Source organism: Strigops habroptila, chromosome 1 (assembly GCF_004027225.2).
Source record: "Strigops habroptila isolate Jane chromosome 1, bStrHab1.2.pri, whole genome shotgun sequence".
Taxonomy (NCBI): Eukaryota; Metazoa; Chordata; class Aves; order Psittaciformes; family Psittacidae; genus Strigops; species Strigops habroptila.
Genome location: NC_044277.2, coordinates 61,602,707 through 61,746,885, shown reverse-complemented (window position 1 = coordinate 61,746,885; position 144,179 = coordinate 61,602,707). Strand labels below are relative to the sequence as shown.

Below are 144,179 nucleotides of genomic sequence, written 5' to 3'. Positions count from 1 at the left end.
TTTAGTTGTGTGTGAGCATTATGTTTTGGGAGGACTACACCTTCTTGATAATATGTCACTATAAACACCAAAGCCAAATATACTGGTCCTAAATGGGGCATTGGTATAGCAATTACAATCTGAAAAAAGACATCAGCCTGAGTGAGTTTGTGAGGTTTTGTGTGTGAGTTTAAGAGAAAGAAAAGTGCTGAGGTCCAGGAATGATTAAAGGAAGTTAATCCAGAAATGCTGCCACACAGCATTCCAAGTAAGAAGAGAGGACTGATTCAGCCTGTGCAGTTTGTGTGCAAATTGATCATGCACAGGGAGAGAGATCATTTTTGACAACTTGACTCCAGCAATGCTGCAAGGCACCTAGAATGGTCCTACTTTCTATTTTCTCCAGTTCCTCGTATTCCTTGAGGTCTTGATAATGAAAGACTCCTGTCCAAACTAAATGTAGTTCATGTTGACAGAGACAGCAAATACACATGGTAGCTTTCATATTTATCTGTGAAATCTTTTGACTTTTTTCATGCCTCTTCTATAGGGCAAGCCGTGAAACAACGTATAATTTCTGTTACCTGTGTTGAGATTTCAGCAGTAGGATTACAAAAGATGTGCAGGTCTCTAGAAAAAAACGTTCACAAAATGTTGTTTGAATGATCTTTGGACTCCCTTTAAGCTTCGAAGGAACTGCAACACTTTCTCCTTAACCTCAGTAATTGCTGCTTAACAAAAAAAAAAAAAAAGCAGATTTTAAAAAGAAATCGTGCAATCTAGAAACATACTTTCCATCTGTGTATTGCGGCTGAAATCCAAAATAGGCCAGCTGGTCATAGCACAGCTCACATATTCACGGTATCTGTCCTCTGAATAAGTCATTTCATCATAAACAGTGGAAAGCAAAAAGTGAAGCCTTAGCTTCTCTGATTTTCTCCCCGTATTTGACACTCAAAGGACTGGCAGGTATTAAAAGATTCCTCTTTGATGTTAAATTTGATATCGTCATTGCATTTTATTTGCTGCTCAAATATGTCTTTTTAAAACTGTGTGATCCAGGATGTGGAGTGGAATGTTTGTTGTGGCAAATGCCTCTCTTCATTGGAGCAGTTTGGTCTGGCAGTGTTCCCAGTTTGCTGTAGATTTAGCAAGTTGTGCACAATCCCTTGATTTTTGTTCTTGCTTTTTGTGGCATTCTCTCTATATCTTGAGAGCTCCTGGAGTTTTACAGTAGCATCTTTCAGTATATACATTTTATATCTAATCAACAGGGAATGATCCCAGCAGACTAGAAATTCCTCTTTAAGCAATGGGAAATCTCTCTTCCCCTCTATATTATCAATTTTGCTTTGTGCATAGAGGCTGCAGCCCTCCCAATTCCTTCCCAGGGCTGGAATATTTTAAACCAGTGATTGTCATTCTGTGCTGAATCCTTTTAGATAAAAGACAGAGATGATGTGTTAGGTAGAGGAGGAGGAACAAATGGCAAAAACCATGGTAATAGCACCCAAGGACCGTGAAGGGGAAAGTTAGTCATTGTAGACTTTTGAGGTGATCTAAACCAGTTCTGATCAGATGCAATGGATATAGAGCAAATGACCAAGCTCCATCTGAAACATAACCAGTGAAGGAAATATGAGCATGGCTGATGAAACTCCTGCAGTTATGAAAGGTTCTCAGGCTTTGACTAGCAGTCTGTAGGTGTGGAGGCACCAGACTATGTGAAAATGTATGAGGGTTTTGGCGCTGCTTAAGTTCTTCCTGTCTTCCCCATTTGCAGTTTGGGGAGCCCTCCCCATCTGTCTTGGTGGCCCTCCACTGAACTTGCTGCAGTTTGTCAAAATCTTTCTTGCACAGAGGAGAATTATGTTGAATGTTCATAAAAAATAGACCAAATGACAGTTGAACTTATGGTTTGGTGCTTTATTATTTTATCTGTTTTTACATTCTTAAAGTATGAATCTAGGCAGAGTGTGTTTAAAGTACTTTGTCTACATAATGGTCAGACTTTTGGATAATTCAATGATGGAAAGCATGAAGCTAAAGTCTATGTCTTCAGCAAGTGGATATTAGGTTTGGAGTGGGAACATATGCAAAAGAATGGCTACATCCATAAATGTAACCAAAACCCTTGCTGCACATACAGTGCAGTTTCCCTGCATAGTCAGTCATGTATGCCCATATTATATCTCCATGGCTAGATAAGTGTAAGCACAGCCTTATGCCAGGGTCTCAGAAAAATACTACTATGTTTTGTAATTGCAGCTGTGTGTTAATATGATGCCTCCTCCTCATTAGCAATGGTTTTGCACTACTAATTGTATGTCTTTTTCTGTACTCCTTAAAGAACATCAACTTGTTCAATTTTTGTTTTTTCTTTCGTAACAAAATATCTCATTTGGCTATTAGTTACAAACGTGCATTTACTAAGCACAGGTTTACTAGCATTACAGAATCATTTAGGGAAAAGGGAACCTCTGGAGGTCTCCGGTCTAACACCTAACTCAGAGCAGGATCATTTCCGAAGTTACAGCAGGTTGTTTAGGGCATTGTCCAGTGGGTATTTGAGTATCTCCAGGGATTGAGGTTCTACATCTTCTCTGGGCTACCTGATCCAATGTTTGACTGCTCTCATCATGCAGCTATAGCTGGAATTTCCATTGTTGCAACTGGTGTCCATTGCCTTTTTCCCTATTACTGTGCATCTCCAAAAAGACTGTGTTTGTCTTCTCTATACCATCCATATCTTGAGTGGTTCTATAGATGACATGGATGGTAGCTTGGAAAAACTTGGTCCTTAATGAACCCTGTAGGTCCTACTGTGAATCTGAAAGGATTCCCTCTCCTTCCATGTGGCTTTGAGGTGGGTTTTTCTCAGTGAAAGTTACCACAGTTGTTCAATACTTTCGTCTATGCCTGTCCACTGCATTTGTTCTCAACCCATGGTGCATACACTGGAGTGTGTCCTGCTCGCTCCACCTGCATGGATATGCCCTGTGCTAGTTCCAACATGAAAGCTAGAGAAGACTATGAGTCCCTCCTTACTGGGATTTTGTGATATAAAGTTTCACACAAGGTTGGTAGTGATACAGGACAATTGATCCCTGAGATAGGATTCAAGATTTCAATCTCTCTGGAATGCAGGTGGAACACAGGTCTCTCTGTGTTCTCCCAGATCTCTGGTCTCTCTCTGTGGCCTGGCTCACATTGCATGTGTTCAGTCCTCTCTCACCTTCATGGCAAGATATGGGCCACATACATCTCCTACCAGGATGAATAGCTTTGTGCAAATGGATTTCACTGCTTTTGAACTCCTGATGAGATCAGGTGAACTATTCAAAAAAACCTGGCAGTCTTTACATATATACTTGGGCAGTATTATATACAATAGATTTTGCTTCCTATCCCAGAAATTGTTTGTTCAAATCTGGTTTTGTGTGAGTGGCTCAGGCACAAACAATTGTTGCCACTCAAGCAGGACTAGGTGTGGTTTATATCCTTTCAGATTTGTTTATTTATGGTGTGGTTCCATCCTTAGAGATGCCTGATTGTTGAGGTCTGTGCTAATTCTTTGCCTACTCATATACTTAGCTTTACTCAGTTAACTAATACTGCCAAAGTTTAGCATGAACCTGTTAGACTGAGGTCTGCCTCTGTATTAACTTATTGTAATGAAAATGTAAAATAACCACAGCAGACCCCTATTCTAACTATATATACAATCAAATATGCCCTTAAGTAATTGGATCTGTAGGATAGAAAGCAAAACATTGCAAATAGTACTGGTTTGCAATAATTCATAATCCTTTAAGCATATAAATCCACCAGACAGCTTAGAAGTGCAATTTCTGCCACCAGCTATGTTGAAAATGCACTTACATACGTCGTACTAAACTATGGCATCAAGCAACAAGCTATGCTCTAGGGATAGTGTAGAGCCCCTATCACTCCTGTGCCAGTCCTGGGAGCTGTCATGTCTTAAGGAGGCAGAGTGCCCCCAGAGCTGCTCTTGCATCACTATTAATTAGGGAGCAGTTTGCACTCCTTTCTGCATCTTGTCAGCTTTAGTGGCTGGTGTGCAGGATGAGATAGTCTCGTCCCCTTAGTGTATGCCATAAGAACTGCTACAGTGGGTTAGATTGAAAGTCCAGCCAGCCCAACACGCATTTTCTGACAGTGGCCTGCAGCAGATGTTTAGAGAAAGAGAAGCAGAACAAGGCAATTACAGAGAGATACTTTTCAGTGGTTTGCTGCGAAGCCAGGAATGTGGAGGCTTCTTGAGCCAGATATTGTCTCTACACTTTAGCATATGATAGCTGTATAGGCTGCCAGTGAACTCGTTTTAATCTCCCTTTGCATTATTTTTACTCTTCCTGCCTCCCCAATATCCAATGGCAATACATTCTATAATGATTCTCTGATGTGTGAAAAAGTGATTTCTTCTGCTGTCTTTAAACCTACCACCTGCTAACTTCGTTGGATATTTTCCCTCCCTGATCACACTCCCATTCTTGCACTATGAGAAAAAAACACTCTACCCCAGTGTTCAGCAGCACCCTTGGTCGGAAACAGTCCCTTCCTGCCACTGCTGACACAAGGGGTGCAAGTAGGGAAAAGAATATATTTTGCCCAGATTTTGCACAAATGCATCAAAACCAGAAGGATACAATCTGGCAGTCACTCTCAACAATTCCCCTGTATTGAGAAGTGAAGAAGGCTCAGCTAAACAGCTTTTTGCCACAGACAATTGCAAGGATAGGGGCAGAGATCCCTTTCTGTACCAAGAATAGCAAATACCTTTTAGTGAAAGCAAAGCGTGTTTCTAACAGACTTGTTCTAAAGAAGGATGTGGAGGGGATGTTTTTCCTTTAAGAAATACCCATTCAAGTTAATTGAAACATCTGTGTAAAATTCATTACATTGTTTTCTTTCAAAAAATAAAAAGAAGGCAGTTCAGTTCAAAGCTTTGGAATTATACTTGGATTTTTCTTTAGAAGAATTTTTTTTTCATTTCAAAATTAAGTTTACTGGAGTTTAATTTTAACGAAAACAAAGAAAATGAAGAAAAATGCAGTGAAAGCAAGAAAGCCTGCCTTCCCTCCCATTGTGAGCTGCTTCTGATAAAAAATGCTCCTCATCAAAATAACAAGCCCCTTCCACCTTCTCTAATATGAAGAATTAGACCTGTTTAGAAAAGTGCTAGAGACTTTGTCTTTAAAATGGTCTTTGGCAGGCTGTGTGTGCTACACAGCCCAGACCTGCTGGCTGGTAATTATGATCAAAGTTACATTTTACTATATTTACATATTTTAAATTAGGTTCCAGGTAGTTAATGCAAGAGAACAAGAGGATATTTACAAAACTGCATTTCATGGTTTCCTCCTTTTTATGTTGTATTTGGTCAGTTTTCTACAAAGGAATCAGGATTTTTAACCCATCAAGTCTAACAGTTGTTAACTGAATGACAAGCAGAATTTAATACATTAACTTTTGCATTTTTTTACTATCTATCTCAGGTATAGAAAATCTCCCATTAGCCCAGCTGACACTGTAATCAAAATAGCTTTTTCTATTATTCTTAGAGGAGACCAAAATGTGAGCTCATACTAAAAGAGCAACTGAACATCAATCCCTATTCACAGTATGAAAAGAGATACTACAAAAATTATAAAAAAGAGATACTACAAAAAAAGGTCTTCAAAGGCCTTATTTGACATTTCTCCCTATTATTTAATTAATTAATTCCAGGACAGACACAGTGAAGTAAAATAGGTGTTAGTACTGCTAATGGACTATTGGAGACTTTGAGGGTGCAGGAAATAGATTTTGGGAAGCAATGGCTGAATATTCTTGGTAATGATCTTTCTAGCAATTGATCAGTATTTATTTTAGGAAATGTCTGAAATATATGTGTTATCAATAAACTGCAAAGAAGTGTTCTCCTGTAAGTCAATGTGATTGCCAAAAGACTACTACTACGTAAATTAAAATCTGCTAATTGTTTAGTGTTGCCAAATGTTTAACTGGCCTCTGAAACTTGGCATACACAATGAAAATTAGTTACCAAATGGATAAAACAATAGCAGTTATGAAGGAAATGTGATCTTTTCTCTGAAGTTCTATGCTGCCTTTATATCATGCTGGATGAGTCGGGTAAGTGGTAAGATGCCCAGTACACAAAGGTGGCTGTGGGAGTTGCAGAGGTGTGGAGCAGATGCAGCTTGGCTCAGTGGCTCTGGGCTTGGTGAAGAAGCACACAGTAGAAGATGTAGCAGCAGTAACAGCACAATATTTTTCATGATGTGAGGCTTCTGTATGCTGGTCTACAAGTATCAACTGAAGGGCAGGGAGTGAACAGGAGATTTTTCTAGGGATACTTGTGTCCATTATGATGTCTTGGTCTTTGAAGTTATCAGTCTTTGATGGCTTCTGAATGATAGTAGATTCTGAACTCAGGTGCTTTGGTTAACTGCTTGGAGTTAGACAGGATAATTCTTGGTCCGAGATGAGACTGGGGCTGTATGTTGGCTTTCTGGCTCCAGCCAATCCTACCTAGCCTTAGATGGCTACAGTAAGATTCCCTTTGGGGTTTCTCAGCGTTTTAGCTCATAATTCATTTAATTCCAAAGAAATGGTGCAATAGCACCCCATTTCTTTCCACAGGCTAAAGAAAAAACCTAGATAACTGGTTCAGGTGTATGTAAAAATATCTGCAAGTTAGGTGGGATCAGGAGCTCATTTACAATCTGTATGGGTAGGGACCATTATGAACTTCTGAACACACACTCACACCATTCTAGCTGCGTGTCAAAGATTTGGCATGATGTTGCTCTAAGGGGAAAAATATTCATGCTTGGTTTCTTTGATCTGGCTGTGGAAATCTCAGCACAGGAACCAAGCCTGGCAGAAGCAAAAGGATGGTTAGGCTTACAGCAATACTTCCACTTGACTACATTTGACTTTCCAGAGGTCACTCTTCCCCTATACCTACATATAATACAGGCATTACATGTAATACCCATATTATGTTGTTAATAAAACTATTGCAACTCCAAGGTCTCTTCCACAGAAATGGAACAGAAACAGAAATGATGGCAAGCATCTCCAGCCTCCATTGTTTGCACAGGTTTTGTTTTCAAAGCCCAGAAAAGAAGTGTGAGGCTTGAGGGCCTTCCTGGGACCAACTCCCTACATCATCCTCTGCGACCTTTCTATGCAGGATTACATCAGAATGTGCTGAATAGCCACAGAGTTACGGCAGTTCTCTGGTAAGTGACCATCGGAGTGACCACTGAATATGCAGCTTACTACCTAAATGTGTAGTTAAAATCTATTTATAAAAGCCTCCTTATTTTCAGCACAGCCTTTTGTACAACCCTCTGCAAGACAAAGTAATCTTCTCAAGTTGTTGATGTACTTTAAATAAGAAAAATATACTACTGCTTCCCATGCCAAAAAATATTCGTTACCATCTCTGAAGTATGAATGAAATCACCTCATCTTCAAATCATTAATCTCCTCCCTAACTTTTCTAATACGTGATTTTAATGTGATTAAAAACAGGTACCATGCATCTGCTAACACATGTTTGCACACGACACACAGAACTGTTTCAATTGGACCTTGCTGCTGAGGATACAATGCTGTTTGTTGGTACGTAACAGTGTTCAGCTCAGAGACGTTTCATGCTCATCTCAAGAAGTGACTTAAAAAACACTGGAATTCCACGTGGATGATTTTAAATGCAATTTATCTGCTCACAGTCTATGTACAAAACTATCCCCAAGGTCTTTACAAACTGCCCTGTGGTTATGCCTCAGAATATATTTCATGCACCATGTGTAATTCAAATATGTCCAAAAGGACTCTGAGACCAAGCAGTGAGTTCTGATTGAAATAATTCCTTAGGGGAATATTTGTGTCTAAGAAGCGGCTGAATACAACAGAGATTAATAATCCCAGTATAAAATACTTTTCCATGCTTTTTCATTCCGCTCATTTATTTAGAACATACGCCAGGGAGCATTAATGTTTAAAAGAGCCTCTGCCCTTATCCGTGTACAATGTTCTAGTACGAAGGGCCCAAAGTTGTGTGATCTTCTATTTGTGCAGATAGATATATTTACATGACTGACTTTATTCCCTTCTTCCTTTTCCCATGTGTCCTCTCTTCCAAGAGCACAAGCTTTTTCCCAAACACCCTTAACAGAAGTAAGATGGACCTTACAACACATAAGCTTTTATTCTTGACTTTATAGTCTGGAAACGGAGAAGGGGATTTCTGTGGTATAATTTACCCAGATTATTTTACATAGCTGCATTAAGATGAGGTGAATTCACCCTGGAAATGCCTCTTTTGCTTTAAAGTTTAGGTGACTGGAACAGGTATGGATGTGTGAAGCTAAAAAGGGTGAATCCCAATGTGCTGTTGAGATGGTTTGATTGTTTTGGGAAGTGGGGGGTTGCATGCCTGCTGTGTTACTGTGTTGTTTCTCTACTAACACGAAGTGATAGTACAGGATACAGGGACAGTATCCTGTGTTCCTGGTGTCTCAGCTGACACTGGCAGTGAAAGATGCTGAGTTTTAAGAGCTGGTCTTAGAGGGCAGCATGGGGCCCCCCTTCCACTACTGTTTCTACACAGCTCCCCCTACCCCTTCCTTGGCTCAGTGAAAGGCAAACAGGACTGCAGTTCTGCTTGCACATTAAGAAAGAGAAAATACATCGCAGACTATACCAATCCTTTAACAAAATAAAGCAAACTTTTCCAGCTCATTGCTATTCTTATTACTACTTTGAGTATACATAACTACAGAAAGAGCAACTGTATAATTTGACCCTTTTTGAAAATGAAAGGAAGGAAAAAGCAAAACGTGGTTTCACTGAAACATGAAGATTGCAATTAAAATGAGACACTTCGTATAACTGTGAGGAGAAAGCAGGTTTTAAAATTACAATGACAATCTCTGAGCCAGATCCAGTACTTGGGTGATTGTTTTAATTAAGACTGACATATATTTGTTCCTAGATGTTTCAGCACATAGGGAAGAAGGGAGATCTTGGCAGAAAGTGTATGTATCAGGAGGCACCTGATGCTATTGAGCCTGAAGCAAACCTCCCCCAAACTCTTCAGGATGTCATTGAAATACACAGATGTAATTATTTGCAGTTCCTTAAGGAATTGATGTCGCAGTAATTAGACAACTCATTACATCAAGAAATAAGGAAATAAGACTGACAGAAGTAAAAATGAACACACTATAATTTAGCAATATATGAAAGAACAGAATTGTAAGAACTGGTTTTCTGAGAGGAGAAGCGCCTAGGAGAGAATCAGCAGACCCATCGCCCCATGGACCGATCTCTCCATCCAAGTAATAGTAAAGAAAAAGAGGTCAAACCAGGAAACACTGTCACTGTCTAACCTAGCCTTTTGCTCAACACCTTGCTCCCAGGCCTCCATCCTCTCCAGCCTCTTGTCAAAATTTGTTCAATGGTGTCCCATTGCAAAAGGAGGCTATCATGTGTGAGACCTCTAGAACCAGACTTTGTCATGTCCTCCCAGACAAGTCGATAGAGTATTTCCTGATTTCAGATAACTGAACCAGGGCTTCAAGTTGTTTACACTGACACTTTGCCTCAAAAGAAGATGCCCATGGAGTGTGCTTATTCCATAGTGGAGCTGAGTCTCCCTTCTGCTACTTTTTTGAGCTCTGCGTGTAATACTTGCTAGACCTTCTAGCGCACAGTTTCAGACTTTCCATCCAAAATTTGCCCTGGTTAATATTCTATTATTCATTCTAACGTCTGTTACATCAATTATTAAACAAACATTTTCCTCAGGGAAACCTTGGTGGTAGTAACATAAAAGGCAGAGAGGTATTGTTTACATGTCAGTAAATATTTTGAGAGCTATGGTGAAACTAAACTTTAAGATGCGGCATTTTGCATTATAGCAGAAAACTTCACCATGTACAAAGTACTTAACTATTGTTTTTACAGATGATGTGGTGCTGAACAAAAGCTTTGAACAATAAAAATAAATTACTAGCACATGCTACTTTGCAATTTCTCTGCCCATTAAGAGAAGAAACTGAGTAATTTTAATGTTCCTCCCAGTATCTTTGCTGACTTTCTTGAGCCTCCTATTAACTGTGCAATTTATTTGAATTATCTTCAGATTCACTCTGACAATACAGTCCTCAGCTGCCCTTTCAAGTTTCCCACTGCATGGTAATACTTTTCATCTCTGCCCTTTATGATCACACGCCTTCACTTTTTCTATCCTTTGCCTGTGAAGAGTTGCCACTGATCTTGCTGAAGACTCGGGTCACTCTACAGGAAGAGATGTTATGAGGTCACCGGATAGCTCAGGGGCTTATGGTGCAGAAAGGTCTTATGACCAGACACTAAGCTGAAGCCAAACTTACTTGGTCAAAAGTCACTAGAAGTAATTTGTGAAATCTTCTTGGCACCCACACATAAATGGAAAGTAAAGGTAGTGAAATTGGGTTTGGTTATGGTTTTGGGGGTTTTGTTTGATGGAGTTTTAGTATTGTGGGTTTTTGTTGGTTTTTTGGTGGGGTTTTTTTTTTTTTTTTCTTGTTAATAGGGCATGTCCTGTGAAAAAATTCTTGGAAATTTTTTCAACAAATGATTACCTCTCCCCACAAAGTGTCTTAATTCAAAGGAAAGGGTGAGAATTTGTCATTATGATGTTCTTCTTCTTTCTGCCTTTTGCTTTTCTCCACACTAGTCAGGTTCTAGTCTTTGGCAGTAAGAATGCAAAAAAAAAAAGACCCTGAGTACAGAGACCTAAAACTGTTAGGGAAACAAGAATAATCCCAAATGGCAGTAGTGACCAGCTGTCCTGAGCAGCAGCTGAACACAGCTCATCTCAAGGTGATATGAAGTGCTGCCTATTCTTCCATTCGCCTTGCTGACATTCTACCACTGCTTCTGTTCCTGACACAGGCCACAGGCAAGGAACACACACCTGAGATGTCAAAGGCAGAAAAAGCTCCGCTATCCCCAGAGCCTGAACACTGCCTTCTTGATAAAAGAAGTGCTCATCACCAGCTAGGCGAAGACCTGCTGCTGTTCAGCAGTTCCAGTTTCTGCGTGTGATTTCGGGCTGAAGCAGCCCTGCAGTACTGGGACCCCAGCTCTCCCTCAGAGATGCACTGGGGAGGGAGTGTGAGGGAGTTTGCACAGCTGCTGCCGGTCCTGTGAAGGCCTGACCCAGGAGCCAGAAAACTGGTCAATTAGAGGCTTGTCGTTGACTCCAATGGGCTGCAAATGAGCTCCAGAGTGAATAAAGAGTTTCAGTTCCTGGAGCTGCTCATCTGGCACCTTTCATCAGAAAGGGGCCAATTTTACAGTTTTAAGTAAATAAAGTTAAAAGTAAACAAAGCTGTTTTTTCACCAAAACTCTGGATTCTTTGTATGTGAAGATGTGGAAGCGGCTACGGGCTCCGAGGAAAACTGACTGATAAAAGGAGCAAAAAAAGAGGCTTGTGAATGAAGAAAGCTGTATGACACATTGCATCTCCCCTAAATCATGCAAGGCAGCCTCCTGCAGTAATACCTGAGCTAACTCCAAATCTGAGAAGCATTATAGCCCCGTCAGCATGGCACTCTGCCTGAGCCACATATCTCGTATCTAATGTACTTATGCTGCTTGTAGGACACAAGCTAGTATCTATACACTACTGTACTGTGCTAGCGTGACCAGCCGTTGCTCCTTAATGCTCTGCAGGTACCTAACATCACGTCTTAGTGCATGCTAGCACACATATCTGTCCCAGTTGGGTGCCATACTTTGAAATTTAAATCTATTTAAAACCCATATACAGCTATTCGATTGTCTGGAGAATTCAGCAAATAGCCATTTGAGCAGCTAAACTGATGTGGGTTTTTTTTCTGGTTTTGTTTGTTTGGTTTGTTTGTTTTAACCGAAGTGAAATGGTGCACTAAGGTCACTGAATCAGCCTAAATTCACCTTTTAGGTTACAATCACACCAAATATACAGCCTAGTTTAAAGAGGTACATTCCCATACTTCCACTGTGCAGAGTACAAAGACTGATATCTGGATTTCTTTGGGACAATCCTTGTGTACCCGTTGTAATTCCATCATAAAAAAGGTGCAAAAGGGAGTTATAATTAACCATTTGGAATTTCCCCTTCATTGTTTTGCAGCATGTTCAATATTTAGTAAATATACTGGAAGGAGACTCCTTCGAAGATTTTCATTACTTAACACCTACTCTTTTAAGAACTATTCCTAAACTGTTGTAATAGTACAAGCTGAAGGGATATCAGATATTTCCACTTTCTTTTTTTCCACTCCCTTCCCCTCACCCCATTAATTTTCCCTTTTCTAGCCAGAAAACCTCAAAGCCCAGAATTCCTCCAAAAACACAACTCTGGTAATAATCAGAATGTTGATTTTCTGACAAATGCCATCTGCTGATTTCTTTTTTTTCTCCCCCAAAAGACAAGATTTTGGATACGTCTAGTAAGTACTTTAGCTTCTTCTACTTTGTGGTACCAAAATAATCACCATGGCAACTCTTTAAGGGCAGTCTTCCAAACAGATTTATTGTGAATGCAAGAACTCAACAGCACTCTCTAGCAAGAAACAAGACGGCATCTATTGTGGGTTATTTTGGTACAATGCATGAATGATGACTAATAGACATAGGCATGTCTGTCTGAACTTTTTCAGTTATCCCTAATAGTTTAACTTGCCATATTTATAGGTGGTGGACGACGCAAAGGGCGGGGGGAATGGGGGAGAGGAGGGAGAAGCAATCAGTATTAAGCTTACACAGCTTATCTTGTAATTGCCTTTCCTGAATACATTTTGTGCGGCCCCTGATGGCTGCAAGACAAGAATACCAGAGAAACAGTACAAATACTAGAACAATGATGCACTAGACTAGAAAGAGGTTGGATTTCATTTGAGATAACTAATGCAGCTTTTGGCATATCATTTTTCTCCTTTCCTTCCCTTCTTATTTCTTGTTTCTTAGCAAAACAATGAAAGTAAAGGAGCATGCCAAAACTATTCTTTGTCATTCTGGAAATGAGGGAAAAAAAAAGAAGAAAGATAAAAAAAAAAAAAGAAAGATCTCTTCTGCAGGCTGTGAGGAAGACAAACCAGGACAAATGCTAAATTATTAGTCCTGAATAGTCATGCTAGTATTTTCCAGGTACCTTCTTTTTGGCTCAGGTGTTGGTTGGAGTTAGGAGATATAATCTGTACATAAACCAGAATTTTGGAAACCAGCCAGCATTGCTGTGTTATGTAGTTGTGTAAGAGGTTATATATGGTTCTTGCTTTGCATTTGGCAAATGGTTCTCACTTAAACATTCATTTAGCATGATTACTTAAGTGAACCATATAAGGCTATTGCTTGGAGCTGCAAAATTAACTTGTTACAGTGATGCACTATGCCAAAAGCTAATTTAGGCTTTACTTAGGAATTTATAGCATTTATTTACCATGCCATTTGAATAAGGCAACTTTGCTGACAACTCTTAGCTGGCCACAACTTTCATATCATGCTGCATCTCATCTAACACTCCCAGATATTTATTTTTCTGTTATGGCTCTCACCTCATTCTTCTTACTGCAAAGGAAGAAGACAAGAAATACTGTGCAGAAGCAGAAGCACACTGAACCCTGTGAAAATTGTCCTTTTCTGTGTGTATGAGGGGAAGACTTGATGTTTTGGGGAGTTTTGCTTTAATTCAATTGAGCATTGAAAGAAATAGGAAGGATCTTTCTCACCTTCACGTCTGATTTGAGAAGATCAGAGACACAGAACAGGGATTGTTTTTCTCTTTTTGTCAATTCAGCTAGAAGAGAATGTTAAAAATGTTGAAGTACCATGTGCCTGCAGCATCACGCTTGGAGATAACATCCTGAGGATGCTACTTAATGTATATCTGCATTCTGCATCAGGTACTCTTCCTCAGGGGTAAGGTATCCCATGGGTTTTGGTTTTGGGCTTTCCCAGCCTCAGCTACATTGCAAATTGTTTATGAACTGAAACATGAGGTAAAGCAGATATACTGATGCAGTGAAGCAAATTCTGCAATCACTGGAAACTTGTGAGATTTCCTTGAAAGTAGGGAGTGAATAGAGGCAGGGGAAAACATTGATGTCGATTTCTTTTCAGTCAGCTCGAAAGTTTGCTCACTGGCTTATGTTCAGTCCAACGAGTGCATGCAGATCCAGGAGAGCTCCCTCCAACCAGGTTACTGTAGTCCTTATTTGTCTCAGAGAGACTGAGATCAAAATCTGTCCTGTCGTCTCTTTTTACATCTCACTTTCTGTGCAACCAGTCTTTGTGCAGAAAGCTCCCTGTGTTGCTCTTCAGTGCTAGATTCAGCTTCCTCCTCAATCCCAGCTCTTTCTCTTTAGCACCGTAACAATTCACAAACACTCCTTCCTTTGTCCATTTTTCAAACAACAAGAAAAATAACGAAGGGAAAAGTTAATTTATGTCTCATTGTAGATACTAATTGCAGAATGCGTCGTTTTTCTTTTCTCCCTTTTCTCCCCTTTGCTGACGCACATGCTCTATAATAAGCTCTGTTACTTGGAGCCTGTAAGCCTCTATAGTAAGCTGAAACTGCTACTATATTTACTCACTTTCCACATTTAGACAAAGGCTATTTTTAACCGGAGTTCTATTTGCGGGGGCTGCCAACGTCACTTAATGTTCACATGCATCTTGGGCATCATATGCTTGTTATTTTTATTTACTGTGCCTGTGCCAGGTCTCCTTTTTTTTGGGGAAGAATGAGAATGCTTCTCTAGGCCAGGTCTTGAAAGCTCTTTTGTACAACAGCAGATACACAGATAAGCACAGAAAAAGCAACTCAGTGGTAGATTTGGCAAACCTGCTTTTTAATGGCTGGCATCTTTTATCTCCTGGTCTAGTTGCAAAGCTGTGTTCTTAGTCCCACTGCATTTGCTAAAGGTGAAGATGTTTCAAAGGTATGTTAATTATCTGGTGTTCCCTGGAGGAGACATGAGTTCTTGTTGTGTGATGAGGGATGCAGGGATCAAGAAATTATTACAATTCCAGTACTGCTACCACATAGTTGAAACAGACAATTCAGTGCTTTTCTGATCCTTCTTGGTAATGCATGCTTTAGAACTTGAATGCAACAGATGTTATTTTCAGATCATTAGTTTGTATTTTCAGTGTAAGAGTCCCCTGAAAAGGCTGGAAAATACTGTGCTGCAGCCATAAATCAGGACTGTAAGTCGGGGCCTCTACGTAGTGTTTTCTGTATGGGTTTCCCTGCATTGCTCTAGTGACCTCAACTTGACCTAAGGGAATTGCCCTCTACAGAGGTTAGAAACACTTCACTCAGCATGCTGACTCAGGACGCCTGACTCATTTGATATTGCCATCATCATATGCCCAGGATTTTGAGATACCCACATGCTTTTGTAGGGAATAGGTTATCTGCCGTACACATAACAACATCTTTATTTACACTGAAGAATGAATTCCTGGAAAGGACTGAAGTTAGGGAGCAATCCTTTAATGCTTTGCTGTCACCATGCTTTAGAGGAAAGTTTTAGGAGGAAGCTAAGTTAAGGAAGAAAGCTGAAATGGAACCTCCTAGAAGCGGATCTTGTTTAAGTTTGAAATGTTTTGGAAAGCTTACAGGGTTTTTTTTTAATTTTTCTCTGTACTTCCTACTCTTAACACTAATTCCATTTTCAGACTGATTTCAGCATGACAGAGACTGAATAAGCTTCACACAAGTCAAGATTTATGTATGCTGATCACAACAGTATAAAATGTTTTACATTTTCATGTTACTAATTTTTCCAGTGTTGTTTCTTTCTCCACTACAGTGAATGTTTTAATTAAAAAAAAACAACCCCAAAACAACCACCTTTTGGCTGTCTGTAAAGCCAGGTCTGGGTTTTAAAATCAAAACTGCTGTTTTCACATATGTACTTCCAAAGCTGGGCAACGAAATCTCCACTAAGTCATAGACAGGTGTTGAGAGTCAGTGAGAACTGCACGTGTTTAATGCTCTATAGGTTAATGCATTTATTTGGGTGACTAAACATGAATGAAGCTACATACCTGTCTTTAGATGCTTTTACTTAAAAATATGTCGTCCTGATATTACCCTATTTGGGATTCTTTCCATGTGAAATCATGTTTCTACCACTAGCCAATGCTATTTTTTGATGGTTTACAAACTACAAACTGAAACTAAAAGCTAGAAGGGAAGCATGTCTGAAAAAATGCCCAAACCAAACCAAAACCCCTACCATAACCGTGTACCTTTGACTACAAACTATCTTGTATTAAAATTGTTTTTTCCATTGCCCCCAGTTCCTGTTAGGCCTTAGATTTACCATTAGAGAATAAACTTGCTTTTAGGTCCTAAGGATCACCCCAGGCCAGCACAGTGTGTAGTATCTGTGTGAGCCTCTTGATTTGGGCATGGTTCACACTGGTGGGGTACCGTAGCAAGGCTATCTACTGGTGTTAGTTATCGAGCTGAGGAATCACAGTTTAATTTTTGTGTTATAACTTCTGGTCCTTTGATAGGAGCGTAACTGCAGGCATTCTGTCCTGTGTGTAACGTCTCTGATACCCACTGCCACATGACAGCTAAAACTGTACAAGAAAGAACATATATTAACATCCTTTTGGAGGCAGAACTCATCTTCCCTTTGTCATGCCACAAGCATGTGACATGCACATGGCTCACAAATGGCATGCTGCTAATAGCTGTACATATCAGGAGCAGAGGTGAGCTCATCTATGTTTTCAAGGTAAATCTGTCAGTTACCTTATACCAACAAGGAATGAGTATATCAAAATCATGGCTTATTAACGGAGCCATTTCTTTGCTGTCACAAGTTACAAGTAGCAATAATTGCTTCAGCTGCACTGGCATAGTTTTCAGCCACCTCCTAAAAGGTATTTTCTCCAACATTTTTACTGCAGTGTCCAGGCAAGTTTTTTATAGTGTATGCAAAGATATGATATTTTTATGCATATATGGATGGTTCTTTTCCTGTCAGCTCTCCACAAGGGGAAGGGTGGGTGTGAAGGATTCTGTAGGGTTCGGAAAGCTTTGGTAACATCCTCTCACTGCTGATGCAATTTTCTCTGTCTCCCCAACAAACAGCAGCAAGCTTTGTAATTCATAGTAGCACTAGACTTACTCTGTAGCCACAAATGGCAGGCAGGTTACTAAAAGATGAAACAGTCTCAAGAAATCCTATGCAGCCTGCTTCCAATATATCTGATTTTCTACAGTATCAAATATTTGCACTAGATTGTGGCAGAAGGAGACTTCTCAAAAAAGAAGAGAACTTTTTTCATCTGGAGAGCTGCTATGGAGAAGAGGAAATGGGTAAAGTATTACAAAAGTTTACGCTGACAGCCAGCCCTTGCGCTCTGCTGCTTCGCAGAGGTTTCCCTTTGATGGAAAGAATTTCAGTGGCACAGGACTCCAGCAGCTGAGGTAATATGCTTCTGCTGCAGAAACCTTGTGCTTGCCAGTGAAAGGCAGTGCGTGAGACAGTTCTGAGAACAGTAGTGGTCAGCTTCTGCTCGTCCTCATGCACTGCTTGTGCGTGAGAGCATGCTGCAGGAGTGGTGGAGGAGATTGCACTGGGAAATGCACCAGATCAGGACAAACTGGAATTATTTACTCATTGCTATGATGAAGAGCCTTTCTGAAGGATGACGAGCAGTCCCAGATATTGTTGTTATTCATTATGGGGAGAAGCACCAGGACAATGCTTACAGACCACTGCAATCAAACTTGAGCCTTCAGAGTAATGTTGTACTGCCTTTCCCATTGATTCTTGAATGCACTAAATCTATACATGAGTACATTGTGGCTTAATGCATGAGTTGTCAGGAGACGATACTCAGAACCTGCAGCACCAATTCCATTTCACGTGACTGATCAAACTTGTCACCTTGTCAACAACATCCTTTGTTGTAAAACGTGTTTCATGTTAAGTCTTACTATGAAATTATTTATACAATAGTTTGTACTTTTCAGAATGTTCGTTATGGCTGACCAGAGCACTCTGAGCCCAGAGCCGCAAAACTGAGCCACAGACCTGAAAGCAGAGAGATGTTAACTACCTTTTGTAAATTGTAAGCCTATGCTGTTTGAACAGGGCAAGGAACGCTGCTGGCATGCCAGGAATATGCACACACGCAATTCACCCTCGGTGCTCTGGTATGTCTGGATACATAGAGGATTTGGGGTGGTATGTGGAAGATAAGGCTTTTTCCCCCCAAATAATCTCTTTTTAACTAAAAAGAAATCAACAAATTAACCTGTTTTGATCCAAAAAGAGGGGATTAAGTTATTGGTAGATATAACAACAAACTGTAAATTGTTGATAGTTACATCTATATTCACTAAAATTCCTAGAATTTTTGAAAATAGCAGAACTAGCTTTTCTTTTTCTATTGAAATTCAGTGTTTGGTGGCTTGAGGAAGCACCACCATTCAGGCGTGTGAATTCAGAAGCCATTTTACTCAGAGAGAATAAGCGGTGCTTTTTCAGTTGTTGCTACACCATATTACTTGTGACAACACTTGGAGAAGACAAAACAGGAGAAAAACATTCTTTTTAAAAATACATCCTCAGATTATTCTTCGTACTCTGTTTCGGAGGTTTTAAAGATGGGTTTTAAGCAGAGATGGCCTTATTTAAAATAGATCCAGACTTCACATATGACAGAAATGAAAGCAGTTTGGACCTGAGGTTAGTACGTTCTAAAGAAAGAGACTATTTGTACTATTTGGATTTGGACCTGCTTTGGAATATGCATGAATATTTGGATCTAGGCTTACAGGCAGGGTAAGGCAGCATGAGCTGCCTGGATGGAAGTTGTGAATCAAGCCCTTCGTTTCCAGGCATTTCCAGGCATTGCTTTTCTTCAGAGAGAGAGAGAACAAGTTGGCATTCATCCCTCAGGCTTCATTCAAACCAAATTCCAGTTGCAATATTGCCAACTCTAAGTGTTAAAAATCAGGAAATTAAAATAAATAAATAAATATATGTTGTGTATTTCTGTTTGCCGTCTGGTGTTTGAGACTTAATATGGGTTATGTTTTCAGGCTTTTCTCTGCAACCAGAAGAGATAGAAACTCTGGGGGTAAGAGGTTGAGGGCAGAATGAGATTCTCACAAAGCACTTGTCTCCAAACGCAGCGTTTGAATTGAAATCCCAAATATTAGGAGATTTGCACTGTAAAATCCCATGACTCGAAACACATTACATTTAAGCTTGTGGGAATTTTGTTGAATAAGTATTATCTAAGGATTCCAAGCATAGTTTTGTTATATTCCATATTACTGAACATGCTTTCAATAAGAGTTAAAAAAGTCCTTTTCAGAATTAGAAGCTTCACACAGAGCTTTTACTCCCTGGGTTCTCTGTATTCTGTGTGTCTGCCCCCTGGACTAGGTGATAGCATAGGAACAAGCAAGAATAAATGAGGACATTTGTAATAATCTGTGAATCCATCCAGCCCAAATCTCCCAATACATAAACAACACCAGATCCAAACATGTTGTCACATCTGCTTCGTACACCGAACAGCTGGGTGCACAGATGCTTTGGTCTGCTGGAGCATCTTAGGCTGAGTGCATTCTTCTCTGAGCTTAGTTATTTGTTTTAATTGCTTTTGATGATTTTACTTAAATTGCTTCTAATATTGCTGAAGTATAGGTACTTTTGTGGCTGATTGTGGCAGCTGCCACAAGCACATGAGAGTAACCCAAAACCATTAGTTACCATCCGTAACCTAAAACTTCTGGGTGAGAGATCACCATGAGCAGGTCCTGAATTTAAGGGCACTGATTTCAGATGCAGGAACGTTGTTCTCTGGGCTAGAAAAGACACTTCTTCGTGTGTCATGATGCCCTGCCACCAGAAAACAGTGGAAAACCACACTTACAAACACACAAACAGCTTCTGGGAAAGGAAGTGAAAGTTGAACAGCTAAATAACGTCTCTCTCTGTATAAATTATGTGTAGATCTTACATATAAATGTATACACACAACTATATAAATATATATTTAACAGGCACAGCAGAGCATCTTGTTGATTTCTCCCTGCCCTTCCTTTCTAAACCTATTCTGTCTTGCTATCATATCATCATACTATACCATAATTTATTTTCAAAGCTTTTTGAAGGCAAGATCAGGGTGCTCTCATTCACATGGTTAAACAGCCAGCAAGCCTATGAGGACTGGAAATAATAGATAGCATTTCTTCTGAAAGGGGAAACACCTCGTGGCTCCGTGACTCCCCACGCTACTCAATCTTTTCACAATCCATTTTGGACTCAATGGGGAAGAGCCCTTTTGCAAACAGCACCTCCCCTAAGAACCTGGCATGTGTGTCAGTGCTCCCAGTGAAAGTATTGAACTCGTTCAATGTTCCTCAGCTGACAAAGGAAGAAACCACCGCAGACCAAGAGGTCTGGATTCTGGCCAGCTTCAATTAGTTAAGTTCTACCAAGCATCACACATCTACCTCTAAAAAAGATTCTGTTTGTATTAAATATTCTCGGGGGGAATGAATCACCAAATTCCCACCAGAACCTGACATCAGTTTCTCACAGTGTAGGACAATAACCCCTAACTGCCATTTCAACCTGCAGCTGCTTCCACACGGTGCCGAGCTGTGCAGCCTGCACCATCTGCACAAATGTCCCTCACACTGTGAGGCTTCTTGGTGGCCTTCCCTTTGGGCCATCTGTATACAGCCTGCCTGTTGCATGCAGCTCAGGTGTCCAGGGTCTTCCCTGCCCACTCCATTCCATCTTTGTTCTCTGCATCCCTTTGAGAAGCTTCATCCTTGAGGATGCACCACACAAATCCTCTGTGCCTTGAGCATCTGTACAGAAATGATCCAGCTGCCACAGACCCTTGCAAGATTTCTTGCAAGCTCTGGAAACATGTGAATGCTTCTTTCCTCATTTGACATGTTTATTTTAAAATCTATAAAACAAAGAGTAAGGCCATAATGCTGGTAGGGGAGGAATTTTCCCTAACTGGTGGATCAGGGAAAGTGCTTTGTGCCTAGCACTAGTAAACAGGCAGGAGGGAATCCTGTCCTTGGTGGCAGGACATTGGCTCACCTCTAGTCATTCTATACGCACCGTGACATTTGCTAAGTCAAGACTTCTCTCTTATGTCTCTGAGCACTTTCCACGAGGCACCAAATTACTCACTTCTTTCTCCTGGGAACACCTCCCTGTCATCTATCCTGTGCTACAGTGATACTGCATCACGAGTCACTTCAGATTAATTACAATTGCTCCACGTTTACTGAACCTTGGAGAATCAGGTATTGCTTCTCCTCCCCATGCCTCGCTGTGATAGGGAATTCACCTTCTGAGTGCAGCACGGCTATTCAATAATCTTTGAAGTTTCCTGCAGTTCTTTATAGACTTTGAGATCTTGTAACATACAACTGAATTTTACTTTGACAAATTTTTCATTAAACTTCTTTTTCCTGATCTCTAACCGAAGCCATGGTTAAAAAATCAGTCTTGCTTCACTCAGTGCCAGAACTTGCACAAGTAAAATGAGTTGATGTTGTCCCTTGATGTAAACAGCTGACAACTATTTTTGCATTCAGCACTGCTTGTATAATGTGTTTTTTTTAAACATCACACAGGGCAACCACTTAATTGTTGAATTCACCGTGCTGCAGGAGATTGTGCTATGCCACCAAATTAGAGAGCCTGATAAACATTTTTGCCTCGGGTAAATAATTTGCAACAAGAAATGTATTCCATGAATGTAGTTTCTTTTCTGCTCAAGGAATATCTCTGGGAATGTTGCTGTTTCCTGGAGATGGTTGTAATAAAAGCTAAAATTAACAAAATAGGCGTTACTATAGGCATTGCCAATAATCTTCCAGGAAACAAATTAAAGAACCTCAATCTAAGCATATTTGTGCATGTAAGATCATAGCTTGATTTCCTCCTATTGCTCAGGGTAGTTAACCTCCATCACCTGAATAATCATGTAATTCAAACAGGAGCCTTGCAAGAATGCTAGTAAAGTGTCTTGAATATGTTCAGAAACTGCAAGCTTTTCTTTATCCTTCAAAAAGCTGTATTTTGTGAGGCTGGGATTGTGTTAAATGGCAAAATTTCTACTTCACAGGAGCTTGAGTGCCAAATAAAGGTAATGCACAAGTATGAATGTTTGCTATTTCCCGCTGTGGAAAGAAGATGACTACATTTGCAGTGCTGGAGGTTCAGATGGGAATGGCAGAGAACGTATGGTTGATATTATATATTATCATTTTGTGTCAAGGATTTGGAATGCCATTTCATGGGTGATGGGGTGGGCAGAAGGGTGAAGATAGAAGAGTGTTAATAAACAACCTTATTGCTTCCTACTCCTTGTAATTTGTTTGCTTTTTTTACAGAAGAAATCCTCTTCGTACCTTATGTCAATCATAGCTGAGAATATGAACTATTTTTCATGTGAATAAATGAATGTGAATGTATGTGAATAAAGTAACATGCCATTTCCTATCTGGAAATTATGCATACAGTTCATATGGTGAAAATCCATTTTCTCCTTAAGCCTACACTGGTGTTTCAGATGCTGATGTTCTTGTAGAAACGAGGAAAAAACCTGCTAGTTGGAGTTGGCTTAAAGGAAAACAGTCAAGATTTGCAAGACCATCATTTGGATTGAGTGAAGTCCTTTTCCTTTTTCCTCCTTAGTTGTATTCAAACAGCCTGTCAGTTTTTAGCCTTGTTCTGAAAGTAACAGTCAACAGTCGTAGCTCTGCCATGCCCAGGGACCAGCAGCTCCGAGCCGTCTGTTGGCCGGGACAGAAACAAACCTGGGGCTGGTATAAGTGTGAAAATTCTCAGTAGGGAAGCAGCTGTGTTTTGATCCTCCCAGAGCATCTTGGAAACTAGCAAGGGGAATGATAATTATGAAGATGATATTATAATATTCACATTTAAATATATAGGTTTTATAGCTGCTCCCTTTTCAATACGCATTTCCTTAGGCACAAAAGGTCGCGTGTATACCAGCTGCATATGCTCTGCCCCATGCCACAGTAAATATGTGAATTGCATGGATTGTACATCAACATAGCTGTGACAAAATAAATGTCCAGGGTAGGGTTTGGGGAAATGTTGTTTTTTTTCCCCACTCCTTGGAAAGGAATCAAAATTCAGAATTCAGTCAGTACCTACTGTTTCTGATGCGGCGGAGCACCTTGGAGCCTGCTTACCACGTGGAGGATTGTTCTGAGCATAGCTGCAAAACCCAACATATTTACAAATGGTAGAAACTTATCCTTGCAGACAATGTTGCATTCGGACAATTGGGTAACACCTAGTAAGAAAAAGGGAAATTGCACTGATTGCTGGCAGGGGAGAGAGGATATGTTGTAGGTGCTGTAGGCTGTTGAATCAGATTTTAGATATCCGCTTGATTTTATGAAGCTTCAGGGCCTAGCCCATCTACTTAGAAAGTCAGTGAGGTTCACAGTTGCCTGTTGAATTACATGAACTAAAAGCATGCATACGAGTATGCATGCTTTTTTGTTTGTATGTCTATAAACAACACAGATCGTTGGACAAAATATTCAGAGGCCACAAGTAAATGTGTTGTAGGGTCTAACTTGGAGGGACTAGGGAAGAAGGGTGAACAAGAAGGGCTGATATATTCAGTTTCAGTAACACTTAAGAAAACATTTCATACTGTATCACTTGATGGATGTATGGCTACTTGCAGAAGTAGATCTGCTCCAGTATTGCTCTCAGTTTGATTTTCCTTGGGTTTTTTGCCCTCCTGATTTTACAGTATGTTAGCTTTTGGTGCTTTAATTTTTACACCTGTTGTTTGTACACCGAGTAGTAACACGATACTCCTAGATGTGTCTGACTTTAAAAGTTTGTGTTGCCATTAAGCTATTTTCCTTTCTTTTTGTGAGAGACGGACAATTAAAAACATTCCCACTATTTGTAAATTCTCCTTGTGAGGAACACAGCAGATTGCCTGGATCTTCTGCTTGTTGTTCTGGCTTCAGTTTCAGAACTGAATGCACTCCTTCTGCTCCGTCTGTTTGAGTTTTGACAATGCAAAGGATGAAGCTGGAGGAAGTCCCATATATAAGCGAGGTCTATGCTTCTGCTTTATCTCATTTTTAATTGAATTTCAATTGGATTCTGCTCACTTTTATGTAATTCAGTGCTGTAAGATACAGAGTTTTTGCAGTACACTTTCTGCAACTAAAGTTCTCTTTAGTCACAAAATGGTAAAATATAATGGGCATTATATTTAAGCACAGCTGATGCTTTCATCTAGTACCCTTTTCCTGCAAAATAAGCTATTTTGCATGCACTTAATTGCTGAAATGTATTAGAAGTAGCTAAAAACTTCACTACTGAATGCCTCTTAATTAACTGCATGTTAATTATTCATCAAGCAGAAAACAAACTACTGCATTTCCTTCAGCTGATTATGCAGTGTGCTTTTGTGATATGCCCTGTTTTTATTGGGCAAAGGAACAAATCCTCACTTGGTTAATGTATGTTGGCTTTCACCGCAATGTTTCACTAAAAGCCTTTTCTTTCAATGGGATTTTCTTTACAAACTTCTGACTTGACACTGTCTTCTCAATCTGGTTTTGTATTGTAGGTTAAAATCCAGCGTTCTTGAAGTCCATTGTATTTTGCAAGAGTACAATGCTGACAAAGCCAGCACTGCAGTAAATGCCTTTATTGCCAAAAATCTTTACTGTAAGCAAGCCTATCAAAATAGACGTGCTAACTTGCCTATGAATCATCTTTATGACACTTTATATCAATGTCTTTACAAATTATGGGACTGTGTAATGAATCTTCTAGTTATTAATTAAATATTAATAGCATTCTTTTGTTACTTCATATATTTAAAGTATTTTTCATAACATATTCTGCAGTGTATCACTAATGAAGTGAGGAACACAAATGATCAACCTGAAGTGTGTGTTTAAAGTTTGCTTGTATAGCCCAGTTACACATTTCTGTCTGTATTATGAAACCAACTAACCTTTATTAACAAACAAACAACTTTAATTGCTAAGAGCTGGTTCAAAGAACATATGTCATTATGCACTCTTTTTGTAAACAAAAAAGGCAAATGTAGAAAACTTTATAAGCTCATATTTCAGCTTCTTTAAGAATGTAGAATAACAGTTTGCAGGATTGAATGCTATAAAGGAAATTCAAAATTCAGTTAGAGCACAGCATTACTAGATCATTAGAAATGAAGTTTTTGTACTGTGTTAACGGAAAGCTTCTGCTGCTTTGGGGTGTTGTAACAGAGGGCATGCTATGCCTGCTGCCAGGGCTGGGTGGGCTACATGGGTGGACCTGTGAGTGAGAAGACAGCTGTCTGCCTGGGAAATTCAGAATGTTTGCTCTGCTGGAAACACATAAGCCTAATATTTGTGACATGCGGTGTAAATTCATTACATGTAATTAATTCGTACCATTTAAATGAACTACTAATAAAAAAACTGTGCAAAAATTCTACTACAAAGCCATGACAGCTTATCAAATTGAGACCCAAAATGCTGATCTGGTCAAAAACTAGCAGTGAAAGAAAAGAAATTTTGCTGTAGAAGTTTGGATTCAAGCAGAAGAACGGAAGGATTTATCTCCCCTAGTCCGAGACATGGAAAATCCAACATCTGATCTGAATCAGGATCTGAATCAGAATCTGAACCAGTCATTGGCAAGTGAGAGAAGGTCGCCTCTAAAAGGGTGACTTACCCAGCCCTTGGGGAAGTGGTCACCCCACAGTGCTGCTGCTTGGTCCTCAGCAGCTGCAGAAGCAGCCTAGGCTGCTGGCTTTGGTAAAATGGTGAGCTTTCCCATAGCTAACCTGCAGGGAGATTCACCTGTCCTTGGACCCGAGACTGCCATGCTGACTCTCTCTTCTCGAGGAGCAGTAGTTTTATTAGGTTGCAAATCTTTAATTTCAGGTCTTGGACATCCTCAGGAAGGATATAAATTGTCAGTAAGTTTTTTTCTTTGTTTGTGTAGTGGTGTTTTAGTCTGTTGTCATATGCATTTCAGATGGAAGAGTTTGTACACAGTACACATGCTGTCATAGCTCTGGGCAGTTTTCTGCCTTCAGGCCCAGCTTATGTCCCTGCACCAGTTTCTGAACAGTTGCATTATGCAACCAAAAGGGAGAACATGCCAAGCCCTTTGGCATAGTCCTGCTGACAAAGTCCTCCTTTCCCAGGACAGAGAAGGGCAGGGCTGAGCTACAATGGTCCATTCAGGCTCTTTGCTGCACAAGTCTTCGCAGCAATGCTGCCTGCATGAGGAGGAACAGTGAGAATGGCTTATCTCCCTGCAGATCCCAGCCTGCCGTACTTTTCAGGGTGGACAGATGGAAGCCCCATTGGATCTAGCTGTGGAGGGAGAGCAGATTAATTGCTATCTGACTGTCACAGAACGGTACCAATTCCACTTGCCTGGGAAGCAGTGTCTGTTCCAAGGCAAAGGAAGAATAACATTTGTCTGGTGCTGTTACTTCTCTTGTTCTCCTGCCTGCAAGAGGAAGAAAGAGGCACAGTACTGCATGGAAGTCTGTTTACCCGCTGAGGAGAAATAAAAGCACCTCATCCTGCAGGCACATAATTTTGTTAGTCTGCTTTGCCAATTACCTGTTTTTAAAGCACTTTAAATTAGATTCGACTTCATTCTGTTTCACTTTCTGGTCATAATATTATTTAGAAACGTTATGGAAACACAGACACAATAACAGTTCTCTGTGGTTAAAAAGAAAAAAAAAAAAGAGGATAGATGCTTCCATCTTTGCTGCTCACCACTGGCCCCTTTGCTTAGCTTGAAAGGAAACTTCCAGTACCTCTTAGCACCTCTGCCCCTCGTGCCCGCTCTGGGAGTCCAGGGAGTGTATGCAGTTGTCAGCACACTATGGGACCCACTTAGCTAGTAGCGAAGGAGGTCTTCAAGTCACAGTTCGAAATGGTGATGAGACTTTAGTAAACATGAAGAGAAAGAGCACGTGAGGCAAGAAGGGAGGTCTGTGCCTCTCACTGCTGCGGTGCTCACTGAGCAGTGATAACAGCAGGTCTCAGCTGGGATGTGACAGGGGAAGGTACATGTTGTCCCTACTGTCTCCAAGGGATAGCTGTGGATATGACAATGACTGGTTGGTTATGTCTGGCAGATGGGGTCCTGGAGTGAGAGCGAAGCTGGTCTGCTATGCAGAATAGATATGAGGCATAGTGGTAGCAGCAGACAGAGAAAAGACCCAGTTGTGTGAATTTCCCCGTCTCTGAGACCTCTCGGGTCAGCATCTATTGAAAACTGTGTTGCTTATTATTCTGGCTCCCAGGCTCCTTTAATGACCATTTTGAAGACACTGCTTTGCAACAGTAAAATAATATTTGCACGGTGCAGGATAAAATTTGGAACTCTCAGTTCTTCAGACAAACGCTTGTATATTTTCAGAGCTTTGACAAAAGCCTGGGAGGCTCTCTGTTTAAATTGATGGATGTGTGCAATTACTCCATTGAAACTTATCTCAATATAAATGCAGTTATACCAACATAGAATGGGTATAAAACGAGACGCAGGTCCCAAATAATCGTCTGAGTCTTGAAATTGTTACACATGGGTACATAAGCCACACCAGTTTATTTTTACTGTTATCTAATGCAATAAAGTATTTCTTTGAATTTTTCTCCTTGTAGAAGCATGTAATATGCTTTAGTGAAGTTAATCACGTGCAGCCTCAGGTGACTACTGCTTGTATTTCTAGTTTATTTCCTAGCCTTCTTTTAATTCTCCCTTATTAATAGATGTGCTGAGGTTTCAGAGGAAGCTTAACTTTCTAGAAGCCATTTCTCTTCAACTAGCTGTGACACATGCCCAGCTGATGGATGTATGGTACTTGCTTTCTCTGCAGACAAGCATCTGATTTCATTGGGAGTCCTCGCTGACTCCAATATTGCTGAGACAGCTGCTCATCTTTCTTTTTTTTTTTTTTTTTCAGCGAGGAAGCACCATGTACTCACTCTAATTACGAATCCTGTGATCTGGCCATTCTTCTGCTTTTGCAGCCTGCCTGGAACTCTCTCTATTGATGTTTTAAAGATGATCTGGACATGGAGCACCTGATGCCCCCAAAATATTACACTTCATTTATTGCTTAGTTTTGCACTGATCCCACTTTGGTGTCCTTACAGGGGCAAAGGGGTAAGAAAGGAAAATGTTATTTGTTTATTTCTATTTTCAATTTAGGAAAAGATGAGTGAGAAAGCAAAACTGTAATTCCCTGGCTACCATGACATGGTTTAGTGGTGGACTTGGCAGTGCTAGGTTAATGGCTGGACTCGGTGATATTAAAGGTCTTTTCCAACATAAAGAATTCTATGATTTTATTCTGTATTTTGTTATGTGGTGGCTCACAGGGTCTGTGCAAATTTCCCACTGATTCTGATTATTGTACATAAAAATATGCACATGCATTCTCTTCAAATACAAGATCTGTCTAGTTGCATGGACATGGGTATTGCTATTTCTTTGCCTCCTCTATCGTTGTCTCTCAGTGGCTATGTAAACAGGCCAGCCTGCAGAAACAGAGCATCCATCACTGCAGAAGAGTGACTGGATTTTTACTTGGTCTGCAAGCACATGGAAGATGTTGGTGTGGAATGAATATATCTTTTAATTTATACCTTTAGTATATGATTCCTCTGTAACTCAGGGATTTCTCTGTAAGTCAGCGAAGGTCTTGTCAAGTCAGTTTATATAGTCAGTATTCACTGATACAGCTTTCTCCAATATGGTTTATTTTCACCTTACAAGATGACAGCATTTCTTACAATACCTTTTGGCTATATGGAAGCCAAAGCCCTTGATAAACAGGATCCTCTTTCATGTTCTTATCTTGTCTTCATCCCTCTGAAATTTGAAGCCATTCATTTGTTGAAACAAGTATGTAGCAGAGATTATTCAAAAGTTCTTTGGTTGGCCTTCTCCATAGCAATGTGTTTACTTACAGCCCAACAGAGTGTGAACTTGGGGCGGTCATGCTGATCTGTTCTCTGAGTATTATTTCCATGAGTATTTATTTTCCAGGAGATAGTGCTGACTGCCTACCTAATGTTGTGTGGAAAAGTACAACCCAAAGAAAAGATCCATTCAATTAGCTGAGAACATCCCTGTCTTTTAAAATTTGTCTTGTTTACCATAGAGCCTATATTGATACATATTTTTTAAATCTCAGTCATGTGGCTGAACAATTTGAAAGATGCATTAAAAAAATAACAAAAAATAAGGTTTTTTCCCTGTTCGTTTTGGACGACCTCCAGGCCCTCTATATCAGACTCTAGCCTTGGCTGCTGCCATTTCACACCCTTTGTCCTCTGTTGCTGTTCCATCCTGGCAAAATCCTATTCCTTTCTGACTGATAAAAGCTTCTAATATGTATGAATCTGGGAAAGTTACTGTTTGATCTGGAAGATTCCAAACTTATGCTGTTTGTCAAGGACTTGAAAACAGCCTTGTGCAGATGTTATACTCTTTAATCCCTATCTGTTAAGCACACCCAGAGATATACAGTTGTAGTTACACCCTTAAGTAGTCTTATTAAATAAGATTGTGTAATACAAATGAGCAAAAATTAAATGACTGAGTGAATCCTCATTTCACTGATGTCTATAGCAAAACTGCTTCTACAGAACAGCAAAACTGCTTTGTTTATTTTAGGCCTGGATCTCTGTTTTGACACTTTTGAGTCACAGGGAAGCTTTTTGCATTGACATTACTGTATCAAAAGCAAGTACTGTGTCAAAAAAAGTGATGTCTTTGAGTGGTGGGTGACATGATTACTATTTCTACCTCATTATGTGAAGTTCATTTTGAGTTTGCAAAGCATTCCACAAGTCTCAGTTAAATCACACCATAAGGGAAATATCGACGTACGCATTTTAAATGTGCATATTCTTCCACAATGAGTATAATAGTTCATCCAGAAAGTAAAGAGAAATACAGCATAGCACTCATAAGTGTCCTCTAAGACTGGAATAAATGGGGGCTGTAGACTGGGATATGTTAATTTACCCCATTATTTGATATCTTTGTATCTGAACTTAGAAGCACCGCACAAATCTGCTAAATTTGCATTTGCACTTTGCTGCTCTCTGGTAGCATAACAAGCAACACAAAAGGGGAGTGTTTGAGAATACTCCCAGATGTTCTGCTTGCTAAAGTACTGCACATGTGCCGGCTGTATTTGGTATTTTTAGATTTCTCCAAGATTCAAAACACTATCAAACCCCAACAGCTTTTTCTCTCTGAATCTTCAATTCATGCTGTGTGGCACTCGTTTGTATTGTGTGATGCCAAAGCAGGGGCTGAATAATCAGATACCCCAGTGCTTTGATACATTTTCTGAAACTACAGAAGAAAAATTTGGGCTTAGGAATGCATTCTTTAGTTCCTCTGGTAAAATCCTTAGCCAGTAGTATTGCCCCTAATCTGTTATGGAGTTAAAAAGAAGGAAAAAAACACCTTAACCAAAGTCTTCTGCCTTGTAAGGCACAAACAGATTTTGATATTCCTTCTGCCCTGATTGCTCAACACTTCTGTCATGGTTTAATCACGATAACTCCCCACTCCCCCACCACTGCTCACTCTATGTCCTCTCATGATAAAAAAATATATAAGATATAAAAAATTATAGTGCTTCTCCTGGGTACCAGGAGGTTGAACTAGGAAGCCTGTATACAGCAAGTTCAAAGATGACACCTGTATCCTGATTAGAGCAGGTTCTGAATTTCATCAGACACTGCTGTTTCTCAGTAAATATACAAATATAAACGGTTCAAGACTCTGCATCCCCTTTTATATTAATCTTTCCCTTGCTCTCATCCTGCCCCTTCCTCCTTCAGGCTTTTCTTTTTGTCTGACTGTGACACAACATTTAACCATCTCCTTCTAGCTCAACAACTTGTCTCTGGTATTAAGCACATGGCAATGCTTGTTCCCTACACTGCTCGCATTAATTGGCTGTTTGGATCACCTTGTTATATCGCTGGTAAATGTACAGTGCCTCTGAGAGAACAGTTACAGCTTCAGGGAACCTGCAGCAACGTAGTCGAAATGCAAACTGACAACTGGGAGCTTCAGCAAGCAGAGGTTCCTCCCTGCCATGCAGACCCCTCTGAATCAGCATGGGAGGTGTTTTCTCTGCTATTTCCAGCTTTGGTGTGGGGAGTCTCCTGAGTTATTTTTATAAGAGATTATTTTGTTTTAGAACCCCTGCGTGTCCCTCCTGTACACTCTGTGCTGGCTGTCTGAGGGCTGCCGGGTGACGGACAGAAGGAGGGATGGCAGCCAGGGTGGTGGCATAAGCCAGTGGGACATGTGACCCACATGGAGTCTGTGTCACCGAGCAAAGCATGCCTTGGCAGGGCTGCCTGGTCACTGACCCCATGCTGGCTTCTTGGTAAAAGATTCCTTTCTGGGAAAGGCTTCTTAATGTCCAGGCTATCTGGCTGTTGTGCTTTGATACCTTGTCAAATTGCTGCTGACACTACAGCAACTGCTATTTGCAAGGCAGGTATTCAAGTATTTTTCAATGTCTTAGCTAAATGCCAATAGGCGGTTCTCCTGTGCATGCACCGAGACTGGGATTGCTGCTCTGAGCAATGTGGCACTTGTAGCACATCTCATTACATCAGAGCTTATGAGTTCAAATGGCTCTAATGGCAAATGTCTAGTACAACGAAGAACCTTAGTCCCCAAGATAAGAGAGCTACAGGGTCATAAAATCATAGCAAAATTAACATTGGAAGGAGCCTTTGGAGGTTTCTAGTCCAAGCTCCTGCTCAGTCCAGGGCTAGATTCAGAGTTACAGCAGGTTGCTTAGAGCTTCATCCAGCCAAGTTCTGATATAAAGAAATTTGAGATTTTGAGAAAAATCTCAAAGACAGAGGTTACACAGCCTCTCTGGATGCATTTTCTCAAAATCAGTGTGCAATTTTTAGGTATGTCTCAGGTCTTCAGGTAAGAGTGGGACATACTTTACTCCTCTGCTTGGAGACTCATGCAGTGCCTCAGCTGCAAGTATTCACACCAGAAGTTACTCCTGTGACTACAGCAAACGTACGTGGCTAAATTCCAGAGGGTTTTCCTGGAGCTTTTACCACCAGGTCAGGGGATTATAAAGCTACCAGTTATGAGTGCAGTGTGAAAATATGCCTACGCAACAGAATCTGGCCTAGATTTACCTCTTGGATGCCCACCAGCCTGCTGTGCGAGGATCCAGACACTGAATCTTTCACTTGAATTTTTATGGAGTATGGACAGAGTCCAGGCAAATGCCTCTGTTTGTTTCCTCTACCTGCTCCCTAACACCTGCTTTTGAGACCTCATGGTTTGACTCCTTAGCTCAGGTTCAGTGCTGACTCTTCTGTCTTTTCTTGTATCTGCATTTCCACTAAAAATGTTAATATTCAATTTCCACTTGATTCTTCAAGAGTTAGGCACTTGTTAATGGAAAATACATATATATGGATGCGTAGAGCCTTTGTGTAGAGTTTCTGAATGTAATAAAGTCAATTACTTAACAGAAAATTACAGCTTACTAGTTCTTGTTGATTTAAAAAGCTCCAAAAACATGGTAAGTGCTGCCTTTCCTTGGGACCTAGGCAGGGAGTTCAAGCGTCAGGAAGGTAAAACCTCCCATTGCCCCATGATGCTGAACCAAACCTTGAACTGAGACCTCGGTTTGGAGCCTATCACAAAATCCCTAACAAACTTTCCAGCTTGTCACGATTAAGGGTCTGGCTTGCAAAACTACTAGTATCAAGTAGCAGTGGGAATGCACAGCTTTTTAAAGAAGAGAGATTAATTTAGCAAAATTTAGCAAGTCTGAGAAGCATTTGGTAAGAAAGGAATGGGAATGCTGCTCTAATGCAGCAGATAAATGTTCAGCAGTGTTAGAGTGCAAATGGTTCACACCCTGATTTAGAAGTGAGATGTTTGCGCATCTGTAGAATTGTGAATGAATGAGCAAATGAAGACACATCTCAACACCAGGGAGAACAGAGCAGTGCTGACCAGTGCCATAGCCAAAACAGTGAAGGCAGAGCTCAATGACAAGCGTGTGTTGTTACCCTAGCGAAAAGAGGCCAAATGCACTGTGGCTAGCGAATTTTCCAGCTGCAATACGCGTGGAGTATTAAGTGTGGTGATGTCCCTTAGCCTGCAGTCCACTTCCTCACAAGCAGAGGTGCACCATAAGGCACAGAAAACAATCTCTTGGCTTTGTGTTCTTTAAATGGGAGTTAACATAAAGGGTCAGTCATTTGTATCCTTTGATCAGCAACTGGTATGTAGGGAAAGCTCTGTGTTTCCAGTGGGAATGGGATGAGTAACCAGTTGGATCTGCTGCAGTCATTTGCTCTGTGGTTCCTAACACTAAATTACTAAAAGTCTTATTTGGTGCAAAACATTTTAGTTGTCATTAATTTCATTCTTAATCAGAAAAGCAGAGGAGATAAAGACCTCAACCCCTCATCACTTGCCAAATACACAAACCAATAGCAATATGGAACATGTTCTGATTTCACAGGTGACCTGTGACATCTGCAAACATAAACCATCTGAGCCAGACCTCAGACTCTCCTTAAACCCAGCAGAGCTTGCCAGCAGAACCCAGGGCATGATCCCTCTTATTCTAAGGTAAGCATCTATGCTTGGCCAGAAGAATCATTCACTAAACCCTAGTTCCTATATTGATTCTGTCTCCACTGATGATAAGGAAAGAACGTTCACCTAGCAAGTGGGCTCTGCAGACAATATCAGGAATCCTACTTCTAGTTTCAGAATATTAAAAATCACCTTGTTCCAGTAAGACTTCTATGAAATAGGGCAAACTGTGGAGTGCAGATCCATAAATGAACCAGAGGAGAAGAGTTTCCCCACTAATCTTCCAGGCAAGAGTAACCACCAGAGGGAGAGAACATTGAACCCCATGATGGGATAATTTCGTCCTTCTTAACAAAATAATGGTAATAAAATACAAAGAGTTAGAAATGAGAATTTTCAGAAGTATTTTTAAATCAGCTTCATCTACGCAGAATTGACTTTATTTTTTTCCCCTTGGAAAATATAATAGAAGCAGTATCTTAGGAAGCTTTAAGGAAAGCACAAACAACTCTCAGTGTGGTGGTTTTCTTCTCTTGGTAGGTGATCAATTTAAATGTCAGAAGACCAATTGTAAAATTCTTTTTAAAAAGTTGAGTTGAACATATTCAAGTAGAACTTGTTCCCTCTATATATTCATGTGTTTTATATTCTAGCATGATTATTTTGAAACATGACTAAAATACAATGAGTTTGATTAAGATGGTTTTAATAAGGAACACAGAAAATGTGTCTGTATGTAATAATAACAACGAGTCTCATATTTTACAGTTTAATTTGCTAGGTCAACATCTAATGCTTTTCCCATTAGCATTGGTGTGATTTGATGTGGAAAATAATCCCGTTTCCCAACGAACTTTAGGAGATAACAAATATTTAATGACACCCTACGTAGAAACAATAAATAAATTTGAGTTGCTCTTGGACTCCTGTGGAAAGAGGTTGTGAAAATTTTATAAGTTGGGAATTAATAAATTATAACCTGGCTGTTAAAATGTGAATCACTAAAGACTCTTGACACCCTTTTCCTTTCTCTAATTAGAATTTAAAAATAAATAAATGAACAAATAAACTTGTCATGTTTAGAGGCTAACTTACTTCTCTGTACAAGTTCTAAAGTAAGAAAAGTCAATCATCTAGAGTTTGCATATTTTCATTTACAAACTAGAATTTCTGGAAAGGACAGAAGTGAGATAAAGGACCAGTAGGGTAAAACATAACCCATTTATAAAAACATGTTGTAACATGCAAAAAAATTCCTGGATTCTACAGATTCTTTACGGTGCTATTATTTGCTATTATGCTTTACGGAGTATTAAATAGTCTTAGGAATTGCTAGTGTAATTTTCATTTAGTAAAGCACAGTTACTTGAAAACATTTCTACATATGCCTTTATTTATGAACATTTTGAATTCAAATTCAGAATGAGCAGAAATAAACACCACAGTGATGATATGGGGACATTGGTCAAAACATTGTACGTACTAAATATTCTGCAGAGTGGAGCTCAGACATTTGTCCAGGAAAAATGGGAAATATGTAGGGGTCTACCTGGCTCTGGTAGCCCCCTGGTTCTTCATAACCCTTCCTCTCTGTGCTCTTCCTGTGCCTGGCTGGAAGGGGCAGTTGGCTCTTCCATCTCCTTGAGAATTCAGGGATGAACAAAGAGAAAAGGAATGAAAGCAGCCTGTTACTCCTCAGAGCAGAATGAAGGTAGGCTTAAAACATAACTGAGCCTGCATTTATGTCTGGGATCTTTCTTCTGTCTTGCGAACAACCTGACTTTCTCTGCTGGCCTTGGGGAGTCTATGGGCAATGTGTAGCAGGCAGAGCCAGTGTGCTGGGAGAGCACTCAGAGGAATGGTGATGCTCACCAAAGTCTTGGTGCTCTACGTAGTTGTCTCTGCCTGCTTGTTAACCTCCCTGAGATATCTTGGCATAGAGAACTTAACTTCCTGATCTTCTCCCTTCCTACAGCAACTCAGCAAGATGATAAGGGAATTCCATGAAGGGCAATTTAAGTTTCCCATTTCCTAAGCATGTATTCATTTCCAGCATGGGGATCTTTTGTTCAGAACAGAGTACATGTTCTTATTCACTAAAATGTCCCTGCTAACTGAAAGTCCATAATCTTGTCTGCTTGCCTCCACTTTCTTGGTGTTCACTGTATAAGGTGAGATATGAAGCAATGTGTTAGTAGATAATACTAGAGGATGATTAGGCAGGCCTTGTATCATCCACTTAAAATTATTTCTGTTCTTTTTCATGATCTGGCTAATCCTCATGGCCATTTTGTTATCTCTTGTTCCTCTTTTCCTCAGTATTTGTGACTCATGATGTCATCATGTGTAAACAAGATTAGGTTGGCTGCCTCTGCTCAGCTGGAATTAAGTTTAGTCTCTTGCTGATCCCACATAGAGAAAACTATTGCATAATTTGATTGGGATAATGACTCCCAGTATTGGCTTTTTCTGAAATATCTCTTTTATTCATCTCAACAAGTATCTCCTTCTCCAGATTTTGGCGATTCATCTTACTTTAATTCCCATTTCCAATTTCTACATTTACAAACCGAAGTTCTCTTCTGTTTGGTAATGTTCATTCTCTGGCACTGTTTGTTAGCAGGTAGAGCCAGACAAAGCTCAGTGAGAACAGCAGTATCAAAATCAGAGAGTGTCATTATTTTAACTAAAGAATTATTCTGGATTTTGCAATCTCGTTTTTCAAACAGGTCTGATGACAATCTCAGAAACCACCTGAAAACCAGGACTTTCCTGAAAAAAAGATATTACTGCCTGCACTCTTTTCAGTAGGTGCTGTGTAGGTGCTACAGCTGGAGTTTACTGCCCCTTTCATGTAGTGCTGGTTTGTTTCTGAAATGATTCTTTGTCTGAAGAATGGGTAATTGCCTCATTTAATTGCTGTGTCTTTTTCCTTCCCAGTAGCATGATACCGAGTATTTGTGTGGGTGTATGCACAGGAGAGTCCCCAGGAATTTCCCCTCCAGGATGTCTGCCATTCCCAAGCCCTGATCTGGTTCAGGAACAGCACATTTCCCGCTAGTGTGGCTCTTCAAGAGGCAAAGCATATCCAGGCGCCAGGATGGAAGCTCTGTGCTATCCAGGTGCTTCCTTCACTGCCATGGTCTTCTGTGGTCAGCTGAGCATGGGTTGTGCTTGTGGAAATCTACTCTACAGCTGATCACAACCAGGCTTTATACAAAATCCTATGTTGCTTTCTTTGCATGTCACGCTACTTGAAATGGTGGGTACAAGTCTTTTGGCATTGGACTCCACAAAAGTGGTGCTATGGACTCAGCTCAGGCTTGAGGACAAGATCATGCTCTGATCTTCCCTGGTCCACCCTGTGTGTCAGTCCTGTGGTCAAGGAGATCATCTGCGGCCATAGCAGAAAAAGAGACAAATGAATGCAACTAAAATATCCAAACATTCCCAAAACCTAAAGTTTTTTGACCTCATACTTGGATCAGGTCTATCCTTTCTGGAGACATGCAATCTCTTTTAGGTATATATTTTTTTAATGAAATTAAAAGAGGAGAAAATATTTTCCCATGGATTTATTCTGATTCTGTTACTGTCTTATTACGGTTCTATGGGTTGCCTATGATTTCACTGGTGAGCTATATCTGATTATTGTTCAGGTCTGGAAAGAGAGGTACTCTGTTGTATGTAATAGGAGCGTGGAAAAAATTTAACCTGTCATAGCTGAACCAATTACCTAAGTAGCGGTTGTTTCTTTTAGTCATATGTTTAGTATATTTTTATAACATACTGAAGCATTTCCTGCTCTTCCATGCATGAGTGCTAGCTTGGAGCAAGTAGCTGAATTAGCATTATTTTCTTTAGAAATTAGAGACTTCAAAGACCTCTTGGTTGACTCAAAATATTTTCACGGGAGAAGGTAAATGAAAATAGATACTTGTTTTTTCTACCAAGACTGTAAATAATTTAGGAAATCAGCAGCTATATTTGTTTTTATTACCAGAAAATGCAGAAATTTAAAAAAAGAAAATAAATTAAAACCTTAAGAATTCCAATAAGAAAATAAATTACATTAAAATTTTTAAATTTCCAATATGAATTAATTTCACATTTGGGGGGTGGGGGTGAGATTAGGCTGACTCATGATTAACCTGCATTGATTCATTTGCTTTTTTGTTAAAAATGAAAGCATCATATTACCTTTCACATTTACTGTAAACCCCCTCTTTATTATATCTCCCTAGCAAAAATCTGTCTTCCAGCTGGCCACCCATTCTTTGTAAGAGAACTGGGCATACTTGAAATTCCCAGGACATGACCGTTGGAAGGCTGGTAGAATGCCATGTTCCTCTGGCTCAGTTCTCACCATTTTTTCTGTCAGTAAAAGTTTTCACACAATGACCTTCCCAGCAGCTAAGCACTTCTGCAGGCTTGGGCACCATCAATCTGGAAAGTCATTTATATTGGTGATCATTTTGACCCCACAGCATCCCACAAGGCTGGTCTAAGACCAAATGAGCCTGTAGTCTCCAGCTCATAGCTCCCACAGTTTACTATGCTCAAGCCCCTTTACTATGGTTATGATCCTAGCATCCACTTTTATAGATACACATCTCTTGAGGTAAGCAGGAAGATTGAAGCATATAATGGCTCTTGGCAGCTTAATTTCTCAGTAACAACCCAAGGGAAGTTGAAGTTAAAAAAGACCACTGGAATGGTACTTAGCACCCAAGAATCCCTGTATACTTCTTTTCTGTCACTGTATCCTTAGCTGGTAGGGTGATAAGCACATTTAATGGTGTGTTAAAGCTTTAATTTCTGATGTGTACGCCATTGTCTGTAATGGGTAAGTACACATACTCCGAAAGTGTTAGCAGCTCTTTTCCCTCAATGACTGATAAAAAGCAGAGAAAAAAAGATCTGGCATTTTCTACACTGGTTTAGAAGGTAATAGTGCTGACCAGAAATTTTTTTTTTTTTTAAATATGATTTAAGCCTTGTTAGTCTATTTCCGATTTGAGGATTAACTTGCTTCTCACTAGAGTTTTGGTACCACCCTCTTTGCAAAGAGCAATCAAAAAAATTTATTATTGGGGATGGTAAACTCTTCTGCCATTTCAGTCAATGTTGTAAGCTAATGTAGCCTGGAGCTTTGCACAGCTTGGCACTTGTTATAAAAGAGGGCATTTCTAATAAGATTTACATTTATTAAGACTACTGTGGCTGCTCCAATCTTGATCTTCTTGAAGTTAAAGGGAGAATTCTTACTGACTTAGGATCTGACCCAAACAGCAGGACATCTTGAAATAAAAAGCAGCCTTATAGCATCCCTCATTTTACTGGGATAAGAAATAACTTCAAATCAGCCTTTCTCATATTTTGTTCTTACCTGGATATACAATGCACATTCTCATTCATTCACATAAACATTATGGATATTTTAAAATAAGTTACCTTAGCATAAGTTACCTCTGTGCAAAGCACGTATGATAGAAGATACAAGTGAAGGTACTTGATTTAGGACAAGCACAGACTTCTCAGCAAATTATTGCTTCTTTTAGCAGCTGGTCAAGGCTCTGTAACTTTGGATCCCTAAGCATAACTGCATAGATAGATAGAGCCAAACTGAGTTATATTTGTGCCTATGTCATGATGTGCATTTGTTGTATTCCTTTCCCTTATCATATAAAATTATATTTGTTGTATATTATTATGTATTATTCTTTTGTTGTATATAACTTCTTTGTTGCCCAAAGAAGTGGTAGATGCTACATCCCTGGCAGTGTTCAAGGCCAGGTTGGACAGAGCCTTGAACAACATGGTGTAGTGTGAGGAGTCCCTGCGCATAGCAGCGGGGGTTGGAACTAGATGATCTTAAGGTCCTTTCCAGCCGTAACCATTCTATGATTGTGTGATCAGACAAAGATTTGATCATATGAGGTATCCCTTCTACCATGGCCTCTTACCTCAATATGAAGAATGAATTTGAGGGTTGAATTGCCATCTGAGTTAAACCAGGGTATCCCATCCAATTAGAAAAGTATAGCGCTAGCAGACATTGTTAAAGGAACAGCCACTAACATGTCATCTGCCTTACCAAGGCCCTTAGTGTGGTACATCATGTACATTCTTGTTATCTTCATTGATGTCTTTTCCTTTCATGGAGCTATGGCTTCCATGATACCAACTGACAGCAAACTGAATGTCTTGAATGATTTGGGTTGAAAAGAACTTACTTTGTGATGTTCTTTCGAAGATTTTGCATTTTTTTCAGCCATCAGACTCCACATAAAACTGCCCACTATTCTTAAAAGACTTTGCCTGATAAATTTACCCACATATTTTTATATTTAGAGAACATAGTAAGTAAAGACAGCAGAGGACCCTTCATAGCAAGTCAGAGTATATTTCCTGATGATGTAAGTTGATTACAGCTATGTAAAATGTCTTTTTTGTTAGGGTATTTTCTTAGGAAAAGAGCAATCAGTAGCTTCGTTGGAGCTAAACACTGGATTTTATAGAGGCACATTATATATAAATAATCAGTTTAAGTATCATTTTCTGTATGAATGCCTATTTTTCACTCTTAGTAAAATAGCCAGACTGGTATCTGCTCATGAGCCAAGTCACACACTTTTATTTCTATTGTGAACAAGAAAGAGCTTACAAACAAAGACTTAATTCTTAGCTGAATAAATAGTTTCTTGGCAGCAATTATAAGGGGCTCAAAATGCTTAGTATGCTTTGATTAGAATTGTAATTCTCACTGAATCATCAACACCTATAGCAAGGACTGGTATTTTTTAGTAATGAAAACCTGAATTTTTAGCCTTGAACAGTCATCCGCCCTGGACTGCAGAAATGTATCACGCATACAGCTAATGTAAATGAACGTTTTTCTTCATTGCCACTATTATTGTATAGTTTGGGGAGAGGAAATATGTTTATAAATGAGAAAGCTGCTTATAGCAAATACATAATTCAATACATTTTAGTGTTAACTTTGTTTCCAAATTATCTAGGGATGACATCTTGGGATGCTTTTTGAAAAATTACCCATTTTAGAAAATCTGCGCGTGATATGAGGATGGATAACTTTGGTTATGCAAGTAACTCGTTGATATCCAATTTATTAGTTTAATAAGTTGCACGCTATTCCTTCTGTTTCCTGACTGGATGCAAATATCTCTTGGAATCAGAGCTGTCTGTACTAGAAATTCACTTTTTGACTGGTTTAAAATGTACTGATTTCAGCAACTTTTGCCGGTGACTGTCTTGAAAGAAGATTCAAGGAAAATAACTGTGACGGGAGCAATAAGCCAGTAAAACTGTTCTGACCAAATAATTTGGAATAATCCATCCATCCATCCACCTATTGTGCTCTTTGCGACCCAGTCACCCAACTGAATGCAAGGAAGTTCAGCCTGGCAGATCTGGTCTATTCCTGTGAGCACAGACACTTTCAATAACCCAAACAGGTAGGCAAACTCACGTGGAAAGGGTCAAGAGTGATACCTGGCTACCATCATGGCAAATATTAGTGGATGTCATTTGAAGGCAAAATGTTTCAAGTTTAGCAAGCACATTTCTGTCAACTAGCTCCATAGCTGCTGCATCTGAGATGCTGCAGTGTTGTCGCAACCTTACTGACAGCTTTAAGCAAATACTAAGTTCTGAATCAGTTTGAAAAGTATACAGGAAATCTGGGGGCCCCAGGAAAAACATTAATTCTTCATCTCTCTTTTAAAATAACACTGGATTGACATTAAAAATGCCAGCCTTCCTGAGGACACAGTGTTAGACTGTGGCCTCAAGCCATGACCATCATTGGCTATGGAGCAGAGAAGCAGCAGCATGTGTAGACCTGGAAGCTGTGTTATTAAAGGAATCTGATCAGCTGAGCCAATATGTCTCTTGGAGATTCAGAGCAGAACATAGAAGAATGCTTTGTGCCAAATCACTCATTACCTCACACCTACCCAATCTCACCAGACCTCTTTTAGGAAACAACAGAAGCAGCAGTGCTACTACCCTCGTGGTTTTATACTTGGACACTGCACAAAGCCACGAAAGTCCCTGCCCCAATACTTCTCAGAACTAACAGGGGGTTTGCAACAAGTTCCATGAGATGGAAGGACTCTTTGCATCTCCTCTCTCTGCAGCCCCCCCCATGCATGCATACATACATATGCACAGTCAGGTCTTTATTTAATGGGACTTGAATTTATAGCACGTAAGAACAGTGTGTGATTTGTACAGAAAGTGATAATACGGATTTAATTAGTTTGATCTTGTTTTCTGTGCTAAAACTGAGTATGTTTAAATTATTATTGTGGCATTTCTTCTCTATTTGCTTTGTACATATCATAAATAATAATACAATAAGTTTTCAAATGTCTTTTCTGGTGGCTATGAAGCAAAATGGGCGTGCTCAGTGAAAGACTAACAATAACTTTATTGTTACAGTACATTTAATTCCAAACAAATCTGAAATCTAATGACTTTTTACAAATTTTAATCCTTTCACCCATCTTGAAAATGCCAACACATTTTGTACATGGCTGTTATTTAACAGTTCAGAAAAGCACAAGACAACTAATTGGGACAGAAATCCATTTAACCTTACCTAGTCAGGCAAAAGTAGTGTAGCCTAGGCTAGCTGCACCAGCTCCTTTTAGTGAAAGGATAATCTAAAACTCACTGTCCACCCCTGTGATCAGCTGGGCTAACCCAAAGGAAAGGGCAGGAACACACAGTGAGGATGAGAGAAACGTGGGAAGGCTCTTATTCAGGACAAAATAGTTTTGAATTAGGTTAAGACAACTCTCAAAATCTCACCTGGCTGTTATAGTTAGAGAAGCCCCTTGTTTCATTTACAGCTGTGCCTTTTCTTTTTCCCCTTATAAGTTCCTCGTATTTAACTCTGCAAATTAATGCAAGAAAATACCAGGCAGTTCACCTGAGGAGCATGCTATTTGTAAAAAATAACATTCAATTCCCTATTTCTTAGCAGATATGAAGAAACAAAGATGTATTATCAATGTTATGTTGCAAAAAGAAAGCAGGCAAATCAAGGAAAAGTAAAAGAAAAGATGAGATATTCTGAGAAGACTTGAAATTAGCAGAGTTGAAATTAAATCAATCCCTTTGAACCAATGAGCTTTCTGCTTTCCAAATTTGCTCCAACCTATCTCTGGTTCTATACTGTGACCATGGGGAATTTCAGTGACCCGTGTTGCACCTAAAGGATAAGCAACTCTGAAAAAAAGTATGTGTGGACTTGTTAAGACTCAGCAGTATGTTTTCTTTGCTTGGATAAAGCTAATCCAGGGTTACAGGGAAGGAAAAAGGGGTTATTGTTAGGGAACCCACTAATATTCAATTTATCATTCTTAGGGAAGACGTTGCACTGTCATAACAAAGTAATTACTGTAAATTGAAGAAGCTGATTAAAAATTCCCTAAAATTTTGGCATAAACATTGACACAAAATAAAAATCCTGAAATTTACAAGCAAAGACTATTCAAAGACACAAGAGGAGAAATTACAGAAAGCGCAAGTTTAAAAATAAAGCGCAAAGGTAACCTAGAGATTTACTGTGATTTAAAACAGCAAGGGAGTCAGACTTTTTTTAGAAAATAGATATCCAATCTGAAATCATTCTGTAAGAATGAGCTCATCGATAGGCCAATGAAAATGGAACTGAAGAAGAATAAAGAAGAACCAGGTGTGCTAAACTTGAAGACATAAATACATATACAATTTATTTAGTTATACCCAATACAAGCTGTATGTTAGTGTTTACCTAAAAGCACTGTGTAGAGAAATTATGGTAAAAGAACACTCATTTTCTTTATCTTCATGAAAATATTTGAAGGCATGTATTAGACATAGTTCATTCAGTTATTTGAGGAGATAGACTGCTGGGAGATTAAGCTAAATCTAAACTAAAAATAAAAGGGCTTTTTTTGTTTGGTTGTTTGAGGGTTTTTTATTTGAAACCAGGAAATTTGAGTCTTAGTAAGTCAGAGCAATAAGCATGAATATAGTACTTCACCAGAAATTCCCCATCTCCTAGTTAATCAAACCAGATCGAAAAAGCCAGTGTTCAGTTCACAGGACCCTCCATCAGATATTGAAGTTGATGTTCTTTCCACCTACACACTGGATGGGGCACAGTGCCAGGGACCTTAGCCAAGGCATAGTGTCTCACAGCCCTGACATGGTCCACAGTCTGAGTTCAGGGCATGACCCAGCATCCATGAGCAGGCGTGCCTGAAGTATCACAGGGAACAGCCAGTTTGCAGGCTGCTTTGGTGAATAACTATGCCCATCGGGCAAGTCTTCTTCTGGAGTCACTAGTTTGTGGAAATGAATTGGAAAAAATTGGCTTTTGTAGTTGCTATCAAAGAAGGGCTTTCCTCCAGCATCCCAGTGTCATCACCCAAGCCCTTTTGCATTTTTAGAAATTGTCCTTTTGTATTCATGGCAGGGGAACACACTCTGAATAGTTGCCCAGCCCAGCGCTTGTTCTACAGAGTGGGACAAACGAGATAGGAAACCACGTATTTGGAATAATGTGTATAGATATGTATAGGACTTCAATCTACATTTTCAAGACATTGTATGCAGACTAATGCAACAGCAGATTACAAATTTAGGTGCCCAGTTAATACTGCCAGAGGCTCAATCTTTAGAGGACTGACTAAGTACAGTTCAGAACATGGGATTTTCATGCTGTATGTGTACTTGATTAACTTTGCTACTCAATATGCAGGTTAGTGCGGTGCCTAGTGCATTGTGGGAGAAAAACTTCATATTGTATTGCAGATATATGCATAGAAATATATTTATCCTCATATCAAAAATGTCATTCTTGGCTTCAAATCAGAACTTTGATAGTGTGAAGTTTCTGTTCATTTGCTTAGGAACTGAATTCAGATGTCACTGATGAAGCTTTTACTAACTTGCCTCTAATGCTACTGGCAGTTCTCTTATCTCTGTTTCTTTCCACCTCCTTTCCTGGACAACCATTTCTCCTTTGCTCCATAAGTCTCTACTTTGTAGAGACTTGTTTCTTTTTTCCCTAGTACTTAACTTTGAAGTTACCTCCCCAGGGATGTTCATCTGATGTTCTTAACAAGAAAACTCTAGCATTCTGTGAAACTCACATGCCTTTGGGTTTCACCACAGACTCAGATCATGGTCAAAGTTTTTCTTAGATTCATTAACCTTTTTGCAGGGACTTGGTCCTTTCATAAACACCCAAACCACTGCTTACTTTCATTATCAAGAACCACAGGAACCCAATGGCTTCATGACATTTTCATAGAAAAGAGTTTGTAGCAACAGTTTCTAAATTTAAGCAGCCTACCAGCCTTGTAGAAAATTCTAGGGATGTGCATATATGCAAATTGTATACAGAAAACTTTCTGGCTGCACTCTTACATTCGTCTTGGTTTAACCTTAGGTCTTGTATTATCTATCATTTGTACAAGTTTTAACCTACCTTTAGCAATTTTGCCTAAAGCTGTTTCTCCTACAGTACACGTCGTCACATGGTTTCATTTTATCTGCTGTGTGCACACATTCTGCTATTTTTTGGTGTATCTTTCACAATCAGCTATTCCAATAAGTACAGTATCATTTATGTCTGACTCATTAATCATGCAGTCATTTCTATTTCACTTGGTTTTGCTCTTAGTAAAAAAATGTTTTATCAAAATGGTAAAGTTGAGCAAATAATTTACATCAAACACTTTATCTTTCCTCTCCTCCTGGGAAATCTATGACCAGATTGCACTTATTTCTCAATTATTAACTATTTATACTTTCCCAACACTAGTTCATCTCTTCCTATATGGATTAATTACAGATATTCTAAACAGAAATTCATTTCCTTCACTCTATAATTAGTCAGCAAGGTCAGGTCACTTTGTTGCCGAACCCTGGGCCATGTCATGCACAAGCATTCTTTACTTAGAAAACTGAAAATGAGAGTGTCACTAAGTGGACAGCCCTTGAATGTTTACAGAAAATCGCACACCCGTGTCTTTCTGGGTAAATGGATTGTGTTTTGGTTAACATTTGCATTCACATTTATCTTGTCAGGTTGTGAGGATGCTAACCATACAGCAGGCAAGTGAAGCTTTGCTTTGTACATTGGTGTATGAGGCTATTTTGAGTATCTGCAAAAAGCCTGAGTGATACAAAATTCAGTGACAGTGAGTCTCAGATGTTCACTTTCCCTCAAAAGTGATGTGAAATCAAGGTCAGGATATGGGTGCTTGTTCAGGCAACACCAGCCTGAAAACAGGGCATATCTATCCTCAGAAAAGATTAACATCTGCCTCTGCTGTCCTTGAACAAGTCCACCAGTGGTATTCACCTCACCTTCCTTTACTGACTTGCTAGGAGAAGCGTAGCAATGCCTCCTCAGTGGTTCCTCTGAAGGCAGTACACCATGAACACTGCTCTGGTCTACTTGTAAACAAGTCAGAAAGAAGCTTGTATGTTTGTAAACACACAGATCTCTCTCCTGCAAACTGCAGAGAGGAGTTTGGGGTGCCTCTCTGAAAGCACTAATCTGAATATCCCTTCAATGGGGGACAGTCCATCAGTCACAGATGAAGTGCTGGGTTTCTCTGAGCTTACTGTTTTCAGGAAGACCAAGCAAGCTGTATCTTTAAAGAGAAAATTTTTCTGCGTATGTTCTGCGAGTGGCAGTTTATTTATTTTTAAGATGTTTTAGTTGTTTAAAAGGAAAAAAAAAATCTGGTCATAGCACAAACACCTACAAGGTGCTGGAGCTTATCTTGCAAGTGGCTAAACCTGTTTGTCTGAAATCTGCAGACAAATATGTAACAAACAGAATGATTTTAAAGCCGTTTAACAGCACTGAGCTGTTCAGAATTGCACTTCTTCACCCAGGCCCATCCTCTGGGCCTGGTATTCTCAACTCACTCTTCAGGCACCAGTCCCTTCTGTTAGGAGTTCAGGTCATAATAGACCTGTAGTTGGCATAGAAACAATTTGATATCTCCTGACAGGGCACTCTTCTGCCTCTCAGAGGGGATTTACACTGTTCTGTTAATGAGCTAGTAATGTTTCAAAGCCTAAGGAGAAAAGATGGTGAAGGCAGAACTATAGCCCCTGTCAACACAGGTGCAACCAACATCGCTTCCATCTTTGAAACTGGGGTTTCTTTATTACTTGGGTTAGCCTTGAAAAAAATATGGTTCTTCAACACTCACCCTCAGCTTTCATGGCTTTCAGGCCTGGAGGTGTCCAGGCAGTGGGCAAGTTCATGCTGTGATGGGTCTTCATTGACAAGGGTCCTTATTATATAGATGCCATTTCTTAAGAGAGTAGCACATGATCCTGCCACCAACATCTTAAGCGGGTAGTCATAACTGTCATAACATAAAAATGATGTCTCTGACAGAGCTGTGCTTTCTATTATCACCCCCTGTTGTCTGTGGTAGTGAATCTGAACGGGTATTTCTATTAAGCTGTAGCATGGGCTTGGCTTGCTTAAGTTGGGAAAACTTAAGCAAGCCAAGCTTAAGAGAAATTAATGCGTCTGGGTCTGTGATCTGCGTATAGAACTGAATTCTCCTTCAGGTCCCATCCCAGCATACGGCAGACAGGAGGAAGTTATATTATCTACGTTACAATTTATTCTAGGAAAATGTTGTGAGTGAATACAATCAGCGAGAGATTTGTCTTCCTTATTCAGCAGTTACGTATTCTTCGTTCTCTGCAGAACATGGTAATACTGTGGGGTGATTTCCTCACTGTCAGCTTATAAAAATACCACACTAATTTGTTGTAGTTGGAGTGGCTCTGCTGGGAACCCTTCCAAAGCAGTCAAATACCTACATGGACTGACTTGGCTGCCTGGCTTACTACACACGCTCTAAATATGGCAGGGTGAGACGTATTAGAACATACCAGCCTAGTCACCATCTCCCTGCTCTTGTACTCTTCATAGTAAAATCAATGCACATTGTGCTCTCAGGCTGGGGCTATTTTTAGGTGTTATTTTTCCACTCAGTCTGCAGCTGTTTTCAGTCACAAGCTTCTTTAACTAAAACAAATACACAGTCCTTGGTAAAGAAGAGGTTGTAAAGAGGACAGAATTGTGCACATGAATCTTGTGCCTGCCTCACGGAGTTTTACGTAGGGAGGGTCAGTGGGGAGCAAAGAGGACCCTGATGTCCTGGGAAGCTGGGAACAACACTTACCATTGTGATTAGTCCCACCTTCAGCCCTCTTCCAGAATGACCGATGAAGGGCAGGCTTCTCAGGGCAGAAGAATGTGAGAGGAGGAAAGCTGGAAGGCCACCAGACCCAGCATTATCTGCAACACCCCCCTGAGAGATACACACAGTCACAGCCATTGCTGAGCCTTTTGCCTTTAGTATGCACAAGCTCCTTAGCAGAATATGTAATCCCATCAGCCCTACTGTGGTGTTGTAATTTCCTCCTTCCCTCTCCACTTTGGGGAATGGAGAGAATGGAAAGAATGGGAAGAGTTATCACATGGGATGCCTCAGAAACTGTTGGTCTCTAAGCAGGAGCTCTGACTTCTGGAGCATTTCCTAAGCTCTGCAAAGCATGAGAGCAGAGCTTCCCTTCAGTGACAGAAAGGAAACTGCTTTATTCTTTCTTCACCACTGCTCCCACTGGGCCCCAAGGCAGCAGTGTAAGTCTGTAGGCCAGAGTTGCTACTTTCCTTCAGTGGGAATAGCTTAGTTGACTTCCTGTCAATTAAGATCAGGGCAGAGCAGATTAATCCAACTTTGTCTTGTTTGGTAAACGAAGGTTGATGTCATATTAGGATATATTTGAAGTCAAAAGGGCATAACAGTAGCCCACTAACTGCTTTCAGTTTATTTGTGAGGCTCAAGGAATGAAGTGAAATGGAGTTATCATACTGTCTGAAGCCACTCCCATCCAGCACAATGGACATATTTGCTGCCTACTGTGTAAAAATATATGGTACTGAAAAGATATAAATCTTGAGATATTTCTTAACCTTTAATGCTGCATACAAGCCACGAACGCTAAGAAGCCATACCCCCTCTCTAAGGTTCTCCTGTCATAAAATACCATGGTTGTGCTGGCGAATATGAGGAGACGAGCAAGCAATATCTTCATTTCTCCATCATCCCATCCAATTTGTCTGAGGAACATCACTGAAATAATGAGAATACTTTGGTGAACAGTACATACTATGCTTGACAGCAAATGTTGGAAGGATTGGGAGCTCAGATTATAAAGTCCCAGTTGACCTCCTTAATCTAAAGCAATGCACACTTCCAACATGGAATAAGGATCAGAGTGCCTTTCAGATATCACACTATTTAAAAAGATTCATTCTGTGACACAGGCCCTTCACTGTGAGGCTGGTGCAAATAATACAAGTACAATTTTAGTTTTCTCTGTTTTCAATAAGCAGTGCACTTACTAGTGCCACTACATAAAATGCTAGCTGGCTACGGCAGTAATTAAAAAAAGCTGCATCATGAAAGTCATTTATGCTCGTCTTTTCACTCACATTGTTGAAAAAAAGCTTTTGGTAGAGTCTACTGTTTCGTTGTTTAATATGGAAACTTTCTCACACTGTTCTCACACTGTCTGTCCATTAAGAGAAGTGCTGCCATCCTCCACGTGGACAGTCTAAACCACAGATATGGAGTGCCTTGTTGTGCTATACTATCAAGTTCTTCACTAGGTTTTGTATGAAAAGCAAACAAAGACACTTCTTCATGAAATCAGAAGTGCCCAGATTATATTTCACATGTGTGAGTTTTCTTGTTTTTATTAAAATTAAGTTTGCTCATTTGCCATTTTCAAGCTAGTTTGAAATGAGGATCACCTTGTATCCTAGGAAACACAGTGAGAATTTTATATGTGATCACATTTTTATCCATGTTATGAAAAAAGCAGATGGTAATTAGGTGCATTATTCATAGGAAAGCTTGTTGAGCTCAGTGTCTGTATGGTTCCAGCTTCGATTAGAACTTGTTTGGAAGAACTACTTCATACCTTTCAATTGCCCCTCATTAAGTGTAATCATTACTCTTCTGTGGCCCCAGTGTGCTTTAATTTGTGCAAAACAGCATACACAATGCTATTAAAAAAAAAAAAAAGGCAAATTTCTGGGGTCCCTTTCATTCTGCTTGACATCAGTGTGACCTTTCTGTCCGTCCAAATTCATTGTTTTTTATTGCAGCTGTGAATGTGCCTTGTAAGAGACCACTTGTCAGTGGGAGAGGTGCAGAGCTGCCATGTTTCAGGGACAGCACCTGAGCCATTAAAAGAGACCAACTCGCCTACTTAGGTAGTGCAAAGGATGCCGAGAGCACACTTAAGAGGCTGGGCCAGTTTGCATAAGAAGGGCAGCTATGAGGACTCCCGTATCTCCAAGCCTTCCACCACAGGCAGAGTGGCAGAGCGGCAGAGCAGAAAAAGCACAGCCATGATGAAACAACAGAGTATCTGCACAAGGATTTATGTTAGCTCAGTGTTGCCTGTTTAGGCGAGTCCTAAATCATGCCCAGCAGGGTGACCAGAGGTTGCCAGATAGCTGGTTGGATAGCCAGAAATTCTCTGCTCCCCTCCAAGGACCCTTATCTCCTGCTGCAGGAGTCCGAGTCAGAGTAGCTTCTTGGAACCCAGAGAATCCAGGACAGTAAAATCTTTTTGTTGAGCCTATAACAGTGACATCCTCCATTTCTGAGTCTTTGCCACAAACTGAGCAGTCCCTCCAGTCTTAGGACAAAAACTGTGTTCTCCAAAGCTAGTGAAAAGGCAGACGCTAATACCTGTGCCTGTTCTAAGAGAAGGCCTCAGTGCCCATTTGACAACACATCTGCTGCTCACCTAACAACAGGATGCTTTCTAGCTCACATCCAAACAACACAATGCCCATTAAAGAAGACTTGCGGTCTGCCTTCTAGGTTGCAATCTCCTACTCCCAAGAAACAGAGCTGGAAATCCAAACATAGCTGCTTCCCCTTCCACCTTTGACATTTTTTTAATTTATTCACAATTAAGCTTTCCATATGGATAGGACACGTAGGTGGTGGTGGCTTCTCTCAACTTCTGTCCAAGAAGAACAGCGGCCGTGCTTGTACCGCCAGATCTCTGCAGCATTTAGTCGAGGTACTGCTGTCTCAAAAAGCTGACAGGCCTTTGAAGCAAATCAAGCTGACATAATCTCAGGAGACCATGCTAAGGATGTCCAAATCTCTGCTGGTAGTTCTGCTAGAAGTTCCATATAGTTCCCTCTGCTTCTTGCTTTCGGCTTTTCAAATGCCACAATATGTAGCCATCTACTTTTTTTTGTAACATTGAGCACTCACTCTGTCCTGATGGTGTTAGTGATCCCATATGAATGAGCTGATGCACCATCAGCTAACACACCACACCACATCACATCTCTTTGGGGATGCAGATGCTTCCCTGCCTCTTTCCAAAACATGAATCCAATATTCAGTTTTTGTTTCTCAAAAGTCTTCAGTAAGATATCCCCCTCAAATTAAATTTAGGCATTTCCACCTCTGCAGCTTTGCAACTCAGAAGGTAGAAATGTATACAGGAAAATACAGTGGGATGACCAACAGAACTGAGTTACACCAGAGTGACTGGATGGGGCACCCACTTTGAAGCCCCGCTGCCATTTTAAAACACCCATCCTGGAGACCCTGGAACAACTGCATGGCTACACCTACTCTTCCAGAAGTACAAGGTCCATCTTCAGCACAGCATTTCCAATGAGCCATACAGTCCTAAGGAATTACCCTGAACTGAATGATGGGGACATAGGACCCACCACATGCAAATGTCCTTGATTGTCACTGAAAAAATCTTGTTAGCCTAGCCCAGTCTTGCACTTGGGCTTCCTCCAGAGACTTCTGTAAAAGAAACCCAAGAAGTCCTCACAGACGGCACTCAGACTTGGAGATCTCCATATGGAAAATATTTTTGGAAAGACAAATAACTCTAACTGGGTCAGACAAGGAGATTTATTTTATACTGCCCCTGAAAATAAAGAGGGGTAAGGCTATTGTTTGTCTGCTTGTGCTACACAGAGGCTTCTGTAACCTTCTATATAGCATGCTAAAATGGGCAAATAAGGATTTTCAAGTGCATATTAACACTTGTACTAGGTGAGGAAGAGTGTGTGTGAAAGTGTTTTAGAGAGAGGCTATTTAATCTTATCAGTACTGTAGATGTCCATTTTATTTATTTTGTGGTTAGGATATTAGCAACTTCTACTACGTCATCTGTATTTCCTTCTGAAGAAATTAATTTCAGTATTTTCCTTAATGAAAAACCAAAGCTCTTAACGTCTTCTCTCTCCTTTGCAGCAGACAATACACTTAGACAGTGCCAACTGTGTCCTACAGAAATAAATTGCTTTGAAGTACGCATCAATAAACAGATGTGAGGGTCCAAATAAACCTAGTTAAATATACAGTTGACCAAACAACACATCAACACATTTAAGACTCTTTTTTTGCATTTGAAATGTTTCCAAGGCCTTGAATGATACAGTAGATAAGATGGTCCCTTAAGATTCAACATAGCCATCTTCAACACTGGTCTCCCAGAAGCAAGGCAACACAAGCCTGCTGTACAACCAAAATGATCCAAATTTTGTGCTTTGCTAATCATAAAATCCAACAGAAATTTGCTTTTTCCAGTCTTCACTTAGAAATCCTTGTGCTTTGAGTAGGTTACTATTTGAGGTCTCACCAGGATTTCCATTATAGATTTTCATCATTCATTTTCAAGCTTCTGCTATCACAAAAGTTGCTCTCCTCTCTAACAACTCAGCTCAGGAATGACCTTAAGGCTTGTGACAAGTTTTCTGGCTCACCTTCTGCTGCCTCTGGTAATGAGATATCTGTATTGCAGTGACCTATCAGACAGTTAAAGGCACACATCTCTGTCACTGTTCTAAATCCTATTTCACAGGAGACCCCAGATGAACCACAGGAATGCTGAGTCCTTCCTCATATGGTTTCCACCTGCACATCAGTATAAATGGCCCTTATTTGTGGATCTACCTGTGTCCTTTTTCACAGGAGTGGCTTGCTGTACTTATGGAGCCCCTTGATAAGAGAAGTCTATAAATTGTGTGAAGGTGAGAACAGCATCCTGTGAACAGGTCTCCTGTCCCAAGGGTGCAGTCTGGTATAGCTGCCGGCCAAAGGCCATGCCTCACAGCACAGCTCTGCTTCTCAATCACATGCTCTCATTTAGGAAAAGTCAATTTCTGAGCCTGTCTTGCTGTGAAGAAACAAAAGAACCCAATCTACAACTGATTTTAGACATAATGATGCTGCCTAAATTAGACAAGGCCCTGAAACAGTGGGCCTGATGGGTGCGTAGGCTGCCATTCATCTGTCCCAGTATCAGTATTCATATCTAAATCCCTAACCTCAGGTGCCTGTCTCAGTTCAAGCCCTTTTAGCACCCTATTAATGGCCTTTGGCTAGAAAAAACCAAAAACATTCTCCATCCCATGATCCACCTACCCACTTACCAAATCCTCTAGACCTCCTAATTGCTTTTCCAGAACAGGCACATGTCCCTGCTCTAAGCTTTATCAGCCGAGTTGAAAATACAAAGTGAAGCAAAACAGATGGAATTTCATAACCAATTAAATACTACAGAGGGAATCATAATGTGTAGGATCCTCATTTTCAAACTGAAGTCAGTTATCTGGTTAAGCCTCCTTGAAGCTATGACAGATTCCCTATGTTCTCTTCTGCAACCTCAGAGCTCAGGGGTGATTCTGCACATTGTGAGCACGCTGAGGTCCTGCTGCAGGACTAAGACCTTGCTCCAAAGAACCTTGCACCTTTCCTTGTTCTAACTTCTCAATGTGTCTGGCCTGCAGTGAGTCTGTGCTTCCTTTGGTATTACTGGTCTGATTTTCTGTGTTTGCCTTGTAGTGCTTCACAGCTTAATGAAAAAATGGACTAACTGCTAGAGAAGGCTTTTTAAACAGCTGGGAGATATTGGGTTCCTGGCCATTAAGTATTATGGGCTTGTTGATGATAAATCCATGCCAAATATGAGCGAGGAACTTCTATGGCAGAAAAGCATGGTTAATGGGAGTAGGAACTCCATTGGTCTAGGCTTTCACTCCTGTCACAGCTTGAGCTTCTGGAAATTAAAGTTTATAGTACTCTTAAGCAAGAGGAGGACCTGGTTCGAGTGAATTACAAAAGAATAAGATCAGCACATATGAAGTGAATTAGGTCTAAAATATCAAGGGCCTGGAGATTTTTTAGTAAAATATCTGATAAAACCCCCCAAAACCTTACCCACTAAATTAGTTCAAATGGGCTAGTGAAGATTTGCACTGTGGATATAAATGCAGTGATGATGCAGGGAATCACCCCACAAGAAACAGCACGGACCATCACTTCTGACATCATTGTCAGTGGGTTGGAGAAGAGTCTAAGAGAAAGCTTGATCCTGTAGAGAGAACTCCCAGCGTGGAGCACACTGCCTGAGGAGATCCACATGTGCCACCAGTATGGGCTACTCAAATGAGAATGTGAGAATGTGAGATTTGCAGCACCACCAGATACTGAATGGGCAGGTTAAAAACTAAATTAATTATCCTACCACAGGACTGAAGTGTGTTGAATTGGCAGGTGTCTCACTGAGGATATAAGAAGGTAGGTGGAAAAGTCGAAAAGTGAGCCGGGATGGCCTGTTGAGAGGGATATGTTCCTTGCTGAGGAGCTAATCTTTGGCTCTTTTCTCACCTGAAGCCAGTGTGCAGCACAAGGGAAAGCAAAAAGGAGGGGCAATGAAAGATGCTGAGGTTAGGGAGGGATGGATCTACACTCTTCCTTTCTGAGCTGCACAAACTTCCTGTGCCTGTATGTGTGTATTCATAAGAGAACGGGATAGAGAAAACACCTCATTGCTTGTTGTGAAAGGTTACAGGAGTAAAAAGAAACATAGAGGTAATGTAAGAAAGATGTTTCTAGTTAGTAGTGGTACAGCAGTCAATTGAATGTGTGTCAATTCCCTTTCTTCCTCTCTGCACTCGATATATATATTTAGATGTGAGCAGAGACATTGTTAATCTCAGATCCCAAATGCCACTTCGATAACTGCCAAGATTTGGGGAGGGCTGCTGTAGCAGCAGTAATATGACATTATGTTTTCTGTCCTGATGGACGATTGTATGTGAAGTGCTCCTGTCTCCAATATGTACAATATTTTAAACTTTCCTGCCAAAAATAAAAATGGAAAAAATCAAGAAAGCCTTGAGGCAACAATAACTTATTTGACATCAAGTTACATGGGTTTTACATGTTTATTTCCTCAAATATTCAATTAAAAGCTTACTTACTGTGGCAGATGTCATATCACATGGTACATATGCTCCCTCTCCAATACAGAGCAGCTTTTTAGAAATGACTGCCAAAATGTTGTAAGAACTTTTATAATGGTTTCAGGATGAAGCATAAAATGTAATAAGTCACACATTTTTGTGCGTATTTTATTGATAATTTAGGACCAGTTTTCTGTTTGGGGCTGGTTTGGGTTTTTGGAGGGGGGGGGAAGGAGGAATTGTTTCCATGCAAAGAGGGAGAGATGGAAACTGTTGGGTATTTGGAAAATGGGCATAGCTGCTTTGTTGTGAAAAGACAGCTGGAGTGACCTGAGACAGGTTTCTTTTGGTCTGCTCTTGCTCCTGCACGTGAAATGCAAAAAGTATGCATAATCAGTAATAATAAATACTTTGGTAAGTTTAGTTCCACTGAAAGCATTTCACCTCTCTGAAAAAGATCTCTGAAAACTCTATTGTTGGCCATTTGGTTAGCTATTATGTGGTAAAACCAGGCTGATTTCCAAAATCCTTGTCTGATTCCCATTCATAAATTACTGCATGTGTTAACCAAACTTAGATTAAATATTAAATAGATGTAATGCATCTACATCTATCCAAATCTGGTATAGCCACCTGTTATACCTCACAGTGTAAGCCAGTCATTAGTGACTTTCAAGAAAAAAAGATGGTTTTGGTTGACAGAGTCATCCATACTGGAGATATCAAAAGTTTTGCCATAGCACTTAAAATCAAGCCCTGGTTCAAGGATGCTGGACTACCTACATAGGGTCTAATCAGCTATGATAATCTCCATATCTTTCTTTTCACTGGTGCTAGTATGAGCTCTGAAAAAACTCCAAATTATGAGAAAAGAGCTGTGAAAAAAGAAGACTGAAGGTAACGACACGTGTATTTGTTTGCACCTACTGAAGCCTTGTATAATCCCAAGGAGCAGGGTCCCTGGAAAGATTATTGGCTTGTTCAGCAAAGGAACATCAGACCTAGGAAAGAGGGTGAGTTTCTACAACATGACCATAACGCATGCCAGTTGACACGTTACACACAGGACAAGACTGAGGCAGTAATATGGATCTGTGTTCACTAGCATCAGTGCCTGCTCTGATCTCTATAAACAACACATGTCAGCGCTGGATCAATATACTTGAAATGACAGAGATTTATGGATTCTGAGGAGCTTTTAGGAAAAAATAAAAAATAAATTCCAAAGTCTCTTTACTGCAGAGTGAATCCTGACTGTCATCTGAACTTAGCTCTCTGCGGTTGCCCACAGAGAGTCCTTAACCCTTGAACCAGTGCTTTCAACCCAGGACAGGTAGTGTTTAAATTTAAGCTTTCATTTTACTTCAGCATGGGCTTATGATCCACTTTCTTTGCCATAAGATGACAGGCTAATCAAAGCCCATGGCTGTGAGGCTCCCAAAACATTTCTCTCTCCTCTTCCAGGTATGATTAAGAGATCAAACTGCATGTTCGACTCCTTTCTGCAAAATTTCTACAGCATGCAAGCAGAAATGCCATGCACAAAAAACCAGACTGGACAAACTCACTTATTTAAGAAGAACGGGAAAAGCTTAAGAGGTTGCCCATTATCTAGTAACCCAACAGAGGTGAGGCTGCTGCAGCTCCATATCGCCAGGTCCTGTCACTAGTGAGGCTGAGTATGTATTCCCAAAAGGCAGACACAGACACATATACACAACCACAAAAACATTTAGGTTGGAAAAGACCTTTAAGGTCATCAAGTCCAACTGTAAACCTAGTACTGACAAGTCCACCACTAAACCATGTCCTAAAGTGCCACATCTACATCTCTTTTTTACCTCCAGGGGTAATGACTCCACTGCTTCCCTGGGCAGCCTGTTCCAGTGCTTGAACACCCTTTCAGTGAAGAAGTTGTTCCTAATATCCAATCTAAACCTCCCCTGGTGCAACTTGAGGCCATTGTTACCTCTTGTCGTATCGCTTGTTACTTGGGAGAAGAGACTGACCCCCACCTCACCACAAACTCCTTTCAGGTAGTTGCGGAGAGTGTTAAGGTCCTGCCTGACCTTCCTTTTCTGCAGGCTGAACAACCCCAATTCCCTCAGCCGTTCCTCATAAGACTTGTGGTCCAGGCCCTTCACCAGCTTTGCTGCCCATCCCTGGACCCGCTCCAGCACCTCAATGCCTCTCTTGTAGAGAGGAACCCAGAACTGAACACAGGATTCGAGGTGTAGCCTCACCAGTGCCGAGTACAGGGGGATGGTCACTGCCATGGCCCTGCTGGCCACACTATTGCTGATAAAGGCCAGGATGCTGTTTGCCTTCTTGGCTGCCTGGGCACACTGCTGCTCATGTTCAACTCCATCAATCAGCACCCCCAGGTCCTTTTCCACCAAGCAGCTTTCCGGCCACTCTTCCCCAAGCCTGTAGCGCTACATGGGGTTGTTGTGGCCCAAATGCAGGACCCGGCACTGAGCCTTGTTGAATCTCATACAAATGGCTTGGCCCATGGATCCAGCTTGTCCAGATCCCTCTCTGAAGCCTTCCTGCCCTCAAGCACATCAACACTCCCACTCAGCTTGGTGTTGTCTGCAAACCTGCTGAGAGTGCACTTGGTTCCCTCATCCAGATCACCGACAAATATAATAAACAGAACTGGGCTCATTACTGGGCCCTGGGGAACATCACTTGTGACTGGCCACCAGCTGGATTTAAGTCCATTCACCACAACTCTGGGCTGGAAAAGTGAGTCAACCTGACACCCATGGTTGTGCAAACATACTAAGCAGCAGCCTCTCTACACACTGCCAGTCTCTTCCAGCACATGAGGCAGAGGAACACCACGGCAGGCACATAGTACTTGAAATTTGGTTTAAAACTGGATTAACCACTTAATCTGGTCAATTGCCAGCTTTTTCACCGACCATTCTTTGGAAAGGATGTTCCTGGCATTACACAAGTTGGTATACATTTTTCATGCCATACGAAGGTGTTACAATGAAAATTACCTTGTAAAGTAAGGATATGTTTTGTAAATACACAAAAAAGATTCATGCACCTTTCAGAGGAACTGGCTATATTAGGACCTAGAAAAGATAAATAAAAGCTGTAAAATGGTGTGCTGTTGTGTAATTTCAAATTGGTACAAATTCCAGAAATTAATGGAAATTCTTAACTTCTTAGATACTGTAGTTTACAACTTGATTCATTCAGATCAGCTGGTAAAATTTCATTAGGGACAACAGTTAGACAAATAAGGACTTTTGTAAGTATAGTTCACTTTGTAGAACCCAGCCTATAAGAACATGTTACTTATCCCAGGTCTAACATAGCGATGAAACAAACTGAACAAAGTATTTGAAGTTGAGTGCTACTTTAAGCATAAGGAAACAGACTGGAATCAAAGCACAAACAGCACATCTTACATGTATACCAATCCCAGTATTACTGATTGGTTTTCAATGCATTCCAACCTTGCAGCTACTATTCCTTGGAGACAATTGGTCCTTTTTCATTTTGATGGGGAAACATGCAAAAGAGCCATGGGAAGCCTTTTCCATCCACCCACATTTCCCCAGTATTGTTAGACTGCTCCCTTCAGCAAATTTTGAAATCCATTTTCTCTTTCAATTTCCCATGAATCCAGCATTTCTAGTTCCATTACTGATTTTCACACCACCATCTAAGGTGCTTCAGGGCTTGGAAATTCTTCCATGACATTGCTATGTTTTAAATTATTTTTCTCAGCCCACTTCTACTACTACTGTAGTTGTGTGGGGTATATTGCTCTAACCCACTGATATTAAGCCATGCTCCACAAACCTGGTTGGTGGTCAAAAGCTGTTCTATATTGACCTGTGCCTTTAATTAAAAAGCTGGTGAGATCAACTCGAGCAACCTCACAAGAAATCCTGAGTGCTGACAGCAGTCACATTAGTACAGTAACTTTGGGAATTTGTCTTCTGGGCTATCCATGTCCCTGGAATGCTGGGCTGGGATTCAAAACACACATTTCTGCTAAACCTTGTGAGGGGTAAAATGGTTGCACAGAATATGACCCAGAAAAGTAAAGCCTTTGAAAGAGTGCTGCTCCACAGTTGCAGTTACCCGAAGTTACAGAGAAATCCAACTTGCAGAGCAGAGCTGTGAAGGAAAGTAAGTGCTGGAATTTAATTTCCTGCACAAGACTGAACAGCAGGACCCCTTTGAAAGACTTCATCTGACAGCAAAGCTTCCACAAAAATAAATTGTGGTTTAGGGTCTCTATTGACAGCAAAAATCATAGACCAAATGTCAGCACAGTCGTATTCTAAAATGGGTGCTTATAAACATAATTTGTTGAGGAACCAAGAGCAGCATCTGTAGCAATAGCAATTTCCCCTCCTGTGTCTCTGCAAAAGATGGCTGCCTACATCTCCACTTCCTTTTATCAAGTAATGGCTACTCCAGGCTCTGTCCAAACATACTGGCTGGTAAAGGAGAACAGGCATAAAGGTGCCTTTTGATCTTGAAACCTCTAGTCTTAAGGGGAACACCGTGGTCATACCCATTGCACAGTTCAACCCAGCCACAAAGAGAAAACTCCATTTCAGTATCACATGGGAAAATTCCTGCCCACCTGCAACTTAATGAGTGAACTTAATGAATATGGAAGATAAATAAATAATACAGAGCTGAAACATTGGCTGGGTTCCTCAGGCATGAGGAACCGGGATGCTGACTCTTCTGTTACCACAAGCATTTGTGGAAGACAGAAGATAGTTCCCATCCTCTGTTCACGCCCACATGGAAAGATGGGAGCTAGATGTAAAGTCAGCACCAGCAATTGCTCAAAATTACTCTGATCTTCCTAAGAAGACTTACTACTGGGTCTACTCTGAACAAAGAATGTGGTCACAGAAAGGCTGAATATGTGCTCATACACTAATGAAACAGGTGATTCCTGTCAAAAACAGATAAAATGAACAAACAATTCTTCCCTTGATTTGACAGGTCAGGTTTAAGATCTTGTTACAAATACATTTTTTGATCTGTTTTATGGCATTAGGCTCAGCATGTGAATAACTAAGAAAGTTTTGCTACCAGCCATCCACAAGTTGGAGATTGAATTACATTAGAGCTTTTGGGGATTTGTTTTTAAACAGTGTCAACAGACATCACTTTCTGCATGTATCTCTTCTGGGGTGTGTAGTATTTTTCCTCTTTGAACTTACCTGTGACAGCCACTGCTTAACTTCAGTTTTTCTGTGGAAAATTGAGACCTTCAGGTATGTCCGTATTGCAAACAGGATCAATCAGAATGCTGATTTTTCCAGAAACTGTATGCAACTCATTTGAGGGGGAGACCACACTAGGGTACTGTGGGCTGGAGGCAGAAATGTGAACACTGACCAGAAAACATCGCTTGTGGGAAATATTGGAAATCAGCTTTAGCAATTTAAAAATTAGATTCTAATAAAAACGTGCAAATATATTGTAACAGGTTATTGGAAAGGAAAAATAACTTTCATATATTCCTGTGTGTTGTAAAAACTCAATAGAGCTAATCTGTTTTACATGGGAAGCAATGACCTGTTCTTGGTGTTTCAACTGATTTTATTAATAAAGGTTTTCTGAGGTGAATGTATCAGATACCAAAGACAAAGTCTTTAAGAACTGGGATAGTTAAATGAATCGTTCAGGGCTTTTAACTCTACTTGATCATATTATGATGGAGAAATTTAGTCATAATATATGACAGTTATTGTAACCAAGCTAGGCGATCTAGGAGATGGCCCCTCTGGGCCCGCAATATTGGCCTGCAATGGTACATAACCAAAGGGAGAACATTTCTTTTCTGAAGATGCTATCTTTTGGAAAAATATGCTTGCTTATCTGATCAATAATTAAAGAGGATGTGTACTGACCTGTCAAAGAATATTAAAAGAGCTATCTGAAACAACCTTGCAAAGTACTCTAAATGTGTGCAGTAACAAAAATTACTTGGTCCACTCAGATCTTGAAGTCAAACACTCGTCTGCTGGAGTCTATAGTGAAAGATGGGTCTTTCCAGGGGTCAATTCTTCTTGGCTGTTGGACAGGTAGCTGCAAATGGGATGAATTGTCTCCTGTTTCTCTGCATTAATTAAAGAGGAAGCTGAGATCACTAACATAGACTAAACTCCAGTTTTAGATTGTCACAGCTGAATGCGTTCTTCCCTTACCCTTTTCTGATTTGGAAACCAAACATTATCTTTAGGGGTATATACCTTAGGTATGTGCACCTACATATATAAGGGTGCACTGTTTTATTCATAGATTTCGGGTTAGAGTAGCTTTGTCACAAGGTAAATAAAAGATTGTATTTTCTTTTGGTGTCTGAGGCATTGACTGAGAGTGAAACTGGCCCTCATTAGAGCCTTTGCACATAGCATGCAGCTGTCACACACGTGAGCTCCCACTACGCAGTGCAGGTCTCAGTAGATGGTGAACATGCTTAGAATAGAATTGGGCATGGGAACTACTAATGTAATGTATCAGGCAGGTCCTTTCTTTTTCCTGGGTTTCGGATCACATGGGTCAGCTCGGAAAAATAAGTATTGGTCTTCATGCCAAATACTACCAATATTTATGTTTGCATGAATATGTTCAGAATTAGTATTGTTTTGAGTCAAAGGCATTCTCCTTCTGGAAATATTTTATTGCTTATAAGTTAGAGCTGACATTATTACTACTTTGCTCCCTAGATAAAAGTGATTTTGCAAATGTAAAGGCTGGGGACTTACATCGGAAGGGAAAGAAAAGCCCTTGGAAACACAGCATGGCATCTTGGCTCCTTTGAAATCAATGACAAAACTTTCACTGACTTCACCAGGGCTGGGATTCCAGGTAGTGACAATGAAACTTGTGCATGCAACTGCTAAGGCAACGGCAAGCAGCCCCGGTGCGATTTCTGAGACTTCTACAGGTTAATTTAGCCTTCACTAAATCCAGTGGCTTTCCTTTAGTTCCCCTTTAAAAATATTTTCTTTTTAGAGGAATGTACCACAAATGAAAATTGTTCTGCTGCTGTTCTTTGCAACACTGGATGTAAATTACATGTACTAAGTGGATGATCCACTCTGTAGGAAGTACAAGACAACAGGGAGTATTTATCTGTAGTTGTAAAGTAAACAGAGCTAAGAACTAAAGATGAAGTGGCCAGAAAAGGGAAGTATGCATATTGACTGAATAACCTGAGCATCCTCATTTTCAAATCTATCTGTAATCTACCTGTTCTGTGATTGTGATTAAAGCTATCTTTAATTTATCTTGGATTTACATTTATCTTGTTTGGTTTTTGCCCATGTATTTGGGGAATTTTAAGAACTGCTATTTTCTGATTCAATGAAACATGAAAAAACATGTCAGTTGAAAACCAAATGATATACGTGACAAAGGAACACAAGATACATTGGGAAAACATGAAGTGAATAATCAACTACATGGCACAGATCAGAGGGCTTAAAATAACGCACAGTGAATGTGCACGATTATTCTGAGGAAACGAAAAATGATGAGCATATCCACTCAAATCAATGCAAACAAATTGTCTCTAACCTGGTGCATCTCTAAGAAAAACAGGCGAAATCCCTTCCCTCTCCCTAGGAGAAAATGCTCTAAACTTCCTAGAGACAGACACTCTAGGAGTGATTAACAACAGCATTAGTTGATCTTTGTACTGTGTTTTAGAGATCAGTCTTCTCATTAAAGATTGAGGTTAATAGATGCATCCAGATTATTCATTTTCAGCTGTTTCTAGTTTAACTAACATATAAAATACTATGTACAATAGCCATGGTTTGGAGGCATTGTTTCTACATTCCTTTTTTAATTTTAGCAGCTATATTTTTTCTCTTAATCCCTATAATAATCCTGTTTTGAGGCATGCTTAATTATTTAACTTTGCCATTCTCTCAGGGAAATTATGGACTAAATTGCATGCATGTTATTAATACAAAGCACCATTTTGCTAGCTAATTTAAAATTTCACACCCACATCAAACAGGCAGATGTCTATAATCAATTATTTGTGATCCCACTCAACTGTGCCGAGCGGACAGAGCCCGCGCTCCTGTTCTCCCTCCCTGCTGTGAGGGCAGCATCCTGCCGTCAGGTCCCCTCGGAAACCCAGCATTGCACACACTGGTACACTATCACTTGAATCTCCCAATTTCACAGCCTTTCTCCCTTAATGCCATGCTCAGTGGACACAGCTGGCTCCTCTTTTCTTTTTGGAAGTTGTCTTTTTTTAAAGAAATTCCTTTACTACTCCTTGATTGCCATTGGATACACTCTGGCTCAGCATGCTTCTCAGTTTAATTGTGATTATTTCTGGACCAGGTTTGGGCCCCACCAAACCAACAGGCAGAATTTCTCCCAAAAAGGGGGAAAAGGCAAATTTAAACTCTCTTCCCAGTTGGTTTTGCTTTTAATTTAGAAATGAAGAGCATATATTTATTTCAAAAGGTTACGTGTCCCTTTCTTCATTCTTGGCTCTCACATTCATTTTGTATTGCAACGACTTCATTTTAAGCCTTGTGCAGTACAATCTTGTTTCTACTGTAATGCTGTTTAATGTAGCAACACAAACCTGGCAAGTGACCTGAATTTCACAGATCAACTGCAACCACACGGGAGACGTGGGGACCTGCAACAAGAATGTTTTGTTTCCTCTGTTGATGTTCTAATTGCTGCCCATGATCCAACTGCTCCCCCATCTGACCTTGCATGCAATTTTCATTGCTTATTCTTTGGAGGCTGTCTAGATGTATGACATGTCTGTAATTCTTCTTGTTATAATGCATATTCAGCACCTGATCAGCTGCGTGTCTCTGGGTGTGAGACAGTCTAAATGGAGTCATATCAAATGAATTATGTGATGTACAGGGTGTCTTCAAGTATTTCATAAGCATAGTGTATAAGCCAGATTCAAAAGACAAAGCCCTACTCTTTGTTGAATATTTTGCATGGACCATCTGAGAATTCAGATGTCTTAATAGATATAATAATAGAGGTTCTTTTTTAGAGCAAGCAAGACACTTTAGATAGCCCAAATGGCTGGAGCGTTGGTACAGGCTTGTAAAACCTGATGATGCTTTGAATATGTTATGCGTCTTTCCTGCGATAGTCTTTTTTCTAGCATTGTTCTTCAGACAACATCTCAATTCACTCAGAGACACAGAAAGAGTGAGGATGAGTGTAGGGGATGCAGCAGGGAAACTGAGATAATATTGGCTTCTTTTGCCAGTACTTTTACAATTCTATATACGTTCATTGTATTCTGAATCAACCAGCCACTTTTTCGCAGGGCCAGAACAGATTGCTACCCACAAAGCTAGTGTGGACTCTTGTTGAAACGCATTCAGTTTCTCCATTCATTTCCTATGTTTTTGTTAACTAGAGGACTAGATCACTCTGGACTAGAGCTTTTATTTTCATTAAAAGTTCAAGGCCACCCCAGGAGTATGGATCAACCTAGCACTAAGACTTAAAACTCTTGGTGACAGCTTTATTTACTCATCCTTCATGCACAGTATGTTCCTTATATCCCATATGCCTTCTCCCTCAGAAACAGCAACCTCAACATTCATAAAAAAAAAATCAAGATTAACCAATATATTTTTAGTATGCATCTATACATTACTAAAAGTAGGCCTGACCTGGAAACCATGCTTCACAGTCAACTTTGGGAATGAACAAAGAAATTTAATGTGGCTTTGAGGGGGGAGGTCTACTTCTAATGTGTCAAGGTGTTATTTTTTATAACTGGGTAACACCAACCACTGACTGGGTCAAGAGGGACAGAGCTGTTGGGGAGCGCTTTCTTCAAGATCACTAATGGCAGAAGGGACCACTCAAATGCACTTTCTCTATTTGGCCCTAAGCCCAGCCAGACAAGCTTCCAGGAGGGGGGATACTCTCAGACCTTCTGGTCCTCAGGGGCAGCATCCTCTTGCTTTCTATAGCTACCTGACAGACTCCCTGAAAGGAAGGTCTCTTCATTTGTTAACCTCCATATCTGCTGCTGCTGGCATGCTGAATCTAGAAGCCATCTCTGGCTGGTACCCTGCTTGATGGAACCCATGTTCAGTGGCAAGGGACTGTGAAGGATGTTCCAGCAAAAGGCTGGAGAGACTTAAATGTACTAGATGCTGGGCTACACTTTTTCATAGTTACATGCTCATATTCACTTCCACCAACTGAAAATTCATAGCAGTCAGCTCCTAAAATGTGTTTGCTTACCCTGTCATGATACATATCCTGGACTCAGCTTTAGATATGCTCCATCTCACTCAAACATGGGAAGACATGCTGAAACAAACTGGACAAAGACAACACTGACCCAAATGACTTTTCTATCAGTTCTGTAACTAGCCATATCTTATTCTTAAATGATAAAGCCCCAGAGGACTAACTCGTCTCTTTCCCAAAGTCTTCTTTGCACAATTGCCAATTGACACAGCTAGTATAACCCTAAAATCACATCTCTCTCTGTGGGGTGTGCTTTCCAGGCACACAGATGTCCACTGATAGAACCTTGAGCTGAAACACACAAATGCACCTGCCATCTGTGGCAAATCCTATGATTATTAATGCTAACATTAGAAGAACTTAACTAATGGAGCAACACATCTGGATTTGTAGCAGAAAAACATCAGGACTAAGGAAGGGAAATTATATTCTCAGGAATGAATTATTCACTACATGTGTACAACCAGCAGGAAGAGAACTGCAGGCTGAGGAAAATATGTTCAAACTTACCAACAAAAATAAATACACGAAAGTGTGATGTGAACATCAGCTACATTTCCTAGGCAAAAGCTCCACATGGGGGCCTGAAATCCAACTATATTTGCATTTTGACATATTATCACCAGAAAAGACATAACAATGCAACCCCTGAGGCAAAGGAGTTCAACATTGCCAGGCCATCTGGGCTTTTTTCTTACGGGTGGAAAATTCCTCTGCTCCCAAATGTCCTACAGGATTGTAGAGATGGAATTAAAGAGGGTAAATGAGGGATGTCCTGCCTTAGAAACAATGAAGCTATTGCAAGGAATCATCCAGACAAAAAGCCTGTATTCTTGAAGGAAGCGGAGATGTTTTTACACTGCCTCCCTGAACCTGTTAGCCACTTGCTTCCCCTTTCTTTCCAGTCTTGATGAGCTCACTATTATATGCTGTAACTCTTCACAAAGGTGATTCCATTCCTCTCTTTCTCATTTTCCCTCTGAGCAGATCCCCTCTCTTTGATTTACCATTACCCCTTATCTGAGGCACATCACTCCTAAACACACACACACACACACACACACACGAGCCCTGAAGAGAGATTATGATGATGCACATGTATTAATCTTCTTGAGGACTGCAAAGAGTGGCATAAATGGGAAGGATTCTAAAACTGTGTGGGTCTAGTTTGATAAAGCAATTGAGGGCTGCACAAGGTTTGCCTGTAAGGGGATAAAGGAAAGAGTTACTGTGCTGCTCACAGAAGCTTCAGAATTTAGGGAAAAAGAAAAAAAAAGGAAAGCACTTTGAAATGCTGTCATGGGAGTGCCCACTTTGAAGTTGTGCTAGGAAAGCCATCCTCAAGTGTTTATGCTCCTGGGAAAATTCAGCCCAGATGTGACAGCAAAAACTGTGATGCTTGAGCCACAGTTACAAGACCTTGCCATGAGGGAGCACTACATGTGTGGAAATAAATGGAACTAAAGTACATTTCAATCAAGGAACCTATGCTGATATGCTTTGAATCAAACAAAGAAACCTGGGTCTCTACTGATGCCTCCAAGGATGGCCCTGGGGCAATGCTGTTCCAGGAGAACAGAAGAGAAGTGCCTGGCTTTCTATAGCATCTGTTACAAGACTGGTGGCTGAGCCTCAACAAAAACATGCCTGACTCTGAATAAAGTTTAGGCATGGCCCATGGATGTATGAAATTTTCCAGGTATATGTAAGCTTTGTAACTAAACCGAAACTGGTCTTCAGAATTACTTTATGCTTAAATACAATATAATGTGTATATATGTGTGTATATATACACACACATATATTAAGGAATCTGAATTATATGTTTCTATAATCAAGCCTAGCGATGAAACTACAGAGTTAGTTATTTGACTTTCAGACAATGAATGGTAGGTGGTCGGTAAATACAAAAGTATGTGGCAGATGCAAAGGCATTCTCTAATTTTTGACTTCATTACAGAAAAGTGCATGTGAACCTGTGTGTTCATGCAAGTGGCCGCACAACAAGGATATGAGGGAGCTGAAACCCTGTGCTCTTTGCTAGCTCACTGAAGGTCATCAGAGCAGAGCATAAGGCAAATTTCAGTCAGGCTTTGAAGAGGCTGTCAGTAAGGTGGTTTCTATTTCCACAAATGAGGGCCACCACGGTAGCTAGAGGGAGCAGCTGCAAGGCAAGTGGTGGGCAGGCTAGAAACAGACATCTTCACTCAGACATTACCCATGGTAAATAAGAAGAAAAGTCACTTTACAGATTTTCTATCACTTGGAGCTGGTGGCCAGCACGTTCATGTCAGACTGTTAAACAGGATTTCCCAAATGGGGACTATGGTTAGTTTCCTTTCACACAGCAGTTTGCAGTTTAAAGCCTGCAGTTTAAAAGCAGGTCTTTAGTCAAGATGCTTCTGCCAGTTATGAAGCATGCTGGCCCACAGATAACCTCAGAAGTCTCAAACCATCTGGCTACTTTGATTTTAATGCTACATAAGAAAATGTCTCTATCATCTCAACAGCATCTTTCCTAGCCATTTCTATCCTTACCTTATTTTTACCTTCAAAAGCCTACGGTAAAGACCAGTTGGGTAAAGAAACCATTTCAAATCCTAACCACCGTGACTGCCTTCGTTTTACACATCTAGTGGACATACATAAATTCTTGTCATCTAGTTTTATGTGAATGGCAGGATTTATTAGATCAGACAGGTCATTAAGTAATTTTTTTCTCTAATAATGTCTTTGATTCAGTGAACTCAAATTTATGCTCTGTTATAGTGTGCTAACAGCTATTTTTTGGCTAGGAAAGTCGGCAATAAATCTGAATTTAATAAACTGACAATAGATCTCAATGTGCAAGATATTCAAGGCACTCATTTTTCCAGTTATTTAAAAGCAGTGAATCCTTGCATAACTGCAAGACTAATTCCAAACTAAAAGCATATTTTCTTGTGCTGGTTTTGGCTGGGATGGTTAGTTTCCTTCATGGTGGCTGCTGTGGGGCCATATTTTGGATTTGTGCTGGGGGCAGTGTTGATAATACAGGGATGTGTTAGTCAAGGCCTTTTCTGCTTCTCACCCCACCCCACCAGCAAGTAGGCTGGGAGGGGGCACAGCCAGGATGGCTGACCCCAACTGACCAAAGGGATATCCCACACCATATGGCATCACGCTCAAGCATATAAATCTGAGAAGAAGAAGGAAGCAGGGGGATGTTCAGAGTTCTGGCGTTTGTCTTCCCAAGTAACCACTACACGTGATGGAGCCCAGACTTCCTGGAGATGGCTGAATGCCTGCCTGCCCATGGGAAGCACTGAATGAATTCTTTGTTTTGCTTCGCTTGTGTGCATGGCTTCAGCTTTACCTATTAAACTGTCTTTATCTCAACTCCTGAGTTTTCTGACTTTAGCCTTCCAATTCTCTCCCCCATCGCACTGGTGGAAAGTGAATGAGTGAGTGGCTGGGGGGTGCCTAGTTGCCATAGGGTTAAACCACACCACCTCTCTAAAAATATCTCATTGATCACAACATGCGGCTCTGCTTAATATGGAGATTATTTTAAAAGCTGCCCAGCAATTGCCCTGGTTGCCAATGGCAGCATGCTCTTTTTACCTGGCAAAGAGGAGACAGGATTTGGGTTTGTTCTCTCATGAACGCAGCTCTGTTTGTGAACAAACACATACACACCTCTCTGTGCACTCCCCCCTCTTCCTGACACCCCCATTCTCCGCACGCATACACACATGAGAACGTACGCACACAGAAAAGAGACTTGGAGCTGGAGAAGCATGGTGGAACAGGTTGCCCAGTGAAGTTGTGGAATATCCACCCTTCAAGATTTTGAAAACCCAGAAGGCCAGGCTGGATGGGGCTTTGAGCAACCTGGTCTAGAGGGAGGTGTCTCTGCCCATGGCAGATGAGCTTTACGGTCCCTTCCAACCCAGACAATTCTATGATTCTATGGACAAGGACCTGAGTAACCTCATCTTGCTCAGAGGCCCACCTGATTTTGAGCAATGGGCTGGACTGGCGTCCACCGGAGGTCACATCCAACCTGAATTATTCTACAGTTCTGTGAGTTCATCAGCTACCTGCTCTGTTCCTTGCTAAAGACATTTTTCAGGGGTTCCATGCACACACCCTTAGCTTGTCTACAAAGGGAAAATCACTGGCAAACCTATACAGACATAGTTTCATCTATAGATAAGTCTCACTACATATATTGCATATACATATGCATGTGTGTGGGTGTATGTTTGTAGATATGTGCATGTGTGTTTCTGCATGTATGTACACATGCATAGAAACAAGTCCCTTGCTAGCGTACTGCCCAGCTGCAATATCAGTGTCCCTACCTCCCAGAAGATAAACAAGTTCTCCTACAAGGGATGTGGTTAGGAACTAAGATAGAGTGGCTGTACGTGGCACTGACCAGGCAGGTCTCTCAACATGCTCAAACAAAATGCAGAAGCAGTAAAGACATAGGGCACACCTTCACTATAGGGATGTCCACACAGAGGTCATGCCATTCCATGTCCTGATCATCCCAGAGCATTGGGCAGTGAATGGTTCATCCCATCTACTCGTGTGTGACAAGGGTTGAGGAGGCAGAACTGCAGGCATAAGGAAATTGTATCTGTGATGGAGTAGAAGATGAGGTACTCATTGCTACGAATGGGACCTGTGCTCTTCTGGAGACAGTCATAAGGGTAGGAATGTCACCTTTCGATATCTGAGCCCTATGCTTGAATTTTCTTTTCACACCTCTCCACTTTCAGGAAGAACCCCAGTGAATCACACTGTCTGGCTATAAAAAGGGAAACTAAAGGAAATGTCAAATGTCACGGTGGCTTTTTCATGTTGTCTCTCTGTTGTTCAGACAGGAAGTAGGAGTGCATCCTACTCGTGGCACAGATAGGGGAGACAGCTGCCTCCAGAGTCTCTTTATCAGGAGAGACTGCCCCTTTCAGAGAACCGCAGGGTTGTTTTCTTTTCTCAACACAGTTTTGTTTTCTGGCCTCTGTTCTGCCAACCCAACTCATTTCCTCAGAGACAATGTTTCAGGGTGCCCCGTCTGCTAAAATATGGTCTCTTTTCCATTTCAATCCACATATTGAACCATAACCATCTACTCTCAAACCACAGTGAGTGGTTGAGATGAAGAAGATTTCATTTTAAGTTTGAAAGCCTGACTGTCATCTCACTTACTGCAGTGTTAGCAACTGGTTGAAATACATGTCACATGGAGTAAAAGAGCTCAGAATGCATTAATGCTTGAAGTGAAGGAGTAAAACAGCCTCTCTAAAGCTACGCTTAGACTTCTTCTTAAAACACTTAAAACATCTTGCAGCCACGTTTTCACATGAGTTGGAATGAGTATTGTTGCAGATCCTCCATGAATACTTGTTGCCCCAACCACAGGACAGGTAGGCATTTTACACATCTCAAAGGGAAGATGGCCTGTCAGCTGCTCTCCGGCCAAATCCTTTCATTCTATTCATAAATACCTTCCAACTTGGTAAGGTTCAAAAGCTGCATGTACTCCAAAAGCTAAAGTGCCTCACAACTATAGGGCAGATGTCGTAGTCTATGCGCTAACAAGGGCTGCAAAGAGCTGGAGCAGCCTGTGAAGACAGCAGGATCACCTTCTCACATGTATGACTGGCAGGTAGAAAACTATCAAGTATCCTCAGACAGGCAAAGTTATGTCTTCTCTTCAGAAAGATTGACACTTGCTGTCCAGTCCAAATCATCCTCTTTCTAAAGACTACAATTGGTAACATGAAAAGACCAGTCAGTGATTAGACCAATGGTGTCCTGAAAGATTCCCTCCTTGGTTTTGGCCTTTCTTTAAAGCTGAGGTTGAATTTCTCAGGGCTGTAAATAAGCTCCTATAGATCCGAAAGTAGTGTTTGCAGCCCAATTAGCATGTAATGGCTCTTCAAGCAGTTGTTGATGATAGTAATCTGGGCTTGAAGTCTTGGCATGTAAGAGATGCTTGTGAGCGTAGCTTAGTTTGTCTCACATCACTGAAGGCATATAGAAAGGACAAGGGTCACTTAGTGCTATCACAAACTAAGGCCTCTGACATAAGGCATCCCTCAGATATGTACCCTATTGCCCATGTGCTGAGCTTTGTTGGTGAGATCATGCCAAAGCGCAGGCTAGAGAATTATCAGCTTTCTGAAAGAACAGCATTATAACACTGCAGACAAAGCGCTCTTATGTGCTTTGTGCTGTGAAAACTGAGACCAAGTGGTAAATGTGTCAGTTTAGGAGTGTTTTGGACTCAAGAAACAATGGAATGTCCTTTATATCTTTCCTAATGCGAGTCTGTTTGGACTAAAAGGATCTCCATGTAAGAAAAAAAATTACCAGCCTTCCCATTTCAAAGCTGGCAGGGCTTCTTACACAGGCCTCTGTTCAAACAGTGTAGTGGAAGAGGAATAGGGGACTTTTTTTGTTTAACTCAAATGACGTGGAGTGTATTTCTGACATAAAAAGCAAATCAGAAAATGAACTCTGTCTGAGGAAAAAGATTTAGAAGAAAAAGGAAAGTATGAATGTAGGAAGCTGTCTGAACACAAAGACAAGGAAAATGAACACTTTTAGTCATTGACAGAACATGCATTTTTATGAGTGTTAACAGAAATTTGGTGTGATGATTCCTATAATGACATCCTAGCCGGTACAGCTGGTCTACAGGCAGAAAGGAAAGAAGCTGGATGAACAGTGGCAATATGAAAAGTCTTTAAAGCATGTTTTAAGAATGATTTCAGACATTTTGGGGAGATCTGAGATTGACAACCTAGTGGGGTTGAAAACAACAAGGAAATTCCAGCTAAAGAAATGCAAATCTATACATCATCTAAAAATAACTGCAGACAGCTACCGGAGCCCAGAAGCTCAGGAAAGAACTGAGAAGTGGTCTGTCTAAGCCAGGTTCCTTTTCTCCAAAAGGTGGCAAAGCACAGTGCTGGAAAGGAGACTGCAGAAAAGGTCACTATGTACAATTTTGCCTCAAAGGTGGATGTAACAAAACATATATTTAAGATAAAATGATTAAATACAGTTTATTTCTTCAGGCTTAATTCTCATGTATGCCTGATAAGAAATCTCAACTACCCCTTTCACTCTATGCAACTTTCATTCCAGAAAATACCACCCTCTGGCTACACAAGGAAGTACCAGAATAACCTTCACAGTGCCCCTCTTTCCCCTCAGACAAAAGTCAGCTGAAGTCCTTTTCTTTAATTTCTGTCTGACACTCTTCTGTCTGCTGCTCTTCCCAGCTCTCACCTCACTCAGCAACACAAACCCAGACCCTACCTTGACCTACCTCTACTGCACCTCTGATGACACCTGACCTGACCTGGCTGCCTGTTCATCTCCACACTCCTCTGCTGTCCTCGTGAGCATCTCCTGCTATAACCTCTCATGGCAACATACCCAGCCTGAATGCTTCTCTTCTCAGTTTTTCCCTCTTTTCCCTGGCAGTCTGTTGCATGACCACACCATTTCTAAATGCAGACAGCCAAACTATTTACTCCATCATCTCCCAGCCCTGACAGACATGAATTTTTTCTGCTGTCACTGTCACTAAAGCCACCCTTTCACAAAGATGCCTCTTTTTCTCTCACACTCTCTTCCCTTTCTTCTTTTCCTTCTCCTTTCTGCTATTTTGAATAACCCTGTATCCAAGCCTTTTCTCTGCTCCTACATTGCTCTCAGCCATGACTCCCCTGAGACTGTGTCTCCTGAGAAATTTTAGAGTGTTCTTCATCCTCTTTCCACCCTCACTCATCCTCACATGTGGATGCTTTTGTGCTCATGACAAGCTAATCCTATTGGTTTTTTTGTGCTTGTGTCTTCATACTGTCTGCAGCCATGCCTCAACTTTCCCTCTCACCTAAAAGGCCACTCACCAACCTTTGTTCCCTCTTTGCTCCCTCCATTGTTAAATTCCACCCCTTACTGTGACCAAGTCACTTTCAGCATTATCCACTGCTCCCTCAGGTGGCATTCTGGCATCTTCCAGTCCATCTGTACCTGTGCTCAACCTTTTGTCCTTTCCCCCCTACTAATAGCTTTACTGAGGCTCTGGTGACGCTGTGATTCTTTCCCCCCTTTTTCCCACTGCAAATTTTATACTGGCACTGACTCAATTGCAACAACTGTTCCTCTGAGAGCAGGCTGACAACTGCCACTATGAGTTTGTTCTCTCCTTTTTCCATTCAGCCGTTTCATGCAGCACTTAGCACAGTGGGCTTCTGGCCCACGAGTGAGGCATCTTAAGCACTGCACTGAATGCAAATACAATCACATGGCTGTGGAAGTTGTTCCTGCCATTCATCTGAATAGTTAACTGTTTTTTGTTAATTAACTTTTTGCCACCATGAAGTTTTGTAGCAATCTTTATGTTGCTTAAGACAGACCCTCTCCTGCAGGAATGGTTGAATAATAGCACCAGCTGGATGCGTCATAATTATCACAGCCTCAGCACTGTAGAAATATAAGACTTCTGGTGGGTGGAAACCATTGCTTCTTTCTTTTCCTGTGTGCCTGTGCTTATCACAGGATGTCATTCAAGGTTAAAAAGCTTAGCATCCCTGCTGATCATGCCTTTCCCCCTGGAAAAAACATGTGATGGATATGATCAAAAAGGGTTGTATTTCAGCTGCACAGTCTGTTCAGGCTTGTCCTTCTTTACCTTACCCATGGTGTCCCAAAAACAACATGTGACCCTGTGCACATGAGGGATTAATATCTGGGATTCCATTTTAGTGACACTGAGAGCATCAGATCATTGTTGTGGGCCGCTTGCTCAGAAAGCTGGAAGCAAATGAGCAGTAATACAGCGATACTGCCTGCCTCACACCAGAGAAACGGAGTCTGACTTTGGTTTTGCCACTTTGTTTAAATCATTAGGGAATCGGCTCTAGTCATGTTTGAAAACTCATGACATTGGCTCTAGTCATGTTTGAGAACTCCTTGCCCTGAAGTTGCCTGTATCCCTTTCTCTTGCCTGTCAGTGATGGGACTTTCCATCCCCATGTCTTCCTCTCTGTTCATAAAAAGATGCCTCTAGGCATTTCTGTTTGAATGCTACATTTTCTACCACGGGCATAACTGACCCTATATTTATACTTCCTTAACATCGCTTTCTATTCCATATCTGCTGTAAAATTCAGCCAAGATCAGATAGAGTGAGGAAATGGGTTAGACTTCTAACCCAGACTAGCATTTATGTTTTGAGCAAATATAATGTATTGCAATTCCCATTGATCATTCTATAATAAATATATGCTTGGAGTGACTGCCTTGTCCTCTTTTTTGAGAATATGATTATGCCTTAGTTTACCTAGATTTGGGACTGAGGCCTCACATACTCCACAGCCAACTAACTCCACTGTAATTGTATTGGCAAAGTTCCTAGGTTCTGCAACAACCTGCTGGAGGCAAAAGCCAGTTCTGCCACTGCTTCTTTTCTACTGTAACAAAAGATATGTTTAATCAAACAAATATCAAGATTAACGAGGACGGTGCAATGGTATCACTGTTACTCCCTCAAATATCACTTTTCCTGTATTTAGTAATCTTGATTTTCAGTACACCACAGTGTTGTGTTTTGGGGTTTTTTTACATCAGCAGCTTTTGCCTGTTTTGTGGAAGGCCTCTCCCCCAGGCAAAAACAACAGGATACTTTAGAAAAAGGACGTTGCTATTTAAAACTATGAGGAAGTGCTTATAACAAAAACTGGTCTAACAATGTGTCCTCATTCCCAGGTTTAAATATGAGATCTCTACACTGCCTCTGTTCTTACTCGCTGACAATTTGCTAATTGTTGTCTCCACTAATGGATTATGTCAGTGTTCTGTTTACATATCCCCCATTTATTTCTTCTTTCTTGGTATATTACTAGAGTGCTTCAAAAATACAAGCAAACCCAGATTTGTGCTAGATAGCTACAGTGCTATTTTTGATATATGGTGAAAAAACCCTAGAATTGTGAATTAAGTTCTGACCTTCTGAATGGACAGCATAGTGTCAGATTTGCTGATTGTTAAAAATGCAGATAATTTTAATGTAAATTCCTTGGACAAAGTAACTAAATGTGTTGCAGTATTCCTTTGCCTGGACTGACCTTATGACTAAAACACTGCCAAAATTTTACATGTTTTTTCTGTGGTCTGTTCTCCAGACAACGCGATCCAAACTGCCAGATTTTTCATTAATTAGTTCTTCAGTGGATGGTAGAAAAGCATGAAGAATATAAGCTCAAATGTGTTTATTTACTTAACATCTGCTGCTCCTTAACCTCCAGGTTCCACATTTCTCTCGCAAATAACTTTTTCTCTATTATCTCAAAACTACGACGTATCCATCATTTTTCTTTTCATTCCTTGTACACTTTTGCCCCTTTGTCTTCTCTCTCGTTATTGTTTTCCTGGTGTTGACATTAGGACACCCTAATCCAGTGACTGACCCCCTCTTTCTTCAGGACTGCCCTTCTGCGGGGTGAAAAGATGGATCATGACAAAAAGCTGATCTTCTGTCAACACAAAATGTGCATGAACGCGGCTCTGTTACATGGGGCAGCTCGGGAGAAACGGAAGAGCTTCTGCCAATATGTTAAAGAAAAGAAAGCTGTTCTGATGACTCTGTTTAGATAATAAAACTGCCCAACTCTGTCTCCCCTCTGTCTTATTCTCCTGACTATGCTGTGAGAGTCACCGCTCTTGTTCATGTCCCTGAGGAAGAAGGAAAGGGAAGTGAGAGCCTCCAGGATACGTTTAAAAAAAAAAAAAAAAAAAAAAAAAAAAAAAAGATAAAAAAAAAAAGAAAAAAGATAAAAAAAAGGAAAAAAAAAAAAAAAAAGAATACAGAAAAAAAATAAATAGAAAAAAAGAAAAAAATTAAATATAAAAAGAAAAAAGGGAAAAATAAGGAAGAAAAAGGGGGAAAAAAGAAAAGAGAAAACAAGAGAAAAGGGAAAAAGCAAGAAAAGGGGGAAAAAAGAAAAACGGAAAAAAGAAAAAAAGGAAAAAGAAGAAAAAGAAAAAAAAAGGGGTGGGTGGGAGGAGAACTGTCTGAGCTATACAAAAGGTACACAGGGAAAGTGGGGAAGTAGAAACTGCCTCCATTGGAAAATGCGATGGGGCACGAGCGCCGCGGGGGAATACGTGGGGGAGGGCAGCGAGTAGCCCGGATCGCCGGTACTCCGGTGGGACCGTTCCCGACCCCGCTGCGGCCGCTGTCACGGCGGAACCGCACAGCGAACTGCCCGGTCCCCTGCTGCCACCCGGTCCGCACGCACAGCAGCTCCCAGGGCTGCCCCGCCGCCGGCTCCGCAACCCCCCGCTCCCCGCCGCTCTCCCGCTGCCGCCGCCGGTCACTGAGGCGGGCGCGGAGCCCTCGGCACAGCGGGGCGGTGGAGCCTCCCGCTGGCTGCCGCCTTCTCCTGCCGCCACTGCGGCCTCCGAGAGAGCTCCCCTCGGCAGCTCTTCAGCAGCTGGCGATGCCGTACCCATGTGGTACCAAGCGCACCCCCTGGCATTCAGGCGTGAGCACCAAGTACGGACTTTGTGTGTATTGGGCTCAGGAAGGTAGCTCTCACCTCCTTATCCAGCTAGCTGCCCTGATGAGGCGTGCAGAAACAACTCCGTGAAATTCCCACCTCTCCATCCAGCTTGGTTAGCACTGTCCAACAAGGACAGACTGGACCACAAGCACCCTCCTTGCTCTAACAAGACAAACTCAACACTGAAGCCTCCCAGTGCAGCAATCACTGCAAGATGAAAGTCACCAAGTTACCCAAGGTTGACACATATTTTACCATCCCTGCTGCATGACCAGCCACCACATTATCACAAACGCCCTTCATCCTGAAATGCTCTGGTGTGCCGATAGCACCTTGTGCTCAGGTGACCCTCACAGCTGCTAAAAACAAACGGTAAGGGTAAAAGCAGATGGGGGTGAGAGATGCCAACACAGGAATATGTCATATCCTGACTTAAGCTGTATACTTACAACTAGGTTTGGTAGTTGGTAGGCAATACACCACTAAGACAGACAGACCTTACGCAGAAGTGAAGAGGGATGAAAATTTGAGCTCACCCTCAAGCTGAGTTGGTCTGGCCCAAGGTCCTGCACAGCACTTGACCAGCAAAACTATCATCACTGCTGCCCTGCGGTGCCAGTAACTCCATGTTGCCCACTCCCCCTTTCACCTTCTCTGCTCACCTGCAGTTTTCCTTCTTCCCAGATACCACTCTTCTTCCAGGCTTTGCAAGACTTCCTTCTTCCTGACACTACTTTTCCTTCTGATGTGTATGCCTCTTGTCTCCCTGTTCCTACTCTGACAGAGGAAGTTTATGGTGGAAAACTGAAGGAGGAGAAAACAATTCTCAGGAATCAAGTGGAGAACATGGAAAATGAGGACAGGGGCTAAGAAGATGGCCATCATGGGAAAGACAGGTTGAAAGGAAGAATTTCTCAAGTGGTTCATAAAGCTTGTTTCCTTCAAGCTGTCCCATGTCATGAAAGCCTTAAAATGGGCAATCCAGTCTTTTTTCTGGGCAAAATGTTATGTCCTTAGTTAACAGCCCATAAAGTAAATATAAATGCCTAAGCCCAAGAACGACATTTCAGCTAGAAGCATCTGTATCAACATGATGGCGGCTTTGCTTGCCTCCTGTTAGTGTGTCCTTGAGGTAAATACATATATTATTTTTTATTAATCTCCCTGAGTTTGGACAAGCATGGTCACTGTAGTTCCAACTCTACAGCAGGGAGGGTATGTGAGATCAAACAAGGTAAGCTCTGAGCTTGTAACAATTAATTTTTTAGCTTTATTCAAAACTAGAATAAGCAACATTAATCCAGGAAAGCTAGTTATCATGCAGTAATACCTACAGGGCTCACAACTGCTGAATAATTTAGAGTAAACTTTGCATTGAGTGCCGTGAATTAGACCCTAAAAAAAATCAGTTACTTCAGCTTGAAATATCTGGGTCCTGATCCAGGATTTATGCCTGTATTTAAATCATATTACCCTGAGTCTAAGTTTCTATCTCCAGTGAGAAGTGCCCATCTGCCTCAATCCACGCAGAGCAAAGTCCAGTACACCCTTAGCTGTGCATTCCCATGCAGGATTCAGGCTTCCTCTGTGATGTGCATGTGTCTCCTCCGCACACACCAGCCCTGTCCAAATAATACTGCAACCCTGACTGACCTTTCAATATTAATGACAACACACTCTAGAAAGCACCAGGAGAGAGACTTTCAACACTACTGAAAGGCAGAGATAGGTATCTTGTGGGATTTTCAGATGTGACTAAACAGGCCAGTTGGCTGACTCCCACTGCTTTCATGAAATCAGTAAGAGCTGGGTACTTAATTTCTTCAGTCATGTTTGGAAACCTTGCCACAAGCATCTCTGAATAAAAATTTTGGGATATTTGGCCTTACTTACAGATGAGGTCTACCCAGGCACACAGTCAAACGAACATAAAATCCTCCCCAAACTGACTAGAGCTTAGTATCTAGTACATGAGAGTGCTCGGAATAGCGCAGTTGCTCCAGACAAGACACTGACTCAGCTTCACCTTTGGTTCAATATGATTTGTATCCCAGACTCAGACCCAGCAGAAATGGCTAGCAGTTTTCCTTAAGTCTTGAGCATCCTCAAGGCATCTACACACTGACAGCAAAAAGAATATGAAGCAGGAGTGATGAGTGGAGAGCACCTGCAATTGGCATAGCTGCTTCATGTACTTGGTTTCTGAAAGAAAAAGGGAAAAAGGAAGGCTCTGCATCTCCACAGCTTGTTCCCTCCTCCCACCCTGGTAACCTGGAGCATTTCTGGCAAGGACTGCCAGGTAGTCTGCAACCTGAAGCTGCTCTTAGGAGACCTCTCGCCCGGGAGTCCTAACCAAGCTGTGGGCTGTGATCTGCCCACCACCATTTTGCCTGTCACTCCACATGCAATGCATGAGACTACACTTCATTGGCAACCCCTTGGGCAAAGATTTTTACCTGTGTAAACAAAGACTTGCAAGAAGTGCAATTTTTGGTAGTGGTTCAAGAAGTATTTGTTCATGTATGCATGGCACAGCTGTCTTCATCAGGAATCCTGCATTTACTTTGCTATATTAAATTAAACAAAAACCTTTTCGTGTTTCTTAATTTCAGCCTACTGTAGAAATCACAGTCCACCACTGCACTCATCTTACTAGCATGTGAAAAATATTTTGGGAAGTCACATCACACAGGCCTTCCCCGGATGTCAATGCACCCAAAAAAAGTATAGCCTGTATATTGCTCATCTCTTCTGCACAGATCTGGGTTCATCAGATTCAAGCTTTGATTCATTTTAGCCACATGGCCAAAATTATCCATATGAATCTGTCCAAAATTGCCTGCCTTTCTGTTCCAAGCTCACACCAGCATTCAGAATCAGAGGCAAACATGTACCAGCACCCATATTCATCTTCTGGTTACTCAGAAGCAAGCCCCCACCTCCAGCTGTATTTGCATTCAGGCTGGAATAGGAGGGACCAGCCCTGTGGGGAGCTTGATGTGAAACTCCACATTTACAACCCTGTCGCAAGACTAAATCAAATGGTATGTGGTCCATAACACTGTCAGGAAGGTACGGTATGCTGTTCTGCATCTGATTAAGAATGATATATTCAGTCAACCCACACAATAATGTTGGTTTAGGACTAAAATGAGAAACTATTGGTGAATGCAATTATCTTCTTTTTCAAATGATGAAGAGGATGTGCAAATACACCCAGAGCACAAAAAACTAGCAATCCTAACAATACAGGGATTCCGAGATCAGGACTGGGATGTTTTACAGCCTGTGTGCTCTGCCTTCTGCCTCCTATTTGTTGTTTACGCTTAGGAACAGAGCTGTGGGGGACGGGATATTTAGGAATTGTCACTGCGTGAATGACATATGGGTGCTGCCTGGCTCATGGCATCTTTATGATGGTGTGACTTCTAATCCAGACATATGCAGATTAGCAGTGGGTTCAGTCATGCTGAAAGCATCCAGGGCTTCCTTTTAAGCACCTATTCCTTTCTGACTGGCAGCGATGTGACTGTCAGCTACTGTTTCTTGATGTCTCTCTCACATGACTCCCGAGTGCCGTGATACACTGCACTCGGACAGCTATCTGATTTCCAATCAGTGTACTGTGGCAGCAGACAGTAACGGGGGTTTCTGTTCCTGGCCGGGTGCCACAGTGTACTTGGAGACATTTGCTGCTTGCATGTGAGTTTTGGAATCCCCTTTTACAATCAGGAGGTCTATGGAAAAAGAAATCCCTACCACAGCATGAACATAATACTGTGTGATGCCTGGCTCTGTGTGATGCCAAAAGCATTAACCTCCTTCAGCCTTAAGGCCGTGTGCCTACGGACTCCAAATGTCCCGGTTCACTCAGCACATTTCTCTCGACCTTATGCATGATTTTTTTGATAATTATAACACCACATGATAGCACACGGCGCTGTCTTTAAGTTACGAAACTGAGGCTTCCCATCAGTAGAAAAAGCCAGGTAACTTTTTTAAATCACACACAGGAGAATGGAGAAGCTGTTATTGTGGACTGCAAACCTTATGGTGCAGTAGTTTCCAAACTTGGGGATGAGTAGCCTTTATCGTGGTCAAATGATGCTCCAGTTTTGCTAAAAATATCTCTGTTTAATTTTCATCAAAAGACACGGATTCGCTCTCTGTAACTCTCAGTGGCAATAGAGTCTGCAGCCCCACTTAATTCAAGCCAGAGCTCCACTTAAAATGTTTACAGTGGAGCAACGGGTGACTAAATGTTATGCTAAGAGGCACATCAGAAATGCTTTTGACAGACAAAATTTTTGGCTTTGTCTCTCATACCAAGTGCTGAATAGGTTTTGAATTTAAAGAGGTGTTCATAAAAATGAAGAAAAAGAAGCCGTTACACTGTGAGTCCTCCTCCTCTGTTACTGTCCTTCACACCTGCTCCATTTTCAGTCCTGGGCATCTTGTTCTGCCTGTCCAGGGAGAGGGCAGCCCTCCAATGGCAAGGGGCTTTAGAGCTCCTGCAATGGCATCTCATCTCCCCACTTGTAAGCTACTGCTGGAAATTTTCCTTTCTTTGGCATCACAAGGTAAGTGATGCATATTTGGGGCTTCCGGCTTTACAAAATGTTAGTTCATGTATACAGCACTTGTCACAGTAGGGAGTTTGTTTACTCCTGCTGCTGTCACCATCTCCTCTTGCAAAAGCTGCTTGGGCTGCTCTATGACATGCTACAGCACAAGGAGGCAGTAAGCAACGGGCAGCATGCAGCTAATGGGGATGACCAGTTAGCCCACTAGAAGTCGTGACTGGTGGTGAACAAGGCTGGTGTTGCTGTTCATGGGAATGAAGAGCTGCTCACAGCGAAGTTGAGATTCCCGTTCCAAGGCAGAGCCCAAACAGCAGCAGTGCATTCCCAAAATTAAGATACTCTCTTCCAATGGACAACACATCAGCCTGTCCACCAGACAGTCCTGTGGCCAGCACAATTTTCGTATCTGTAAGAGGACAGGACTATTACCAAAGGTCCTTGGATGAGAGGAAGAAAGGAAGGGAGAAGGAGAACAGAGATGCTTCCCAAACTGCTAATACAATTTTCTTCCCTTTACTATCTCCTACTGAATTATTTTTTTAACCCTTTTTAATATCACTCACAGTATGTGAATAGCTCAGTGTCACTGTCTTCTGGTTGCCCACTGAACATAATTTAGACATTCAGCTCTCTGTAGAGAAGAGAATTTGAGTTGATGCCATGCAACTCTGTTAAAAAGGATCACTACAAACTGAAGCCATGTTTTGTTGCCTCCAATTTGGGCACAACAGAATGGCTGCAGTTGTTTGGCAGGTCCAGCAAATTTACTTTTACATGACTTAACGGAATGTAGGAGAGATGAGATCAATGTGGTCATATAGAGACTCGTGAAAAGTCAGTAGAATTTACGTCTTCATACAGGAAGATCTCCTTTCAGTTGAACTTCCAAAACAACTTGTCTATAAAACACGTAAACTCAATCACATGGTTTATAAACACTGAGGGAAAATTACCTTTTTCTGCATTTTTCTATAAATGCAGTTCTGTAGGGCTGATGGAGAGGAAGCTCCAGGTTTCTCACTTTACTTTGTATTACTGAGTGGGGACCACGCACCCCAATCAGCTGAGCGTGGGTCACAAGAGCAACGACAGTGAGGTTCACCACAGAACCTCCTGCCTGCTGCTCTGGTCTGCCAGCCATTGTCAGTGTGGGTACAGGACCACAGAGACGCTTCAGCTGGAAAGCACCTCTGGGAGTCACCTAGTCCAACTTGCTGCTCAAGCAGGTCAACTTCAAAGCCAGACCATGGCTAATTAACAACAAAATGAAACCCAACAGAAACACTGGGGACATGCATGTGTGTTGGATGTGCAGCATCAAACAGAGAATTCAGAAGAATTTCATACACATCCTCAGTTAACCATTACCTTAAATTTAAAGGCATATTTTAACATGACACTGATTCACGGTTAGCTTTCTCAGATAAATGCAGCATACCCAAAAAACAGCAATTGTAGGCTGCTCAAACTTAGTAACAAATTGAACATAAGAAACTTAATACTGTAATCCAAACACAAGCAGCAGACAAAAATCCCAATACGGTTGTCAAATATAGCATAATCTTGGCTTTTACTTTATTTCAGATTTGTTCTTGGGTTTTGGTGTTGTTTTTTTTTTTTTAAGAACCATAATTTAACCTTCTCTAGGAGTTTCTGGGTTTTTTTTGGAGACGGGCTCTCTCCAGATCAAAGCAGAGGCGTATGAGAGAACTGAGGGCAAAAATGTGCTCTTGCAGTCAGTGCTGGGCAGCTGAGGGTGATCAAATCTGCTCTTCATTTAGTTCTGTACAGCTGGGGATCTCTAACAGTACTCTGCTTGCTCCACTCATATTTCCTTTTTACAGGGGAGAGACTTTATCAGAAAGCTGGAGCAAATTGCACCTTTGGTTAAACCATCATGCATGCTAACCGTTGCTTCCTCTTTCCCGGTATCTGACATCAGAGCCATGCTGTTTGAGGAAGTCACAGTTACAGCAATTGTTTCTAACCACTGCTCCCTTCTATTTTAGGCTGGCTGAGAACGATTGCATCCCTTTATACTCTGCTTCTGGATAAATACACTTATATCCGTAACCTGTACACCCAGGAACATTGTTTGAGAAGACCAGAGGACAACAAGACATTTCTGTGGAGAACAAAGGAGTAGAAAAGGAAAGTGTGGCTCTTTTTTTATATTTATTTATTTTGTATCGATTTGAAATTCTTTAACAACAGTACTTTGATTGATGCGAAGTCACAATGAAGTCACAGTATACTTGGCGGTATGATGAATGCTCCTTTGACCTTTAGAGATAGCTGGCCTCATTCCCCCACTGCTGTGCACCCGGGGTTGTAATTTATACCTGTGGCAAAGTGGTTACCAAATCAGCATGGTAGCAGTTTATAGTGACTTGCGTGAATCACAGCACAAGAAACAAGGCAGGGGGAAACCAGGCCCAGTGCTTTCTCCCACACGGCATCAAAGAGAGGGTCTTTTATAATTTACTACAATACCGCCTAAGTACCAACCTAAAGCGAGGCCCTGCCAGGCACCCTGCAAACACAGAATAGCGGATGGCCGCTTGCCACTGCCCAAGGGCTTGTCTATGGGGGGAAGTTACTGCTCATTAAATGAAGGTGTGTGCAGGGAAAGCAGCTCTTTGTGCTCCAGGAAGAGCTGGTACAGTTTGTGAGCTCCCAGGCTGGCTGCAGGCGCTGCGTAAACCCTGGTGGCTGCACAGCAGCCAGGCTGAAGGGCTGGAGCCCCACCAGTACCCCTCCTAAACCTACCCTGTCTCCCAAGCAGATTAGCCCTGCGCAGAGAAACTTCTCTAAACCTTTGCAAGTTGCTGAAGCCTAGGAGACACTGCAGAACAATTACATGGGGGAAGGTGTTTCCAGAGCTGTGCGCATAACCGTGAAAGAACAGTGTTGGCCACATCTACAGGGCCTTACCCCCAAGGCCACCTGACTCAGGGTGCCCCAAAGTGGTGGAACCTACCTGTGTCCACACTGAAGGCCTTCAGGCATCCCAAATCCCTCCTCAGGTAGAGAGCAGCTCTGTGCTCTCCTGGCCCAACGTCCATCTCCAAAACCCTCCAGGAAGGAAGAAGTCCACTATGGAGGTCCTTGAGTCATCTCATCCTCCAGGCAAAGGCACCGCAGTAACACTATAGCTTCACCATGAAGCCCTACAAAGGGGTCCTGTGTTACTGAACACTAGCTCAGATCACCCGACAACAAATATAGCTGATCACATCCAGGCATGCTGGGGCTGAGGCAGGGGAAACTCCATCCATCCATCCATCATCTCTTTGCCAACAACTGAGGGCCAAAATGCTCCTTTTCTGAAATAAGAGTTCAGGCTTGAACAAAAGTAAGAAGTCTTACACAGCAGATATTTTGAACACTTGAGCTCCTGGGCCCTCACACAGTGACAGCTTTTCAGATGATCCAAGGCAGGTTTGCAAAGGTGTCCCATGAAATGTGCCTGCACTAAATAAATATACTGATCTCTCAGTTCCAGGTTCTAGGAGAGAAAATAGTTCCCAACAAGAAACACAATCCCCTAACTCCTTCCAGAAGTCCAGAGCACCTCCCAGGACCATCTATTCCCTCTTCTTTAGAGGCATTTGGAGCCAGTGAAATACAGCAGTTTTTGAATCCAAGACAGCAGCCCAAGCAAGTGTCCTAGAAAAGGGCAATTCGGGCTGGGAGTGCCAGTCTGTGACCATAGGAGATGGCTTGTCTTCTTCTTTGTGAGAAAAGTAGAGGAAGACAGATAGTAAGGTCAGACCAAGGCCTACAAAATGAATATACAACTGTGTAGCCCCTTTTCTGTCTTTTAAAAGTCCTGCAACTCCCCTGTGTATACCTAACATACTAATTTTGAAAATGCCAAAGAGGAACTGTGATTTGGATTATTCACAGTGTTGTGAGAGGCAAGGTTATAGGAAACCTGTGTATAATATCCCCTGCATTTCCTAGCCGAGGGCAGGGCTTGGCAAGGAAATGGAGGGGACAGCTAACCTCTGCTTCCACAGATGTCTTCTTGCTTTTACAAGCACCCAAGGGAGAGATGCTGTTTCTTTAGATAAACCTCTGCAATTAGTTAACTTAAACCAAATCGTGTTATTGAACCAGTTATTTGTTCACAGCCCCTATGAGGGTGGTGAGGCACTGGAATGGGTTGCCCAAGGAAGTTGTGAATGCTCCATCCCTGGCGGTGTTCAAGGCCAGGTTGGACAGAGCCTTGGGTGACATGGTTTGGTGCGAGGTGTCCCTGCCCATGGCAGGGGGGTTGGAACTAGATGATCTTAAGGTCCTTTCCAACCCTAACTATTCTATGACTCTATGACTCTATTACATACCCAGATATGATGAAGCCTACAAGGTGTCTCGAGCATAACTCAGTGCAGAGTTTGTCCTATGTGGTCCTTACAAGTGATGGCACGAGTCAGCTGGCTAACCACTAGAAAGCAAAAACATACTCCTCATAAGCTTTCAATTAGAAAAAGTAAACTAACAAAGCCACAGCCACTTTTTTAAAGCTGCTTTTTCAAAGCAAGCCTGTTCTGCTGTCCTTTTGGTTTTCTTTCAGGATCCCAAGGTAAGGATGAGCTCCACCTCCTTCTGAAAGATCAGAGGGGAGAGCAGGGCCGGGTGCAACCTAGAACAGCAATGAAGATGTCAGGAAGACTTTGGTTAGAAGGGGTCTCTGGAGGTCTCCAATTCCACTACTTACCCAATGCAGGGCTGGCTTCAAGGCAGACCAAGTTGCCTTGCAAGCTTTCAATGTCTCCATGGACAGAGACTGAAATGTTTCAGAGAGATCTGCTCCAGTGTTTGACTCAATCTCCTGGTGAAGAATTTCCTTCCTATTGTCAGAACTTACCTTGCTGCATTTTGTGACCTCTTGTACTTTTGCTGAGCAACTTTGAGAGGAGCCTAACTCTGCCTCCTCTGTAACCCTCCTTTAGATGGTTGAGGATAGCACTTAGATCTCCCCTTATCCTTTTCTTCTGTGGGCCAAACACCCAAGTTCCCTCAGCCTACCCTGAAATGTTATGCACTCCAGCCCACAGCACAGGAGCATTTTACTCAAAATTAATGACACTATTCCACTCCTGCAGAGGTCAAAACCAATGACCTCAGCATGTCACCCTGTGTATTTTAATGATAAAATGCTGACATTTCAAAATCATTTGAGGATTTTTTTTCCTCATTCTACAGAGGTTAAATGCTCATATAAATCAATGATAAATTAAAAATTATATGGAGCTACATTTCATAAAATACAGCAACAAATCACATCCTAGAGCAGGTGACCATCCTCTCTGCTAGGTATTAAGCCTGCTGCTTGGCCAGCTGAGCTACACTAAGCATCAGATTAAACCTGCAGATTGATTAGACCCAACTGGCACCTGCAGAATTAACACCTGCGGTTTTGGTCAGCTAGCTAAGCAAATTGAACTGAGCAGCACAAAGCTATCAAGTTGCACTCCTTTTCACACATAACTCTTGACGTCCTTTGCAAGAGGTTGTGAGAAACTGCATATTTGATTTGGCTTGAAATTTGATCATTTTCGCAGGTGACTGCAGCTTTTTAATGCAAACATGGAGATACCTCTTTATTCTCACTGCAGAGCAGAGTGGGTTTGGTGTTTTGTTCTGCTTTAGGAAACTGCCATTGGATATTCAGTGACAAGCAGTTTGAATAGATAGATTTAATTTTTGCTACAGCCCTGGTTACAATAACAATCCTTACATCTCTTGTAATTACCACCCCGCATTTCACCCACAGCTACATAACAGCCTTTCTTTCTGTATATTTAATCACCCTTCTCCTAACCTTCAACTCAACTAATGGAGCTGCTGGTTGATTAGCAAACAAATAATCACCTGAGTGCCAGATACAGACAGCTGCACCGTGTGTGTTTCACTCACGACCCATCTGCAGAACACAGTGAATGCCAGATGCTTGTCTTGGAACAAGTTTGGCAGCAGAGCACTGGACACAGAGAGTGGGGCACACATACATGCGTGTGAGTGTACGTACGCAGAGAAGCAAGAGTGAGGAAAGCACGGAAAATGTTACTAAAAGGAAGTATTTTCATCTGCTCCATTCTCATGGCTAATTTGTTTCTTAGAGTTTCCTCAGTGTCATGACTACCATGCCATCTGCTGAAAAGTTCCATGTAATCCCAGGTAATCAAAAAATGAGCTGGTTGCTCAGACTGTGCAGTGAGATCAGACTTGGTAAGTGGTCCTGACTAATGTGGTGTGTGTGTCTCTCATGAGTTTTAGAGTTTCTAAACACTATAAGATGGCAAGCAGTGACAACTAATACCATGTTTGGCAAAATCTCCTGACTAAACCCAAATTTTACATTTGATTCACAAAGTGGCTGCTCAGTTCAACAAAAGGTGGGCTTGTAATAACTGTTCACATTATTCACACAAATACATTAATATTTTGATATTGCACTCATCACCTTGAAAAGAAGTTAGCGATTCAATGCCAGCTTCAGCATACATACAGTAGAATGCTTCTAAGACAAACCTAAGAAATCTCATTTAATGATGTGATATTTTATTTTAAAATATACATTCAGGTGTGTGCTGATTACTGAGGAATGATATAAAGCTCACTCAAATCCAAATCCACTGGCTTCTCTAAGGCTGGATCTTACTTTATTGATTGATTTTCTTGACAAAAATGGCATTAAGACTTTTGTGGAACCTGGGTTTATATCAGAGACTTTTTAAACTGAGAAGTGTAAAAATAAAACAAAAGAGAGACTGAAGTTTAGAAAGTAAAGGTTTGTTTGGCATCCTTCCAGTTGGAAAGAGATGGTGATTAGGTTAGAGGTAACCCATCTTTTTTAACTAACCTTGAGCAAAACTCAAACTTGTGCCTAGTATAGATGCACATTAACACTGTAATAATGTATTTACCTTTTGCTTTTTAGTGATGAAGGCAGACACTAGTAAAGACACAGTCAAACTGAGGTAGAGAGGTATTAAACTTTTTCCTTACATAGGTTTAGCTCTGAATGTCAGACTGGATGTTGCAAGCAGGCAAATGGATGGGAGTAGCAATATAAGAGCAGAAATATTTTACCCATCTTATTTGGGAATGTCAGTCTGATTACAATGAGGGAAAGAGGAAGAGAAAGAAGAAGGGGAAGAGGAAAAGAAAGGGGAAAGGGAAGAGAAAAGGGAAAGGAAAAGGCCCTCTGTCTTCACTAGACTAATATTTAAATTCCCATCCATTTTTTTTGATCATACTCTTCCTTCAGAGCACGACACTGTCTTCAGTTTGCTGAAGAAGACACAAACTCCCTTGAAGACCTCCTTTTAGGTGAAATTGCCCAACAAACTAGAGAACTCCCTAGATGTAAGTCCATGTGAGGAAATGCAAGAATCCTCTGCAGAGCTCACCCCAGTATCTCCCTGGCAGCATAAGACCACTGTGCCACTAGCAATCTCTGCTTGTGCAAACACAACAGCAAACACAGGTGAACCTTCTGAAAGATCTAATCTCAGAAAATGTACAGAGCTGCTTGATCCACATGGTAAGTGCTTTGTGGGGTATATCTATACTGCTGGATCAAATCTTCATTGCTTCTACATTTTTCCATCCATACCTTGGCATTTAATATGAATTTAATTATGCGGAATCAGCCATAATCACATAGAATCAACTAGGTTGGAAAAGACCTTTAAGACCATCAAGTCAAACTGTTACCACAGGACTGCCAAGTCCACCACTAAACCATGTCACTGAGGGCCTCATCCAGGGACAGCAATTCCACCACTTCCTGGGAAGCTTCTTAATTTAAACATAAAACATTTGCGACGGGTGAGCTGTTGCCAGACTACAAGGTATTAATTGCTAGGAAGAAACTGAACTGAAAAGCACACTTGGCTGTGTGTGTTATAATATGTAAGGAATAGAAGTGAATGTGAACAGCATCCTGCCCTCCTGCTCTGCTGTGTACTGTTGAAGCACAGACTCCATAAAAAATAGCATGTGTGTGTGTGTGTTGATAAATCACAGGCAATACTAGCTTTCTCAAAATAGGGAAGGAGAGGATCCACAACCCCACCTATGTTGGCTGCATACATGCCCACTGGCACCTGCAGAGAGTGAAATTCTGTTACCTACAACCTGCTAGATCTCACAAAATGAACCCAACCTTTTCCTTCATAAAATAGCACTGGTTGGAAGTACAGTAATCTCCAGTAGAACAGTACAGATTGGGGTTGGGGGTGGGTGGAGGAATGCCAAACTATGTATTTGCACTTAGAAGAGTGGTATGAAAAGTGGTTTGAACAATCCCCTTCTTCTGAGCGGAACAGACTGGACTCAGTGTCTGAAGGTCTTAAATGCTGGTATTCACCTCCTGAGTTACAATTTATATCATCTGCATCTATGTGACAATTTTACCTTTCCTTCCAAATTGCTGATAAATGCCACCTCTTTCAGTCCAGAGATTTCCAATCTGTACCACTGATGGTCTGCATGGAACCTCAAAGGAGCAGCCAAACACAATTAAAACTCTGTCTTGCTGCTTTCTTCTGCAGGCAGTGAGAGACTGCTTCAATAGGTAAGAACTTACTGTCATACTTGGGATCAGCTTCACACAGTGATGGAGATGCTACTGTGTTGCTACTGTTTAACATCCTCTTCTCCTTTTACCATTGAGACTAACACAGGACATAAATGCAGAAACTAAGGGCCAGCTCTTTTTCCTCTGAATACACCACTGCAGTTGCTTTCAGTTTCATTGACAGCAATATTTGTTCTGTGGCTGAATCACAGAAATCACTACAGGCTCACACTGTTTAGGGATAGTAATGGAAAGTGGAGAAGTAGTATCAAAGTAAAACCAAAATGTGCAGCTGAAAAAGTGAAATCTCAAATCATTGTCAGAAACTAATTAATGAGAGCAATGATACAGCTAATAGCCAATCAAAAGGAGGCGAAGTTGGAGAAATATGTAAAAAGATCAGAAAGGACAGAATCAAATGGCACCTGACAGAGTAGCACACATTCAAATATGAAGTAGTACATAACAAAAGAGAAAACAAGGAAGATAATGTAACAATAACACAAAGGAATGGAAACCACCAAATATAATAGAAAAAGCCTAGATAATAATAGTCATAATCCCAGAAAAGGTCCAAGTCAGTCCCAGAAAACTGTATACAACTTTTGGAAGTTTAATTCAAAGGGTGTTATTAACAAGAGCACACTGGGGAAAGGGGTACGGATGGAACAGACAACAAGCAAAGAACCATTTTTCCAATCTTCTATATTCATTTCACCATTTCTCCAACACCTTTCCCTTCTCATGAATGCTCACACAGCCACTTTCCATTTCTTTTTTTGCTTCAGCCTATTGAATCCTGTCACTCATCAGCTGTCTGGGGTCTCCTACAGTCTTTGTTCCTTTTGTGTACAAATAACCAGCCCAATTAAGATTCTAGGATTCCTAGTTGTGTGGCTACAGAAAAATGTACTTACAAAGAGCTAGTTAAAGGTGACATCCAGCAAACTCTGAAAGATGTTTGAGAAGTCAGTGTACCTCAAGAAGTTACTGTGAAATTAAGAGCTGAAATCACAAAGCTTTGGATTTCTTGAAGGGGATGCCCTACATTGTAGTTTCTTTGTGGTCTTCAGAGGTTGATGGGCAATTATTTGCTGAACATTTCTGTTATTGTTAAAAATATTCATTAGTCAAATACAAGCTTTGGGGAAAATAAGGCAGTATCAACAAGGAGAGGCACAAACTTTGGTTAAAACTAGGAAGAAAAGAATGACAGGATAATAGTAATTTGCTTGTCAGGGAAATTCATGTAGCACATGAGAGAACCAGACACAAGTCCCAGCTCTGCCTGATTCACAACAAGAATGTGAAGGAAGCCAAGTCAGTCTTTCTGTGGTTCAATGACTATTAATATACGGCAGAACAGACGTAACTGGAAAGCCTGAGAAAGTCCCACATACACTCCCTTGAAAAAGGTACTATCTGGAGACCAAGGAGACCACAGCCTAGTTTCAGCGCAGCAGGAGCTTGCAAGTACATTGAACTGTCTCAGGTTTACATTGAAATGCAGAGGGAATATTTATAATGTCTCAGTGAATTTGATGGCTATTCTGCACCTACTTCCATGCTCCTCCTCTCTCACAGACCTCAAAAAAATACAATCCTGGTGTCTCCACTACACCCTGCTCTCCTCTGAGAGCTCAGAGGAGCAACACATTAGCTGAAGCAATATTTTTTCACTTGGAAAAAATCTGGTTGGGCTTTTGGAAGGATGGGAACTGTGTACTCCCTAATATGGAGGAAACTGAAGTGGAGTAAATGAGAAGATCACAAATCAAGCTTTTATAAAAGTTATGCTCATTGCAATTGTATGATCTAGGATAAAGGTTGTTAAAACCAGTAACAGCAACAAAACCCAACCAAACCCAATAAAGACACTCAAAGGCAAAAATCAAGAGAAAGTTTCAGGAGTCATGACTCAGGTACCAAATGTTACAAGTGCATAACAAGGAAAAGTTCAGCAGAAGTGACTTCAAACTCCCAGAAGAAGTAGGAACCTGCAGACAGACATAGACTAATACTGGGAAACAGAACAAACTCTGCTCAGTGGCTATCACGAAGAGGAAGAACAGTGTTTCAGGAAACATTTCCTGGAGGCAGAAAAACATAAGCATTCCTTTGTTACGACACATGTAAAAGAAAAATGTAACATCATTAAAAACATTCCTAGAGATTTTTGCTCTTGCCCTGACCCAGAAGCCCATCTCATCTTGATAAGATTTGTCTTTGCATCTGTGCAATCATATAGGTATCTCTTATTACTTACAGATGATGTTTATAATAGAATCATAGAAAGTTGCTTGAAAGTGACCTGTGGAAATCATTTAGTCCATCCTCTTGCATGATACCATGGGTATCACCTGCACTAAGTCCCATCAGTTTGTCTGGTTGGTTTGTCTGGCCAACTCTTCCAAAATTTCCCAGGGTGGAGGTTGCATAGTCTCTCTCAGTAACATGTTCCCTACGGCCTCCTCTTCACCAGACTGATCTGTCAACCTCTGCTTGTGCTCTTGGTCCTTCAGTATCCTGGCAGCTCTCTGCTGGATCTCTCCAGCCCCTTTACAGCCTTCTTTGAAATGGGGGGAGGAAGGAGGCCCAGTAAGGGATGCATGATTCCAGGTATGGCCTAACCAGTGCCAAGTAAAGGCAGATGAGAACAACTTGATCTGCTGGCTATGCTGCTTCTAGCCCAGTGTGTGGTCTACCTTGCCTTTGCCTTTTGGCTCAACCATACATGGTTCAACCAGTTCACCATAACCCTGAGGTCCTTTCCAGCCAGGCTGCTGTTTAGACAGCTACCACTTTGTACCACTGCTGGAGTTACTCTGCCCTGAATGCAGAAACTTGCATTTCTTCTTGCTTAAGCTCATGAAACTTCTGTTGTCCCAGCCTTCAACTTTCTGAAGATTCCTCTGGACTAAAGCTCTGCTATTCTGTGTGTCAATCACTCCCCCCCACTTAACACAGTCTGTAAATTTGCTAACGGTGCCATCTGCCTCCTCATACAGGCCACTGGCTTCTTGTCTTTGCTATGTTTGAAAATGAATTTCAAGATGTTCTTTTTCAGTGAATGAGGTTACAATAACTGTCATATTGTTCCCTGGATTCTCCTTTCTGCCCATATGCAAGACAGGCCTTTCAGTCTTTAGCCTTTTTCCAGTCTTCATGGGCCTCTGTAGATCACCCTGATTTTTCACAGATGATAGGTAACAAGTAACTCTTTCAATACTGATGAATCTCATCAAGCCCTATGGATCTGATTATATCCAGTTGTAGTTGTCTCTGACTCATTACTCCTTCCCTGTAGGCTATCTTCTATATCAAATAGTGATGGTATGTATAAAGCTGGGAGTAAACTTTGTCTGACTCAAAAAAGACACTGCGGACCCTGTTTTGTAATGGTTTTTTGTTCTCCCCCAAAGGCCTACATGCTCTTTGAACTTCTTTTGTAATCTGTGTTCCTGTAGAATCCCTTCTTGTTACGCTAAATGCCCTCTTCTCATATTAGCTCCAGATGGGCCTTGACCTTACTCATTTTTGCCAAAAAAAGGCTTGAACAATATCTTTATACTCTTCCTTTGTTGTACATTCATCTTTTCAATTCTTGCATGCTATGTGGTTGCATTACTGGCTCACCATGCAACTCCATGCTTGGTCAGGAGAGCCTTCTGCTGAAAGCCCATCCTGTACAACAAGGCAGATTGTTCTTCACGTCTCAGCAAGTTTTGGGGGTTTTGCCTAGTTTTGCCTGGGGTTTTGATTTTTTTAAAATAATTTATTTATTTTTTTCCCTTTTAAATCAGCCAGCCCTCCTGTTCCCCTTTCCCTTTTGGCAGCTCCCTAGGAATTTTGCACACAACTTCCCTAAGCCAAACTCTGTTCTATAAAGTCCAGGGTCCTTCTTTCTGCTGCTTCTCTTCCCAGCCTTTCTCTGCGCCTTGAACTCGATTATCTCATGGTCGCTGCAGCCCAAGTTGCCATTTCTGCCATACTTTCTGCCAGTTCTTCCCACTTTGCAAGCAGCAGGTCAAATACAGCCCCTCCACCATTTGCATTATAAACTGAGCAACATAGTCTAGGGACTTCTTGGGTTGCTTACATGGTGCAAGCCTAGCAGTACATATCTGGATAGCTGAAATGTCCCATGAGAAATGAGACCCAAAAGCTTGCAATCAGGAGACTTCTATAATTGTCTGTAGAAAGCCTCACCCTCCACATCTTATTTAGGGGCTTTAGGTCAGACCCCAGCACAGCCTCTTCAGTATCACTTCGCCCTTAAACCTTGACTCTTGACAGGCACATCCTTGGATTTCTACTAGAGCTTTGCAAAGTCAAGGAGCACCTTTACAGAGAGCACTGCAAACCTGCTGATTTTCCATAAACAGTCTTTGCTCTGTCATGAGAGCACTCTAGTCAGGAGTTTATATATGTTTCAGAAGACCTCCCACCAGAAGTCTTCATATCATGCATTCTGTGTAAGACAGAGTTATATAAAGCATTACTGCTCTGTTTTCACTTTTTTCTCCATCTTTTCTACATGACCTCTTCCTACAATCCTGTTAACTAGTATTTCAGCTCTTTAGGGCTAAGCTTTCCTTCTACATTTGTATTTCACACACTGGAGTTCCTATCCTCACTAGCATTAATGTAACAATCATCTTTTAAAAAGTGAAACATAATATAACTGGGGTGAATGTTGGGGCTGGGGGCCAGGAAAAGAGGAGTAACAGGTTCCCAGTACTCCTAATTTGCAATTCATCAACCTCAAAAGAGATGAATGCACCTCAAATTGATTTAGCATCATTTACGTATGTAAGCAAAACTCTGCGATCTAGTTACGGTCATTTATCATTATAAGGAACAGGAAAAACCATTAATTTTGAATCCATTCAAATGAATGGGAGACAGACCTGTAGATGATCAAGAAGAGTGAATAGATTGCAATTATACTATTTTTACACAAAAATTCATTGCAAAATTATGTGCAATAATTATGCTACTGTTGTACCGAAACAAAAAAAAGAATTAAAAAATATCCTTTACTTACATGGATTACATTCTACAAACCTTTCTATGATTCCTAAGAGGACAAAACTGGATAAAGACACCAAAGTTTCTGTGTCAATCTTCCAACAGAGTACCCTAGTAGTTACTGATGAATAGCAATTAATGCCCCCTAAAGAATATTCAAAGGAATTAACAACTCTCTGGTCTCCAGAGGGTGAAAGCAGATGCTGCTACCGACTTCTCCCTGCCCTGTGCCACTTGCAAGGAGTGCTTTCCAAGATTTGGGAGGCCACAGACCATAAACGTGCCCTCCAGAAGACCTGCAGCACTCATGAAGTGATGGCTCTTCTTGAACCCACCCTTCCATGCTCACCTTCACCTTCTACTCCAAGTCTTTCTCCCTGACAATAGCCCCTGAGTCAGGGACAGGAGAGGGCCTTTGCCAGCTTTAGAGGAAGCTCTTATTAAGCCAGTAATGACCCACCATGCCCAGAAATAGCCTGTCATGACAACGTGCCTGAATTACAGGATGGTGTATGCAAATCCTGACTGAGTATGTGTTCCCCAGCCGCTTTACACATACATACTGGTGCCTGCTTACACCAGCAGCCACATCTACTTGTACAGCTGGCTGCTGTGCTGGATTCAGGTGGTGAGGAAAGAATCACCCCCATCCAGCTGAACCACCACATCCAGGGTCATTATTTTTATGAAGGGCATTTCCCAAACCCATTAAGCAGTAAAATAATACCGACATTTTAATTAACTTCTCACAAGTTTCCACTGTAAGTATGGTGCAGTTCAGATTTTATGTCAAGTTGCAAGTGATATCCCCACTGTAAAATGTCTATTAAAACACAGTTCTTCAAGAAGCATAGAATCATAGAGTCATAGAATAGTTAGGGTTGGAAAGGACCTTAAGATCATCTAGTTCCAACCCCCCTGCCATGGGCAGGGACACCTCGCACCAAACCATGTCACCCAAGGCTCTGTCCAACCTGGCCTTGAACACCGCCAGGGATGGAGCATTCACAACTTCCTTGGGCAACCCATTCCAGTGCCTCACCACCCTCACTGTAAAGAACTTCTTCCTTTCATTCAATCTGAACCTCCCCTGTTTAAGCTTGAAGCCATTACCCCTTGTCCTACCACTACAGTTCCTAATGAAGAGTCCCTCCCCAGCATCCTTGTAGACCCCCTTCAGATACTGGAAGGCTGCTATGAGGTCTCCATGCAGCCTTCTCTTCTCCAGGCTGAACAGCCCCAACTCTCTCAGCCTGTCTTCATACAGGAGGTGCTCTAGCATCATTAAAGCAAACCTGGTGAATGAATTCACTGTCACACCCATGGTTGACTCTCATCTGTCTGTCTCTTAGGCTCTCTTTCCTCCCTATGTGGCCTAAAAGAAGTATCTTTTCGCTTCAGTTTTTCTCCTTATTCTTCATTGTCAGGAATAATAATCAAGGGCACAATTCTGGTAGTAGGCGGCTTCTGTGCAGAGCTCTTCTTCATTGCTCTTGCCAAGTTGAGCATTGCTGTCCCACTCTTTCCTGCTCAGCATTTCACAGGTGGGGAACTAGAGGCCCCAAAAGGTGATTTATTCAGCTGGCAAACGACAGAGCCATATAGATCCTGCTGTCACCATCCAGCACTCTAGCTAGAAGAAGGGCTGTTCTCCAGTTTAATCTCAGTGATCACTACTGCTGTGAGTCATGTTTCCCACGCTGTCACTGATTCCTCACCTGTGTGAGGCTGCTAAACCGAGGTCTGAAAGGGGATTTTAGACAGCAGCTCCTGCCCCAATTACTCACACAGACAAGCTACCACCATTATGCACAGACAGATATAGTAATCAGTCCTATGACAAGCCTCAGGGTTTAAATATTGCCCCAGCCTCCTTACACATAGGATTTCATGAAATTACCTTGGATTTTCTCAAGGTGCAACATAACAGCGGCACATTTTGGTTTGAGAGCAATTTCTATTTAGTTAGTTGGTGTTTTTTAAGTCCTTAAAGAGTACAGCTTATTTTTTGGCAAGTACATGTAAAAGCAGGAAAGCAATAGACAGTGCCAACCTGACTCTCAGAGAGAGACAAGATCTTTAAAACAGTATTTATTTCCGCTCCTTTTGAGGCTACAGCCTGTGGTTTCATCTGATGTACCTGTGTGGCAACCTATACAAATGAACCCACAGAGAGTCTTGTATGCTGTAAGATACGCAAAGGAAAGAGGAATTTCCAGTGGAAAATGTGATTGAACGGAGAGATGTTCACTTGGACAATCTCTTACCGAAGCACAGCAAATGACTAGAGGTATCTGCCAGTCTTTTTTTCCATGCTATGAGGCACTCTCTCTTCATTGCTTACATCAATTAGAACTCATAATGTAATTACTGGGCACATCAAAGCATCATGCCTCCCTTCAGAAAGGCTCACAAGCCTGCTCACTCACACTGTGGTCTGCAAGTAACTAAGAATCCACCAGCACTTAGTGATGTGTTTCACACCTCAGCTCTGGGCTCTGAGCGACGGTTTTAGGCTCTTCTAGCCCTGACAGTTGTGGACACCATTCCTCAGGAGCCCACAGGCTTAGTCAAACATTCCCTTTTTTTCACATTTCATATTAATAAGAACTACTTTTAGAACCCTGCTTACAATTTAGTATATAGTTAAGAACCCATATTAACTGAATATTTCAAACCTGTGGTAATAGTACAAGACAGCATAAATACATATGTGTTTAGAGACTTTGAAATCAGTTGTTCTCAAAATTTGCATGTAGGGTTTTCAATGTCCCAAGGAACTTGTATATGCATGTGTATTTATCAGAATCACAAGGATTTTTGTATGCATCAAGCTGTTTTCCATCTATAGGTACTAATTACACTGATCACTGAATTTGTCAACATGCCTGAGTGGTTTTCTTTAAACCCAAAAAACCTAAAGCTGATGCTTCAGAGAAATTAAGGGAGACAGAGTCAATCTGAAGAAGGCAAAGGAAATGGAAATGTTATGTTTTGGCTTTTTGGTTTTTTTTGTTTGGGCTTTTTTTTTGCGACAAGTGTCATACCACTGCTCTTCATCGCATATAGCCCTTTTGTTTCAGTGACAAATGCATCTGTTCTATGATGATAGTGGTCCAATTTGGAAACAAGAAATTCTTGACCAGAAACAATCCATGTTGTGCCCAAATTCTCCAAAGCAAAGTTAGGTCCAGATGCCAAAAAGAGCTGCCTGAACAGAAGTTAGTAAACCAAATAGTCTTGCTGATCTGAGCCTGCTTCTCTGCACCACAATCCCGCCTGGTCTCACTCCAGCTGTACATTCAGCTTGGTATTAGCTCTCATGTCCTTCCACTTTACTGGTGAGCCAAAAGGGTTTGCTTGTGTTACATGGTCAGTTTTCTGATCTGCTCACTGTGTAGGGGTGCCAGAGACACCACAAGACAAGTGACAAGAATGTGTAACTGGGGAGGGATATTCAGCAGCGGTCCCAACTTAAATGTTGTTTATCTGCAGCCTGAGACTTTACAGTCTATCCAGGAAAGTGCAGTGAAGTGATAGAAGTGAAAGGTCAGTACACAATAGCCTTTACGTATCTTATACTTGGAAACTGGGGCACCTCTTCCCACCTGCCTTCCACTTTCATGCACTGCAAGGCCAATCTCATGCACAGCAGGGCCAATCCTAAGCACAGAGGATACAGCTGCCTTGGGCACCAGGTTGGTAAGTGACCACAGCCTTGATGTCTGCTCTGAATATGCCGTAGATGCAGAGAGCCATGTCAGTGCAGCTGCTGACACCAGTGAAGGAATGGAGACAGAGCTTTCAGCTAAGATCTTCACTCTCACTCATCCCATTTAACGGCAGCAACAAGTTGCATTCCCCTGGCTCTCCCCTCTCTCTCTGAGCTAGCTCCTTTTCCTCTTTTCTCCTCTCCCACAGCATGGGTCCTATACCAGCATCTCACTTTGGAGGTAGCAGCACTGAGTTTGGTTTACAGTGCTAAGAAGCCCTGGGCAACCTTTGCCATACGGCTGCAATCAGAACAGCTCCCAGCACTTGCGATTCATACAACACACAAAGGCCAGGAGGTACAGGCATCCCCATCCTACCTTAAATGATAGTTGTACAGCTAGTACAGTCTGCAATTGCTTTAACGCCTTTGGAGATACGGTAGCCATCAGCAGTCAGGTCCCTAGAACTACGGCTATCTGCTGTGCATGGCCATGGGCATATTGGTTATTGTGGTTCAGCAGCCACAGGTTATCATGGTTGGTCATCAATCCAAACAGGCAAAAAAGAGACATGAAGGATTATATTGGTATCCAGCCAAATGAACCTGAAGTGATCTACACAACCGATCCACAGCAAGCAAAGGAAACTGTCACAAGGCCACCATCTTCTTTAGAATGGTTTCTGCAAATCTCAGAGTAGCTGAATGGCTCAGATACAACCAGCACAACTCTCTGTGCTGTTCTGCATCTCAGTAGCAGGACCACCACAAAGCACTGCTTGTGGAGCTCACCACAATAGTGTGACGGAGAGTTTTTATGGTTGGTTGTTTTTGTGTTGTTTTTAAAGGTCAAAGCAACTGAAAACTGAAAAAATTCATTTGTATCAAAATGAAGTTTTGCAAAAATGAGGGCAAATGCAGTCCTTTGCCCAGCTTAGTATATAACCACAGTTTCCTCCCATGTCCTAGCACAGACACATCTGAACTGGAAACAAGGGTGATCTTAATAAATGGTGTTTAACTGCATTAAACTGGAGGGGATGGAAGCAAGGAGCAGAAAGCTAAGACACCTGTTGCAAGCCTCCCTCAAAAGAAACTATATAATACTAATTGTAGGCTGTCATAAAAAGCTTTATAATGCCCTAAAGGCATTGGGTCAATGTGTTAACAATTTGGCTAATATACTTAGTGGAAAATAAAGAGAAAAGAACTTTAAGGTATGCTTGTTCCCAGCAAACTAAAAACTTCAGCTGCATAATGTGATGAGTAGCTTTATGTTCGAAATTCCTTTATAGTTACAGATAGAGTAAAAAACACAAGAACATTGCAGACCTAATATTGAACTAGTAACATGGAAAGAACAAAAGAAAGATTTTGAGAGGTTCCCAGGAATAGAGGAATTATTGTTATGTAACCAAAGGACCTTTTTTTTTTTTTCCTTCCCTGCTTTCTGAAGACAAAACTTCGGTTCTAGTCTCACTAAAAACAACATGTTTGCTTTTCGGGTGATGTCTGCTTCACTCACTGAGCAAAGAAGTGTGAGGAAGGACAGCGTCTGGGGAGAAACAAAGCCAAGAGCATTTATTGGAAGGTATTAACTATATCAGAAAGAGTACTTCAGACTTTGGTTTAATTGAAATCAGGAATGTAGCTGGAGAAAAGAAACATCGCCAGCGTACCCTGGAGAGCAGTGCTGAAATATGTGCTACATTGACCACTGACAATCCATAGAGAGCTGGCAGGTCACACTGTGCTGGCTCTTCTCCTTGTTTCCAGCTGCTAAATTACATTATAGTCAGCTTAAAATTCATTAAATGCCTTCCTATTATTACTTTTCCATATAAGCAGTTGTTATAGCTGCTGCAGAGACATTGTGCGATGGTGACAGCAAAGGGAGAGGCCTGAGTAAATATGAATGGGAAAGGAGAGGTGATTTTGACCAGGAAAACGCTTGGGACCCTTTGCTTCAGAATTTAGCTGCTCTTCAAAAGATGAACACAGCTACACAGTAGACTGTGAATTCAGATGCTTAAATGCTCTAGAGATACCTTAACACAGATTGTAGAGGTCACGTTTTGTTTTGCAGTTTTGTATAAATTCCAAACCAGTCAGAGTCACCACTCCGTGAGAATGTCACTGCGATGATGCTGACCTGGTGTCACTGATAATTACAGGTAATTTCAAGTGCTGTCATTAATTTGCCTTTTTCAATCACTCAGCAAAGCTTACAGGCTTTGTCCTGTATATAATAGTGTTGAAGATAATAAGATTTCTTCCATCAGGGATTTAAGGAATTGGATTTAACTCAGATTTTTTTTAAACGCTTTGCACTATTTCTTGCAGCTCTTGGAAAAAAGGAATTTTTTAGCATTTTTCACTGATTTCAGTGGAAAGTTTTTCCAGACCAGGATACGGAGGACCAAAATTCAGGTGTTACCAGAAATATACTGTCGCTCAGTTCAGAAAGGAAGCTCCTTTGTAGGTGGAAGTGGAGGGGAGAGAGCAGGGGTCCTCACCTCCGCCCCCATTTAAGCTTTTTTGCTTATATGTTCATTTTTTATAAAAGATGAAAATACAAAGAATCTTTGCTTGAATACAGGCTTTTAATGACATGTCCCTTTGCCAACAGGACAGAAATGACAGTCCAAGCACAGTATTAAATGGTATTTTGAAGTCAAATGTCACTCATAGTGCCAACATGTGCAGGTAATGAATGGTCAGTATGTGTCCATTCATTACGTCCATTATCTGAGGTACATGACAAAAACGTATCAAAGGGCCTTCAATAACACCTTGTAGCCTGACCGAAAGAACAAACCCATCAGTCTTTTTAGGAGAGCAAAGTAAGAATCTACTGGAGAAAGAAACTCTTTTAACATCTAAAAAGGAAGATAGAAACCCTTTTAGTGACTCATATGACTTAGAGCTGTAGAGACTTTTTAAAATAGTATTTCAATTTCTGCAGGGAAGACTTTCAGAATAGCATCACTAAAAATATCCCAATGCCTTTAAAGACTCACTGTCCATGCCCAGAATTCTTGAAAAAAAGTAGAATATTTAAATAATATAGGTCCTACCAGAAAGCCATGCCTCTGCACATCTTACAACTAGAGTGTACAGGGGAGAGGCAGAGGTTCATACACTGGTGACTCCTGCATGCCATGCAGCTCCTCTATGTATGCAATTCCCACTGGTGTCACACCTGACCCAGGCTACATAATGATGCTTCCAGCACACAGTAGTCATGTGTACTGTTGGCTCATTCTGATCTTTGCTGTATATTCAGAGCTGAATTCGGTTTGTTTGACAATCCAGGTGCAGCAGAAGGTATGAAATTTATCATGATTGTGGGCTTCCTATGTCTTGGGGCTATAATAAGAGCAGCCAAATCACTATTGCAAATGCACAGAAGGACAACACAAGACTGATGAGACTCTCCTGAACCCAAGAGGTTTCTATGGAACTCAGTTTATACTGCAGGTTTTCTCAGTGGAGTATCTGCTCCTGTGGAGCGATGAGCTGCAGAGCCACCAGCTCTCTTTGGGAGAACTCATTTCATGTTCCTAGGTGGAGCTGTTCTGCCTCCGCATGGTAGGTCACTAGCAGAGCATGGAACCAAACCTCTGCTTCACACAACAGACAAACCCATCATCTCATTGCAAAGCACGACAAAGATTTTATGCCACACGGAAGGGGACCTGTGTTGGTGTTCAGAGCATCATATTCTGTTACAGTTGCACATGCCAGAAAACTGCAGGAGCAAGGCAGCTGAAGGGAGTCTATAAAAAATTTATGGCTGACATAAATACTGACCTCTGAACAGAAAGCGGTCAGAAGTGAAAATGCGACAGAAATTAAAGTTGTGATTTATTAGAGGCTTTGTGATGGGTTCTCATCTGGAATACTGATTTAATAAGATGAGGAATTAAAGACAATCTTTGGACAGGATGAGAACTTGGCCACTGGGCGCAGAGGCTAAAACTGCATATAGGCTGCAACTGGGAAGAAGGGCCCTGGTGATAACTGCTCTGCAGATGCAAAGAATGAGATGCAGAGCTAGATGCTGGAGATGAATGAAGTAGAAAGTTTCTGTAGAGAAACCCAGACAGCCTTTGAGGGGAAGACTATGTCAGTAAGGAGAATTAACACACAAAGCATAGAATGTTCAGAGGAGCATGATGAAACAGTCCTATGAGATGAGACAGTCCATCCGTCCAAGGAGAGCCTAGGCAACACCAGCAGTCACGGAGAGCTAAACAGGGGCTCGGCTGCATTCAGCTGACTCCTCTGAGAGTGGGAAGAAGATCGTGACTGGTTCCTGAGTACATTCAAAAAAACGTATAGAGCTTTTATGTGGGCAGGGGCATCTGGTTTTCACCCCATATGCTACTCCCTTTGGAGTGTAAGTATATAGCTGAGTAAGTGCAAGAGGTTGTTTATATGATGAGCATGTAACGGTCTGAAATAACACCAGAAATCAGTAGTAATAAATAAATTTTTCTTTCCATCATGGGGTTCCAAATTATCTTTTAACTTCAAGATTAGTTATTAATCTGCTTGATCTTAAATGAGATGGCACTTGCCCAGGGATGTGGGGGGGAAAAGCAGTTATTTTTCAAGATTTAGCTGGAGTACCCTTGTTACTTCCCAAACATCCAAAACACAAATGAAACAGAGAAACAAAGCCAAAATAAAACACAAGAAAACCTCACAAAATTCTACCACATCCCAGCTGATGTTTTCTCCCTGCAGTGCTTACCATCAAAGACTCCACTCTCGTTGATGCTATATTCACTGGCAAGGTGGCCTCTTGCCATCCGATGTAGGGAAGCTGTGACCAAGTGACTCAACACTACTCTTGAAAAAGTAAATACAGTAAGTAGTGCAGAAGTGCAGAATTTAGGAGGGCACCTCGGGCCTCAACTCCCCAGTGACTCCCCAGTGCTGTGGGATCCTTTCTGTCTTGAAAAGGTTTCCATCAAAACCCTTCTTACAAGTAACACAGTAAGGAACAGCACAGGCTATTAGTGTACAAAAGGATGAAGAATAAACAATTTCTCTGCCCCTGGTGACTGACAATTGTAGACTGGGAGGAAAGATGGCAAAAAATAGACTAAAAAAAACAAAGGGAAAGCATCTGCCAGAAAGAGGTTGTACATATCAGACTGAAACCTCTATGTGTCGGTGTGTATATACATGTGCATATATTATTTGCTACCAATTTCTGCTGGTTTCAATGAATTTCATACTAAACTTATTTTATGAAACAAAAGAATTGTTGATGAATGCTTTCCTGGAAGCAGCTTGAAGAAAGAGCTTGAGGTGTATTAGTGCACAACCAAACTAGTTCTTATCCATTGTTAAAGAGTATAACCAGTGACAAATAATTCTGGAGGTACAGGGAAAAGGCACACATACGACCAGTATGATGAGTTTTCTTGACATGAAATCTTTGAAGAAAGTTGTCCAGCAGAGAAAGACTGAAAAGGTGCCAAACGCAATGCAAGCATAAAGGCAAGAGATAGTGCAACTGTGCAGAGAAAGTGATACACGGGTTTGTTTCTAGGCAGGGAGGATGTCTGTGATTAATCAGTAGTTGGTGGACATTTGCCATCCCAAGCCATGCTATCAACTTTCAATCAGGCTAAATTTCAGTTTCCACAGAGAAACATGTCAATATTGATGCCCAATGGATACAGAAATACCTGATGTATCATGTATGCACATATATATACATATGTATTTTTGTGAACACACATCCATTTATTTAGGAGTACAAATGCAGAGCCACCGATATATATTTATGTGATTATACACGAATGTGGTTATATGGTGGTTTTATATTTGCATTTGTAACTACAGGATAAAAATACTGATATATATTGGAGGTTTCTTTCTATATCCAGAAGAAATAGGAAGTACATAGATAAGATAAAGCTGTATGTAAAGAACTGGCAGCCTGACACACTGAGTAGGCTTGTGCTCTCACTGAAGGTTGGGGATGCATTAATGTTAGTTTCCTTTCAACCATGACAGGGAAGGAGGAGGGAGGTCTGGAAAGCACCATCTGCTTTTCCAGATTGCTGTTAATCTGCCAATAATTCATATTGGATATAAAGAATTAATGTTATGGGAGAACATTAAAATATACAAAGCTTTCATCTTCAGCATATGGAGCAAAGACCAGAAAAGAACAGGCATCAGGTTGTCCTCATGAGCCAGGAAGGTGGAGAACCCTCATAAATTTGTCTTGTGAGTAAAAGAGAATGAAAACATGGACAGGTATGGAAGAGAAACTGGATATTCCTCTGCTAATCAAAGAAAGCAAGCTGGAAGTCAACAAAAAAAAAAAGCTTTGCAAAGAACATTTTAAGGTTGGACTAGCAACACTGGAGAAACTAGGTCCAAGCCCAGACATGCATAAGAATGAATGAAGTCCTGGCTTTGGGGAACGTGCAGGCTACGTTTTGTGATCCTGTGATGGTTTCTGCAGGAACACACATTGGAAGCAATGTCGAGCAAAAGGTTGCACAAAGGGAGCCTGAAGTCACCTGGAAAGGCTGGCATCAACGAGAAAGCAAAGCGTGGGGTGATACATCTGAAGTGAAACACTAATCCCATAACAGTTGATTGTGGTTTTTACATTGACCAGTGAAGGTCAACATATGGTGTACTGGGAAAACTGCCAGCAGAAGTACTGCTATTTTTTTAATGTTTTTAATACAAATGTCAACCTTTTCCTGATATATATACAGCTTTATTAGAGAAAGAAGTGCTGGTTACCACACAGAGTGATCCCTACTTCTTATGGCACTTCTGAAGATGTAGGTAGAGTAGGAGTGAAGTACATACAGATGACAGTTCACTCAAATAGGACTATTTTGTCCTGTACTGGTATTCCAGCATAACATGGGAACCTCTGACTACACCCACCCAAATAAACTGAGCAGGGTGTGGGTACAGGCCTGAGCACTGACAAGCAATCAGCCTCACCATGAAAGCATCAGCATGTTTTCTAGCACAACTCTGGCCCAGGCTGAATGACACTGCTGATCCCAGTAACACTTCAAGAGCTAATGCAGGTCAACAGCCACGCCAGATGCACCTAGCCTTTCTGATGGGCGGGATGGCTAAAGGGAGTTGAGCTGTACAAACAGGACCTCAACCATGCCTGTTGGACCCAGGATCTCAGAGAAGTCCCTGGCTCATTTTAGTTAGCAACGCAGATACGGCCTTTAAGTCCCAACTCCGTATATTGTATGTGCCTCTATACTTTGCCCCTATGCCCTCTTCAGAGCCATCTGCCAGTTCCAGCACTTGAATCGAACCAACATAAACAAGTATGAAGGCTTTTGCATAGGCAAACTGTATTTTGGATCTGTTATTCTATCCCTTCTCATCCAAGGTGGCAAAGGAGCTTTATAGAGGTGAATAAATAGCCTTTCAAAGATATTACCTCTGCATTCCCACAAAGGTCCCCGGTGTCCTGTGCAGTGTGAAATTGTCTTATAACAACAGCATTTAAGTTTCACACCAGAATTGAAAGGACTTACCTACTCTGATGCTAGGAAAAGAAAAATCACCCGCCTCTCCAAGCACAGAAAGCTGGAGCAGCAATATAAGTGATCTGGCAGTTCTTGCATAAACAGGAAGGGAAGAAATCCACAAATTTGATGACATGTGCTCTTTATTTTCAGAGTTGTTTGATTGATGAGTGACTGTGAAGGGGTGCTGTGTACAGGGAGCTCTGCTGATGGGCCTTGTGATCCAAAGCTGGAAGGAGCTCTAGACTGACATCACTGCTACCTGATGACAATTTTCTGGCTCTGAGGGTTATTTCTTCTGTCAGACATACTGGATTCTAAACACCATCTCTCTCCTTCATTTCATGTCTTTTTTTTTTTTTTCCTCTTAGCTTCCTCCCCCCCGCCCTTCTCCTCTGAGTTTTCTTACAGTGTAAAACATGTGAATGGGAATGGGTTGTAGTCTGAAATCATGAATGTGGTGTCTGTTTCACTCTAATTTTTACAATCCTTGCTTTACACACAGCAAAAACTACCAGTAAAACAAATTGTTTTATTCTCCTCTCTGGTAAGCTCAAGGTTTGAGAACTTCTCAAAAGTTCAGCCTTTGTGAAAAGACTACAAAAAGGACCAAGGGCCAGAGCCTAATGCCACAACTTAAGACTCTCCATTAGTAAAAGCACAGACTAACGACTCACTTGCCAGAAGCAGGATTGGGTTAGTAAATGATAAAATTTTTGGACCAAATATTATAGCTGGAAAAAAACCCAAAATAGTTAAGATTTCAGACACACAAGCCCTTTAGGGGATTCTTCACCATAAGGTAGTAATGGCTTAAAACTTTAGGATTCTAGATATTAGTCTTAATTTCCACAGATGCGCAATGAATTTTAAAGGAAAAACTCAGCACAGTAAGTAATGTTCAGTTTACCCATGACATGCAAAGCACAAATTCCAGAAATTACACTTCTGGCTATATGAAATGTACTTACATTCTATGTATCCGAAGTATATGTTAACTTAGTAGTTTGTTTTATGAAAAGAAAATGAAAGACATCATTTGTATAGCTGCTTAATGTTTTATTCCTGGCTGGGTATTTGGACTAGGAAAGCAACAGCTTTCCTTTTGGCTGTTAGTGTTTAATTATTCAATGTTAACAGCCAAGAAGTAAGCTGTTAGCCCTCCTCCTCTTCTTCACAGCTTTTCTTTCCCTCGTGGGTCTAAATCTGTCCTTCACAAATATGAAGAACAATTTGAATTGTAGGGATTGCATTTTGGCCTCACAGGAAGCATCCTATGGTTTACAATATTTCCTTTTAATATTGGTGTGGTTTGTTCTCCGGTCTTTTAAAATGACACAGTATCTGCTTCATTTTCTGTCATTGATGTTCTTCTTTAAACACCATCACAGACCCTCCTCCTTCACAGACCTGCTCCCAAGCTAAGCTCTCTTTGTATAACTTCTGAAATGTAATGACTATTCGGCCAAAATCACCATATCTGCTGTTAGACAAAGTAAATAAACTTTAAACATGGTGGTTTTCCTCCTGCTTCCTCAGACTTCAGAAGCATTTAAAAGTTTTCTCAAAAGATGGCAAATCCTGGTATCACAGGATAACTGCTCGAATCATTCCAAAATAATAGCTCATAAAATAAACCACATATTCAGTATACTTGGGTAAAGTGCTTGAAGGCCAAATGTGCAAGCTGTCTTCTTCTAAAGACTCAAAAGTCATACATCTTGCTTCTCTAGGATGAGAGCAACTCATGACAATCACACACCTTCCTTGACCAGAGCTTTCCCCTTTACTCTCTTCTGAGAAAAATCTCTGGAAACAGATTCATCTGCTCCAGCACCCCTTCATGACAGGTCATCCCAAGACACTTTTGCTGTATCAGTCAGGGATACACAACCCTTCATGTTTGTCTCCTAAACCATGCTACCAAATCATTGCATTCAGGTTACATTATAGACTGCTTTAATTCCCACCAGTCTGAAACACTTGAAATGTTAACGGCAAAAGGAACACACCATATATGCAAAGTCACAAACCTTGAATGTGAATGAATCTAGCTCAAGTCTCAATCTAATGAAAGAATTACTCATCCAGTTACAATGATGCTACCAATTCACAGTTCAAATTATATTCAGTTAAAACTGTACACACACATTTTAATTTCTACCCATTTTTTTGGTGGTATGCTTTCCTTTCCACTGCTCTTATGGGTCTTAACTATAGTAGCTCCAGTGCAGGGGAGGGGAACTGTGAGCTATCAGTATTCAAGTTGTTCAAAGCTGATCAAAAGCTAAAACAAAGTAATAGTTACCTGGTCATTAGACAATCACTATTACAGGCAAACAAGCTAAAAGAAATCTGCAGGCAGGCCAAGACAAGTCCATACAAACCCAACAGGTCCAGAGGCCTCAGCTCATAACTTCAGACAAAGCTTGTGGCCCCTTATAATTAATGGCAACATCGTACCTACTGGGCTACAAGGTTACAGATTTTCCTTGAACTGGCCTTATGATAGAGATCTGAAAGTCTACCACAGGAAAGTCTCTAGTCAAATTCTCAGTTTGAAAAAACTGTCTCAAGGATTTATGTCTTCAGATCAAGCAGACCTCTGGCAAGTGCTGAGGACTGTGAAGCAAACCCTTTCTCTTCGAAATCAGATATTCAATTCAAACTAGATTAGAAGGGACTAGATCTCATTACTCATCAGTCAGTCTCTACAACAAATGTCTGAATTACAAATTTGCCATCATACAGTAAACAAACAGACGTTCTTATTCACTGCAAAAGGAGAGCAAAACTGAAGATTTCATGGCTGTGAAGCACTGTAACACCCTCTTTGGTCCAAATGAAAGCTTACTTCTCACCAAAATGAAGCAATCGTACTCCTGAAAGGTGCTTGCTGCTCCCTCTGTAGCTCAAAACAGAGGAATAAACAGTGTATGTGAGTCTCCACGATAGTCAACATATCCTCAGCCTCTGCCTGTATATCCAAACACAAATGCAGATTTAGAGTGAGACTCACCATCTCTGACCTCTCTCCATTTCAATGTGTGTTACTTTGAAATAAAATAGTCACTGATTACATAATGACAATAAAAAGGCACCTATGAAGTCCATATAAATCTTTGCTTAGCCTTTACTCTTTCTTATCAGGTTATGTGCTTTTCTTATGAGGTTCTCTATTTCAACAGAGAAACGACTATCACGCACAGAATCTCACAGCTCATGGAAGAGGCAGCATGATCTTTACTCCTATTATCTTCCAAAAATGTATGAGATTTTAATTCCATCCTAACATGCTTCATGTTATTTCCAGGCACTGTCAATGCTGGCATTTTCATTTACCTCTATGCAGAGCCACTGCAGAATTTGGTGAAGAAACTTACAGCTGCTGATGTTGTGTAGAGAGGTGCTAATCAGAAACCACTGAGCTAAGCGCTCCACCAACAGACAGAATGCAATCCTGTACCACAAAGACTGACTTCTGAGATCTGCTCTGGGTATTAGCAAACATTCTCTTGCTCTGAGTCCACAATATGTAGAAAAGAGGAGGCCCGATTCTTCAGGACTGCGTCTTTTGTTTGTAACCCATCAACCACGTCGATTTGGGCTACTCATCTTGAAAGAAAGGGAACAGGACGAAAAAATAATAATTTTTTGAATACCAAAATTCATCAAACAAGATTTCCTGTCTGTCCTGTGTAGTGTAAGTAAGTATTGCAAAAGAAAGGACACTTGCTTAGAGATACTAAACAGATTGGAAAAACCCTGCCTTTGTAATTGAAGGATGTCTCCACCTTTTAAACACTGGAAGTTGTTATTGATTCCCCCACCAGATGGAGTAGCATGTACAGTTTTGATGCTTCCTGCAGACGTGATTTATTTGGACTGCATACTATATTCTTAGCTAATATCATCTACTTGGTTCAGTAAATCAAAAATTCAAGCTCCAAAGACTGAACAAAATCACAAACCAAGAATCTTTCTTTCCACAACTCTTCCAGACCTTTGATAATCTGAACTAGGCTTTTATTGAGGTTCTGTTCACACTTCGCTCTTTACTTCGACTGCCAACCAGCAGAAACATCCCATTTCAGAGGATGCAGACATTCAAGTCCATGTCAGAAAGGCTCCACAAGAATCATATGGTCATAAGGTAATTCAGGTTGGAAGAGACCTTGAAAGGTCATCTAGTGCAACCCCCGTTACCTTCAACTCAAAGGCAGGCCATCTATGAGATCAGATGAGGCTTCCCAGGGCTTTATCCATTGGGTCTTGAAAACATCCTAGGGAGAAGACTGCACAATTGCTCTGGGCAACCTGCTCCAATGCTTGACTGTCCTCATGGTGAAAAGGTTTCTCCTTGTATCCAACCTGTCTTATTTTAACTTACACCTATTGTTTTTCATCCTTCTGCCATGTGCTGCTATGAAAAGCCTGTTTCCAACTTCTTCATGACCGCTGTGTAGGTATACACGAAGGTTGCTCTTAAACTTCCCCTTCTCTAGGCTACACAGGTCCAGTTCCCTCAGCCTCCCCTCTCAGAGCAAGTGCTCCAGCTCCTGACCACCTCTGCTGGATTTGCTCCAGTTTATCACTGTCTTTCCTATATTGAAGGTGCCCAAAACTGGACACAGCCAATCTCTTCCCACAGACTGAAACATTATGCCACCATTCTCCTGCATTTCTTTGTATTGACAGCTCATGCACAGGCTAACTCATATTAGATGGACTTCATACTTTCATGTCAGGTGCACAGCATTACATAAAGGAATATATGTAACTTAAGGACACTGGAAATCCTGATTTCTAGCCCAGCCTGTGTCACTAAATTGCTGTGAGAAGAGGATTAAATTCTTAAATTTCCACACTGCTTCCATGTAAGGACAGCATACATCTCACAGGAAACATACACAAAAGCTCACCCCAACTTAACATGTCTGACTAATGCGACAACAGAACACATCTCCCTGATGCCTTGAGACCAGTTTCAGAAACAGGTGTGATAGGGTGGGACCTACCCAATGCTTTCCTCTCAGGCTATATTCTTCCTTGGAAAGGCAGGATGATGCTAGATGGCCTCAGTAGAAACCCAAGCAGTGCTTTCTGGCAATGAACAAAAGTGGACACATAAACAAAGAAATCGGGAGTGGCATTGAGGCAGTGCAGAAATTAAAGTGGGGGCAAAGCATTGGCTTTATCCCACATACAGCAACCAAGAACAGGACATACAATTACTGCCCTTCTGAGCAAGCAAAAGGAAACAGCTCAACCACAACCAACATCATGACAGTTCTTCAATGAATTATATCCCATACATGAACTTGAGCTACATACAAATAACTCCTACATACAAATAACTCCTACAAAGCAGCAATAACTCCTCACTGCAACCAGGGGAGCGAGTGGAAGCTGTACAATTGTTTAAAGCAGAAAAGAGGTTTAGGGATTAGTCTGGTCAAAACTTGAAGGCAGCAAACCGGGAGAACAAAGAAATGATAGTGGTATTGCTTGTGACTAATAGCTAGTAAGTATTAGGGGCTCTTAGGAATTAATAATCTCTCAGACTACTATGTTTTCTTTACTATCTTATTTTAAGACAAAATGTAGGTCTGCGTTTCTTTAAAATTTACTTCCAGTTCTGAATGAGAGACTGTTGTCTTCTGATGCACCTTAACAGTCTTCCAGGGAGACTGTCCTACAAGGGTTTTACCCAGCAGCATCAGCTAAGGGTGAGAAGTGAGAAGTAAGAAGGGAAGCACTGCATGAAAGCTCTTCTGTCACGGAGGTGCTGGAAGTATTCAGCCTGGGCATGCTAATTAGGCATTACAGTAACACTTTCAAGTCTGGGATCTGATGGTGTTAAATGCATAGTGAAAAAATAAGACTTTGTATGTGAAATATTGCTTTGAGTCCATACATTTGCTGGTTTACAATAAAACAATCATTACACCTAGAATGCAAGAACTTGCAGTGCCAACACTCTACCACTTTAATCTGCCTTTGCAGCTTTTTCATAATTGGATACTTCTTTTGCTGTAAGACAGGATGCTGTGTTGGTAATATATGCCAGTTTTTATGACAAAGTTCCTCGTCACCTGATCCATGAGTTATCAATAGCAGTATCGTTCCCAAATTCAGCATTATTTGAAAGCCACTGTGTTAGAGTAGATGGTGGAAGAAGAGGTTCTGGAGCATTAATGCAATTGTTTCACAGCACTTTTCATAGAATCATAGAATGGTTTGGATTGAAGGGACCTTAAAGTTCCAACCCCCTGCCATGGGCAGGGACACCTTCCACTAGAAAGGCAATTTTCCGGAGGAAGCACATTACTTTACAGCTCATTCCTTACCTTAAGTACAAGGAGAGTCTATTTTTCTAATCAAATTTAATGTAATGATCAGTATAGCACCTGGGTATTCATTTCAGGTTTGCAGTAAAGAGCAAGCTTAGAAACTGAACAATAAAGGCATTAGATTTCCTTTTAAACACAAACCCACAGCTGCCTCATCCTCCTCAAACAGATGCTTAGCAGCTTTCCCATTAGCTTTACTATGAGACAGTCAAGCCCATGACACACACACACAAAGTTTGCTAATATTTCTCTAACAGGTTTTCTTTTTATTCCTCACTGGTGACACAATTATTTTCGTACAAGACTAAAACTAGGAAAAATTTATATCCATTCAATTTGGTTTTTTTCCCCACTGCATAGGAGTGACTCAGCCATACATACCATAAAACGCTGCCTCACGATGGCAAGGCACTAACAGACAGATTCTAACTCTGTCGGCACATCCAACATGAAGCAAGTTAAACTGAACCGGTTTAGTGATATCCATGTGGAAAAACCATGCTCCAACAGCATTTACTGACTTACTGTCTTTTTAAAGTGCTTTCCTGAATTGCCAGTTTTTTTTCTTCAAGGATCTTGGTGCTCCTAAAACCTCTGGTCTCTGAAAAGTCTATTTTGATGACTGAACCTGCCAAGCATGTCTTCATGAGTTTTTCGGGTTTCATCACCACTGTACGCGCTCAGATTATTTCATCACCAAAATGAAATTAAAGATCAGTAGCTCTGTCAGCAGCAGTTGGGATGCAGGGCTGAATTTCATTTCAAACAATCTGGCACCTACAATGCTAACAAACACGCCAACTACTCCAAGTTGCTGTCCAGAGTTCTTCAACTGCCTGGAGCAACTGGCACTTACAGGACACCTCTTCACCTGACACTAAAAAAAGGTTAGCAGAACTAAAACCTAGAAATGCAGATTTGTCACCAGTGATGACAAAAGGTACACAACTACTAACAGCTACATTGTGGAAGCCCAGAGTTAACTAATCTAAAGTTAAATCTCGCCCTAGAGAGGCAAGATACCTGTGTCACTCGCACAGAGAAAAGCTCATCGAGTTACACATCCTCAAAAGAATCCAGGAAAAATCAGAGAGAAAGGGCTACCACTTGACAAAGTAGTGGTGTTCCTTAAATATCAGGAAGGAACAGCTGCAGGTGAACTACCCTGCTTGGACACCAGGGCAAATAAAAAACCTCTGTGCTTCCTTCAGAACATAGATCCTTTTTCAGATGAGCTACACAGCTATAGCCACAACAACCTAAACCACAGAGATACAAGGTTTGCTGCAAGAAGTCATTTTACTGAAAACTTTTCCCCTCAAAGTGGTCAGTCTTCAAGCAATGGTCCAAGACAAGAGGCCCTATGTGGTGTTTTCCTGTTCTTGAGTTTGCCATGGGGCAGAAAGCGGTTGGAAATACTTTTAGCTTGGTGGTGGAAAATATTCTTGGAAGCAGAATTAGCAAAACCATTTTTCTTCTTTCCATAGGTATTGTGAGGCTGTTTCTCTGTACAGAAACAGGGAGGTAATGTCACTCCACAAACCCTTATTCAATGAAGACAATTCTGTCATTAAGGAATTTTGCATGCAGACAGCAGGGAGATTAGTATTATTTAACTCCACCTGGCACAGAGGAAAGGCTCTAATTCTACTATCCACCACTGTGAGTTCCTCTATGCATGAGTTTTTAATGTTCTGCAAACTTTTTTTGCAACCTGCAGCCAAATGCGAGGTGAAATTGTCAAACTCGTGGTGATCCACATCGGAACTTGGATTTTGTCACAGGTAAAATGGCTGTGTTCTGTTCACTGTTGTTACTACCTGCCATGTCTCTGCATTAGAGCATTATCCAACTACATGGCACAATTCAGTATGATCAGCAGCCCTCAGAGAAAAAGAGACAACTAGAATACAGAAGGGAGAAAGTCATGATACATGTCAGGGATGACATATACTCAGGTACTCAGTGACTTCACACCTGCTCTTCTTTTGCCTGCCTTTCTTTTCACCAACTTCTGAAATCAAAGCAGAAATCACAAATGCTATACAATTTTTCCCTCCAATAAAAAAAAAAATACAAAATTAAGACAGACAGTCCCCTCTTATAGCTCACATCCCAAGCTAAGAATCATTAATACTCTTAATATGTTACTAACTATGAGAAGTCTACAAAACAGTCCTCTTTGAAACACACTTAAATAAACAGCTAATATGAGGATCTCAGTGCAGCATTATCAAAGCTGGAAATATATAACCTTAGCCTTTCAAGAAACAAAAGGCATCTCTTTTCCAACCAAAAAAACCCCCAAGATAAATTTTTCTACCAAGCCCCTCACAGAATCCATTAATGTATTTATGAAATCATTTAGCGCTCACCACATGATCTCAGTATACCATCCACTCATCTCGAGCTAACACAGCTGAGGAAGAGAACACAAGCTGTTCTGTTTGCTTCTTTGCACTGCTGTCACGGTGCAGTCTAATGAGGGCATACCATCTTACATTTTCAGAAACACATCCTTTTGCATTTCTAAACTGATAAAGCACCATACACATTTGCATGCATCTGTCTTTACAGATACATATACAAGGCTGCAGTAAAGGCATTATAACTTACTGTGAACAGTACTGAAGAGAGCTTGCACTAGTTTATGTTATGTCTCATAGGCTCAGAGAGCTTAAGAAACAGCTGGATATAGATGAGATGCAAAGAGCTGACAGTTTCTTCTTGGAGGGTAAATTGAGAGTCTGATGTGATATAAGAAAAAATATCCTTCTGTTGCAAATGGGTCACGTACGTACGGGACAGTCACAAATTATGCACTCGAACAACTGCCCTTCCCCTTGGGCCCTTCAAGAATGAGAAATCATCATGAGTGACTACCAGAGGCACAGTACTTATCGTGACATGGTATCAAAAGCTGAGAGGAGTTCACATGCTATATGCACATTACAAGGCGGCTGGCCTGGATGTAACCAACTGGATACCGGTAAATAGGGAAGGCTAGAGGCAGGAGGAAAAAAAAAAAAAGAAAGAAAATATATATATTGTTCTTGTGTAGTACAGCTGGCTTCTACAGAGCAAAAGGTAGTTCTGAAACATCAGAACTACTGAAGCACAGATAGCCACAGATCTATAGCTTGTCTGTGATTGACTGCAGCATGCAAAAAAGGTGCAAGAGCAAAGATTAAAACTTTTCCTATCATAAGGACATCTAAGAAGTCTACCTCTCCCCCTGTTCTCCATAGGTAATGGGTTAAAAGTGAGCTTTTGCTCAGAGGGAACTTCTACAGTCTCCCTCTTCCACCAACTACCTATTCCATTCAACCCTCAAGAATACCGTCTTTCAGCTTCTATTCCTCTCTTAAATCAGACTGAAGTGGGCTCACGGGTTCAGATTTATTGCTGGGGGATAGAGGGAAAGCTTAAGTGACACAGACGTTCTCATGTACAACAAGACCATTTCCTTACAAAACCTTTATTCACTTGAGGAATAATGGAGCCTGAGGTTGCAAGCATTTTTTTTTATTTTTTTTTTTTTAAGTCAAGAATAAAAGATTCTAGTACATTATCATATCTTCTACAGAAACATAAGTCCTTCCAGATTTCCTGAACCTTTATCACTAAGGAGAGAGAGTAAAGATCTTCACAGACCTAGAGCCTTCTCTGGGACTTAAGTAAACTATAAAGATATTCAAAAATTTCTAACAGTCAGCTCAGTCAAGCTTGTATTTCAATCACATACAAGTAGGCATAAAAACCCAGTGTCTTAGTAATTCCTAGTTGTCCAATATGAAGCTCCTTCTTTTCCACCTATTTGTGCAAGACTAGTTTTCTGTGTTATAGATTGGCTACTATTTATCAGCATGGCCATAATTTATTCACCCAGACCAAAATGAATTTCACATGCATTATTAGCCAAACTTCTGGTAAGTCTTTGCAACCTGCATTTCTTTACCTGTCCTTCTGTGGGGCTGAAGTTTTGATAAACATCAACTGCAAGAATACACTACAGGTCATGTACACAAAAGGCTGAAAATATGAGCACAAATTATCTAACACTTTTATGCTAATCATTAAAATGATCACAAATTGAAAACACACAATGGAGAAATCTGTCTTTTCATGTACAAGGAATATCAAAGCAAGCTATGAATGTTTCAGCTAGCTGTGTCCAAATATCACTTCTTTCATGAATTAAAGCAGCAAGGGTTTTTCTAAACCATAGGAAAGCACACACTTCCAAAATATAAAGCCAAGAAGTGGGAAGTAAATTGCACAAAACTAGCGACATTAGACTCTAACAGTGTATGCAAAGATCTGATACAGGCAATTCTAAAACCCAAAACATTTAATCAAGGACAGCACTGTCAAAATAGTAATTTTCATACTACACTCAGCTGAATTAAATGTAGGCTGTGCAGCAGTAAGCTTTCCCCCCGCCCCTTTTATTTTTCCGAGCTCACAGCTGATTTTGGTCTTTAGAAGCAGCCAGATAGCAGGCAAGCAAAAATATGGAAGGCTTTAAATGGAACTACTTGATGTGGCAAAACAGCTTTTAGGGACCGGAAGGATTTTGAAGAAAATTGTTTCCTGCTGTGTTAGAAAACTGTATCATCAAGAGAAAAAGTTACCAACTTAGATGCTACTGTTAACCATTCTTCCTTTCCCTTACACTATTTGAATAAGAGTACATTATTCCTTTCCCTTTGAGTAGCACAAATTAAGTCAGCAGCGAAGTCTGCCCACATTGTCAGTAGAACAACTGACTTGCATTTTGTCTTTTCTTAGCATTTTCTTTCTTGCTTTAAAATGAAAACACTGACTGCACAGATTTTATTTTCTTGTTAGGCAAAGCATTCAAATGAGGTCCTTATCTCCGCCTTTTAAAGTGGGGAGCGAATACTCCTATTTGTTTTATTTTCCCTTGTGTTTTTACCTCCCTTCAATAGCAGCAAGTGATCTGTGGATCCTTTTCCCTTTGACACATGATTTATTTGGCTCAATTTCCACTGCTTTAGTGTATTCTGATACCCCACTGCCTTTGAGTCACCAGAATTCCCTGTTGCTCAACCTTCGATCCTCCGAAAACATCATCCTCCTACCATTGTATTTTGTAAGACAATTTTCAACCCTCTGCATTTACATTAGGCATTATGGCATAAGCACAGCTCCGAGCAATTATCCTGAAGTTTCATTCTTTCGGAAGTAATGGTACTTTAAGAATTGCTTTAGAGGAAGGTAGTGCATAAGAAAGGCTGCTTCTCTAACGTGTCAGCAGTCAACACTTGTATCAAGGCTGCATAACCAAGAACAGTTTTCCCATTACAAACTGATATTCACACAGAAATTGTACCATGAACAACAGGCTAAAATAATTCTATCCAACTGTTTGGAAAGGCCTGATTTGGTTATCTGAATCTCAACACCACATCAGCAGTGAGAAACATCTGAAACACTAAGGTCCTTTCCAACCCTAACTATTCTATGATTCTATGTAGGTACCTTTAAAAAGAAGGAAGAGCTGTCTGAATGTTAAAAAGGAAAATAAACACCACCACCCAGAAGAAAACTGGAGGCTTATCTGAAGAGCCACTTAACTGTATCTCAGCCTACTTGCATGTCCTGTAATTTAAAATGTAGCCATCGCTTTTCAAGTCCTCCCGTTCCATTTTCCTTGCTAAGTCTCCTTGAAAGAGCCTGGACCTGCAGAAGAAACATGTCTTTGACAGTCATGCAATTATTCTTTTTAAAATCAGTTAGGGACCAGTTCATCATGTCATTCCTCAAGTGCAGTTTGAAAAACAAGCATACATATATACTTTCATGTATAATGAGCACTGAGTAAAGTTTAACTTGCATTTAGGAAATAAATGAAATAAATCCAGCTATTTTTCCAGAGTTAACAGAAAAACATAACCAGCTCAGCTAGCATACCTCAGTTTCATTTCAACAAACATGTTTGCTCCTTCATGTGTTTGTGCACCCGATTTTGCCTCTCGCATTCCCCCCAAGCAAGCAAAGATCTTCTCGCATAAAACTATACAGCAATGTACAGTATACATTGTATATGTACATATAAACATACAGAATCTGGTTTGAACTGTCAAATGGCATTTAATCTGAAATATGGTTATATACGAAAAATCACAAGTATAATGTTTTAGTTATGGTACATTGGAGGAGGAGGAAAAAATACAGTTAAAACTGTTTCTATTTCCGTATGCAACTTTTATTGCAATTCCTGTATTCTAAGTGTACAGATACAAATATAAAATGACCCATGACAAACTTTAAACCTGTCCAAATAGCAAACTGAGAAATTAATTCAGTATTAGAGCCAAAGTTGACAGGACTTCACCACGTGATAGGAAGCTTCCCCAGTCTTTCTCCAACAACAACCAGGATCCACCATATTTTTGGTCCAAGATGTATGCTTTAAGTTGGCAGCTGAGTCTACGAACGAGTGTATTTACCCCAGATGTGCAGCATAAACACAGAAGCAATAAAAAGAAGACTCATGACCAAAACTGGAACAGGCCCACTAAAAATAAAGAAAAAAATGAATTAACATTAAAAAAAAAGTTTGCTTTGTCCAAAGGCCAGTCATTACCAGCCAAGTGAACTCATCGGTTCATAAACAATTGTACAAAAAAAACTTTTTCCATTCCCATAGAAATACCTTGAAGTACATAGAAATGAGATATCCATCTCTATCAAAAACTGCTGCTGCCCATTTTTAAAGATAGTTTTACACACCCTAATTGCTACATAACTATAAAGCACAGTATAATAATAATAAAATAAAAAAATCACTCATTTAAAAAGCCATTAATGGTTCATTATTACTCAATGTTGTGAAAACAATCTTTGGAAAAATATCATCTGTATTTACTGCTCGGATAGCCACCTGAGCAGAGATGTAGTCAGATTCAAAAACCAACAGAGTCCTCTAGCGGCTAGTAAAATTTTGGCATAAGATTCACATTAGCTGGTTTTCTCAGAGGTTTTATTTCTTTTGCAAACAATGGCAACAGTGGGTGAGAGACGGGGACTTTGTTTTCTTCAGAAACATATACAGATTGACAAAGTTAACTCCATCATTAAAACATTACCTAAAATGTATAAATTAACAAATTTCTTAACTTTTTTCCTTCCCATTATTATACATTGTTTAGAAATTGTATAGTGATGTTTTTAAAAGCCAGTTTAATCTTAGCATGTTGAGAGACTAAATCAGCTGTTTCGCACTGTGCTGAGACACAATTATGCGCACTTTGACACAATTACATGCAGTCAACACTGTGTCGTACCACTCACTTCATATAATCTCACTCCTGATTTTCAACACGAATTCTGTTATCCAGCCTGGACTATCCTCCAGGTTACTGTTTATAAGCAGGTAAGTGTTACTTGAATACAAAGTTAGAAAGAAGCTGAAAATGGATGGAAACAACTTACTAACATTTTTCTATGAGATCATGGTCCACATATTTCAAATGTTCATAACTGTAATCTTATATTGAGTTTTAAAACTCAATTATTGTCTACCATAGCCTTATTGGGGTATGGAGAACCCTGAACGGACATAAAGCATTTATCAAATAAACCAGTGACAAAACGTGCAAAACAAAATAAAAAAGTAAAATCCACACACACAGTGACTACATAGGCAACCCCTACCAAGGAGGATGTTTCACCAAGCAACAGAATGTATTTCTCAGTCCCCAGTGTTTCATCCGTATTTGAAGTTTATGTTCTCCATAATATAAATTGCAATGACATCAGGTGCACAAAATCTTCTACTGTACCTGAATTACTATTTAATTCCTTTGAGCCTTTAGTAGTAGTAACATGCAAGCTACTCTTTGCCGAAGGCACATGGGAATAGAGGACCACCACTAACCAGAACAGAGCAACACAGAAATACACAAGGGAGGGTTGCTTGTATGTTTGGCGGCTGTTTGGTTGTTTTGGGTTTTTTTAAGTTGCAGATGACAAAATAAACAGCTTTCCAATACTGACATGTATCTTATTTCCTTCAGTCCCAAAGACAACCTGCTGAAACCTTGCCATTCTCCTCCATACACCTGAATCTTCTCAGCACACCATGCAGTTTAAACAGATTCAGGCACCTCTAAGATTTGACACTGTCCATTCTCAGAATGTCTTTCATAAGGTTGTATACTATATCACAAGCCCAATTTGATTCTCTACCCACAGGAAACACCGCCAATAACTCTTCAAGCAAGAAAGCTCAAGACAAGACACAGGAACCGCAGGTACCAATTGCCACAGAAAGGGCAACAAGTTTGGGTTTAGTCTTCTTTGCAAAGTATACAATGCTCGATCTGAGTTTTAAGGAGAAAACTATTGTATCCCACTCTCAACCAGATTCCCCACAGCTCCCTTTTGCCAATATTATTTTTAAAGGCATACCTATATTGTAGCATCTTGTACTACAGAAAAATGTACTTTCCCGAGGCAAACCAAACTTGCTTGTTCAACATACGCTTTGTTTCTGATGTTGAGTACAGATACTAAATGACTAAAACATAATTATGCACAATAGAAAATCATAACTAGCATGAAATAACCTGTTCTCAGGTGGGTTTATGTTGGTTCTTTTTCATAGTAATTTCAAGAGCCCACATATTGAACAGCATCAGGAGAAAAACAAAACACCATCATGCTAAGCTTTTACACTGCTTTATGCAGTAGCAATCACAAACACTTTTAAAAACTTCAGCTGAAGCACTTTACTGAGGCAACCACAACCCCTCTATAACCTGTTTTTACTTTTAAACCTACCAAACAGGAGAAAGAACATAACAATTGGTTGTTATGGAAAAAACATGCATAGAAAAATACATGGAAATCCGTAAGAAAGAATGTTGCTCCCAAGCCATGGTTCAGAAGGTGTTACATTCAGAAGGTGTTGATTTGTAAAACCAACTCACTTTTACAGATTTGTTTCTTCTTTTAAGGGCCTGACCATACAGCTACTCATGGCAGCTTGCAAGAAAATCACCAACCAACCAAGCAAACGACAACAAAAAAACACCAAAAAACCCCCAACAACACTCCCACCATTCCAAAACCCCAAGATTTGGAACCACTGTGTTGCAACTTCAACAGAAGGGAAAATCTACTTACTGACCTGCTTGTATTGAAGATTACAACAATTAAGGGGCCATTTAACATTAAAAGTGATACCAAAGGATTCACAAGGAAACTTACTGAAACTGGTAAAACTGCTCTGACAGCTTGTATCATACATCTTAAAAAAAAATAAAAATCTACTTAATGATAAGAGCACTTCTGTTTTTTCTCAGTTCGGTTTTAATTTTTTTTTCAATTGAGCTTTAGTAGACCAAACAACACACAAAAGCTATCTGCGTATCTGCACAGATTTGTTTTAGAACACTATTATTGCTTATTGGCTTTTTCTTTTCTTAGACTTATCTCCTCTTTGGATTCAGAACGGAGAAAGCAAAACCTGCAGCAGCAGAACACCACTATTTTGATGGTTTGCTGTAGATTTTGTTTTTTAAAGTCAAGCACATTTGAAAACGAAAAAACACATAAGAGCTTCAGAGGAAGGATTACCCATTGAACAATCACTAACTAGACCATCACCAGCTCTTCCCCAAATGTCCAGTTTGCGCAGCCAGCAGCATCCCCCTTGAAGGGCTCCAAAATAAAATACTAATGTACTCTATTAAAAAAAACAAGCAATAGGGATATCCCTGAGTGTCTTGAGTCTCTTCAACCCAGCAAGAACAAGAGGCCACGAAGTATAACTCTACAGGAAGCACAAACACCCACTCAGGGAATGACTTAGCATGCATCCATCAGCTGAAATACACCTTCCACCTTTGTTATTCAAGTATCAGGCTGCAAAGCTTGTTTGGGAAACTGATCTGATTGACTCAAACCAGCCAAAAAGTAAAACCATAGGCTCTCGCTATAGCTTAAAGGACACTACCACCATTATTTGACCATAATCTTGGAATGGCCACCTTGTAAAAACAGATATGCAAAATACCAGAATGCTATTTGCTTTGCAAAGTTAACTAAAATAATTTATCTTCAGCTCTTCAATAAAAACACCTGAGAGTCTGCAAGCATGTGGCACATCAGTCTTGTTTTCAAGGGGAGGCGGGGAGGAGCCGGGGTGCAGAACCACAATGTATCTTTACATAAAGAAAAAACACCAAAGTTTTTAATTAAAAGAGAACAAAAACATGCACAAAGATGCCCAAATGCACTGTGACAAGTAACCTTTCCCAACTTTAAAGGGACTGCTTACAGTCTTCGATGACCACTTTAAGGTCAGACTAGGCAATTACAAAATATAACTTGCACCTACCTTCTTAAAGCCATTATAACTTTAAAACTACCTCTCCAGGTTTACAGATAAAGTAAAATACTTTGTCCCAAATCTACCTAAGCATCCATCAATTCAGCATGTTTTCCCATGCAGACCAAAATACTGATCTCAGTTCAAAAACTGAAAGATTACAGAAGCAGGTGAAACACACAGTCCCCATGCCTGCCACCACCCACACATCAAACTTACACTTTGAGCCCCGGAGAGTCCTCAGTGTAGAACCGCCACATCCCACCGGTGCCTGTGGATGTGGCACGGCCTGCACTTCTTGTCCCGCAGCTGGCATTTTTCCTTTAGGGTACAACAGAATGAAACAAAGACCAAAACACGTTAGCAGTCTGCCGGCTCCTAGCACTAAGCACCCCAAGAGACTCTGCAGAAGGAAGACACTTGGATCAGCCCGTACAGTCAGGCAAGCACAGGGCACCAGCCTATGCAGCCAAGTAAGGAGAAGGCACGACGGCTGGCAGAGCACCGCCTGGGGCTACAGCCAGGTGCACCGAGGCCCGGTGAAGGCTCCCACCGGAGCTGTGCCCGCACACCCCAAACAACCACACGGCTCAGCGCCTCTGCCCGCCGCCAAGCGCAAATGACGGCGAGGCAGAAAGAGAGCTGCCCCACTCTGAGGACCTACCTCTGCCGGACAGTGGAGCCCGCCGCGCGGGGAGCCACGGCCTTGCTGGGGGAGCGGCCGGAGGAGCCGACGCTCGTGGCGCTGGGGTTGGGCCCGGGCTGCGGAGAAAGGAGAGAGCCGGGCGGGGGTAAGGGGCGGCGGACACAGCCGGGGGAGGGGGACCGCCTCAGCCGCCCCCTGCCTCGGGCAGACCCTCACCATGGCGGCGCTGGCTCGGGCGTCCACACAGCTCCACACGCGCTCCCAACGGCTGCTCCGGCCACGTCCCTGCGCGCAGCACGCCCCGCCCCGCGCCTCCCGAGGCCCTGCGCCTGCCGGGGGTGATGCCTGAGCACCGCCGGCCTCATTCCCCTCCCTACCCTGCTCTCAGAGGCCGTTTTCCGAGCAAGCAGACTCCCCGTGGAGCCTCAGTAGAGCCCGCTCCCTCACCGGCGACCAGGCCAGGCCGGCCGAGCGGGGAACGCGCGGGGCGAGGCAGCAGGCAGCGCCGGGGCAGCCCGGCGGGCGGGCGACAGGCAGGGCCTGCGAAGAAGGCTGACGTGTCCTGCGGCGGCCGCTGGGCTGCGCATGCGGTCTGCTGCCCGGTACGTGGCCAGCGGCCGCTGGTCCCCGCGCAGCAGCCATGGCGGAGGGGGACGGCGCGGGGGGCCCGTCCGTGCTGTTCCTGCACCCGGACCTGGGGCTGGGCGGCGCGGAGCGGCTGGTGGTGGACGCGGCCCTGGCGCTGCAGGCGCGGGGCTGCCGGGTGCAGATCTGGACGGCACACTACGACGCCGAGCGGTGCTTCGCGGAGACGCGCGGGCTGTCGGTGCGGCAGGCCGGCGGGTGGCTGCCGCGCAGCCTGTGGGGCCGCGGGCAGGCGCTGTGTGCCGCCCTGCGCATGGCCTTCGTGGCGCTCTACATCCTGCTGCTCAGCGGCGAGCGGGCCGACGTCTTCGTCTGCGACCAGGTGCGGGGCCGCGCCAGGCGGAGGGCGCCGCTGCCGTTTTGGGGGTGCTGGCGGGTTCCGGGGCAGCTGTAGGGAGAGGCAGCTGCTGCTGCTGGGGCTTCCCCCACACCGCGCCCCGGTGGTGGGCCTTGGCAGAAGGTGCGTGGGGAAGTCTCAGGGCAGGGAGGGCGGGGTTTGGCGGCCTCGCACGCCGGGGTGAGGGAGGAAATGCAGAGCTACCGCGAGAGGTCCTGGGCAAGAGAGTGCAGTTTGATGTGCTTGTGGAGGGAAGAGGAAGAAGAAGGAGGCTGTAGTAGAAGGAATTGTAGTGGTAGGACAAGAGGTAGTGGGTTCAAACTCAAACAGGGGAAGATCAGGTTAGATATAAGGAAGAAGTTCTTTACAGTGAGCGTAGCGAGGCACTGGAATGGGTTGCCCAAGGAAGTTGTGAATGCTCCATCCCTGGCAGTGTTCAAGGCCAGGTTGGACAGAACCTTGGGCGACATGGTTTGGTGCGAGGTGTCCCTGCCCATGGCAGGGGGGTTGGAACTAGATGATCTTAAGGTCCTTTCCAACCCTTACTATTCTGTGATTCTAAGGTACTTGGCTTGTAAAAGGCTGGCTCTCAGAGCATGGCTTTGAAATCACTTGTGCACACCAGCAGCACTAACTCAGATAATGATTGTCTCCTCTTGTCCTGTCTCTCCCGGTTGCACTAGGTATCTGCTTGCATTCCTGTACTCAGACTGGCCAGAACTCATAAGAAGGTTTTGTTTTACTGTCACTTTCCTGATCAGCTTCTGACCAAGAGAGAATCTCTCCTAAAGCGCATCTACAGATTACCGCTCGACTGGCTGGAAGAGTACACGACTGGCATGGCAGACTGTATTGTTGTGAACAGCAGGTTCACCGCCAGTGTGTTCAAGGACACGTTTAAGTCCTTATGTCACATAAACCCAGATGTCCTCTACCCATCACTCAACATCAGTAGCTTTGAAACAGTTGTTCCTGCAGACATAGCTGACCTGATACCGAAAAAGTTCTTGTTTCTTTCCATTAATAGGTATGAGAGAAAAAAGAATCTAGCGTTGGCTCTTGAAGCTTTGCATGAGCTTCAAGGAAGACTTGATTCTCATGAGTGGAATGAAGTTCACCTTGTTATGGCAGGTGGTTATGATAAACGAGTTCTGGAAAACGTGGAACACTATGAAGAGCTGAAGAGGCTTGCAGCCAAGCTCAGTGTTAATGACCATGTTACTTTCCTGAGATCCTTCTCAGATGAACAGAAAATTGCTCTTTTTAATAACTCTATATGTGTGCTTTACACACCAAGCAATGAACATTTTGGCATTGTCCCGCTGGAGGCAATGTATATGAGATGTCCAGTTATAGCAGTTAATTCAGGTGGTCCTTTAGAATCAATCTTGCATAATGTTACGGGATTTTTGTGTGATCCTCTGCCAACACAATTCTCTGAGGCCATGGAAAAAATTGTGAGAGATCCTCTCTTAAAGAAGACAATGGGAGCAGCTGGGAGAGCCAGAGTTATGGAAAAATTTTCCTCAGAAGCATTCACGGAACAGCTGTACCAATACATATGCAGATTAACACAATAAAATTATATTCTCATAGTATATTTTACTGCTTTGTATCTCTCATTCGTATAGGCGACCGGTATTTATTGTGACTATGATGGAGAACCTGGGACATATGAATTTCCTTGTTGTTATTCTTGTGCTGCCTTATGTCACTTGGTACAAAGAACAAGCAAAACACGTCCCCCACTGTCTCATCAGAAGGTTAAAATTTTCATGTGGTAGGCTGCTCTGCCACTGCAGCTCTTTTGTGAATGGTGCCTTGGAAAAATGGATAGTTAAATGGCAGTAACTTAATAGAAATTACTGGAGCTTTTACTTTAACACTATACAAAATGTGATTCTGCACAAATCCACATTTTGTAAATGGCTAAGACAAGTGCCACTTTATGTACTTAAAATGTTCAAGAGTACTTTTTAAGTAAAAAAGGTATCTCGACTGAAGTATGGAGGGACTTGCACAGCCAGCCAACTGCATGTTTTAAAAAAACAGCACTGTTGGGCATATGATTTTTATTGTTTTAAAATGATTGACCTTTTACTGCTCTTAAATTGCATCATGTCGTCACACTGGGTGTCTTAAGTGTACAGGTGTGAGCAGGAGGAAACAGACTAGAATAAAACCAGGGACATCAGACTACCTCAGGCAAAAATGTTAGTCCTGAAATGTCTGCAGGTATCTGCAGTCCCTGAGGGTGTAATTTTACTTTGAGACATCCTGGTTTGTAGAGACTTGAATGATATCCCCTCTATTTAACATTTCATTCTAAATGATGGCGCACTTAAAAAAGTTGTTAACCCAGAGCAGACAATAAAGGCATTTTATTTTGCCTGTTTTAGTGGTAACTTCTTGGTGTAACTTTTAGGAATAATTTGGCTGGGGGGATACTTTCCTCCTAATGCAATGACTGCATGTATGACAGTAATTTGACTTTCTCATTCTTTAAAATCACATTTTATCTATAAAATGCAACTTTGTAGTCTGAATTCTGCAATTTGTATTTAAAATAGTTTCAGGCATTTACACATTTAGTACTTCACAGCAAAGAGGCCAGTCTTCCTGTTTAGGACTGTAACCTAGGTCTCAGTAGTAGGCTTTTACTTAAAATGAACAAAACCCCACAAAGTCTGTCCTTGTCTTTAACCAGGAAGTTGGGATGCTATAATGCTTATTCATTATCAGTTGGGAGCAGGTGGTCTCACAGGCCCTATTTCCAACATTTCTGTTCATGTCAGAAGAACTGGCAAGCCTTAGTCTATCATCTCTTGCCTGTTCCTGCAACTGTGCTCCTTTCCCACCCCTTAAAAGTTTTCCTAAATCTTTGTGCACCTTTTTCAGGATGAGTGTAGCAATGAGTGACTGAAGGGCCTGGAGAGAGTGTTAAAATAATCTATAGTCATTGATGTTATCACCTTCAAGACGTGTTTGGCCTGCGTTTTAAGCTCCAGTTAGAAGGTGCAAGCTGGTTGGAGCCAGTTCCTCTGGTTGCTTAGTTTATGTTACATTCTCCTCTCCAGGTTGCACTGGAGTTAACATGGAGCCTAAGGTACACACCAGTGCCACTTACCAGCATAACTGCAGGGGTAGCTCCCTCTGTGCTTGAACTGTGGCCACCAGCCCTTTCCTGAGCCGTGCTACTGCCTGGCATGTGCCTAGCCTTATGCCCTGCAGCTGCTGTTGACTGGATTTCATGGATTGCACTCGGACTTGACTTGACCTGCCATCTCCTGGTGACCACTGGGACTGTCAATAGAATTTTCCTGCTTGGATACTGAGCCCTGGTCAGTGATGTGATCTCCTTCACCTTTTGACTGTCATTCCTTGCAAAGCAGCCCCAGTCTCGCTGCTTCCTGACAGGTACCTTGGGCCATCCCAAGCCCTGAGCTTGGTGGGTTTTTGGTCAAGGGCTTGGGCCCCGTCGGGTGGCCTTGGGGCCACGTTTTATGACACATAGCCGCAAGGAGGCTGTGGGGGCAAGCCCTGGCTTAAGTCTGAGGGCCAGGCTCCGTGGTACTCAGTCCAGGGCCTGAGAAGGGCTCAGCTACTGCCAGAGAGCAGCAAGAGCAAGACTCTCACAACAGAGAACAGCCAGGGGCTGATCTGCGTCCTGCTTGCTTCATCCTCAGTAATGCTGGATTTTTGCTGTGTCCAGCACTTATCTTAATTTTCTGTCTTAAGCTGCTGGGTGGTACTGCTGTGCATGAGGAAAGCTAACTATGTTCTAATACTGCATAGGGTCTCAGAGCTGTAGCCTTTTAGATTAAAGCTGTGGTTGTCCTTAAATGCTTTCAGATTATGCAGTGACTCATTGATACGTTCTCTTCAGCATCTCTTCATCTAGTCCCAAACTGTCATTTCACTACTGCTGTTTTAAAGACCCACAAAATAAAACAAAAGTTTAGGTTTACAGAAGAAAGAAACTTACTGTTTCAGAAGTGCAAGCACTCGGTTCCTGATTTTATGCCAGTGTGGCTTTGTTTCCTTTCTACTTCCTCTCCTCCTTTTTGGAAATCCAACAAGAATCTTAATTACATAGGGTGTCCTTGTCAGTGATGAACCTCCTGTCAATTAAAAAGAAGCATCTCCATCACGGGATGACAACAAGTGCCCCCATATTTTACACATCAGCATATTGTAGGGGATATCAAGTACATTTTGGTGTGCTGTCTCTAGACCAACATAATACAAGAAAACAAGGCTTGCTGGTGTTGAGTTTCTAAAATGGCAGGTTTTTAAAGCAATAATTATTTGTACCTGTTTTGAACCTGATTTAGAAATCCATATTCTTTGTGTGTATCTTTCCTCCTCTCTCCTTTATTTAAATAAAAATTTCTTTAAAAGAGAGTTTTATTTAAATCAAATTGCAAACGCCTTGTGCAATCTGCTGTCCAAAGAAATATTAAGTATTGGACTAGTACAATTCAATAAATTATAATTGGCTGTCGTGGTTTGAGCCCAGCCGGTAACTCGGAACCACGCAGCCGCCCACTCACTTCCCCCCTTCCTCCTCCCCCTGCTCCCAGAGGGATGGGGAGGAGAATCGGAAGAATGTAACTCCCACGGGTTGAGATAAGAGCAGTCCAGTAACCAAGGTATAATACAAAATCACCACTACTACCAACAATAATAACAATGGTAAGGGAAATAACAAGGGGAGAGGATACAATTGCTCACCTCCCGCAGACCGATACCCAGCCCAACCCGAGCAGTGATCTGGGCCTTCCGGGTAACTGCCCCCAGTTTATATGCTGGGCATGACATGCTGTGGTATGGAATACCCCTTTGGCCAGTTTGGGTCAGATGTCCTGTCTCTGCTTCCTCCCGGCTTCCCCTCCTCCCTGGCAAAGCATGAGACTGAGAAAGCCCTTGGTCAGAGTAAACATTACTTAGCAACAACTAAAAACGTTGGTGTTATCAGCGTTGTTCCCAGGCTGAAAGTCAAAACCACAGCACTGCACCAGCTACTAAGAAGGAGAGAAATGACTGCTAATGTGCTGAACCCAGGACATTAGCCTACAAGAAAATTAAGGTTTTAAATTCATATCCCACCAGTGTAATGTGAAGGATGATGCAACAAGAAAATGGTTTCAAGGAGGAATTCATGTCCTATCCTCTCCTTCCCATATTTGCACATCCTTCTACCTTCAATTACAACCCAGATATATTAAAAAAGCCAAACAAAGAAGTAGTTTAAAGCAGTTGGACAAACAAGGGCAGGGTACGTACTGATGTGAACAAAGGAAGGCAAGGAGAGAGATGATCAGGCTTTAGAGTTTCTTCACTTACCAATACTGTGGGCTGGAAAGTGGAAACCCACAGTTTTCTTTCTTCAATTTACCTTTAAATTAATACCCGTAGTAAATAAGAAAAGCTACAAACAATTTCATATATATAATTTTTATGCACTCTTTTCAGATTGTTAAAAAAAAAACCAAGGGGAAAGCTACCAATTTCAGGGTTAAACCAGCCTGCTAATGCTGCTTTTTTATCTCTCCTCGCCCCTTCATTACTATTTTTTACAATTTTACACAATATAAAAAATTTATAGATTTTAACGTTCACATGGAGTCTATAAAAACCTCATGCTACATTATCATATTGCTAAACTTTATTCCTTTTTATTATGGCTTTATTATTCTTTCTCATGGATGAAATGGCAAAATTTATTTTGAATTGTAATTTATTATACAGTTAATATCGCAGGGGTATTTTTAATGAAACAATAACTGTAGAATACTGAAAAATTATAGTATTATGAAAGGAGTATATGCAATAGCATGAATGTTAACACAAATAGTAGAGAAGGAAATAGACATTTTAATTACAGTTACCTTTATCTGCTTTTATGGAGAAAGTAGAACATGTTACCCAATAAGAAATAAATCAGAGGAAATTTATTGATGTGCAGTTCTTCAGTGGCATTTATTTTATGCCCAAGATAAACTGGGGTGGTTCCAGATTTTTACAGTTTTAGTCATATGGGAAGACCAACAAGTTTGACCTCGTAAACTCTGAAACAAATCTATTAACATCATGGTATCTTTATGGCTCCAATTCCTGTGCACTGAAAGAGAAGAAGAATACAACGATTGAGGAAATGAAAATAGAAATTGGTTGGAGTTGTTTTACATGGAGAAACGAATAAGTTTTCAAACCCTTATGTAAGATAATCAATTGCTGGGAAATGAGCCTCCGAACAACCTACACTACAACTACAGGCACATATCATACTGTATTTAGTGAACTTTTCCCCTCACAATTATACATGGAATTCCTACACTGTATAGCAAGATTTGTAAAAGACAAGAAATTGAGAAGCCCTCTTCTGTTATTCCCAGGCAAAAGTAAAAACCAAACAAATGAACAAAACAAACGAAGAAAGCATAATTCTTAGTTGTGTCTGTAAGTATTTGCAAGTGTGTAAAACAGATCACAAAAGTATCACTCCTTCTTTGATTTACTCTTTTTTAATCTTGATCCTCGCCTAGGTTTAGCCCTGTAAATAAACCTACAGCAGAACGAGGTGCTGTGTGAAATAACGAACAAACCTAGTAACGATTAACTGCAGGAAAAGATTCTGACCATCAGCTCCTGTAGGAACGCAGGACAAGAGGACAAAGAAATATGAAAACACAAAACCTATCAGGTATCTCTCATTGGCACCCCTCTTCTAGCACCTGACATGAGACAGACCTATTTGCCTCCTTCACCCTTTAAAAAACAAAGCCAACTAACATGGCAAAGAACTGCTCAGAGGGACCTAGTGACTGGAGCCTAGCAGGACGTATGAGCCTCCCACCAAGGTGAGTGAGATCCAAGTAAAAGCTCCTACAGGGGCAGCGCAGGTAGTGCAGCAGATGAATGAAGATACCTGATGTTCTAGTGGGGGCTCATCAGCAGTCAGGAAGAATTAAGCCATTTTTTGTGCTGGTGGAGGAACCAGCACTCATATAGGCCAGGAAAAAAATCCAGAACCACCTCAATCCCCAGCTGTATCAGTTTCCCTCCTCTCAATCCTTTCTCTTGCTTCTCCCTGCCTGTCCAGATCCAGTCAGGATAGAGTTAGACTGTCAGGGAGCAGGAAGGGCCATTTGGTCACTAAGGGGCAGGGAGCCAGGACCAGTGTGTAATAACAAGGTAGGCATCCCACAATATTCAGACAAGGTGAGCCAGGCAGGTCTGGAGATGTCAGGATGTGTGAATTGCCAAGCATAGCTGTTGCACAGCTGTGAACTTACCTCAACAGAAAGGGAATCAGAAGGCAGCCTTTGCTCTAGGCAAATGGCTGTATCAGCTGTGTGAATCAACTGGCTGTGTAACTGTTGGTCCCCAAGTTAATAAAAAGAATGGAAATATACCAGCACGGGTTAGCCCAATATAGAGTATAAAATGCAAACAGCAAACAGGAAGAACTCTGAAGAGAACTCAGGCTTGAGTGACTTTCAACCCACATGTTCCTTCCCAGAGGGTGGGAACACCCATCATCATGATGGTGAATGTATTATAGAGATTAGTAATGGAATCACATTTGTATTGTGACTCAACTGCACATTACAGTGGCAAAACTCTCCCAAGTATGATTTGTACTTGAGTTGTGATTTAAGTACATTGCTGTATTGCTCTGATAGATCAAAATCCCATATAATATAACTTTAAAAAACAGTAGGCTTGGTGTTAAACATTAAATCCTTCATGCATGGAATACGTAAAAGAACCTGGTCAAAGAGTAGCATGTGACCTGTTAGGAGAGGCTGAGGGAAGTAGGATTGTTTATAGCAGCCTTCTAGTTCTTGTAAACTGGTTACTGGAAAGGAGCAAGGCTCTTCACCCTGGTGCCTCACAGGATGACAAGAGACAAAGGGCATGTATCAAATCAAGGAAGGTTCCAGTCGGATATTAGGAGAAACTTCTGGTCACCATGAGACCAGACAACCCATGAAATCAGCTGCCCAGACATGGAGCACAGTCTCCATCTTTGTAGGTTTTCATGACTTGACGCAGTAAAGCCTTGAGCAGCCTGGTCAGATCTCCTAGCTGACCCTGCTTTGACCAGGAGGATGGACCCTGGCCGAAGAATATGAGTGGTGTACCTCAGAAGTCACTATTTGGTCCAATAGTATTCAACATCTTTGTTAACCATCTGGATAATGGTATTGAAAGACCATCACCAAGTTTGCATGTAACAGCAGGCTGGGAGGAGATATATATGTGCCAGAAAGTAGAACTATCGTAGATGGAAGTCTGGGCAGTCTAGAAGATTGAGCCTACAAGAACCAAAGATATCAAAGATAAATATAAACCCCACACTTTAGGCAGAATAATCGCAAGCAGCAGTACATGCTGGGGTCTGACTGGCTTGGGAGGAGCTGTCCAAGGAATTAAAAAAAAACCCCTTCCATGTGCACTGTCCTCAGCAATTGAACAATCAGTTAATTCCATTTATCTATGATGGCTATATTCTGGCACTGTGAGAAGTCCCAGTGGTCTGAAACTGGGATCTGGAAGTGGTACTAACAGGACTATTTATTCCTGCTTGAAGCATGGGAACAAAATGGGAAGAAAGCCTCTGGAGGGACCCACTGCATATCGTTGTATGAATGGGGATTATTGGCTACTGCTTCCCAGGTTTCAACCTGTTCTTCGCTTTACATGTAGCAAACACAACGTCATGCTTCTGTGTTAAACTTGTGCTTGTGCAGATACCTAGCAGCAAAATAAAAAGAAACACTAGATAGGAAAATACAATTGTCTTTTTTTTCCTGGTTCTGTTGATTATGCTGCTTTCTCCTCTGCATGATGACACAGGTTTAACATTAGCACTAGACTACAGGTTCTACAGGCTTACTGCAGAGTAAAACAAAAACCATAAAGTCTTATTCCTCGCAGCACGATTACATTGTGGGAACTATTTTTCTTCATGCTAAAATAACACTAAAAGCCAAAAGTAGATTCAAAAAATGGTTAGACAAATAGGTAGATTTAAAATTGATGGTCCAAATACAGTCATTGCTTAGAAAGTCCATCAATAACTGGTGCTTAGGAACTGGAAACTGTATTAGATAACATACAAATAATACTAGACATAAGCATCTGCTTCCAGATGCTGCTGAAAACGTATAAATACAATTTGATCTTAGATCCATATTTAGACCTCTTCTGTTCTTAGGCAGAAGCCGTATCCTTAAGTATCCCAAACCATGAAAAAATGGATCAAGAAGACACCCAAAAAGCACATGCAGTGGTTAAAGAACGTGAAAAAGACAACTCCCTTCCTGAAAGTGTTCCTGTCCCAGGGAAAATCAATGCATCGTCATAAACAGCAATACACCAAAAGAATTCTGCTGAAAGGGGATGTTTAATTCATCCAGTGCTAGTGTCTATTTTAATAATACTTAAAGGAGAGCATGCTCTGTCACCTATTGCAGCAGCATCTAATTTTCTGCATAGAAGTATTCTTCTAACACTTCAGCATGAATTCAAGACAAGAAATTGGCACTTTTAAATTAAGCTACCAATCTGTGACATACTGTGAATAAAGTGAACGGTATTGTGAAACTTCATCTATGAATTTTTGATCACTAAAGCTATATGAAAGTTCATGACAGGTGACAGTAAAATTCCCCAGCTTGCGTTCCTGCCGTATGTCATAAATAATCTGGGATGCTCAAGTCTCTAAGTACTTTGCATATATACAAACCCACTGTGGAGATCTGACTTTCTGAGTGAGAAAGGCCCAGTCCAGGCTGCCCCGCCCAGTGATAAAAATGTTGACATAAGTTTACTTTTTGCCTATATATTCTTAAAGGGAAGTCTGTTCTTAGGACTTGGGGGCTATGGGGGTATTAGTGGGGCTACATTTCTAGAGGCTGAAGCAGTTATTAATTAGAATTAAATTAAAAATGATCTCTGCAGTGACTAAGGGCACTTGCCATTAATCTAACATGGTCGTTTAACCCTGCAGATTTGAAAACTTCTGTATTTGTAAAAAGAAAGATATTGTGATTATATACCCATTTCACTAAAATTAGATAACACAAACTCTGGCTCATGCAGGTGAACAGGTTCTCTAAAATACAATTTGAAAAAATACCAACTGTGGTCATCTCAAACTAAGCATCTCAGCAATGATTGTAGAAGTGGATTTAAAAAAATTTAATAGATGTCAGTCCAGAAGGATTAGAGAACATGCATCCATGTCATGGGAATGATTAAGCATTAACATTCCTTCCTCTAAGCTGCAAAGAAGCCAATACCCATATTTGTAGAATCCTTGATTTTTTATTTGGGTCCAAGCATGAATATTGTCCCCAAAAATAATTTAAAGCAAAATTCTGTAGCTGAGCAAACGAGACTGTTTCAGATCTTGCAGTTACCAATAAATGATTCATTGTTCTGCCAATTCATATAAGAGGTCAAGAGAAAGTGAATCCTGAGACCACTGTAAGCAAAAGAGCAGCTGATTTCAATGAAGAAAGATCCATTTTGAAGAAGCAGACCCACTGAACACAAAGCAATCACTGACAGATTAAAATAAATAGCAAATAAAAAGGATTAGAAAGATATGCAAAGGCCTAAAATAAAACACTCTGTGCCAGGAGCTTCTTCAAGCTGAGACTCAGGAGAAACAAAGACTTCCACATGCAATCATAACAAAGGCAGGACTTCCAGCAAGAAATGTGCTTTTCCCCAGAGTAGGTGGATTCCTCCTTGAACCAGTCTCCTAAAAGGCATTTTTCTCAATTAGACACAAAATAGGCCCTAACCACATTCGTTTCTTAAAGAACAAACTTGGAGTAACAGCAATGAGTATAGATATACAAGAAATGACATATAATTTTCTTCACAGTAATAGGAATCAGAATTTATATACGTGTGTACATGTATTTGATTTGTTTTAATGAACTGAAGGAAGGCACAGACTCTTTGCCCAAATTCAAAGCAGATAAATACATTCTGATTTAAGAAAATATTTAATAGAAATCTTCTTATGAACTCAGCTGGGTAAAGTAATATCCTTCATATCTTTGTCTAGAACCTGATATAACATCACTTTGAGTTGCCGACCATGAAATAATTTTTATCTGCAAGCAACATTGTAAGTGTTTTGTGCTTGCTGAAGAGTGGTTCAGAAGAAAGGAAGAAACACACTAAACCCAAGCTATATAGTGCCGTGAGCAGTTACACCTCAAGTCCAGATTCACACTGTGATAAGTAGTGATAATATTGGCATTGATACCTTGTGTTTGCTCTCTCTCTCTTTCTCTCTCCACACATGCAATACACTCACTGTTTACTTTTATTGCATTTCATTTCCTCCACCTCTTTATGTCTTTATTATTATGATACAAGAGGCACCTTCTTATTATGAAATACTCAGGAAATTGTTTTTCTCGTCTCAGCTGGTTTCATCCTAGAATGGACTGCACGGTCACCATGTGCAAGAAGCAGAGGTTGCTACCTATTGTGATTAATGCTTCATGTAATTGTATGTGGCACCAAGATGCTATTCTCTTATGTGAAAGCCATATAGAAGAGTGAAAGAAAGATTAAATCTACAATGCACTAGGATCTGTGAGACTTTTTCCGATTACCATGGTACGAATGCGGAAAAAATGGTTCCTGGTAGTCTGATATTCGTACACAGTATTGCAGCTGCTTGGATGGAAACTCCTCTGTATAATAAGCAGATGATAAACAGGCAGGAAGATCAACTCCTTTTACAACTTAATTCAAATCTCCTCTTTCTCACCTGTAGGATTCATCTAGTTTTCCCCTTCCTTCTTTAGAACCCTTTTATATCAAATTCTCTCACCTAGGCAAAGAGCAAGGCCATTTACAATGGCAATAGAAAGTTGATTAGAACAAATAACAAAGGCTGTAGTTTCAGTGAGTTAAACGCCTTTAAGGGCATTAAGCAGAACTCAGGCAGGATCTGAGTCTGATAGACTCCCGCAGTGGGTTTCAAGACAAGAGTTTCCTTCTCGCAGGTGTTACATCCACCATAGTGATTCTAGGCTCGAAGTTCACCCTAGAACTGTGCTGTTAAGAATTAATGCACAAAAGGCCAAGCAATTGATTCTTGATGTGCTTGCGAAATGAAAGGCTTTGCCAGACTCACAGCACATCTTTACAAGCTGAGCAAAGTAACTAAGTTCTGATTTGAAACTCTCACCTCCCCCAGATATTCAAATTGCCCATTATACTGTGCTTGGTGCTCATCTTGGTGCACAGGGACAGGAAGGATAAAGATAGTTTTCCCCCTTGCAATGTTTTTTGCATTCCCTCAGTAACAGACTCCCTTTGCTAATTGCAAAGAATATTCCAACCCCTACAGAGGGAAAGAGCAGGAGAAATGAATGGAGGTGGGCCTACAGCCAGAAAGTTATCCATAGACTTTCAGACGACATCTCATTTAAGCTGATTAAACTCACTTTCACATGAGTTGTGACATAACCATGGCAGGAACTGACAAGTGTCAAAATCTTGCTGAGCAAATAAGATTTCAAGTCCTATTCCTCTGTACCGAAGAAAAGCAAGAAAATATTACACATTTATCCTTCTTTTTCCCCATGACACCTACTCCTCTCAGCAGCTTCATTGGCACTTTGTAAGCATGTCCAATTCACACTCTCACTTAGAATAGTTGCTGATATTAAAACTGAACTTTTCATGGCTTTTCCATTAGGACACCTTTCTAAATATCACTCTTCTGTGGGGAATAAACAGTTACTGGATGCTCTGCCATCAGGACTGATGTTTCTATGCTGATTCTTGAGCCCAAGAAGCAACCCCTTGTGTTGACTTGTTGAATTATTTTCTTCAGAGGCCACAACATCTCTCATTCCCTTTTTCCAATGCTCTCATCCCCTTTTTCCAATGCTCTCATCACACGCCAGTGTCTTAATCGAACAGACTAATAAGTGTGGGCCTGGGCATAAAGGACAGATACTCATAAGAAACAGATAGATTTAGGTATCACTAGATCATGGTGTCCAGACAGGGAAATTTCCAGCAGCTTCTTCCCCCTTGCGGTCACTTGCAACTAATCAGGTCCTACAGACTTTTTTTTTTTTTCCAGAATAGTGTCTCCTGACAGCTCCTGTTGTCCCCACTTAGACCAGGTGCTATGATAGGCTGAGGGAGTGTGGGAGACGGTCTCAGAATGCAGAACCACCATGATCTGGAAAGACTGCAGTTATTATTTCTCTGGTAGTAACAAGTGTTACACAAGAGTCCGTGTCATGCCTTTTCCTCTGTCCATGCCCTTTTTCCTCTTCCATGTCCTCATGTGAAGGTGAAAGTTGCCTTCTGCTCACTCACCCTTTTCCAAGAAAGATTTCGCCACACGTCTAACCAAGCTCTGACAGCTACCTCAGGACAGGCTCCAGCATGGATTATCAGGCTTGTCTCAGGGCAATAGAATGAGTTAGGGCGAGCCTGTCCATTTGTTCTGTCAGAGTACACTCAGGAGATGTGCACAAACGGCAAACTGGACAGAAAGTTCAGCAACTCTTTTGCTAAGGAACCTTCCTTTGCTCCTGCATGGATTTCCTCATGGAACTCTCTCACTTGCTTCCCTCCAGATGTATCAGCCCTTGGGATTGTACATATGGGTAAACCATCCCCACAGCAGCCTCTGCTGCTAGTTCCAGGCATTGATAAAGTGTTCTACAGAGCAGGCCTGAATGACAAAAAAACCATTCTCCAGCCTGTGACTGTCTCACAGTGTCTGGGGACTTTTGGAGAGGAACAGAAATGGTGGAGGAAAGAGAGAATATTATAAGGCTGAAGTAAATCATTTCTGAACCAATAAGGTGGAATGGCAAAAAAGGGAAAGAATTTGAGAGACCTGAAAAAGGAATCCCAGCTCCACATTAATGCTTTTACACACACTGGTGCCATGTGCACACGTGCAGCACCCTGTCATCTCGTATTCCCTCTCTGTTAATGCCCTGCTGGATCATGGAACAGCATCCCTTCCTACTAGACATCCTGCAAAGAGCATATCCATCTGCAGAGCATGCTGCCGCCATCACAGGTTACACATGATGTAGGCAAGTAGGGAAGGCTAGAGCATTGGATGGGTCTGTATTGCATAAGGAGAAGAGATGAGACAGGATTGCTCTTGAAGCTTTGGTACGTTCCCAGCTACTTTACAGTAAAGATAGGGCCTGCGACCATAAAGGCTTTCAGATGTGGGTAGCACAGGCTCACACCAGTCTGCTCACTCATTCGAGTAACAAAACACATAGCTGATCCATCTAGGACAGAATGATCCATCTAGGACTGCCCAACCTACGTGCAGTAAATAGTTTATCCAGTGGCTTATCTACAGCCACCAAAGGCAACAGAAATCTCTCCATTATTTATTGTTACTACCTCATTATTTGACATTTAATTTAAGTCTTCTACTATGTCCTGCCCAGCAGCTTTAGCATTATAAATAGGAAAGCACTTTCTTTCCCATTTAAGAAGTCGCCACAAGGATTCAGATCTATTCAATGAACCTTTTCTTCAGGCTTGCATTGTGTTGTCATAAATAGGTGATGTTCAGAAGCTTACAGGCACCTCCCATGATAAAAGTAAACTAATTGCTGAAGGCACTGTTGCTTCAAGGCATTTATCCATGTGCAGCCTTGTCAAAACCAGGACAAGCCTTCATGGTCAGACTATTTCCCTAAATACTGTAGAGATTAGGAAGTTGTTTCTTTTGTTTACAGTTGCAAACTTCTTTACAAGCATCTTTCTTTGAGACGTTTTATTTTCTTTCTGTTATGAAAGCTTCCACAGCCCTTGGGATACCAGGCACTCTGACACAGAGGGCAGTCAGGCTGGCTATGGATGATATGCCCTTGACAAATCTGTGTTGGGCATTGCTTTCTCATCCTTCACATGCTTAGGTATGGATGCAAAGAGGACATGCTCCATGATATTTCCAGGGAGGGCTTTTGCTGTGTGCTTTTCTCACTGTGCTTCATCCTTACTCATGCTGCTATTACTGTCTACCCATTACAACATCTCAGATGCTGTATTAGATTTATTTGTAACAATGACAGTAAGCAGGCTCACCAGCGTCAATCAGATGGCACTCAGTCTCCAGCATAACCGCGTAAGTCATATAAACATGTAGCCTGCCTTCTCAAATCAGAAAAGACTAATGACAAATCCAAACATCCTTCAGATGCAAAAATTTACCAAGAAACATAAAATGTTTCTCCTCATTGAAACAGGCTATTAGGGCCTAGAAGAGTCTAAAAGAACCAGCCACTCTTACTGTTCTTCCAAGGAAACTTCTCAGTCCTTTGTAGGAATGGCCTGAAACCTATTCACACATCTTGCAGCTGGAGCTGAGAAGTAAATCAAGACATCTGGTCTTTAGACCCCTTGTCCATGTAACAGATTGGCCACTTTGTCATTAACTGCTTTTCAAAGCACCCATAAAAACACTTCCAGCACTTATGCTTTCATAGATAGTCACTTGTATTAGCATTTGAAACCTCTTTATACTATGCTTATTACCGTAATGCCTGAGTAGCATAATACATATGGCCTCAGAAATCTCCTGGGAATGGGAAAATACTAATCCTCAACTTAAAAGCAAGGAGAGGTCCATATAATCCTCAATTTACAGGCAAGGAGAGGTCCATATGTTTTAAGCTGTCTGTGTTCAGCTTCCATCTTCTGACAAGACTTGCCCTTTCATTTCTAAAAAAGGACTTTGTTTCGGTCCCTTGCACCCTGCAATGCTGTCCGCAGACACACATGATTAGAGTGCACTCCTTGGATGCAGAAGCTGCAGTATAGGAGATGAGGAAAATAGCTGACAACCCACATAGCAGAGACTGCCACTGAACTCACATCCTCTGTCTCAGACTATAGATGGTAGGCATCACAGCCTCTTTTTCTGCCAGCTGCTTCTATGTGGAACTGGATCGACCAGGCCTGCCCTAGAAGCATCTGCTGGATCAGGTTCCCTGGCTGAGGGAGGAGCTGCCCCGAGGGACCTGGGCTGTTCTGAACTGCTCAGCACTTACCCTGGAGCACATACTGTGCCATGAGCTTATCCATGTGATGCCCATGGACTAGAAAAGGTTCCTATGCTTAATTATGTATGCTTACTTACTGTTTGTAGATGGTGTATTTTGAAATGCCTTTATTAAACCAGCAATAATGGTTACATTTGAATAGCAGTGGGAGCTCAATGTTGTTAAAAATAGCGCTTTGAGCATTAATTCAATTACTTCACATTTTATTTTTGTTTTCACCACATTTCTTCCAGGGGAAAAAAAAAGTAAAAAAGCATCTTGCATTCTCTTAAGGGAGAGGTAAAACCAATTAGTGGCTTATATATTTGATCTACCTTCATGCATCTGCTTCCTAGGTTCCAGAAAGACTTACAATTTTCCCTCATGTCTATACAGCTTGAAGACCGCATGAACTAATTAATGCTCTGTTCCTCCCTACAGTCTAGAGTAGTCTGTATTCCTGTATTCTGAGGTTTTGTTAATATAACCGTACATGGGAAGACTGCAACCTCAAGATAAAATGGAGCTTTTACTCAGCAGATGACACAGTTTTACCATTTATCTATGAGTTTCTGTTACAGAATAATATGTAAACTAACAATTCGTCTTTATCTTTACCTCCATTTTCAGATTCGAAAAAGAAAAGACCACACTGCTGACATTTATTTATCAGGTGAAGTAACTTTCCGTGCTTTGGGAAATAAGACTTTTAGCCCTAAGGAAAGGATCCTTCAGTGCAGGTATAATGGCTTGTGTTAAACGTCTTTGAGATAAAAGATTACTTCACTAAGAATGTTAAGCACTGGCTATTCCATGACATCTTTCAAGTACCACTCTCCTTGCAGCAAAAACTAACAGCCTGGAGAATGATGCCCAGGCTTCCATTTCAGTGTCTCAAAAAGCATATGATAGCTCAGGATAGGAAAGAATCAATGGGAAGCCCAGTGAAATAATGAAGACTTTCTTGGAGATGGAGAACAAATGGGTACATGACACCATGGCTGAGCAGTGCCTCTGCTCCTGGTTTCTGTGGTGCTGCTCTCAAACGGCTGAGTCCTGATCTGGGTGAATCCTCTAAGCTTGAGCATTCAAGGCAGGACTGCTGCCTCTTTTGCAGAATCTCTTTTGGGCAGGGCCTTATCTGATATGTTTGGATTACAGAGCAAAGTCCTGGCATAAACTACGATGTTAAGACTGACTGTGCTCATGAAAACAGTATTAAAGTCAAAAGCAGGGGTGCCAGTGTGGGGTAGGATCCAGCTAGGGGAGCTCTGAGGAGTACAGGCTGGAATTCATGTGTGTGAAGTGGGCATCTGGTAAGATTTTGCTATCTAATCCTGTTTGAGGTCTAAACTTAGTCTTCCCAGGCCACTTATTCAAAGGCTTTGTTTCTGGATTTCTAGCTGGAAAATCAGTGGAATTTCAGCTGATGTTATGAGTATGCAGTGTGTACAAGCATTACATGTCTGTAGTTCTCTATTAATAGTACACCAAATTAAAGCATTCAAAATTGGAATTTTCTTCCTCCCAAAAAGCCCCCAGTGCAAATTTGTGATTTGTTTCATCTATAATGCAGGACTAATGATCACTTGCTTTTGACAGAGGAAACTAATAATAAAAATCCAAATGAGACCCACTTAGCCTAACCCTGAGCAAGGCTGGCATATGGAAAAATCAAACTTACCCGTAAACTCCTTTCTGACCTTGGTTGTGAAATTTCTGGCTCAAACACTTCCCACTCTTTCGTAGCTATAGTAAATGTAATTAGTAGGAAAACCATGAAGTTAAGGGAAGTGATACTTCACTTTGATAGATAACAACCCTGCATTACTTAATGTATATTCTAAAATGAGCTTTAGAAGTTCTTGAGAAGCATTATTATTTATTTCTGAGGGAAAGCATTTCACTGTATGATTAGAGATACACTAGACACATATCTAAAGTTAGAAGGTAAAATTTTTTAAGCATCAATCAGAAGTGTCCCCACAAGCCTCTGATTTTCTCAGCTACCAATAGCTCTTTAGCTACTTATGTCCTAAAGGTGGGGCTTTAACTCTGCTTTTTAGATCTGAAGTAGTGAGGGATATAAAGAAGATGGAGAATCTCCTCAGACATGCACAGAGAAAGGACAACAGACATAACTTGCAGAATTCTGACCATGTGTACAGGGGAAAAAATCACTATAAGAGTGGTCAAATACTGGAGCAAGTTAACCAGAGAGCATGTGGAATCTCCATCCTCGGAGATGCTCAGAACTCAATCAAGCATATCTCTGAGCGAATAACAGTGTAAGTCCCTGTCTGGACTGAATGACCTCCAGAGTCATTCTGTGTGATTCTATGATTATGACTACATAAAGACCTCTTTCACATTCACGTGAATCATGTGATGTCACTGTGCGAGCTCCTGTCAGTTCCATGATGTCATACTTTCGGTCTTGTGTGGTCCATTTCTGATCCTATTTTATGTTATGTCAATCCTGACAGAGACTGAAGTATTTTAAATCACAACATTGTGTTTACTGACCTACTGTAAGCATGACCATGGTCATACATTAAATGCTTATTATCTTAATTGCTTTTTTTGGAGAGCTTACCTGATCAGCTTGATAATGAGGTTCCTATTTTTATCACAGCAAATGTAGCTTTATAACTAATAAAACTAATGCTTTCTGTCTTATGGAGAGTTTCAATGTTTTGGGCTTACCTAGATGGCCTCTTATTCAAGTGGAGTTACTTTGGAAGTGTCTTGGAATATGTATATCAGTTATATGTGGCTTGTATATATCTCTCCTTGGGTGAAATGAAAAATTTAATTATATGAAAAAAATGCAAATTGCTGCCAACTGTGTTAACTGTGAGAGTGTTGCATTATCTTCTAACATAAATTGTCAGTGAATTGAAGAAAAGACGTTTTGGAAGCTGATCTGATTACTGTCAGGGAAAGTGCTCAAACTCAATTGTTGGCAAATGTCCAGTACCCATCACTGAACGATCATCACCTCATCATTCAGCCTTCTCAACTGACATGCAAAACAACATCCAAATATTCATTGCACATCTGTGCTGGACAGATTACGCATTAGCAATTCAAATCAATTCAATGTACAGGCAGTTTCTGTAAAGGCGTCTGTTTGGGTGAGATGCCTTGTTGTCTGGGATGGATAATAAGGCAACTCTGTCTAATCTTGGAGAACAATCAACCCATCTTGAGAAGGTGACTGACTACGTATGCTCTTGCCCTGACAGCACTAGAACAATGGCCCCATAATGCACTTGACTCAGCTGGTAATAAAATCTACTTTTGATTAGCA

At 41.3% G+C, this 144,179-nt stretch overlaps 2 protein-coding genes and 3 long non-coding RNA genes across 6 annotated transcripts; 2 read left to right on the top strand and 3 right to left on the bottom strand.

The window, feature by feature from the left end:
* The first annotated feature begins 85,904 nt into the window (after positions 1 to 85,904).
* LOC115604853 lies at positions 85,905 to 122,101 on the top strand. Its single transcript, XR_003990427.1, has 4 exons — positions 85,905 to 89,112; positions 90,027 to 90,147; positions 121,014 to 121,072; positions 121,778 to 122,101. It is a non-coding gene; the product is annotated as an uncharacterized LOC115604853 (long non-coding RNA).
* Positions 90,060 to 96,020, bottom strand: LOC115604854. Its single transcript, XR_003990428.1, has 2 exons — positions 91,251 to 96,020; positions 90,060 to 91,062 (listed from the first exon to the last, which is right to left on the bottom strand). It is a non-coding gene; the product is annotated as an uncharacterized LOC115604854 (long non-coding RNA).
* On the bottom strand, positions 118,888 to 124,398 carry SEC61B (SEC61 translocon subunit beta). Of its 2 annotated transcripts, none has more exons than XM_030478280.1 (4): positions 124,016 to 124,301; positions 123,818 to 123,915; positions 123,373 to 123,474; positions 118,888 to 119,334 (listed from the first exon to the last, which is right to left on the bottom strand). In XM_030478280.1, exons 1-4 carry the CDS (start codon positions 124,016 to 124,018, stop codon positions 119,247 to 119,249), a joined length of 291 nt encoding a protein of 96 aa, XP_030334140.1. In that variant the 5' UTR covers positions 124,019 to 124,301; the 3' UTR covers positions 118,888 to 119,246. The 2 variants fall into 2 exon arrangements, with proteins under 2 accessions (XP_030334140.1, XP_030334149.1); XM_030478289.1 differs by lacking the exon at positions 118,888 to 119,334 and adding an exon at positions 119,716 to 119,853 and having other exon boundaries at positions 124,016 to 124,398.
* Positions 124,330 to 126,384, top strand: ALG2 (ALG2 alpha-1,3/1,6-mannosyltransferase). The gene is made up of 2 exons (XM_030478266.1): positions 124,330 to 124,766; positions 125,465 to 126,384. The coding sequence occupies exons 1-2, from the start codon at positions 124,440 to 124,442 to the stop codon at positions 126,359 to 126,361; spliced, it is 1,224 nt and encodes a 407-aa protein (XP_030334126.1). The 5' UTR covers positions 124,330 to 124,439; the 3' UTR covers positions 126,362 to 126,384.
* A 4,254-nt stretch (positions 126,385 to 130,638) lies between these two features.
* Positions 130,639 to 140,574, bottom strand: LOC115604849. The gene is made up of 3 exons (XR_003990426.1): positions 140,471 to 140,574; positions 135,215 to 135,340; positions 130,639 to 130,905 (listed from the first exon to the last, which is right to left on the bottom strand). It is a non-coding gene; the product is annotated as an uncharacterized LOC115604849 (long non-coding RNA).
* Positions 140,575 to 144,179: the final 3,605 nt, after the last annotated feature.

Coding starts and splice junctions, on each gene's coding strand:
- SEC61B (XM_030478280.1), bottom strand. Junction 123,475..123,817: donor GGCTCCACTGTCCGGCAGAG/GTAGGTCCTCAG, acceptor TGTACCCTAAAG/GAAAAATGCCAGCTGCGGGA. Junction 119,335..123,372: donor GACTCTCCGGGGCTCAAAGT/GTAAGTTTGATG, acceptor CTTTATTTTTAG/TGGGCCTGTTCCAGTTTTGG.
- ALG2 (XM_030478266.1), top strand. CDS start 124,440: ATGGCGGAGGGGGACGGCGCGGGGGGCCCGTCCGTGCTGTTCCTGCAC. Junction 124,767..125,464: donor ACGTCTTCGTCTGCGACCAG/GTGCGGGGCCGC, acceptor CGGTTGCACTAG/GTATCTGCTTGCATTCCTGT.